This window comes from Lates calcarifer, linkage group LG5, assembly GCF_001640805.2.
Source record: "Lates calcarifer isolate ASB-BC8 linkage group LG5, TLL_Latcal_v3, whole genome shotgun sequence".
NCBI classification, from domain to species: domain Eukaryota; kingdom Metazoa; phylum Chordata; class Actinopteri; family Centropomidae; genus Lates; species Lates calcarifer.
The window spans coordinates 14,742,341-14,863,195 of record NC_066837.1 but is presented as its reverse complement, the minus strand read 5'-3'; the positions used below and the strand labels follow the sequence as shown (position 1 = coordinate 14,863,195).

The 120,855-nt window shown below is 42.1% G+C and overlaps 6 protein-coding genes across 6 annotated transcripts; 5 read left to right on the top strand and 1 right to left on the bottom strand.

The window, feature by feature from the left end:
* Positions 1–3,596: 3,596 nt before the first annotated feature.
* Positions 3,597–9,208, top strand: chrna9a (cholinergic receptor, nicotinic, alpha 9a). The gene is given in 9 exon segments (XM_018695698.2): positions 3,597–3,993; positions 4,176–4,222; positions 4,224–4,322; positions 5,826–5,867; positions 5,869–5,981; positions 6,079–6,259; positions 6,610–6,961; positions 7,520–8,121; positions 8,244–9,208. Coding segments are annotated over 9 exon segments (1,653 nt in total). The 5' UTR covers positions 3,597–3,947; the 3' UTR covers positions 8,415–9,208.
* Positions 9,209–9,948: 740 nt separating this feature from the next.
* Positions 9,949–13,193, top strand: LOC108896579 (uncharacterized). The gene is made up of 2 exons (XM_051070276.1): positions 9,949–11,829; positions 11,902–13,193. The coding sequence occupies exons 1-2, from the start codon at positions 11,118–11,120 to the stop codon at positions 12,801–12,803; spliced, it is 1,614 nt and encodes a 537-aa protein (XP_050926233.1). The 5' UTR covers positions 9,949–11,117; the 3' UTR covers positions 12,804–13,193.
* A 1,913-nt stretch (positions 13,194–15,106) lies between these two features.
* Positions 15,107–17,529, top strand: LOC108896581 (glutamine synthetase). Its single transcript, XM_051070655.1, is given in 6 exon segments — positions 15,107–15,494; positions 15,576–15,722; positions 15,820–15,996; positions 16,091–16,212; positions 16,479–16,678; positions 16,771–17,529. Coding segments are annotated over 6 exon segments (1,146 nt in total). The 5' UTR covers positions 15,107–15,325; the 3' UTR covers positions 17,102–17,529.
* A 380-nt stretch (positions 17,530–17,909) lies between these two features.
* Positions 17,910–21,974, top strand: LOC108896580 (D(1) dopamine receptor-like). Its single transcript, XM_051070653.1, has 3 exons — positions 17,910–18,852; positions 18,890–19,068; positions 19,117–21,974. The coding sequence occupies exons 1-3, from the start codon at positions 18,356–18,358 to the stop codon at positions 19,722–19,724; spliced, it is 1,284 nt and encodes a 427-aa protein (XP_050926610.1). The 5' UTR covers positions 17,910–18,355; the 3' UTR covers positions 19,725–21,974.
* Positions 21,975–27,783: 5,809 nt separating this feature from the next.
* On the top strand, positions 27,784–30,929 carry LOC108896583 (intelectin). The gene is made up of 8 exons (XM_018695789.2): positions 27,784–27,874; positions 28,147–28,230; positions 28,337–28,501; positions 28,631–28,878; positions 29,592–29,750; positions 29,858–29,975; positions 30,323–30,429; positions 30,511–30,929. The coding sequence occupies exons 2-8, from the start codon at positions 28,149–28,151 to the stop codon at positions 30,652–30,654; spliced, it is 1,023 nt and encodes a 340-aa protein (XP_018551305.1). The 5' UTR covers positions 27,784–27,874; positions 28,147–28,148; the 3' UTR covers positions 30,655–30,929.
* A 1,030-nt stretch (positions 30,930–31,959) lies between these two features.
* Positions 31,960–118,296, bottom strand: slit2 (slit homolog 2 (Drosophila)). The gene is given in 38 exon segments (XM_018695788.2): positions 31,960–33,809; positions 34,918–35,132; positions 35,269–35,623; positions 36,463–36,617; positions 36,733–36,863; positions 37,734–37,974; positions 38,686–38,823; positions 39,335–39,428; positions 41,883–42,022; positions 44,280–44,377; positions 44,653–44,777; positions 46,009–46,172; positions 47,709–47,780; positions 47,924–47,995; positions 48,521–48,592; positions 48,914–48,982; positions 50,121–50,253; positions 50,346–50,512; positions 50,608–50,751; positions 50,849–50,992; positions 51,199–51,273; positions 51,408–51,558; positions 54,586–54,609; positions 54,915–54,987; positions 54,989–55,079; positions 56,612–56,755; positions 57,019–57,090; positions 60,134–60,205; positions 60,382–60,453; positions 62,605–62,743; positions 63,212–63,375; positions 63,682–63,753; positions 64,625–64,696; positions 65,642–65,713; positions 107,725–107,796; positions 114,408–114,479; positions 116,218–116,289; positions 117,202–118,296. Coding segments are annotated over 38 exon segments (4,713 nt in total). The 5' UTR covers positions 117,420–118,296; the 3' UTR covers positions 31,960–33,552.
* Between the last annotated feature and the right edge of the window lie 2,559 nt (positions 118,297–120,855).

Here is a 120,855-nt window from a genome sequence, read left to right as displayed (position 1 = left end):
TCTTTTACAAGTTGTTTAGGGCACTAACGACTGTATCATCTGACACAGAGGGCAAGAATCAAACAATTCATTCACAAAACTGTGTTCTAGTCCAACAATATAGCTAGAAGATGAAATATAAGTAGATCACATTTAAATGTCTGCACATTGGTAATTTTTGAGTGACAAGCAACAAAGACAAATGCTTCACTTTGACACTTCAGCATGTTTGACTGCCTGCTGTGGTCAGATCTTTCATCTCTCATTGTGCGCTGTCCCACAACTACCACAATGCCTATTCCCTCTCGCTCTCTCTGTCTCTCTCTCTCTCTCTTTCTCTCTCTGTCACACGCACACACACTGCATACAGGGTATACAGGAGTGTGATAGTGGTTGTACTTACCTCTCAGGGGCCTCTGATGTTATCCAAGGAGCCGCTAAACAGGCCTTTTTCACAGCAGACATTTTGGCATATCACAGCAGAAGAAGCACATGTGTAACATATAACTTATTAGTAATGGTTGCATTTCATTTATGTGTTGTTTACTCAAGGCTCTGGTACTCAAGGCTCATTGATGTGTGTTTACTGGTACAGCTAAACTGAGGAGAGCCATCGTTAGTGTTATTCACAGCACCTGTGCTTTTCCTGCTATAACAACAGCCAATCAGCTACTCCCCCTGTCAACCAATCCCATCCCAGTTTTATACAGCCTTGTACTACTTCATGTTGGATTTATATCTTTACACTAAGAATATCTTATCATTGACAAAATAGCACTGCTAATTGTAGAATTGTCAGTGTTTCAAAGTGATATATATATCTGACTTTAAAGGATAACACTGGCAACAGTTGACATTTTTGTTATTGTGAACAGATGCCATTAAAGACCGAAACCAACAACATGTCAGTCCTACTTTTAGTTTTAGTTTTAGTGGCTGGCGTTTGACTTGTTACTAATAACATTAATAGCAGCTTCTGTTCTGCTCAACAGTCCCAGTTTCTGGACAACAGTGGAGCTCTGTTTGCCTAAGATACATCAGGTGTTGGCTACACAGTGTTAGTAGGTTCAGCTCAGAAGTCTGATCAGTGAGAGAGAAATGTAAACAAAAGGATATATAATCCAAAAAAGTAAAAGGTTAAGCAAATCATTTCTTTTCAAGTTATGTTTTACTTTTGAGATGACTGTTTCTTTGCCTCAGTGAGTTTTATTGTCTCTCAAATTCTTATTTTTGTTCAATATTTAATAGGTTCTCTTTGATTATATTGACACAAATCTGACTCCACACTCACCCTGCTTAAGATTACTAAAGTACCAAACAGGTAAAATGACAGCAGGTGATCATTGTTCATCAGACACAGCTGATCATTGTAGGAGGGCGATAATCATGGTATCATACACACACACTTCCTTAGCTCTTTCTAACTCTTTGCTTTTTCTGTCAGTCTCTGTGTCCCCTATATTTGTTTATATAGTGCATAGACTATATTGTGTTAATCTCTCTCTCTCTCTCTCTCTTTCTCTCCCTCTCTCTCTCATACACACACACACAAACAACACACATTTAACCCTGCACACATATTTACAATAAAATAAAAAACAACAAAAAACCCTGGTTTACAAAATTCATCTTCAACTTTTACACTTATACAATGACAGTATTTCTCACTTTCTTCCTTCACACACACACACACACTCTCTTTCTCTCTCTCTCTCTCACACACACACACACACAGGAAACACCTGTCCTATGCGAGCTCAGTACCACAGAAACTCAGTGACACATTAACACATCACATCACCCTGTGCCCTACTCTGCAGAATAACAGAGTAGAACCTTAGTGACATTTCATATTGATACAATGAATTCTTGAGACAAAAGCACCAATTTACGGTAAACTACAAGGACACGTCTGCTTCTTGTGAAGTGGTATAATCCATGCACTGACTCACATCCAAATTTTGCTCTAAAATAAGTTAGTTGTTTGTCCTTTGATTACTTCAGGGCTTGTACCTGTTACTATGCTCCCACCAGCAGGCCCTTCTCAGTCTCAATGAATCCATTAATCCTAGTAAGTACAGTCAGTCCATGTTGTCCTGCTGATGAGACTTTCTGATAACCACCGCATCTCTCTAACCCTCAAGCACATAGTTGTCCTCTTTCTTCTTTCTCTCCCTCTGCCCCTCATATTTTCTCCTCCTTGTCCTTCGTTTTCACCCAGGCTCTGTGTGCTGGACTATCGGCTGCCCTGAGACCTCTCTCCTTTTCCTGGTTGTCAGTCCCTCATTCCAGATGTTTTGGATCTTCGTCCACCATAAGTCCCAGCCCCTCTCTCCCCCTCTGTATTAGTTTCGTTCATTCTTTACATGAAACATCTATTGCATGTCTGTGCTGGAGGAGGTATCCCTCCTCTGTTGCTCTTCCTGTGAAAGGTTTCTTCCTAAGGACAGAAGGTGTAATAATTCTGTACAGACTGAAAAAGACACGTTGCTTCAAAAAGGCTATATGTTTTAATTTTTGCAGCTGACATTATACCCTGCTTCACAAACCACAAACTCTCAAACAGCAGCTCTCCTATCGTTACCCACATCAGGAAACCTTGACAGCACATGTTGATAACCAGAAACATTTTCATTTACTTGCCTGCTTCTCTAATTGTAATATTTTTATAAATAAGAATATATGAGAATATATTAAACGACTGAAACTGAAACAACCACTCACACAAAGTTGATACATATGCATGTACAGAGAGCTAGCTGTCTTTTTTTTTTTTTTTATAGCTAATTAGCTTCCCCTACATCCATTCTTCTCCCTGCTCATCTTTTCCTCATGTGCAGATGGAGACTTTTCTGCATTTTTCTCCAAAAATTATGCTTAAAATATTTTCTTCTTCTTTTCCTTCTTACTAGTAATAGCCATTTTAGTGGTATTATTTAGTGTTGTCCTTGAATACATGATACACAGATTCAATAAAGTTTAGGACATGTGAAGATGAAAAAGTTAAAATGAAATAAAACAAAGTATAAATCTCATGTAATATAAACAGTTTTATCAATAAATTTGAAACATGATACAGGATGAAAACACTAAAACCCAACAGAAATCATTTGCTGTATGATGAAAATATTAGACAAATACAGTGGTGTAAACCAACATGTTAAGATAATGCGAAACCGTAAAGATGTCATGACTGCTGGACATTTCAAAGGTCAGTTAGTTGACCTCAGTTTCTGGTTACTGATTCCTCTCCACAACATACAGACTAAGTGAGGATGAAATCTACTGTTGTCACTGATCTACAGCCAGTGTACAGCGTCACTGTCTTCATGTTAAAGATTCCTATTTACAGGGTGAAACTTGATTCTGGAGTTGCATTAATTGTCATGTGGTAGCCTGTGTATGACATGTGTCACATCATCACTGACATATGTGTGTGTGTGTGTGTGTGTGTGTGTGTTCATCTTGAATGACCTGAGCATGAGTAAGAAAGTGTCATTGTATGTGTGTGACTGACACGTCGTTAGCTGTGTAATGCAGTAAGGTTCAGTGTGTATGCATGTGTGTGTGTGCATGCCTGTGTGTCATACAGCTGGTTGTGGTCATGTACACAAGTGGATAGGGCTGCAGGCATCACATTACACCCTGTGTGCTATGTGATACTGCAGTGTACCTGTATGTGTGTTTTTGTGTGTGTGTGTGAATGATAGCCCCCGGGTCCTGTTCCAGAGCAGCGATCACACACAGAGAGACAGTGACAGAGACGAACTGCAACTAACAGCTAGTGAAGCATTCAGAGCTTCTGACAGGATGTAAGATTTTCGAGAATTTTCTGTGGTTCTCGGCTCGCTCAGCCTCAGCAGGGGAAAATGGAGATCAGAATAGAGTGACACTCTGGATTTGGACCCGGGCTGTCTCAGCGAGTGCTTTGCTGAATAATTGATCCCCCGCCTTGTGACTGGTTGAAAATGAGGAAGGCAGCGCTGATGGTTTGGATTAGCCTTTTGGTACAAGGTCAGTTCTGCATGATAGATCTGTTTGATTTTTATATGACTGATTTGTTTATTCCCTTTAAGCCCAGTCTACCATGTTTTCTGCAACTTTTCTTGTCTGCAATTCAGAATTTCCCTGTCTAATCTAACATTTCTTTCCTCCATGTGTGTTGTACCCACCCTCTGTTTTGTTCGTCCCCCAAGTGTCCCACGGCGCCCAGGGTCATTATGCCCGCAAACTTCTGAATGACCTTGATGGAGGACTACTCCAATGCTCTGAGACCTGTGGAGGACACTGACAGAGCCCTCAATGTGTCGCTGCAGATCACACTGTCACAGATCAAAGATATGGTGAGTAGAGAGGAAACTCAAATACATATCATTACCCTGTATAGATTGAGAGATACAGTGACGGCACAACACATGGACACAACTCTTTAACCACATAGAAAGTTCTCTTTTGATGTTCCCCTATATATCTTTAAAGAAATCACACATCACATATTCTGTACCTTCTTCTTTCAATGCTAAACTATACTGAGTGAATATTCACCACCATGTTTTATGGTTGTACCAACAACACCACATTACATGGAAAAAATACTTCGTATTTTGTGAATTCATTACATAATATATACATTTCTAGAGGAATCATCTAGATGTATTTAGCTCCTTTTGAAACTTTAGGATGTCCACTAGACAGACTAGTAAACACTTGCTCTATGCTTGGTCACATAGCATCACTTTGTATAGGTGGGCTCAGCTTCTTCATATTTTAAGAAGATAAACCTCAATCTGTCAAATGATGAAGGTGATTATGGGAAGACAGGGATCAAAAACTGCTGTTGTTCATGGCTCCTCTAACTGCCACATTTTTAAACTTGAAAGATTAAAGGTTCTAGTAGAACACATGCAATAAAAAGCAGAGAAGCTGTGCTAAAAATGACCACTGTGCAGTGAAGAATTGCCATTAGAATAAGAGTGAAGATAAGAATACAAACAGTTAAGATAAATGACCATTACGCAAAGATTAATCATAAAAAAACAAATCACTCTGTGGTGAAAATGCTCCAAACAGCAGGGGACAATCATGTTGGCATATGCACAGTTCAGTACAACTGTTCTGCCATAATGTCTACTTTTATTGTGTTTATAAAGTTAAGTTTCATTACTGAGGTCATAGTGTTGCCATTATATTCAGTTTCTAATATTCTTCCCCCTCATGTAGGTAAAGTACAACTTTCAATATATAATGTAGTGCAGTGCAACATGACCTTTAACTATGCCCTCAGTAATAAACATATAACTGAATCTACACATTTCTGATGTTAATAGATTCTCATTTCATGTCATTAGACTCTATGTGTTTCCCTAATAATTATTTTATTATACCCACTATAAATTAAGATCTAGTTAAAGCCAAATTAAAGTCCAGCTGTATGTCCCATACCAGCAAGTATTAAAAGGAAGGGACATGCAAAGGAAACATAAAAAAGAAAAGGTAAAAACTGATCCAGCTGCCAAATATTCTGTCTCACAGTCTGTGTGGTACTCTTAGTGACCAATGAATGAATTTTGTTGTGTATAATCAGTGGAATGCCCCTTTAATTTGCTCATTGCTCCACATTTAGAGTTACAAAACAAATATGTGCCTCTCTTACGTGCAGCCATTCAATCTGCTGTTCCTGTATAGACCACCAGAGGTCAGCACTGCATAGTACTGTGCTGGCGTATAAAGGAGGGACTGGTATGATATTCAGGAACAACCTGCAAGTTTAATTTACACCTATGTGAACTTCCTGGAAATTTACCACCATCTCTCTCAGCGTATGTCTTTCTTTTGTCTGTGTGCAGGATGAGAGGAACCAGGTTCTAACCACGTACCTGTGGATCAGGACAGGTCTGGCATGATGCCTATCTTAAGTGGGAGAAGGAGGACTATGACGACCTAGAGATGATCAACATCCCCAGCGACCTGGTTTGGAAGCCGGACATTGTCCTCTACAACAAGTCAGTAACAGACAGACATAGTAATGTAATATATAGTGAAAGAAGTGTTGCATGCATGCATCTGCAAATGTGTCCTCTCCACTTGATGTCTGTGCAGAGCAGATGAGGAGGAGTCAGGTCCACCCAGCACCAACGTAAAGCTGCGTTATAATGGTGAGATCGTCTGGGACTCTCCAGCCATCACAAAGAGCTCATGTGTGGTTGACGTGTCTTACTTCCCCTTTGACTGGCAGCAGTGCAACCTCACCTTCGGGTCCTGGACCTACAACGGCAACCAGGTGCCTATAAATGGGGGGTGTGATGTGGGGTGAATAGGAGAGGATTACACTAATAGTAATGTCCATCTGCACACTGCCCAGGTAACCTGAAACACTCATAGTATTCCCAGAAACTGGTACTAAGGTGCTTTCAGATGTTGAATTTTGAGAAAGTAATCCAACATTTTAAGGAGCAATAACAAACAGAATCACACAGAGAGAAGATTTTTGTTTTTCTTGATCTCCATGTTGCTCCTTTGGTGGAGCAGAAACTCTAAATTGCTTATACAGAAGCTAGAGTGTCTGTTTATCTGTCACATGAGCAAATATGTACCTGCTTTACTTTAACTGTCTGTGTGTCCTCTACACAGGTGGACATCAGTTTGGCCATGGACAGCGGAGACCTGTCTGACTTTGTGGAGAATGTGGAGTGGGAGTGCCATGGCATGCCCGCAGTCAGGAACGTCATGATGTATGGCTGCTGCGCCGATCCTTACACCGAAATCACCTACACCCTGCTCCTGAAGCGCCGCTCCTCTTTCTACATCTTCAACCTGCTGCTGCCCTGCTTCCTCATCTCCTTCCTCGCCCCGCTGGGTTTCTACCTGCCAGCCGACTCCGGGGAGAAGGTTTCCCTTGGGGTCACGGTGCTGCTGGCGCTCACGGTGTTCCAGTTGCTGGTGGCTGAGAGCATGCCTCCTGCAGAGAGCATGCCCTATATAGGTTTGAATTCATTCTTGGCACAGTATTATATGGCAAATATTGACTATACAAAAGCTGATTTCCACCAGTAAAAGAATTAAATAGATGAAAGGTTAAAAAAGAAAAACATCTTGTGGGAGGTCAGAGTTATGAGATATAAGGTTAGAATGATTTAGTGTCTTATCCTTTTTTCCTCTGGGTGCTGTGGTTTTCTCCCACAGTCCAAAGACCAGCAGGTTGGGTCAACTGGTGACTCTAAATTGGCTGTCATTACTCTAATGGGTGGATCTCATAATGTTCACTTAGTAGCTTATATTTCTAAATCAGTACCTCATCATTTTGATTCAGTGAGTCAGAATTATGGTGGAAATGAACCTCCATTGAAGCTCAGATAAAATTGGCTAAACGTCTAAATAGCTTGGCTGATACAGGTGGATATGTCTTTGTATCCTGATATCAGTGGGACTACAGATTTCCAGATTACTGGTGATGAAGTGAGGAAGTACAGCTTCTATGTACATGTTTGTGTTAATTTATTACACTTCATAAAATTGTCTTTTTCTCTGCTTTCTCCCCAAGGGAAATACTATATTGCCACCATGACTATGATCACAGCTTCCACCTCTCTCACCATCTTCATCATGAACATTCATTTCTGTGGTGCTGAGGCTAAGCCAGTCCCTCACTGGGCCAAGGTGCTCATCATTGACTACATGTCTAAAATCTTCTTCGTCTACGAGGTGGGGGAGAACTGCACCACACCAGAGAGCGAGAAGACCCCGCTGTACCCCGAGGAACCCATGAGCGATAAGGCCTGCTACCAAGACGACCGGTTTCATGACGGCATCTACCATCACGACAGTGACAAGTACAAGTACAGCAATGGCCACAGCGTTCACAAGCATCACAAGAGCCAGGCCAACAGCACTGCCAACAGCAGGAATCATCATTTTAACAACCATAACAACTATGCTTCCAGACTGGAGAGGGGTGAGGCAAAGCGAGAACCCACGCAGCGCTACCACCATATCAGGCGGGACGAACTGGACTACCAGGCCCCTCCTAATCCACCGAACCTCCAGCACCTCAATGGAGGGCTGAAGGAGCAGCTCCTGTATCCAACAGAGAAAATTCAAGTCCCAGCCTGCCCCTGCTGCTGCCCCTGCCTCCAGCATAAACAGGTGCATCACCGCAGCACGTCGCCTCTCCCTTTTACTCATTTTACCTACTTATCTGATTACTGCTCCTCTTCTAAAGTTTCTTTAAGTGCTTGTTTTAGTTCTTGGATCTGTCTCTTCCTCAGGTGGTGAAGAACATCCAGTACATCGCCAACTGCTTCCGCGAGCAGAGGGCCACGTGTGTCAAGGCAGCTGAGTGGAAGAAGGTCGCCAAGGTGATGGATAGGTTTTTCATGTGGATCTTCTTTGTCATGGTCTTCCTCATGAGCATCCTCATCATCGCCAAGGCCTCCTGACCGACTCATCTTTTCACCTTCACAACAGCATTCATCATCCGTCACTGCTGAACCTGCAGCGTTCCTCCAGAGTCGCCCCATTTCTACCTTTAACATCAGATAAATCAAAAACTGTTTTGTCTACAAGGAGATTGCATTTGATATGTCAGTATTGTGTTGTGTGTATGTGTATGTGTATGTGTGTGTTTGTGTAGGTTAACTGTTGTCTTTTTTTCATGCTTTGACTGGGTCACTGCACACAAATCATCCATTTAAGCGCGTAGTTAGTTAATGTCAGGTGTGCTTGCATGTGTCACAGAGCAGTGGAGCGGTAAGACAATCTAGGCCTCACCTAGAACATGCATGGATTCTCCATTATTGATGAGCTAACAGCCAGACAACCAGCTATAGGCATTACATTACTTACATTACATCTTAAGCAACCAGATGATGCTGTTTTCCAGAGATGGTTACAGTGAGAGCACCAGCAGAATAAATACTTATGAAACAGCCTTGTGTATCAAATGCATAGGGCACACACTCTACAGGCAGTAACTAAATTGTGAATCAGTTGTTGTGTGTGAGACTTCAAGTGAAAGGATGAATGTTTACTTTTCTTTAAAGAGATCCCTCACTACCTCCAGAGAATCAAGGGTGAATATTCTGTACCTGTGGGCTAACTTAGACTTTACTTATTGGTTCAGTAAATAATAAACCTTTGATATCTTGTTATTAAAACAGGTTTAACTCACTGTCCCAGCAGTTTGTGGTGTGTTACAAACCTGATTTGTTATATATGATGTATGTATACATTTTGCAAAGCTGTCCATTTCTGTTTTTTGCATATAAAATGTTACTTTTACTCATACTTTTTTCTGCAAAATCATTTCTTTCACATATACAGGTCATAGAAATGAATATATACACTCTAGGTACACCTAGCTATAACTGATGTAATCTAATATAACAGTCCTGCGATAAATCCTCCCTTTGTGAAGTTCAGAATGTTAGGTTTATGTTGAAATAGTTTTAGAAAGGTGCTGATTCTTAACTCAACTCACAATTTTCCCTTGTGCTGTCAAAACAGCTCTGATCCATCCTGTGACATCTGGTGCCAGGACATTGGCAGTGGATCCTTTGGGTCCTGTAGAAGGGTCTGCAACAATGTTTAAATGGTTGGTTTGTGTCAAAGTAACATCCAGATGAATGAAGGACCAAAGGTTTACCAGACAATTCAGCTGGACTGCAGGGGACAGGTGAGTGATTGAACCTAGTTTAATATCCATTCTCCCAGTAACCTCTAGAGGGCAGATAAAGGGTTGGACTCAGTTACTGAATGAATGAATAAATGATTGGTTGATTGAATGAATGAAGTCCATTCATAACAAAATGAACATGTAAGTACATTTATTCAGAAAGTGCTGAATGGACAGCTCAGTGATACTAAAGAACATAAAAGACAGAGAATCTGTAGAGTATCAACACTGGTTAAGTATATTTCAAAAACTAACAACAACTAACACCCCCCCCCCCCCCCCCCCCAAAAGGTCCACTGCTTTAAAACAGTATTTCCAAATCTTAACTGTTTCCTGAAACAATAAATAAAGATTAGTTTAGAAAAAACAATAATTTGATCAAAACAATAAACAGGAGCATAATGTGATGGAATAATGATTACCCAAGTGTCTTAGATTTCAAATCATGTTACAGTAAACAAAATCTTCCATTATTTTCTCTAATATAAGAAATAACATTAGATAAAGAGATTATTCCAGGCTCAAGCTGAAGTTCATTACTATTTCTATAAACAGGTGTTCCTATTTACAGGCTCCAGATACATACCCTCCTACATTCACTGAACAGCTTTGTTTTTGGGCAGTATTGAAAAAGATTCATTTAATAAAGTCACAAAAAAGAGAATAAATACTGAGAAAATCATTAAAGAAAGTGGAATCTGTTTTAAGTTCACTCTCATAATCTTTAGTATTGACGTCAGGCTGTCTGTGCTCTCAGCACCACATCATGATAAAGAACAGTCAATAACTTGTCTGACTTGTCACATCAGGTGGACTAACCTCTGCCTCCATCTAGTGGAATTTGTAAACAAACACACATCTTTAAGCACTCCTAGTTTAAAGGGGAATGCCACCAATTTTACACATCAAAGTCTTGTTTCCAGGTGCTGGAGGACTACTATGAAAAAAGTTGTATGAAGCATTTTGTGTCTTCAGAGGGAGCCGCATGAAATGACTCAACAATGACAGAAAAGTGACTAGTTTATCGATTCCTGGTGGTTTCTAAACAGCAACTAATCAGCTTACTTAAGATAAAGTGACACAACAATCAAATGACCGATCTGTTGGACCCTGATCACACTGACCCCAAGTTACTCATGTAACCCCCTCCTAATTCTTAGACCAGTTCCCAGATCTTTGCCTCTGCTGGACAATGCCCTTGTTGCTATAGTGTGTATAGTCAGAGATAAGGCCTGAGACAGACTATTGGGCCACACTCTCTCCAGACAAATATTACAAACATGCTGATGATGATGGTTAGAGTTCAGAGGGGGATTAACATGTCATAGGGGCAGACACACCCACAAAGATGGGGTCTATATAGAGATTCTCTGCTCTCAATTTATGGAGGTATAGTGAGCGGAGACAACATGTCATCTATCACAAAGCAGCTGTCTTCCATCAGCTGTGCAGGTAAGTTACCACTTACATGTCTTTCTTTCTTTTTTATTCTTTCTTTCTCTTGAGCATAACCTATCCTTCCTCCTCGTTTGTTTCTCCAGGCAGGAGGCCATCTCCTTCCTTTCCTGAGATCAGACTAGTTTTGCTTGGGAAAACCGGCAGCGGCAAAAGTGCCACCGCCAACTCCATCTTGGGCCGTAAGGTCTTTGACTCAAAGGTCAGCAGCTCTTCGGTCACCCAGCGTTGTCGCAGGGCCACAGGGGATTATCGTGGGCGTCACCTGATGCTCCTGGACACCCCTGGGCTGCTGGACACTCATCAGACTCCACAGGAGGTGCAGAAGGAGCTGAGGAGGAGTGTTAGCCTCCTGTACCCCGGGCCTCATGTGTTCCTCCTTGTTATTCAGATCGGGAGGTTCACTCAGGAGGAGAGGGAGGTGGTGCGGCAGATCAAACAGGCGATGGGCGCTCATGCTTTGAGTTTCTCAGTGGTGGTTTTCACCCATGGAGACCTTCTGGAAGAAGGGACATCTGTGAAGCAGTGTCTGATAGACGAGTGCAGTGACCTGGCTGAGCTGGTAGCTGGGTGTGGGGGCAGGTATTGTGTCTTCAGCAACCATAGCTCCAAGAACAAGGAGCAGGTGTCTGAGCTGCTCACCTTGGTGGATGGCATGATGCAGGGTAACGATGGAAGCTATTACACCAGCAAGATTCTCCAGAAAGCAGAGGAGGATCTGGTTCAGGAGCTGCAGGAGGAGAGGAGGCTGCTGAATGAGAAGGAGGAGCTGTTGAAAAAGAAGCAGGAGGCGGCAGTAAAAGAGTGGTATGAAAGAGAGCTGGAAATTGTTTGCCAAAAAAGCAGCAGGGAGGTGGAGGAGCTGAAGAGAAAGCAGGAGCTGGAGAGGCAGCATGAGGAGAAACTAGCGAGAGATCGAGAGGACGCCTTCAGACGACAGATGGAGGAAAATGACAAGAGAGAGAAGGAGAGGAAGATACAAGAGATGGTGAGAGTGATGGAGATACGTAGAGAGGAGGAGGAGAAGAGGGAAGCTCTTCAAGAAAAGCTTGACAAAATTACTAACATACTGGAGGAGCAGACTGAGCGGGAGGAGAAAATGAGAAGAGCAATGGAGGAGAAGGTGCAAAAAGACAGAGCAGAAAACCAGAAGAAAGAGAGAGAGAGGGAACTTCAGCAACTACAGAGGGAGCAGGCCATCAGGCTGAGGGAGGAAATGAAGAGGGACGCTTTGCAGAACGAGCTGGATCAACTCACCCAGAAGCTGGAGGAGGAAAGCAGGATGAAGGAGGAGAGCAAAAAGCAAATGGAGGACATGCTCAGACACGAGAGAGACGAGAATCAGAGAGAAAGGGATATACAAATGGAGAATCAGAGGGCAGAGAAAAGGAGAACTGAGGCCCTGAAGCAGGAGCTAAAGGTCATCAAAATGAAGATAGAGCAACAAAATGCAAGAGAAGAAAACCTCAAGCGACAGCTGGAGGAGAGCCTACGGAGACAAAAGTGTGACAAAGAAATCTCCACCTTGAAAAAGCAGCGCGACACAAAGTGTTTGGAGGCGTGCAACGGGACGATCAAGAAGAAGTCTGCAGAGAAACACAGCACAGTGACAGCTGTGACTGGATATGTGCAAGAGATGGGACTAATGGGGCTGAATGCAGCTTTAGAAAGTGTTGGAGCTCCCTGTTGTATTCAGTAACAGCATTGACATTTCTAGTATATTTATTATTTTACATTTACTGCATGTCAGAACCAACTGTATGAATGTTTGAGCTGTGATCTTAATTATATAATATCCTGTGACTTGATTGATGATGAAATGATTTGTTATTAGATTCAACCATTAACTGACGGTAAGGAAAAGAAAGGGAATTAATGCCCATGTGAAAGCAATTTCATTTCAACAAATGGATGTAATTCCAGTGTGTCCTAAATCAGCAAATGCACAAAAATAGTACAAACTCTCAAAAATGATGGAGATAATCTGATTATCAGCTCCCCACCCTCTGCTTCAGTCTGTCCGTCTCTGTCTCCATCATCTAAATCTGTATTCAAACAAAAACCCTGTTGCCATTAATAAAGACCAAAATATTGCTTGAGTGCTATTTCAGTGTTCCTCACCGGTGCTCCAACTTCAGCAGTGCCATCTGGTTCTGTCCCCAGCCAAAAAGTCTGCTTTTATCCACATCAGCGTGTCCTCTGTGTGTGTGTGTGTAAGAGAGGGAGAGAGCAGAGAGAGAGAGAGAGAGAGAGAGAGTATTAAATTTAGAGAGCACTGTCATGGCAGTATGTTGTCTGAACAATACTGGCGGCTAAAGGCAGCTGACAGAGGAGGGAAGATGCAGTTATATTATAATATCCTGTATCTAGTAAAACTAAAGTAAATATGAAGCTACAGCCAGCAGCTGGTTAGCTTAGCTTAGCATAAAGACCAGAGATAGGGGTAAACAGCTAGCCTGGCTCTGTGCCAAGGTAAACATTTCTTAGTTTGTTGAGTCTTCACTGCTTGCCTTGCAAGACTCTGATGACTCCAGGAAATTACTGCTGCTAGTCTGGTACTTGGCCCCACATATGCACATATGAACAGACTAAAAATACAAGATATGGAGGCGCTGATAGGCTAATTTTGTTACTTATAGCAAACAGCTGCTTATTTATATGTCCAGCAGTTATGGAACAAAGTTATCATTCATCTGGGGCCATGTGCTGGCACCCAGGGAAGTATAAATACATTTCTCACTCTCTTTTAACTCTGCTTTTGGTCTCTACCATAGCGCCAATTCATAATAACATTCATTATCTCAAGGCACTTTATATTCCAGTATTATAGTATACAGTTCCATGAGCAAGAACCTCCTCCTTACAGAACCGGACTCAGGGTAGGAGGGTGGACTTCTGCCTCGACTGGTTGGGTTGAGAGGCGAGAAACAGGTGAGATGGGAAGAGAGAAGAGATAGACCAGGAGCAGGAGTAGCCCATGTAGTGCGTTAATGATACTTATAGGTGTTATGTTATCAATGACATCTGGCTCTTCAGTGGCCAAATGCTCCACTCTGCTTGTTGTGACAAAAACCGGTGCAGTGACAGTGAACCAAAACAGTAAAGTTGCAGGTCAGACAGTGAAAGAATGAGCTGAAACTTGAAGTTTAAAACTCTGCGAAGCCGAGCAGAGCTGCAGCTTCAGGTGGTTATTCTCGGTAGCTTCATCACTACAAGCGACACCTTTGTCATTTGATTATGTTATGATAGAAATATAGATTATAGACTCTGGAAGATTATAGTGGGATTGTTGCTCCTCTATCCGGCAATTCAAACTTAGGAAAATGAAATGGAAAATAGAATTTAAACAAATTACCCTCAAAATGCATTTGACTATATGACTTTGAACATTTTTGAATACGTATATCCATACAATTTTGGAACCTAACTGTAGTATAGGAACACCTTTTTGGAAGCAGGAGTGCTGAGGAATATACTACGGAGGGAGTTAAACCTACTCTCATTTAAATCGGGGTTATCAAGGAGAGTCAGGGTTGATAAACCCTGGCTGCCTCAATCGTTGTTAAAAGGTGTCGGTAAATTGAGTCTATGTTAACTAAAAGGGATATGCACCGTACTTCTCAGATGAAGAGCGCACGTTAATTCTGTCGCTTTAGGGAGAATTTAAGAGATCCAGTCGATCCCGACCATCATTTACACTTTAATATGTATTTAATGGTGACTGACACAGGCTAGGCAAAGCTATGAGCTAATACTTCCACTCACACATCTATTGACAACACAGCTTTGAGTTGGTTGTGGTATTATTGTCTTTCATGAGGAGCAAGTCCCTCCTAAAGGATTATAAGGATACAAATTCAAATGACGTAAATTGAAAAACTGGAGCATAAAAATCATCATCCATTACCTACCAGATTGTAACGTTTTGATTTTTAGGGAAGGGAGAATGCAAAGAAATAAATGCATTAATACATTTTTTTTTTTTTAATAGAGACTGACGATCTCTGTACAGCCTCGCTCAGCCTCTCTCGGTCGTTGTGCAAATATAGATTGAGTCTTCCACCTGTGGGGCGGTGCTTATAGGCCTATAGGATAACAACGAGCTAACCACCAACATAACCTGCTTGGAGCAGTTTAGAGACGCTGCGTAAATTCCCATGGTAGCAATCGGTTAATCGGAAAGTAACACCCAACTTCAAATAATCTGAGGAGGAGATCGTAATGTCGGTCCTCTCTGAAAGCCTCATTCTTCACAAGACAGTGAAGAAGCACTATCTGTCTCTGGCCAAAGGGACAGAGTGTCAGGTCACATATGTTTGGATCGATAAAACTAAAGAACATCTACAATGTAAAACCAGGACTCTGAACAACGAGCCAGCTGGAATCAGAGGTAGAGTAGAAGAATGGAGGGTGGCATTGTTAATGTCTTGTGTGTGTTAAATGTTACTTTCAAAATGCTGATCTCTGACAGATATACCTGAGTGGGATGCTTTCTGGACTGATGGAGATCCAACCGAAGTGATTTTGATCCCGGTCCGGATGTTTCGAGATCCTTTCACTCTCAACCCTAATAAACTGGTGCTGTGTGAAGTGCTTGACAGCAAACGTGATCCCATAGGTAACAAATTATTCAGATGTTTTCAGCTGTGCACACTCTGAACTTCAACATAAAACTCCTGCTGAGTCTGAGCCTTGTGTTTTACTTTTAAACACAGGAGGTCATCAGCGTTCACACTGTGTTCAAGTAATGGAGAAGGTGAAACGGTTTGAGCCATGGTTTGGGATGGAGCAGGAGTACATGCTCTTTGGTTTGGATGGAAAGCCCTTTGGTTGGTCTCCTCAGGGATGTCCACTTACAGGAGGTGTGAAAAACATATAATATTATTACATATGTAATACTAGCAGAAACAGCTTGTATTCTTACATTGCTTTTTAATTGTAACTGTGTCCTCACCAAATCTTGTTTTGTGTTTTTTTTTCTCTCAGTGTCTTGCGCTGTGGGCATTAACAAAGTGTATGGAAGAGACATTTGTATCTGTCACTACAGAGCCTGCCTGTACGCTGGTGTAATGATCTGTGGCACCAATGCAGAAGCTTTAGCCTCCCAGGTATGAGCAGGTTGTCTGGCTGGTTTTCCTACTAAATTCACTCCAAAAATTTTCCACGAGAACGAGATGGCTTGTGATGACGAGTCCACAAAGAATCATCACCCCCATCCCCCTCAGTTCTACTGAGGGTTTCAGCATCTCTCTGTTCGTTGTTTTGGTTTTACGGTTCACAACCTTTCTGTTTTGATTCTGTCTCGTCACTGTCATCGCTCTTGTTTCTAGGTTTCAGGTTTTTACCCAAATGTGTTTTTTGTGTGTCTGTTCAGTGGGAGTTCCAGGTCGGCCCGTGCGAGGGGACTGAGTCGGGGGATCATCTGTGGATGGCTCGCTACATCCTGCACCGTGTCTGTGAGGACTTTGGGGTTGTTGCCTCTTTAGATGCTAAACCCTTCAGGCAAAGCGTTTACACATCAGGCTGTCACACTAACTTCAGCACCAAGGAGATGAGGAGTGAAGGGGGACTTCTGTAAGTCTGGAGCACGGGGTGACACACACATATAGAAAACAGCCGTTTAGAAACAGATACACAGATAAAATCTGTTCTCTTTGCTGTTACAGGTACATTGAAGAGGCGATCAGAAGACTGAGCAGGCGTCACTCTCAGCACCTCTGTGTCTACGATCCACATGGTGGCGCTGACAACATGAGTCGCCTCTGCAGTCAAAGCCTAACCTCCAGTTATGATGAATTCTCCGCAGCCTCAGGACGTCGTAACGTTAGCGTTCGCATCCCTGACCATGTCAGTCGCCGGGGCTGCGGGTACTTTGAGGACAGACGTCCTGCTGCCAACTGTGACCCCTACAGCGTGATGAGGGCCCTGGTTGAAACCTGTCTACTGGGAGCCACTGGGGAAGATGATGACGAGGAAAAGGAGACGGTGACTTTCTGAAAGGGGAATAATGTATCAGACTCTTTGTGTGTAGTTAAGTGCCTTTGTGAAATTTTAAAGAAATCTCACACATTTGCAAGTTCAAATGCAGAAATTGTGTGTTGCATGAATGTAGTAAAAAATTTAAGATGAAGTAAATTATAAATGAAGCTGACATCAGACTGTTTTCATCCTGCAAACACATGCTAGGTCTAGACAAGTTTGGACACTTTTCTATCAGGAAAAACAACTTGAATGCAAAGTAAAAACAAACACAGTGTCTTAAAACATCTGTATTTCTGGCAGTAATCCTGATGAACTGTTGCAGTGTTACTAAGTAAAAGTACACAAGTATCAGCAGCAATATGTAGAGAAAGCATTAAAGTACTGGTAGCATAAAACAGAAATACTCAAGTATAAGTACCTCAAAACTGTACTTGACAGTGCTGTACTTGGGTAAATGCATTTTCCAATAAAGACATGCCATAATCAACCAGAAAGATATGTGTCAGATGATATGATTAAGAAAGAAGGATGATAACATTGTAGGCTCTGTAACGCGCACACCCTGCTCCTTGGATGATGCATTTAATGGGGAAGTGGCAATTGCACAAGTTATAAATTTAGAAATATAAAATACTGTAGGACAAATAGACTAGAATGCAACAATAGCATTATCATGAGTCCAATAACCAGTCCACAAAAAGGAGTGAGTCAAATAAAATTAAGGTTTATCAGCTACAAACCTTGTAATATTTATACTCAATGTTCAATGTATGGAATTTCTCTATTTTCATTGTTTAACGTATTCATTTTAATCATAGAGCTGAAATGTAAAGCACTTGGTGCTGTGCGACATTCTTTGTTGTCGCCTTGCGAACAGCTTTCTCACTTCAAGCAGCTCAATCCCAAACCTATTCCCGTGCAGAGTGGGAATCAGGAGGAAAATGGCACAGAAACATCGGGATGAGAGGAGGAATATGAAACCGTAATGCAGAATTGGAGTAAATACAGATGTAATGTTAAAATGGCTCGAACCGTTCGTCTTCTCTCAGATGGCAAACTTCTCTCTATCTCAGCCCTGTGCGTCTCTGCGCTGTGCTGTCAGCAGTGAGTTACCAGCTGGTGGTGCATGTGCTCCCCGGCAAATCTGCTCTGCACTCAGAGCAGCAGCACTTACCAGTCAGGACGCGCGGACCCCACAGTGACTATTCTGCCCCTTGTTTTTTGTGCGTTAACAGTAGGAGTGGGTGGCATGAACCGCAGGACCAGGCAATGAATAACACAACCGGCTTGGTAGGAGCTGGCAGCCGGGAGGAGTTGCCGGCGCACCGAGCTTTAACGGGCTGCGTCCTGGCGCTGCTCATCGTTTGGACGCTTTTAGGCAACTTCACGGTTTGCGCGGCCGTTTGTCGCTACCGTCACCTGCGCGCAAAAGTAACCAACATCTTCATCGTGTCCCTGGCTCTGTCGGACCTCCTGGTCGCCGTGCTGGTGATGCCGTGGAAGGCCGTGGCTGAGGTGGCCGGTTTCTGGCCGTTCGGTGGGTTCTGTAAGACCTGGCTGGCCTGCGACATCATGTGCTCCACCGCCTCCATCCTCAACCTGTGCGTCATTAGTGTGGATAGATACTGGGCCATCTCCAGTCCCTTCCGCTACGAGAGGAGCATGAACAAGAAAGTGGCCTCTGTTATGATCGGCGTGACCTGGACGGTGTCCGTGGTCATTTCCTTCGTCCCCGTGCAGCTGAACTGGCACAGGGCTGAGTATCGGTGACGCGGCTGGGGAGGACTTGGCGCTTCACGGTAGGAGCGTCGACGGGAGCTGCGACTCCAGCCTCAGCCGAACGTACGCCATCTCCTCCTCCCTCATCAGCTTCTACATCCCCGTGGCTATCATGATTGTCACATACACCCGCATCTACCGGATAGCCCAGATGCAGATCCGGATGATATCCTCCCTGGAGCGCGCGGCTGAGCACGCGCAGAGTTGCAGGTCGGATGTACCTGAACTATATCCTCACCTGTGCACGGAAGTCGGTGCCAACTCATACCAGTCTCATATCAGTCTACACTCAGATTCTGAGCGCTCCTCCCAGTCACACCGGGAGCTCAGAGTCTCCATCAGGAAGGAGACAAAAGTCCTGAAAACTCTGAGCATCATCATGGGTGTGTTTGTCTGCTGCTGGTTGCCGTTCTTCATCCTGAACTGCGCTCTGCCCTTTTGCCCCGGACCAGGAGCCCCGGGTGCCCAGCGAGGGCCTTACTGCGTCAGCGAAAAAACCTTTGATGTCTTCGTGTGGATCGGTTGGAGCAATTCATCCCTCAACCCGGTCATCTACGCGTTTAACGCGGACTTTAGAGACGCCTTCCTGCGCCTGCTGCGCTGCCGGGGACGGGACTGCTGGGCCGCGGTGAGCGCAGCGGTGGAAACGGTGATGGCGAGCAACGAGGCCGGGAACCTGAAGCAGGAGAGCCCGCTGAGCGCGAAGCTGGGCGTCTCCTGTCCCACGAACGCCAGGGGCAGCGAGGACAGCGGGAACACCACGGTGACTGTGTGTTATCACAGGGGGGCAACCTCGCAGCAGGTGACGGACACTGAGGAAAGTAACGACAAGGACAGACTGACGCAGATTCCGATTTAAGGGGCACGGTTTAGGATGTCCACGTGAGGGGTCACGGAGCAGGTCAAACATGCAAAGAAGGTGGACACAGCCAATCCCAGGTGTGGTTAGGCAAACAAGGCATAGGCTATATGGACAAAAGGGACATCTCCACCTTAGGTCTCCTGATACAAATCAATCACTTATTATCCATATTTTTCAGTGCATATGAAAAAAAAACATAATGTCCTTTTCTTCTTGCTTGAGAACATGTGTTTTTATGAGTCATAATTTGGGATAGTTGTAGGTGGAGCTGTTACTTATAGCTTTATTTTTTACCCAACAAAGGTTTTGCAGGGTTGAAATGTACATCATAAAATTTACTGGGAGTTTGAAAATTTCTGCGTGAGGACTGCTTCTCCTTCTCCTCAGCAGGGTGGAGGTGGATAAATAAAGTGAGGCCCTACAGCAAGATTAAGATAGGAGAGTTGTTGAGTAGGTTTTATAATCATTTCTCAGTTGCTTAGGTTAAATCAAGCAGAAAAAAAGGCTCAAAGGGAAAAGGGCACTTTCATTTTCCTGTAAAAACCCAGAGTAAGGCAGGCGCCTGTTTATAGTCAAAGTCTTCAAATAAGCTGGGGCAGGTGCAATCATCGTTTATAGTTTTCTCACTCTCAGTGTTAGATTAGAATAGATGTTGTACATGGATGATATAAACACCTTTAATTCACATCGCTGAAGTAATTTCAAGCAAATTCTCAGATGAAATCTAACAGCAAACAAGTGAAATGATCTCGCTTTCACTTGATAAACCACTGTATTTAGATCTGCCGGTGAGGACGGGGGTTTTGCAGTGTGGCCATTCGAGGCCAAACAGTCGGCTTTGCTCTCTCCGCGATGGGGGAGAGAGAGAGAGTTACCAGAGGTCAGGATTTCTCTGACTCTCTAGAAATGGGATTATGTAAGTAACTCACATTAGCACCCGTCAGCTGTGCATCGTGGTGAATGCAGTGTGCACTCTGTCCCCCCCCCCCCCCATCTCCTGAAAGAAACAAACATGAATAATTTGTAAAGGTTGTTCCTGTGAAAGATGCCCTGACCGGTGAAAACATACAAGCTTTTACGATGACAACCCTCAAAAACACAAGATGTGATTACTGTCCATGCAGTGAGGTTGATGCAGGAGTAAGGCCTCGTATCCTGCTCTGTGCTGAACTACAGATTAGCATTTGTTCATTTTTGTTTCATGAGACTTCCTTGTTAGAGTTAAATATGAAAGCGTTTGCTATAACCTCAAGGAGCCACAAGCCTTAATGGATCCAACAAGAATTCTGATCCCATCCTGAGCCACAAATATTTTGCTGATGGTTGTGATTACATTACTATTACAAGATTGAAAGAAATAGTTCTTTTGGAAGAGACACGTATTACAGTTATCTTACCCTAATTATTTCGTCATCTCAACATGACCCAGCTTGTTTTCTTGTAATAATGGTTTAATGTATGTTGTTATCTCGAGAAAACAAAAGGCTGATTTCTTCAGATTATGAGGTGAATCATCAAGATCATGAGATAATTATGAAAAACTTGAAAATCAGTGTCTGGATTATTTGATTACACCTGATTTCAGTCCTCAAATTCACTATCATGATTGTCAGGAAGATTAAATACAGTACACTTACTTGCTTTCATGCTTAGAGCTAATTTCAGATTAGGTGTGCTGCAGGACTATTTCTTGGGTCCACTTGTCAAGCAACCAGCAAATACTCCAGGAAATTATAGTTTTTACACCATGGTTTTTGTTCCAATTAAATGAGCCAGATAAAATGTGTTAATGAACAAACTTTAGTGTTGCTTTAGTGGTATTTTGCTACCTTTGGACAGAGCCAGACTAGCTGCAGACAGATTTTCACATCTCTTGGCAAGAAAGCAAATAATTGTATTTCCCAAAATGTCAAACTGTTCCTTTGAATTACACATATTATGGATCAGTGCAACAGCTAATTGTTTCACTGAATACATATACAGTTAACACATAATAATATGTATTAGGCACCAGTGATAACGTGTTATACATATCGGTGTTTCTGATTATGCAGGAGTGAGAAGACACAGAGATGGCACAGTATACCTACTGTATAATTGTCTCCAGATGGGAAGTGTGTGTGTGTGCAGCCTTATGGTGTTCGTTGTGTAATGGGCTTGCAACCTACATAGGAGCATCTGTCAGCTGTAGGCGTCTCCAACTGTATGTAAGAATAGTCACCATACCAAAGAGGATTAATAAAACAGAGGTCAAATAAATTTTTAAAAACATGTCTCCCATTTACAGAAGTTGCATGTAGGTTATAAAGTGAGAGGAGCCATTACAGGCCTGACTGGAGGGCTGGGGTTTTTTCTCTGAATGAAAAAGTGATTACATCTATTTATACTGACTGACTAATAACTGTCCTTGTTTCATTCTTTCTCCGCCTTATTCTCATGTCACCAAAGAAGGAGCTCACTGCATTAATGTGTCTCCCAGGATGGCTGTGTTCACCTGGGGAAACACACCTGCCCACCTTGAATGTGTGGGAATCAAATGAGCCCTCAAGGAAAGAAAGAGAGAGGAAGAGGAAGCTTCAGAAAGAGCTGCTGATTGATTTGTATACTTCAGATGGGCGAACTAATCTAACAAATGCTATGTATCTACCACTCAGTATTACCAGAACGTTCAGGTATCACACAGTGTATTCAGGATTGGCTACCAAGAAAAACAAGAACATCACTTGTTGCAGCAAATGCCTTAAAATGGCAATGGTTTAAGTGGTTGGTTGGATGTGCCAACAAGATGTTGGAAAAGGTGGTTTGTTTCATGCTGAGAGTCAACACTGGTTTATTTTAACCAAGACCATGGTCTGTCCCTAACCTTAAAGGAGCTATATGTAAGTTTTTGCTATTGCTACATAGCCAATGTCAGCATTACCATCTGTTTACTAGTCTAGGAGAAACATTGCGAGTTCAGCATTTAACTTCTTTGTTCTTCTTCTATTTCTATTACTTCTATTATTCTACTGAAGTTAGCATGCCAACTAGCTAGTCTGGACTTGGCAGGCCATGTCTCATCACTTTCTGATAGCAATGCACTTCTGCCCTGAATAAGTAGTGCTGCTCAGAGGTCATATTATAACCTCTTGTTTTGGAAACATAACAATGAAACCATATTTGGTGGTAGAGAAAATTTACAAATAACCCCTTTAAAGAGGTTGCTATTTTAACCCAAGCCATTAAGTCTGTCTAACCCTAACAATAGTGGCATCACATCAGAAAAAGCATGTATGTGTTGCTCAGGAGGACATAGACCAACAACTTATACTGTCATTTAATGTGGAGGACTTGTGGCCTGTTTAGTGTCTAGTTTAGTGACAGAAAAAGCGAGTCGTTTATGCAGTGGGCAATGATTTCCTCCAATATAAATAACAAAATACATTATTTGTTATATGTGTTTTCTGAACTAATGCCCCAATAAGATGGGGCAACATTGGTGCCTCCCAAAGTTATTACAAAAAAAGTTAATTTGACTTAACATTTGACTAAACAAATAAAAGTTGTTTCCCACAGTTTAAAAAACATAAACATCCTTGTATTTATCTTAATGGATGAAAAAGTCATAGATAGATATCAGCTGATGGATTTGCTTTACCTCCCACATACTGTCCTTTCTCCTTTGATCCAGTTAGTGAAGTCTTTCTATCTGAAAGACCTTATAATCCCCTCTGGTCCCTTTGGGGACATTGGATCAGGTCATTGCTTTGTTTCCTACAATAATCCTGGTCCTCTGGAGGGAGATGTCCCTGGTCTCAGCATTATTACGGATATATGAAGAATATTTTTACACAGATTTAGTTCTCTTATATAAATGATCAAATCCCTTATAGTCTTTATGTTTAAGAACAAGTTTGAGAATGCAACACTGTGTGTGTTTTATTCAGGAGAAAGTGTATTTAAGTCGATGAATCTGAATGTTTCCAGCATAAAAATGAATTAGGTCAGATGAGTTGAGCAAACCGAGCAAGACTGAGAAAGGAAAAAGAGAAGACAGGAGGGAACGTGTTTGTGTTTGTGTGTGTGTGTGTTAGAGAGAGTGTGAACTATGTAATATGAATAAAAGAGGACAGAGGATGCATGAGGATTTGAGAGAGAAATATGGAGATTTTTGGGGGCAGGAGAAATAAAAAAGTTCATAAAAAGGTTACAGTGAAATAAAAAATAAGTAATAATAATAATAATAATAATAATAAATACATAATAATAATAACCCCTTAAGATCCAGTGTCTGTTTTAATGGACAAAAACAGGGTATTCACTCTCATCCACTAAAAATGCCGAGTTCAAAATTTGACTTTGGGCTAGATTCTATTTAACCAATAAATGTCGGATTTATATCTGTGTATATATATATATATATATGTGTGTGTTTGTGTGTGTGTGTGTGTGTGTGTATAATCTGCAGGAGAACACCATGGCATGCAGACTTTTTTACCTTTTAAATATTAATTTATATACATACATATCTCACTTTCATGAGCTGGGTGTGATATCACCATACTCAGTGACATTAATAGTTAATTTGCAGGTTCCTTCAATCTTGAAAACACTCTTCTAATCGTCACTTCAGATGTTAACAATCACATTATCAAGTTAATTCAACAATGTTTCACTTATACAGCACACAGCTACAGAGGTTATTAGTTATTGTGGCCCATTTAATATAAACCATGTGAAGAATATTATAGATGCCTCCAGATGAAGTCACTCAACATCTGAACCATATTATATAATGTGCCACACATGTTTGACCTGAGGGAAGACATAACCTATGCTTCTATTCTTTGTGGTTTTCAACACATTTATGGTTTGTACTGTCTCACTTGAAATGGCCTCTGTAGATACGAGTTTAAATTTAGTTCTAGTCCAGTTTCTACAAAGAAAAAAACTGAGTGAATGGACAGAAATAGCTTTGACAAAAAGAGGTAGAGAAACACGTGGGAGAGGGCAAGTAGAAGCCACAGCTGACTATCAAAATACTTTATTAATAAGAAGTGAATATTTTCATCAGGCAACCACATGTGGTCGGTGCAACTGGGAGCGCACAGCTGGCTGCTGGTTCTTGTTCCCGCTGCTACGTGAAGCGAGCTGAATTATTAGTGCAAGGCGGCAGAAAGCCTGCCACCCCCCTCTCACAGTGTCCCTCTAACCTCTAAAAATAGATCCATGAGGTGGAGAGAGACACAGAGAAAAAGAGTTGTCTTGGTTTGTGCCTTACTGGTCAGAAAATGATCCCAGTGCATTAAAGAGGACAGTGAAATTTAGTGGCACAAGTCAGATATTACATTCACAGAGCTCTATTAGAGGATTTATATCTGTGCAAGTGTTTTTTCTGTTTCTTTTTTGAGAAAACAAAACAGCATCATAAAGAATGTGTCAGTGCAGCCTTTAGCTATCAATAAAACTCATTCTCAGTCAAAGAGTCACCAATCTTGACACTTTGAATCACAGCACAGGACAGCATCGCATCAAGGAGAGTCCAAAACTTTACAACAATAAAAACAACATACTGTAGCCAATAATTTATGACCGCTGGCAGACACTTAGTGCTCAGGACTTGTTGCCAGCCTGGCTCAAACTGTAACCTTTGCCCTCCACAAGTGTCACATGACCATAACAGACCTCCTGTCAATTTAATAAAAAGCCTTCTTCCAATTACAAACCAGATCAGGATAGAATTTACACCACAGGATTTGCCATATTATAGAGGTAACACTAACTTTTTTTGTTTTAAAACACACTGAGACTCATCAGAAGCACTTCTTCACATTGATTCAATTAAGCTGCAGCAATTTCAAAACAGTTTTTTATATTCATCTTCATTATCCTGTTATTGATTTACACTCTATCTACTCAATTGTCTTTGGGGACAAGCTGTAGCTTTTCCATCAGAGTTGAGTTAAATTTCACACTCTATTCAGTAATCATAAATATGGGAGGCAAAAAGTTTGAAATCTTTCTGGATTTGGATCTAAATTTGTTGGACCCAGATATTATTAATTATAGCCACTGTATTAAATGTAGTTTTTTGTGAAACATGCAGCACATGTTTTGAATGTAAGGAACTCTGCAGATGCATGAGAAAGTTCAGTCTGATGCACAGAGCAGAGGAGGTATTGGCTGACCTTTTTTTTTTTTGGTTGATAGACGTGCATGACTGGATCAAATTGGAAAAAGAGTGAAAATGCACTGGAATAATTAACTTGTGCTATTTTGTAAAGAGCGATGTTCAGGTGTCCCTCGTTCAGTGCAGTTCAGTTCAGTCCAGGCAACTCGAGCTGCTCTGCTCTACTCATAAGACACACCTCACTCTCCAATCATATATCATACACACAACCTCTCATTTTCGTTTCAGCGTCTCACCTGTTGTGGCTCATGCAACTGTCATCTTACCTCCTGGCTTTGTTGATCGCTGTGTCTCTCTCCATCTCCGGTTCAGAGAATGAGTCTCCTCGTCCACCCGCAATCTTCTCGTTGTGTTGGCCTGTGCACCGCATCCCAGAAGTTAGAAGAGTTATATCCCCGTAATATTTCAGTCCCGTCAGGCCTTAATCACGAGGAGCTCTCCGATCACCTTTTGATCCAAGAAAACTCTGCCGATGTCCAACAATTACATTCGGACGCCGGTTGTCTAAGCATAGCTCCACCCAAAGGTAAAGGTGAAGCTTCAGCTAAGAGGCGCACCGCTTCTCCAACCACGTCTCCCGGACCCGCAGACAATATTCCCTCCAAAAGACAGAGTGAGTCAGACCCTGCGCTCTCTGCTGAAGCCTTCATCATGTCCTCTCCTCTGGAGACACTCGACGTTACCAATGTTAGGTTTCCTTGTTTAGTAAACAACGTGATTTAATTTGCCTGTGATTGAACGACCTGGATCCTTCCTCTGCGCTCTTCCCCATATTTAAACGGCCCCGCTTTTTGCTGATGTCACTTTCCAAAGGACTCTGGGAACTGCAGTCCAAGTTCCAACCATGGGTTTCAGGTTCCTGTTACATACTCTCTCATATGACTGCTATCTAAGTTTCTTATTTTAATGAAACTGGATTTATTTCCAGTAAGTGAGGAGCTCACTCACACAGAAAACTCAAAGGATGATGAGACGAACCAGACCATGCCCAAGACAAACTTTGACCACAGAGAACTAATCCTATTTTTATGAGTTTATACTGTACAGGAGGAGGTGGATATTTCTGCTCTGGTCAGTGTCTGGAGTCTGAGGCTGCTGTTTTACTGATCTGAACAGACCAGAGTTATTTGTATTTAAGACACACACCAGCAGATAAAGTTATTAAACTAAAAGTTTTTTTTTTAAGTTGAGAGTGTCTTTAGTTACTGTATTGTGTTTACAGGTGCCCATTGTCCCCATTTGTGATGTATTTTCACTTCTGATCTGTATTAAACATAAAATATAATTCAAAAACAAAAATGCTCTCTCACAACCTTTGATTGAAAACTCTACTATAATATACTATATCTGACCTCTGTCCTGTGTGCCCTCTTCTCTCCTGTCAGCTAGCTGGATTGATGGAAATGAGTGGAGGGATCACTTAGTCATGTATATATGTTCAGTACTGTGTAGTCTTTCTTCTTCATGAAACCCATCTGTTTTGTAGTGCTCTTTCATTGATATTCTGACAGCTTCAGTTACTTTATTTATATGAGCAGCCAAATATAATAAAAATCTTAAGCTGGAGCAGGAACTTTTGTTGGCGTTGCCCTGTTCATCTGCCAAGACAGTTAGTAGATTTAGGAAATTAAGTGTTATTTCCTTGTCTGTAACCCTTGTTCCTGTAATTTACCTCCATGATTTATAACACTTTGAAAGATAACAGGTGGAAAAACAAGATATGTTTCAAAACAATTAGTTAGAACGTGATAACAGAAAGACCTTTGGGATCATTATGACTAAATTCTAGCATATTTACTTTGAATGTCTTACTCATTTGAGTGGTGTTCCAGTAAGTACTACAATAAAAGTTGATGAAATATTTTTTTAAGTTTGCACTTCGATCCTTGAGATGTCAATAAAAGCTAACAAACCAGGACTGATGTACAGTAAATACAGTAAGAACTGACTGCAACACATCTTACAGTGATCAGCACAGGTAGGAAATAGATATTGTGTCTCAAAATAGGTGCTGTGGGCTTATGATTATTTAGTAGAGAAGTGCTGTTCAGTCTTGTCTCTGCTGAATTACGGGGATAGCTTGATGCTGGTTCTGAAATCTGAAACCTGATTGAAGTTTTTATGTTTGAAGCCACTCAACAGTGTAAAGTTGGAAAGAGCAACAGTGGGATGATGGTGCTCTGTGTCAGATTTGATTTGTACAAATATGTATAAATACATTCAAATGTATTTAATGTGCTTTTCTTACAGATATGTTGTACCATATATTTTTGTTTTTGGTGGTTTTGGTGTTGGTAGAACGTGGATCCTTTGCAGCTTCCCCATTAGAAATAGGTAAAATTACATACACAAAATTTCCTGGATGTTCCTACATGCACTACATTTTCCTACCTCAGATCACTGCTGTCTAACTTTCTTATTTTATGACATTTGGCTTCAGTGTCAGTAAATGAACAGCTGGCTCACACAGAAGCTGTCAGGAATGATGAGACCAACCAGACCCTTGCCAGGACAAACTTTGAGCGTTTGGAGAGGCTGAGCAACAGATCAAGATATGTTGCAAGGAGCTGTAAGGAAATCAGGGATAGATATAATTTACGAGAAGGTAAGCAGGAGATGTGTCTCTGTGCAATACTTTGAAATTAAACAAATTCAGTGTGTTGCCTGCAGTCCCATCATCCATGTTTTGAACAAATATTTTGGCATACAACAACTTTTACTATAATATTTCCAGATGGATTGTATTACCTGACCACTGCTAATGGCATGGTCTATCAGACTTTCTGTGACATGACCACTGCCGGAGGTGGCTGGACGCTGGTGGCGAGCGTCCATGAGAACAGCATCTACGGAAGGTGTACAGTGGGCGATCGCTGGTCCAGCCAGCAGGGCAACAATGCTGCCCTGCTGGATGGAGACGGGAACTGGTCCAACAGAAACACCTTTGGAACAGCAGAGGGTGCCACCTCGGACGATTACAAGGTACACAGGAACAAAACATGCCGCATATAAAAGTACTGTTTCCTGTGGGAATACACACACGTTAGTGATAGTATAGAATAGAATAGTTACAGAATAAAGGTTTTTGAGGGCCAACAACAGTATCCTCAAATCTTTTTCAATCTGAAAGAGGGTAGGAATAATTCAAAACACCTGAGACTGGGTGATGAATAGCAGGTGTGCAGATGAGCCATGCTGTGCACCCGAACACACACACAATTATAAGTCAAGATAAACATGACTGCCATATGTAACAATGACATATATCACAGCAGGTGAAGAACAGGGTTACTCACATGTTCATATGTACATGGGAACAGTTTATACTTGCTTCAAGGATCATAAAACATATTCCTTATTTACATTCTGTGTCTTATCTCAGTTACTTATGTTCATTTTTGGTTTTCTCATCAGTGTCAGGTACTTAAAAAAAAATAAATCTTTTTCTTCTCTTGCACCCACTGCACCCCCTGAATTGCCTAAAGACCAACAGAAAACCAGTAGAAAACAGTGGCCTTTACTGTGCTTCGTAGTTAGTATCTGGTAGTAAGAAGGGCTTTATATGTTTTTTTTTGCTAGGCATTATATAGCAAGTCTCAAGACACAGATTTGAGCACTGCCCCTTTTGGGTCATTGACTGAATTGTGATCTAAACCACAGTTAGAGTCACAACAATCGTGTGTGCACTTTTACAGAATCCAGGTTACTATGACATAGCAGCAGAAGACATGTCTGTGTGGCATGTTCCCAACAACTTCCCACTGGAGCACTGGAACCTGGCAGCCATCCTCCGCTACCACACTGACAACCGCTTTCTCCGTCTGTACGGAGGGAACCTCTTTCAGCTCTTCAAGGTGACTTAGCTGCGGAGCTACGTTAGATTATAACTTCATTAATACCTAGATCAGGTCCAGAATACAACAAAAATACAATAATCATTAACAACTTACAATTCTTCCAGCAATATCCAGTGAGATACAATGTTGGCTCGTACAACAACAGAGGTCCAGCTTTTCCCATTGTGTACGACCACGGAGACAGAGAGTCCACCAGACTATTATATGGACCCAATTCAAGAGGTAAAGAGCTCCTGTATTAAGAGGGAAAGTGAGATGATAACTAGCTTTTTCATCATCATGGATGGATGTTGATATCAGCCTGAACTGGTGCATAGAGTTGTTAATGTGTAATTATACATTTTATATATATATATTCTACAAAATGTACACTATATATAAATTTACTACAAACATAGGACTTATTAAATAAAACATAAACAAACCTAACAGAAACATATAATTTAAAATAGCTGGGGAACTTTGAATTATAAAATGATTAAAAAGCTAAAAAAAAAAATCAAGGTTTTTCAAGGTAGCTTTTGATAAATGGATTATGTGTTTTTATTTTTGTTGTTGTTGTCTGAAAGGGGAGTTTCAACCAGGTTTCATCACATTCAGAGCAATAAACAATGAACGTGCAGCCATGGCTATCTGCTCCGGGGTCAAACCAGTCTCTGGCTGGAACACTGAGCACGTAAGTCCATCGTCACACCTCTGCAACTTCTGTTATTCAACACAGTAAACTGATCCTGTTTGGTTTTATGTGTTTACACAGTACTGTATAGGAGGAGGTGGATATTTCCACCCTGATCAGTGTGGAGACTTCCCATCATTTGACTGGGACAGACTGGGAAAGGGGCAAGGCTGGAGCGCTTCCAAAGAGATGACTGAAGCTGCTGTTTTACTGTTCTACCGCTGAGAGCAATATTTGAACATGTAGTCACTGTATATTACACATCAAGTCAGTCTAGTCAACAATCCCTGTCATAGCCATTTAGATGTCAGTTCAGATTTCTTAGTATAGTTTGTAACTACAGCATGTTACAGAGAATAATCCGTATGCTTCTGCTTTTGTGGATGATCATAAGGAACAGACCTGACATTACAATACAAGTGTCATTTGTAATTAAACTGGATGACAGCAGATGGCGTTAGTGAACTACATATTCAAATAAAACATGGGGTTGGAATTTTCTTTTTTTTAGTATTTTGGGGATTTTTATACCTTTATTACAGACAATATAAACATGGCAAGAAATGAGGGAGACAGAGACGTAACAAAGGTCTCCGGCTGCTGTTCATGGTTGGCACCTTAACCTTTTAACCGATGAGGGGACTGTTTGTTGAAAGGTATTTTAGCTCTGAGTGTATTCCTGCACATGCACATGCAGCTGCGAGTAACTTTGGCATCCACTTTCAGGACCCTCACCCAAAACTGTGGTCTGTGACGTCCTGTGTGCCCTAATCTCCTCTGTAAGTGACCCACAGAGATCTTAATTCTGCTGGGAAGACCTGCAGTTTCATAGGGAAGCTGATTTAAAGTCACCTGGATGAAATCAAAAGGCTGGTTCACTGCTGTTTTGTTTTGTACTGCTTCAAAATACTGCCATGAAGGTTGGACTGATATTAGGGCTGGCAGGTTGCCATTTCTTCTAGATAAATAATTTCCTGAAACATCTGCACGCTGTAGCTTTTAGGAAAGCAAGACCAATACAACAACAACACAGTCATTTTTGATGTCCCATAAACAGGAGTGGCAGTTAAAATGATAGGTGTGCTACCTGCATCATAAATATCTAATATCACTTTACAACAATAGTATGAAAGGAAATGACTGCTTTTGTTGGTATAATAAATAAACTGCTGGATTTCGGTCTTTTAGGATTTGTAGACAGGTGGAAAAATACAGAATATCTTCAACATCTTCTTATCCTTTAATACAGTGGGACTGAACAAAATTGGTCATGCATGCTCAAAAATTGCTCATAAATACTAAGTCAGTGTGGAGGAGCAAATGAGATCAGGTGGCATGAATCTTGGATAAGTTACAGAAAAGGGATGAAAAGGGGGAAAGGTGAAGATGAAGACTGTCTTCATTTTATTCCCACTCTCCTAAAAGTATAATGGAGGGTTATTGTTTGCATTGTTGTGCTTCAAAAAATTTATGTCATGGGGAACATTTCTGACTTCGACCTCTTAGTGTGACAAAAAAGGCAAAGGTGAGTGAGGTGAGGTAAATATTGTGTTTAATAAACAAACATCAGTCAGGGAACTGACATTAGTCTGGGGATGGAGAAGGGGGAGGGGGGAATATAAAGCACAATGCACATGTGTAGAGGTGGGGGGAACATATTTATCTGTTACACAAGGCGCCCCCGTACAGTAGGAGCAGGAAGTTCTATATAACATACAGATCAGGATCCAAGTCTACGGTACAAAAACTTAGCAGCAACATGTTAACATCGGAGACCAAGGGGCTAACAAAGTAGTTTCATTTAGAAAAAGTCACAGTATTCTTAAAGCATAAATTTGTTAAAAAGGTAAAAACAGTTCTAAGCATCCTCTAGGGTCAATGCTACTCACAAGATCTGTGTGTGAAATACATAGGTAGGGAAATTATCTATACATTTATACTCTAATATAAAGACCTTCTGGTAATGGCACAGTACAAACTCTCAGGAAACGCGACAAAAATATACAATGTCTTCACGTCACATTTGCAGATTAAAATGTAACTAAGGTCTCTGGCAAGCACAATAGTTTCAGTGATCAAAAACAACTTCTCTTCAACCAAAATAAAGGACACCATTTTGTTAGTTCAGCTATCTTGACAGATTATGTCTTTTTAATACAAAAATAAGGACAAATATAAATTAATATATATTAAAAGAATCAGATTGATACATGGGGGATCTACTGAATAAGTACAGGTATTTATGATACAATAAATACTTGTCATTCATGACTGGGGGTAGATAAACAGAGAGTAGTGTATTTAACCTGGCAGGTAATATGTTTAACTCTTCTACAGGTGAGAGCATATGTGTGTATGCGTGTGTGTGTGCATGCATGTGTGTGTGTGTGTGTTATTCAGTAGCTGTATAAAATACCACAAGTTTGAGCACAGCTGTGTGAAGGATGGTGCACACAGTCTCAGAGGGTTCAGGAGGTCTGTTAAGGGAGACTGCACACTACAGTGGTGGTTTCTTGTGTTGTAGGGGGTTCTCACTGCCCGCCCTCTCCCATGACTTAATGCAGCTCCTCCTAGTGGTGAGTCTGTGGCACTACCAGTTAAGGTTACTCCCTAAAACACACAACTCACAGACAAGAAGCAGGAAGTCTACAGGAAGCGGTCAGCCGCAGTCAGTGACCGGTCAGTTCTCCAGGGAAGAGACAGTGTGGCACACCATTGGAGTCATCATGACCAACAAAAAGAAGTAGATGTAAGGAAAAAGTCAGCTCGTGTGTTTGTTTTTTTTGTCTTTTTCTCCACTTCATAATAAAAAATAAGTCTGTTTTTGTACTTTACAATACAATTCGACATCCCCACCGAGGAAGCATCAATCATCAGTCCAGCACTGACAAGAAAAGAAACTCTTTTTTAGTTGTTTCTCTTGTTTTTTGACCTTTTTTTCAGGGTTTTTAAAAAAAAACAGGGTTGGTGGGAAGGGAGGACTGTAGGAGGGTTTCTCAGGAAGAATCGGGACCTTGGACAATGGGGGATGAGGATCAAGTAAGGCGGGCAGGAACACAGAACATATCTGGAGATGAGGAAATCTGCCAAGGGTATTGTCTCTTTTTTTTAAATTCTTTTTTTTTATGATGAGCACTTTGTACAGCCGCACTTGACCACTTTCTCTACTTCCTGGACAAAAGAAGAGCCATCAGTGCACTGGAAGGTGTATTTCCTGCGTTTGCTGCGGAGGGGGGTACAGCAGGTGCCCTGTCCTTCTGCTCCCCCCGGGCAGCTGCCCCGACACTCTAGACGGGAGACCTTCTCCTGGGTTTGGCACGCCGCGTAGCCTTGCTGTCTCTGGTAGACATCTCGGACCCGTTCCCCTCGGCAGGCCACCTCTGTGGGGGTGAGCGAACAGAAAGGGTTATGAGCTCTCCGTGCTTTTACTAATGTTCTGCGACAAGAACATGATGACAAAAGTGATCTTGAGGGCGAGAACAACGTGATGATTCAATAGTAGACATGAAGGGAAGAGGAGGAGGACAGTGAGAGGAGGCAAAAGGACATACAGTCCCAGGGAAGAACACTCTTCACTAGAGGTGAACCAGACATACATTTTGCTAAAACCAACCAGTTAGTCTTCATGGAGGAGGAGGAGTAACTGGTTGGCAAATGTCTGGTTGCTCTCCACTCCACTGACAGAAGAGCAGCTCACAGCCACTTTCTGTGTGTAACCATGTGGAACTGCTTCCATGCAGTGGATGAAACAGTCCCAAATGGGTATAAAGGACACCATGATTGATGACACACTGAACAAATCTTCACAAACAAGCAACTTACTGTGTAATGAAGTGAAGTTGTAGGAAAATGTCAATGACAAAATGAATATCTTACTGACTGAAAATCAAGACCAATTACCTTAAAAATATTTAATACTCTAACGTAAATGGTGCTTGGCAAGATTTTCTAAGATGAAAATAAGAAGTTATTCTAAAATAAGATATTATAACTTCCTTGACTTGCCATTTTTGCAGCGCATAATTTGAAAGAGCTACTGCTTTAGCTATGTGTTGCATGAGTTGAAAAACACGGTGAGGCAGAGGCAGTGGGTAGGGGTATTTTGGGCTGCACTGGAGAGGATTCAAGAGAAGAATATGTATCAGAAAAAAGACAGTAAAATGTGACCAGGCAGTCTCACCTGAGTAACCCCCCGTGTGGGATTAAGAGGAGGCTCAGGAGATGCTGAGTTGAAAAAGCAACGGGGTTAGAAGTGTTAATGCAGAGACACTGAACACTGTTAGACACACAAACACTGCTGAGAGACTGTGAATGAGAGTTTACAGGTAACAAAGAGCAAAGCAGAAGCTTAGACGAGGTTCTGTTGAAAGAGGCACGTTCTGGATTCAAAAGCTTGAACAGCATTTGATATAAGTTGTAGAAAAATGCTAAAATTACTGTATACACGGACACACCCAAGGTCCAAACATGCATCCATGTCTTTCTCACCTCTGTCGCACGCCTCTCCTGTATATCCACTGTTACACTCGCAGTATGCTTTGCCCAGGCCCGACACTCTGCATTTGCCATGTTTGCAGTGAGACAGACTGCAGGGGTTCGCTGAATCCTGGTCCTGCTCGTCACAGAGAACGCCAGCAAAGCCAGGCTGGCAGCGGCAGGAGTAAGAGTAGGAGTTGATTGGGAGGCAGGTACCATGAATACACCTGCAGGGTGGAGGAGAGAATGACAGAGAAGATTAAGATCTGGACAGATAAACTTCCAGCTAGCCTAAAACACCAGCAGTGTACTCACAAACAAAGTCATACAAACACACACACACACACAAAACCCCTCACTCACTTATTGCCATCACAGGGGTTATTGACTTGTTGGTCACACAGTGCTCCTGTCCAGCCCGGGTGGCAGGTGCAGGTAAAGCCGCGGTGCCCTGTTGCGTGGCAGTCACCCTGGACGCAGGCGCCTCTCTGGCATGGCTGGCAGCCTGGCTCCACCCCGTGGCCCAGCCACTGTCTGGTGGTGCTCTGCGCAGTCCCAGAGCTGGGAGCCCCCGGCCCGAGCCCAGCCCCCAAGTCTTGGAGCTTCCCGTTAATGTACAGGTTACGGAGGCAGCCGTGGAAGCTGGTGCCGTTACGCCCACCTGAGCTGTGCTGCAGAGCCGACAAACCCCCAGTGGCTGAGGCACGCTCTGGCATCCCTGGTGGAAGAAAGAAGTGATTAGAGAGATTGAAGCATCAGCAGACATACATTATCTAAATAGATGTGAGAAGCACACAATATAAATAAAAATCTAATTTTTCTGTATACAGCAGCTGTTGACTGATATGTGAGGTGATAAAAACACGGTAGAGAGATTGATTTAACAGTAAAGCTAGATGTTATTATGTTGATGCTGAACCAACATGTAACCAGTTAAAACCTGTTGTAAACCAAAGGTGAACAGACTAAAAATGTGTACTCTGCGGGATTCCTTCCTGGACTCTTTTGGAACCTGTGCTGCAGTGTTTTGAATTAAACTGCAGTTTATCTTTGTCCTTTTGTGCTCTACACTAAGACAGTCTTGCAGTAATCAAGACAGCCCCTGATAAAAGGGTTTCACAGTACCACTCTGTGAGAAATGGCTGCACTTTGGCAAAACTCCTAAGATGATTAAAGGCACTTTCAGTGATATTTCTTGAGAGTTTCAAATTTCAAATTGGGATCAAAATGCACATCAGGGTTACATGTGGTTTGATGTTTTGTGCCAGGGAATTAAAGTTAGTCTATCTTTGCCTTTGCTTGAACAGAAAACAGCCATCTGTGTGACAATCAGTGCACTGAACCAGTAAATCATCAAAAAATACAACAGTGCACAAAGACAATTAATTCTGCCTTATGTCCCATTATCATTATCACACATAATAATCAATGTGAATCAGGAAATTATTTTGAAGTAATTGTCTTCACAAAGCATCTAGAATCTATTACATATTTGTCTTGAGTCATTCACACACACACATAAACACACAAGCACACACACTGTGCTTGGCTCCTCACCTCCCAGGTAAAGTGGGGAATCTATGTTGAGTGTGGACTGTTTGCTGATAGAGTTGATGGATTTGGGCGGCCCGCCGTCGATGGACAGAGACAGAGTCTGGTCTGCTGCTACCAACTCCACTGCGTGAAAACTACCATCGTTCACTGTCTCCACGCTGAGGAGGGAGAGAGTGGAGAGATTCTGTCTAGACATTTGTATCATCCATCATGTGGACATGGCATCAACGACAGAGTCGATGTCTGACATTTCTGTTTCGAGTTGGTATGTACCTGTATATAGCAGAAGGAGGGTAGGACCCAGTATCGTAGCTGACCCTGAGGCGTCCCCTGTACAGCTCCATGGCAATGTGATCATTGTCTCCTTTATACAACAACACGCCACTGTCCTCATCTGTAGCAATCTGAAAACACAGCAGGAAGTCTGTGTAAATGATCTTGTTAACAATGGCAGAAGAAGTATTCAGATCTATTTTACCTACTTACCAGCAGTTATACAACAGCAACATTACCATTTATTTTGAGTCGTATTTCTGGCCACCAGGCCGATCTAAGCACAGTATTCAGTCTCTTAGCTCAGTTTTTGGTTTCTATCAACTCCTGAAAGCTCCTGTTTGCTCCATTATGTTCACCAGCTAATTACAGTGTGTCTGTCTGCTGCTTGGTTCTGAGAGCGCACTGAGGGGGAGCTTTTGAATTGTAGCTGGTTGAGGTGGAGCTGGTTTGAAATATTTTTAAAAAGTTGGGTAGTATAGTCCAGGGTTTCTCAGCCTAGGAGTTTTATAAGATAAATCTGAGGGGTTGTGAGATGAATAATGTGAGAGGAAAGAGGAAAAGTTCTTCTTCACAAATTTGTATTCTTTTTTAAAAAAATTTACTGAAATCATCTGAGAAGTTTAGAGGTGAGATGTCTCCTGCTGCTGCCAACTCACAGACATCTGAAATGTGACAAGGGGCCAACTAGACACAGTTTCCATTAGGGGGTCAAAGGCCAAAAAAGATGGGAACCACTTGTTTAATATATTAAAATACATTATTTTTTTAAGCCTATCATTATGTTTTTAATCTAAAACATTATGTAAAGTAACTAGTAACTGGCTGCGAAAGAGATATAATGAAATGAAAAGTACAATATTACCTCAATAGTAATGAGAAGAAGTGTAAAGTCGCATGAAATGAAAATACTAAGGTAAAGTACAAGAACCTCAAAACTGCACTTAATTACATTTTTAGTACCTTTTGGTATGTGAGTTTTTGACTGAGTGAGTGCACACCTGTAGGCTGATGTTGGTCTGTGGTGAGAGGAGACTGGAGGGGAGCTGGAGGTAGGACTCGCGGTTGACAAAGTTGACGCTGACGAGCGTCTCACAGCGCTCGCCCTCGTAGCCGTGGAGACACTGGCAGCTGGGGTCTGTTCCCACGACGACGCACTGTGCCCCGTTGAGACACTCATGGTTGTCGCAGGGGCTGGTACGGGGAAGGACCATCGGGGGAGAGAACTCGCAGAATAAGCCACTGAAACACACAAATTCACACACACAGTGAATACAGCAATTATACCTGACATGGTTTTCTTGTAGATTATAAATGCAATGCATTAAGTGTGAGGTGCAGCTAAGTAGTCTACTGTCAGGAACACCAAAGACCTCTTAATCAGTCCTTTAACCTCCTTTTCTAATAGCTTCAGTGTGCTATGAACATCTACAGACTAACATTTATTTGAAACTGGTAGCCTGTGTGAGTGTAAACATTTTTATTTCTGGTTTTCAAGATCATATTATTGTCAAATTGTTGGTTGTTTTTTTTTTCAGCAACTGAGGCTTAAAAGCTGATTTCTATTGGTTTTTGTTTCTTACTTAACATTTACACATCATTTTTTGTGTTAATATGTGTTCGTGTCATTCTAAATACTGTGCACAAGCTAATAAAACATTTGTAAAATAGTTCCTCCTCCCTCTGTTACCACAGCTTACTACACAATGAAATTACTCCAGGAACTTAAGAGATACAGCCAATAACAATGTGTTGCAATAACTGATAACAAACACAAGAGGGAGACCCTCTAACACCACAGCAGCAATGGTTTCTGGCAAAAAGACTGAAAACTATTTGAATCTATTAGAAATGAAACTAAATCAAAATGCAGTGCACAACACTGTTACACATACTGTGAGTGCTCTGATATGATTTAATAGGTGTGAGTTCCTGCTGAGGTGTGTGCCTCACCTGTATCCCTCCGGACAGACGCAGGTGTATCCGTTGATGGCATCAATGCACTGACCTCCATTCTGACACTTGTTGTCTTCACAGTCATCATAGTCCAGCTCACAGTGCTCGCCCACATAACCTGGAGTGCACTCACACCTACAATGTACACACACACACACACACACACACACACACACAGAAATGTCTGTTGATACTGAACTTTAACCTACAGTCTGGATAAATTAGGAATTAGACAATGAAGGCAACTTTTAATGGTGTAAAAATACCAGACGTTACATTTCAAAATTCCTGATGAAGAACAGAAACTGTGTTGATAACTTTATACAAACACACACACACATGCACACGCACTCACACACACAGTACACATCACAAGGGAGGAAAACTAAAACAAGGTTCAGATAAAATCAGGACAGGAAACCTTATGACAGAGCCAAAACCATACTCCCAACACCTTCCCTCCAAACACACACACACACACACACACACATGCTAGAGAATTGGTGGAGTGTTGTTCTTCTTGTTTCTCTCCCTCAGGATTTGAGTACTAACATTTCTCACACAGAAATAAATGAGTTGCTGATTTTTCCCTGCAGAGATAAGCAGTGTCTGTGTTTGAGTGTGTGTGTGTGTGTAGTCCACTCACTTGTATCCCTGAGGGGTCAAAATGCACTTTGAGTCATGCTGACATGGGTTCAGCTCTGGTGCGCAGAAATCCAGTTTCTCTTCGCACAGCTCCCCTAGGAACACACACACACACACAGGCACAAACACACACAAGGACACATAAAGAAATCATCTAGACACCTTTTCAATACTGTGCATACCATTAATGATAACAAGTGAAATTATAACATAAAACATCTCAGTATGTCCCCACTCCCTTACAGAGCTGCATGTGTCTGCACTGCATATTCAGAAATGTGTGTGTGTGTGTGTGTGTGGGTGTGTGTCTGTGTTGTACAGGGTGTGTACTCTGATGATGGATGACTCTATTGTGTCCAGAACCAACACAGCGGTCTGATAAATGATCCCATCTCTGGGAATGTCATATTCCTGATGATATTCCCGAGTGTATCCCGATGTTCCTGAAACTCTGAACTCCAGATGAATCTCTGATGAGGCATCAGGGAATAAACCAGGACTCCTGACAGTGCAAGTCTACTCTGGAAATAATTACATGATCACTTGGGGATCAATGAGAAAGTGTGTGAAATGATGGGAGACGTGTATGCATGGTTACACTCTGGAGCTTCTATCACAGTAGTAACTGTGCTACTTTATATAGAAGCAGCCATATTAGTTTAACAAAATCTTGTTTTTACATGGAAAGCCTAATGTAATTATAATATGAACACACAGTTAATTAACAGCTAATTAGTTTTAGAAATGTTGATTGCACCTTTAAGCGTTGGTTTGTTAGGTTGGAGGCATTCCTTCTTGTGGGACATCAAAATGACATTTATTTGAGAGACAAGGCCAGTGACATTCTATAGTTTTCTCACTGTGCACATATTCCATGAAAAGACTAAAAACAACACTGAATTGATCCATAGAAGTAGCCAAGGTGTGATATGGAATATTCCTCTGTGTGAAGCTTCTCCAAAAAATTATTAAAAACACAAAAATGAGCCACACTGTTGTTATGTATGACATGTTTCTTCACTATGATGAACTGCAGTTTATTCTGGGTCTGTCCTGCATACACTGTCCAGAAATACTAACTAGAGCAATGCTGTTCCTTCAAATGTACAATAAGTCTTTGGGGCTGAGTGGGGGCTGGGGAAATCGGTAAGTAATGAGACACGGATGACACATTGTTGGTTTGGTCTTTTCATGAGAAATTTGGCTTCTCCTTTGACCCAATTGTTTACCTGGAATACACCATACCATATTTTAGTAACATCTATCCATATAGCAGCAAACAGAATAACATCAGAGCATGAAAATTCAGTGGTCCGTTTGAAGATCAAGGACATGCACCGCTAACATGAAGCATGACTGCATACAGTATGTCTGTGGTACTGAATATCAAATTTCTTGGGGAGCGTGGATAAAGCACAGGAAATGAGGGAGGGAGGGAAGGAAAGGAAGGAAGAAAGGAAGGACAGAGGAACAGGAAGGACAGAGAGAAGAACAGACTAACCTCTCTCCACCTCATTGGTAGCAGCTGCAACCACAAAAACACACAAACGGTAGATGACAGAAAGCAGAGCGAGACAGGAAGAAAAGACACAGGACAGCGAGACACAGAAAGACACAGAGAGAACACCGCCACAAAGGTTAGCAGTCAGAGATGATTAGCAACAGTGCAAAAGCAGACAAACAAGTAGCAACAGACCAGTGTTAGTCAGAAAAAATATGACTTGTCTGCAGCTTATTAGTGTATAAAGACCTTCATTATCTGTGTGTGTGTTTCAGTGGACATAATAAGAGCTGCAAGGTGAGAGTTCAGATGCTTGGAAGTAAAGTCCCATTCATTTTCCCTATAGACAATGTGATGTGACTCATTGTTGGAATGCCGCTACAGCAAAATATCTGGTTCTTGGTGATAAAAAGTTGAAGATAAATGACTATGACTCTAAGGATGATGTTAATGAGGGAACTGGAAACACAATCTACATCCATACTGTGTCCACACTGCTTACAGTTGAATGTATATGTCAGAAGCTGGTTTTGAACAGTGGCAGCGCATTGCTGTTTTGAGTGGAGGTCATAGATTTTTTGGGGCATTCAAGTGTACAGTATTGCTGGATTTTCTCTGGAAAGAGGAAAATCTGTGGAAATAAACTCTATAAATGGAGTCAGGATCAACAAATATTGTAATAAAATTACTGTACATGCAATCTACTCATGCAAAAAAGTCGATTCTGGGTCAATTTTGAATGCACACAGCAACTATAGAGCTGTAATTTGTTCTCAACTGCACTGACTGGCTTCTTCTCCATGGCAACAGAGGCTGAAGCTCACAGGTACTGTAATATTTTTATTCAATTACTTCAATTACTTTTTAACTAATTTTTCTTTTATCTAATTACTATTAGTTTGTTACATTATCTATGAGAGTCCCGCATTTCTGTGTGAAGTAACATGGAGGATATTGTCTAAAGGAACAAATAAAATGTGAATATGGAAGCACACATCTGGTACCAGTGACCCCTCCCACTTCATAACTCTTCATTAACATGTGTTACCTGTGTATTCTGGGGAGCACATGCATGTGTAGTTGTTGATTCCATCAACACAGGTGGAGTTGTTCTCACAGTCGTTGTCTTCACAGTCATCAATGTTGATCTCACAAGCATCGCCTTCAAAGCCCTCTGGACACACACACCTAAAAATACACAGTGACACACACACACACATATGAGCAGGGATGAAAAGACAAACACATGTAGAGCTGCATACAGTGCAGTGTGTTGTCAACAGAAATCTTAGAGAACTTTGGATGACAAATACACACAAACGTACACGCTCCTCATAACAGCAGTGTTGGCTCCATCTACATATTCCCAATAGAGAGTCATTATTCTGTTAACGCGAGCGTGCCTCAACTCTGTAACTACTACTCAGGTTTATTACCGGGTACACACACATCTCTACACACACACAGACACACACACATACAGTCCTACCTTGCCAACAGAGGACCCTTGTGCAACAACGAGTATGCGAGGACCACTGTTTCTAGTCATTTTTAATTCAAGATGTTTTTCCATAATTCAACTGCAAAACTGCTTTTGTAATTTTCTTCTAAAAATTGTCAGGACTTGCATCTCTGGCCAGTGTCTTCCTATCAAAGAGAGGACCTCTATGGTCTGCAGACTGGGACATGAATACATACAAAGACTTTATTTATCCCACTTGTGGGAAATTCAGTCATTACAGCAGCAAGAAAAAAACAAGAGAGCGAAGAATAGAAAAAAGATAAAAAATAAAACATTATATAAAAGAGGCACAGGAGGTCAAAAATCAAAGTGCAAAAGCAGCATAAAAACTCTGTAATAAATTTTGTAATAAACAGAAATGTGCAGTTTGTGTTTACAGAAAAATCGTGATAATCAGTGAGGTAGATGAAAGTTTGTGCAAAAAAAAAAAGTGACCAGAAGTGGAGTTCAGAGTGCAGGTTTATTGTTGAATCAGACCGGTGTTGTACAGTCTGATGGCTGCTGGAATAAATGACCTGCAGTAGCGCTCCTTCTTACACTGCGGATGCAGCAGACTGTTACTGAAGGAGCTGCTCAGGTCACCCACAGTCTCATGCAGCGGGTGGAAGGGGTTGTCCATGATAGACGTTAGCTTGGCCAACATCCTCCTCTCACCCACCTCCACAATGGAGTCCAGAGAGCAGTCCAGGACAGAGCCAGCACGTCTGACCAGCTTATTCAGTCTCTTCCAGTCCCTCTCTGAGTATCCATTGCTCCAGCACCGAGTCATAAAAAGTCCTTAGCATTGACCTGAACACTCCGAAGGACCTCAGTCTTCTCAGTAGGTGGAGACGACTCTGGCCCTTCTTGTACAGGGCGTTGGTGTTGAAAGACCAGTCCAGTTTATTGTTGAGCAATAAAGGGCTTTCTTGATCATTCTTGTTCTTGGATCATTTACCTATATACAGTATTTTTTAACATCTGCACATGTTGCTTTGACAGACATCCTGAAAATAATCATGTGGTGTTGCACTATATTACCATGCTGCAGCAGGATTCATCTTGAGGCTGTGAAAATGTTCACAATAAGGTCCACTGTTGGATATGTTCGCAAACACACGCACACACACACACACACACACACACACACACACACACACACACACACATACAGAGTGGTATATTATGGGCCTAATAAAGAGCTCTTATGCGGCACACACTCGAGTGGATTAATATCTCATTATATAGTCAACGACAGCTCTTCACTAAGAATATTCCACCCCCTACGCCGTGCAAGGAAAAGGCAGCATTACAGAGATGGAGATACAGAACATACAGAGGGAATACTGAAATGAAAAAGTAACAGAAGAGACAAAGAGAGAGACAGAGAAACAGGAGGAGCTGTGATCTTAGGCTGGTCTAATTGTCTGTGTGGGTGTGTGGGAGTAGACAAACATTAGCTCCCTTCCTGTTAATACTAAACAGCCTAATGAAGAGAAGGCAATTCTCACAGCAGGGGGATCAAGCCCCGAGACAGACTGAGGACAAAACCAGTCCCCTGAGCCATTTACCTCCCGTAAATTCATTCACATCTGTCATTAACAGCGCAGCATCATTGATGGAGTTATCTGCTAAGGGTCCAAACATCACCTGCTTTGTGTGCTACTGTGTTCTCAATAATCAGTGGTTCACTGGTTTATTTATAGCTAGTACATGGTATCTGATGTCTGTCTATATCTGTGTCTTTTTAGAAGGATTCCCTAAATGTATGTGTACACATGGTTTTCTGGTATACATAAAGAAATATTATTTTTTTTATAAACTGGATCTTGTTTTTTTCAAAACGTACAGGTCAAAATCGATGCAAAACAGCCATAATATGGATGAAGCTGCAGTAAAGTAAAACTAACAAGTTTTTAATAAAACAATTTATATGCTTCTCACCAAAAGTTGCTTCCTTCTCCTTCTTTCAGGTGGCAAGTTCCACCGTTCTGGCACGGGTTACCGATGCAGGCATGAATGGGCTCCTCACAGTTTTGTCCCTATGTACACACAAACACAAATGTTCAGTGATTTCAAAGAAGAACAGCTTCTTAGCGGAACCCCCAGATATCTGCATCTAAAGAGTGGTGCAGGAATGAGTCCTAAAACCTGGAAGTAAGTCAGCATTTTAGCACTCCTGGTTCCTTTGTCACGACGTCAGTGGGTTTTTGGTTAAATACCTGAAGTAAGGTCTGATGATGCAAACTTCTAGGTTAGATTACAGATCCCTGTTGTTGAGAAAGATGCTTGAGCAGGTGAATACAACCCCGTTTACCTTGAATCCATAGGGGCAGGTGCAGCGGTAGTAGTGCACAGGATCATTGGAGCAGGTGCCATCATTCTTGCAGGGGCTGGACAAGCAGGGCTCACACTTAGCCTGAACACTCATATCCACTGGACCTGTGTGATGAAAACACACAGATCTTTGGCTTTATATGAAGTTCAGTGTCTTGACAAGTCAGAGTACACAGGTTTGCGAACACTTAGACGGCTGTACATTATCAGGGACCTGCATAAAGTTTGCATCTTTGTAGTAGTAGTCAACTTTCTCTGCAGCAGACAAAGTTGGTGGTTCATCCCCCTGCCTGCTTTGTGTATTTTAACATTTCAGTTTGAATTATGTAATACTGCAGATCGTGAAATGTTGGGTATATGTTGGAAAAAATGCAGTTTGATTAATAAATGGTCAATATCACTAAATGAAAGGGGAAAAAAGTAATACTTTGTGGATGTCAGAGGCAAGAGTTGAAGATATATTACAGGGTTACACATGAGAAATAGAACTGATTTTCTTTGCAGGACCCTGGCATGTACAGAAGACAGACATATCCCCAGCTGCGATAACAGAACATCAACATCTAACAGTCAGGGGAAACACAACACTGGCCAGAACACAAGGACTGAAAGGGAAGCAGAGCGGTTCAGTCTGATCAGGGCTCAGAGGGATGAGGAGAGCTGGGCTGGGATTGGTCGCGAGGGGCTGGGGGAGGGGAGACTGAGGAGGAAGTACTGGGATATGATTAGCTACTTTACCTGGCACCAGAAAACCACAAGGCCCCGGGACTTCTACAGTGCGTCAGTTAGATTAGGTTAAAAATAGGTTTTAGTCATGTGTTCATGGTTAATGTGATATAATAAGGTCAAAGGTTAGTATCATTTTGTAATATGAGGAGTTTCTGACAAAATCATGCTCACAAGCAAATTTGTGGATTTTAGAGATTTATAAATTAATTAAATATTTGCAATTTTAGCATGAATTAATATTAACATATGGGTTCAGACAATTATCCCATATGTTAGACTAACAGAACCCTCTAGAAATTCATTAGATGATCTTAAAATACACAGTCACAAATATTAAAATGAGACTATTTCTATTCTTTCTACAAAAAGTAAGTATGTTTTTACATTTTGTGACATGGTTTTAGTTGGAGAGCAGCAATTTGTAAATGGCAACTTGTGGTCTCCTCTAGCAGTCCTCATCAAGTCTCTTCACATTTGCTTATGCTTTTGTAATGTGGGTATTTACATTTTACATACACGTGTGTCTCTGTATGTGGTTATCTGCTGGCATGTGCGTCTGTATCCTGTGTTACTGCAGTACTGTACGCATGTGACAGTGTGTGTTTACCTGTGCAGGTGAACTTCTTGGAAGGCGTGGTGAGCAGCAGTTTGTCAGTCATGTCTCCCGGTCCGGCACAGCGGGCTATGCCCGGCTCCTTGTAGCCGCTCTTTACCCAGTCTGACAGCCACTGCATGTGGCAGTCACAGTACAGAGGGTTGGCACCCAGAGCCCTGCCAGGCAGAGAGAGGAGAATGAGAGTGTGGCATAATAACAGAGTACACAGGAAAAGTCAGCACTTTAACCTCAGTCATTGCTTTGTTTCAGATCAACTGTGCCGGAGAATAGAGCCAAAACAAAGGAAAATGTGTCACTGTCTACAAACTTAAGGTCTGAGTTATACATCACTGTAGAATTAACTGTGAAATCGCTAAATATTTCTACCATAAAAAAACTCTAGTTGTGACAACTGGGAGCATCTGTCTAACGCTGACAGGAGTGTTGGCGGTAGTGTTTCTCAAACTTTAAACACTTCTCACAAACTGTTCTACTTTTTGTCAAAAAGAGTATGTTATACTTGAGTTACAGATTTTATTTATTTTTGTTGTTAAGTTTTACTGATGTTCTGTAGCTCAATAATAAGTCTGATATGAGTTTTGTTCCCTTTTAAAGATAACCAGTAGAAGAGCGCTGTGTTAATTCAGGCAGGACTCCACATTCATGTATGTGCTTATTGTGAGGAAAAGCTCTCTCAGCAGCATCTTCACTGTCACTCATTTTTGTGTTTACCTTTAGCCATTTCCTGCCTGTCATTTCACATCACTCCCACCTGCCCTGCAGTAACTTCAGCCTTTCCCAATCACCTGATTCCCCACGTTCACCTGCTCCTTGGATTCTTTGAGAATCCCAATGAAGAGCAAAGCCTTTTCCACTGAATCTAACTGTAAAACCATTTGCAATAAGTGGTCACTTCCTTCATGTCATGGTCAAAAAGGAAGTAAGAGCCAGTTACAAGCTTGTAATGGACTGTAAAGTAATAGACTCACTTTTCTGTGGTCTGCACTGCACATTACTAGAAAAAGTATTTACAAAAAGCAGCAGCCTGTCACGAGCACTATCCATTGTGCTGATCTCAAAACTAAATGTTTTGAGATACAGTGCTGAGAGACGACATTAGTAAACTGAAGAGAGAGAAAAGTGATAGTTCTTCAGTGTATGAAATCAATCTTTCAGATCTTTATTATTTTAGTTTAGTATTTTAGACCAAAGTCTCCTGGGTGTTACATGCTGCTTATCCAAGTACTGTTTAAAGGCCTATGGACATTTTTGAGTTTTTCAGTCTCTGCACTAGAGTCCTCCTTGCTCAATGTGGATATTTATGTGCTGTAAAACCATTTTTGCAAAAAAGAAAACAAAATCAATTTAGCAGATTCCCCCCAAATCCCAAATCAATTATTTAGGAAAGAAAGTAATGATAAAAACAGTTTTGCTGTTGTAGCCACAGTGAGTGGAGCATTGCACAAAGGAAACATACCCCTGCTATATATACATTACACCAACCTTTAATTTCAATAGTAAACATTTATAACTATGACTAATGTATTTCATACTCAGCTACTGTTTTAGCTTTAGTTCACAGACAAGCCTCAAGCCTTTCAGTTGATGAGGAAAGACTCTTTTGTGATGTTAATATGCTTTCTTCATCTTGCAGTTCTGTGAGGTGAAAAGGTAGACACTTCAATCAGAAGAAAGACACCTGTGTTACTCACAGGTGGGAAAGCGATGACAGGTCTTTGAAGGCTCCCTCTGGTATCAGCGATATGTCGTTACCATGGAGAGACCTAAGACGGGGCGAGAGGAAGAGGAGGAAAGAAGAGAAGAATGTAGATGGGGATGTTAAAAGTCTATATCGTTTTTTTAGCATCAGTCTGACTCAAGACTGTCTGTGCAACCAGTGTCGCCATATGATAGGACAGAAACTCACAGCAAACGTAGAGACTTGAGTCCATCGAACGCCCTCACTGGTATGCACCGCAGGCGGTTGTAGCTCAGGATTCTTTTACACACAGAATAAACATGTTGGCATGGAGACAAATGCAGAAATCCTTTTCATGATATCTTCAAACACAGCAAGGCATTACAGAGCACAGTCCTGTTTATGACTACATTCTACTGAGCAAAGCAGTCGAGCAAACGCAGACACGCAATTTAACAAACTTGTTGGCACAAACTCATTCATCCATTCTGAAATGCACACATACATAAACATATGCGGTTCTTACAAGCACAAACATCTTGCACACAAATTGGCTTTTTCTGCCCCATTGATCAGATTTTTATGCAGATTTTGGTGCTTTTCTTTTCCAATACATCACCAATTGTATGGTGGGCCGCACAGGACAGTATCCATGTGCAACTTTATGACAACTCAACAAAATTTTTGTGCTACAAAAAAGAAAGTCCATACTTGATTTCCATTTTCATTTTATCAAGGGCATCTTCCTTTTGTGTATTAGTGAACTACACACACTCAGTAATACACACACACATTGCAAAGGCACTGATGTAAAGCCAGACTCACAGGGTAAGCAGCTCAGACATGTTACTGAGGCTGTGGTTGGACAACGTGCTGATCTGGTTGTTACTCAAGTCACTGAAAAGGAAACAATAACAGATACATAACACACACATGCATAACCAAAAACACACACTCAAGACATAATACTCTTCTTTAGTCTCCTGTACTCGGGTTGTCACGCCCCCACATCGGGGCCAAACCAGGTCACATCAAAAGTGATACAGCACAGAACTCTGACAGGATGCCAGTTGGTTAGTTTTAGTCTTTAAAAGTGCAGAGAGAGCAAGTAACACGGGCCAAGTCACAATCCTGATTATATGTTTGAGTGTGCAAAAATCTGGCTGTGTGATTTGTGAAGTAATATCTGTGCACCGAGGTCATGTGGGTGTAACTTACATGAGCGTTAGGTGTTTAAAGTTGGAGAGCTCCACGGGAACCTGAGTGAAGTGGTTACCATCCAGGTACCTGAGAGACGTGAAGAGAGAGGGAGGGAGCAGGGCAGAGAGCGAGAGGTGGTTTGGAAATGAAAGAGAAAGACAAATACAGAAGATGTAAGGAGGATTGGGAAACAGAGAGAGAGAAAATGAGAGGGGAGAAAATGAAGTTATTTAACCATATGGGAAATTCCTCATCTCCAGCAGTGTGAGCAGTCATTACTGCTAGAGCCATAATAAACACTGGAGTTTAATATCCCCACAGGCATCCTAATACAGCATCACCACCCTCTCTCTCTCTCTCTCTCTCTCTCTCTCACACACATACACACACACACACACCGCACAGCTAAGATCCTATTTCCTTCACTGTGTGACAATGTGCTATTAATCCAGTGTATTAATTAAGTCTTTGTTAATATTGGAAGAAGCACATTCCCCACAGGAGAAATAGTAAAATGATAGAAAATACAGCCCAGCGTTTTTTTTCAAATGTTTAATTTAAGGCTAGAGTGTTTCTGTGTGGGCTTCTGTGTGTGAGTTTCTTGAATAAGCCCACAGTATGTGTACCTGTGTTTTTATGAGCCTGTTTGCTTTTTCACATATAGTCAGACCAACTAAAGCTCCAGTAAGTTTAAAAATACTTTGTTTTGATGCTGTAATGGCAGCAACTGTTTGTAAACTGGAGTTTTATCCTTAATTTACACCAGATGTAAGATGGCTATGTCTTATAAACACTTCTCAAGTGTACATCCTTTCAGTCCACGCCAACTTCAACCTCCATTATGTCTTTGCTGCCCTCGCAACCAGCTGACAGGACAGCAAGCTCTGTATACCCATTGTACAGACATTGTTGACAATATTCAGTATGTATATATTGTGGACCTAAGGACACAAGAGAAGTTAAAAACTGAAATAGTAAAGCAGCCATCTGAAAGACGGGACCTTTACAAATGTCATCCTGGTAGCAATAAATAGTGTATGAACAACATAGCAATTTTTTGTTGTGATTTTGTGTGTCATTTCACGCAATTTAGTCTAGTTAATTTAGCCCTTTTAGTGATCAAAATGTGTAAACAGGACACGCAAAATATCCCCAGAGGTGGCGTGCTACTTACACACCATCCCATGATATGGTTTGTGCTAAAATGTATTGGTCCTAAACTCACAGTTCAGTGGTTTCCTTGGGCAGGCCTTTGGGCAGCGTGGTGAGGCCCTTGTTGCTGCAGCGCACCACAGTGTCCAGACAGGAACACTCTGCTGGACACCTCAGCACCGGAGAACAGCTGTTCTCATCATTACCTGAGAAATGATAGAAAAGTTGTCACGGAAAACAAATACAAAATCTCTGCAGGTGCTGCAGAGCATCACGTTGTACTTGCGCGCCATCTCACCGTCTTCACAGGCAAAGTCCTGGACAGCTACGTCCTGGATGGGGATCTCCTTCAGGAAGTAAGGATTCTGGCAGCGAGGGTTACCGGTGACGATGCGTTTCCTCCTCAGCCAATCCCCGAGCCAAGCCAGGTGACAGTTACAGTTGAAGGGATTAGCCAGAAGGTTTCTGGAGAACAAAAAGAAGAGTTAGAAGATATTTTATTTTATTTTATTCAACATTTCTTTACATTTGTATGAGTGTGTCGTATTGTGTGCACTCACAGTGTGGACAGGGAGTGCAGTGTGTCGAAGGCTCCGGGGTTCATGGAGGTGATCTGATTGTCGTAGAGAGACAAAAGACGCACCGAGCTCAACCCCACGAAGCTGCTGTTACTCACACAGCTGATCCGGTTACTCCTCAGCATACTACTCACAAACACACACACACAGGCACAAGTGATTAAATGTACTGCGTGATTTACTTGATATGATAATGTGATTATATTTGTGTGTGTGTACCCACAGTGTGCGGAGGCCGCTCAGTCCTTTCAGCATACGGTGGTGTATGTTCTCCAGTCTGTTGGAGGTCAGAATCAACTCATTGACCCCCGAGGCTCCTTCAAATGTCCCCTCCTCTATGTCAGTGATACGATTATTACTCAGGTTTCTGCAGGGAGTGGGAGGGTAAGAAGGTAGGGAAGGTAGAGAAGTGAAAGATAGAGTGAGTAGTAAGGAATATAGAGAGAAACACAAACAGTTCACTTTCATTTCTGACATATGTACAGTCATAGTTTTCCCCACGTGACCTGAGTATGACTTTCTCGTAACCACATGTGCTTTGTTCCTGTTACGTTCACAACATGTCTGACTCACATCTTCCTCAGCTGAGGCAACTTTTTGAAGATCCCGGTCGCCTCGAGCACAGTGAATTCATTGTTGTTGAGACGCCTGAGAACAGAGAAGAGAAGAGGTGGTCAGAGACAAAAAGAGAGAGAACAACCGAAGAAGCAGAGACAGAGGAGGTGGAGATAAAGGGCAACGCACAGGAACACTTTGTACTAGACAAATCCGGCATGACTCACAGTTCCGCGGTGTATTGAGGAATGTGATCTGGTATTTTGGTGAGTTTCTGGTTGGAGCAGTCGACCGTGGTGCCCTCGCAGCGGCACTTCTCGGGGCAGGCCAGGTCGGCGAAGCAGTCCCCTCCCAGCTTGCTGCGGTAATCCTCTGTACCTGGTCACAATCAACAACCAAGAACGTCACTGAATGCCCACGCCATGCAAAAGTCGAACCCCAGCGTTATACTGGTGCCGGTTCCAATACAAACTCTGCGTGTGGCCGAAGGTCGTGATACAATGGAAGAATTTTAAGGCATTGCAGAGGGGCCGTGCAGCTTTTGTTTGGAGTGGGAATTGTCAAAATGAAGCAAAGATGTTCAAAAAACATCACTGATTATGATCATATGCAACATTACTCATGAGCGTTTCTTCAAAACACTGCATGTGTATCACAGCCTTAGAGGAGCCAAGTCCACGAGACACACAAACTGTCAAGATCACGACATGTATACAGGCACGCACACACACACAAGAACACACACGCTGGAGTTTTTCTGTCCTGTCAGACTACAAAGCAACTGTTAGTGTTAGAAACCACAGCACAAACAAAACAGCATCAAAAATTAGATCATAGCATAAAAATGCTTACGCACACCCAGGCAGTGATCTATCAAACTGTACACGCACTAAAGCTCCCTCTCTCTGTCTCTACCAGACACACACACACACACACACACACACACACACACACACACACACACACACACACACACACACACAGAGGTTGTGGGGTGGGGGTGGGGGTGACAGAAGATTGCTGTCTCTTGCGTCTTGGCCATGCTGCAGGGTTTCGCAGGGCCGTTCCATGGTGCTTGACAGAACCATGTTCCACTATAGGAACCTGGCAGCCACATGGTTAGATCAAGCACAAAGGAACAACCTGCTGACTGACTGCTCCTCCGCTGGAACACAGGGATGGGAAGGACAGAGGGAGGAGAGGAGGAGGAGAAGAAAAGAAAACAAGGAGGAGAGGAGAAGATAAAAAGGAGAGGAGAGTGTGAAAAGGAGACAGTGAGAGGAGAGGTGAGGAAAGGAAAGCAGATGAGAGGGAGATAAGTAGGAGAGGAGAAGATTGTGGGGTGGGGAGAAGAGGGAGAGGACAAGATAGAAAGAAGGGGGGGTGAGGAGGAGAGGACAGGATGTGAAGGAGAGCAGTAGGAAAGGAAAGGAAAAGATTAGGAAGCAGGAGGAAAACAGAGCCAGCTTCAGAAAATGTATCACTTGGAATGAAGACAAAGAGAGGAGGGAGAAAAGAGGACGAGAGGAAGATAACATCAGACAGGCGGGTAAAGTACAGTAAAGCGATCAAGAAAAAGCAGGGAAGGAGGGAAAAAAGAGGAAAGACTGGAACATCTAAAGACATCTAAACTCACAGACGTATCACAGGAGAGCAGGAGCAGTGGGAGGAGAGTTACAGCAGCACTGAAGGCAAGAGAAGCCCTGACTTCTAGGAACACTCACTCACACACACTCATGCACACACACGCACGCACACACACACACACACACACACGTGTACACCAACAAACGTGGGTGATACACACAGAGATATGCACCAACCATTGTGTGCTAAAGTGTAAATTTCATGAATATTCTCACTGATGTTTGTAAACAGACAAAAGGAGTCACAGAGGGGTCAAAGGTCACTGTGGTAGAGGTCAAAGGTCAGAGGCTGGCTCAGGGACGAGAAGTGAGTTCGGAGTTGACGTGTGTTTGAGTGTGTGTGTGTGTGTGTGTGTGTTACTTACAGCCGACATGGTGTACTCCTGAGTGTGTGAGAGAGGCAGTAGGAAAAAGAAGAAGGGATTTCACCCGTTTATTAGAACAGGAGAGAAAAAGCCGATGAAAAACTGAGAAAAAAAAGAAGCTTTTTGTGTTTAGTCCCCAGGCAGTGATTCATTTAAAGGGATAATGACTCGTGAATAGTGAGAATCGTGCTGGTGTAACATGACATAGGGTGGTTGCTTTCATCTGACGCATATCCCGGCTTCGTTTGCTCGATTCTAACTTGTTTTAAGGGGGAATCGCGAGATGCCAAAAAGCTCACATAACCAGATAAAAGCTCCGTGTGGATGAACAATAAGACAGGCCAGTTCTAAACTCTCTCAAGTGCAAGTGCATTCTTTTGTATTGTGCATTTTTTGGCATCAATCACTTCAGCAGGTTCAATCTTCACAAGGCGAAAAACAAGATTTGGTTGGAGGGGTAAAAGTGGAATTACAGCACCCATAGCTGAGAGAGTTTTTGTTCAAACAGAAATATGAGATAGGATCCGAAATAATACACCGTGAAATAGGGGACATGATGCAAATTAAACTAGAGGATTTTAGATGTATTGATCTAAGGCAGGATACCAAGGTTGTACCACAGAATAAAACATGTTTATTCAACTTTTCAGCCACAAATGTTCTTAAATTATTCAGCTTTGCCCCGTATGTGGTATCTGGGCTTTGAAACCTCTGTCCCCCCGGTGAGCTTCAGAGTTAATGACTGTAGTGAGTGCACACACACACACACACACACACACACACATGCTCTCGTCCAACACACACCATGCCTCCTCTGTGTGCTGCTGTGGTAATGACCGCCTTTAGCCCTGCTACTGATCTCATATGCATGTCTGATTTACATATTTCCCAGCACCCCTCTGAGCATGGTAACTGTGTGACCTTTTGATGTTCTGCAGTGGGCGAAACAGACACAGATGCTCGCGGACACACGCTCATACATTAGCTATCATTAGATGTGCTAAGAAGCAAGGAGGACTAGAATTAAATATAGTTTCTGCAATCGCGGCACCAATATGCTTTTATTCACATGGAGGCTGGCACACAGCACCCAATTGACAGCGACCAGAGCTTATTAACCAAGTTGTTTTTCTCACTATCATCAAGGTTATGGTTACCATCAAAAATCCAGTGCAAGGATCAAGAGTGTGATTACGTGGTGCCCGGTTAGACGCAATGCATTACAATGTATGTTAGATCATTAAAAGAGAATGTCTTAGCATTCAAACGGTGTCAGTCAAGGCAAGTCACTCCAAGTGGTGTGTGAGTGTGCAGCACCCGTGAGCTGTGAGTGAACAAAGACACACACTCACACACACACACACACACACACACACATGCTCAATGTACAATACCTGGGATGAAATACTGTTCTCTAGCTAATGGAGAGACAGAGATAGTGAAAGTGAAAAACAACAAAAGAGAATAAGGCTAGACTAGACAAAAGTACTTACTGGCTATGTGTGTGATTGTGTGTGTGTGTAAAAAATAGGGAGTTGAGGTTAGTAAAGAGAGGCTGAGGGAAAATCCCAGCAGGAGGACACAGAATGAAAACACAGGAAAGGACAGTTTATGTTATATCTGTGCGTGGTACATGTGTGGATGATCAGAAATAAAAAAGTTGATCCGTGTGATGTGTATTTGCTTAATTTGTGTAAGTACAGTGGTATGTGTGTGTTTATACCTGAGCAGCGGAACTTCTTGCTCTTGATTTGTCCAATTCGTTTGTTGGCGAGCCGTCGTGGGCTGGTGCAGCGCGGCACCGCTTGTCTCGATGGGATTGTCCTGCAGGTAGTCAGCCAGCCACTTCAGATGGCAGTCACAGATAAACGGGTTTTGGGCTAAGTGACTGAACACACACACATACATCACACACATCCATGGACACACAAAAACACACACAAAAGCTGTTAGAATAATATATAGTCGCAAAATGTTCTGTTTCGTCAGGGTAAATACGGCCAGAAGTTTGACTGGTGTGTAATAAAATCATGAAAAAAAGCCAAACAAAAAATGAATAAAACATATTTAAAGACACTAACCTGAGAACAATATGTGAATAAGACACATAGACATATGTGCATGTGCACCTCATTTGATCAATAAAGTTTTAAAAAAGAAAGCACACCTTAAACAAAGCTGTTTGAATGCTGTTCTAAAGCAATAGTCTGGGTATATTTAGCTGCTGGTAACATAGCAACTATACTTAAACTTTACATTCTGTTACCAGGTAACCCACAAGTGAAACTAATCTATCTATCTATCTATCTATCTATCTATCTATCTATCTATCTAGTTGAACTGGCTGAAAAGAACAGCAAAAAATATCAATTATCCATTAAAAGTATGGATGGAAATTCAAGCACTGCCTCCCTTATTATTCTTATTATTCTTTATATTTACTTGTTACATTACTTTCACTATCCAGCCCAGCTCAATTAAGCATGCATTGAACAACTCCAATCCTCCACAGCCACACATCACAGCTTTTGGTACCACTCTCTGATAAGGCACCAATTACTGAAATCTGTAATCAATGGCTTTCTTAATGGCTAATAATTTTTTTTAGTAATGTTTTATGTATTGGCTACAAGCCATTAATAATTTTTGGGTTACCAGGTTGTGGAAAATCCACATTGCTAGCACTTAAATTCCTCCAGGCCATCAGGTCTGCAGTTATAAATGTTAGTAAGTCATTAAAAAAGGGTAATGGGATTCTAATAAATCATTAATAAAGGGTTCTCTGCCGCTGGTACAATCCACATGTTAATTGTTGCAACCAAGATCCAAGAACAACTGATAATCCAGTCACTTAATGCAGATGAAAATCAATATAACATCACCATGAAGACAGGCTCCTTAAAGGGTAAAATGTCATTTATTAAAAGAAAAGTCCACCCCTGAATATTTGATCTGTGATTGTGCTATGCATCATAGGAGTTATTTTCTGTCTGCATCTACTGAACAATGAAGAGAAACGGAGCAATATGTATCTACCTGGGGACCAGAGTAAGGGCTAGAACAAGATGTTTTTCAGTCAGGTGGAAGTCTATTGAGGCTGTATGGGTAGACAGTATGTACCTCTGTTATGAGAAGTTGCTCTGTGCGTAATTTGAAAGAACAGTGCAACAAATGAAGCCGATAAGAACTGCTGCTTACTACTGATTTAGGATAAATTAAATAAATCTGTATATATCTTTTTTAACAAGTGGGTACAATAAACAAAAGGGTCCTCCAAATGGGATCTTTAGACTGAAGCTTCTTCTACATCTTCAGTTGTTCAGTTATGATGATGATTGCTAGGCACCGCTTAAAGTTTCACACCTTCTTATTTACCACTACAAGTCTGGTCTGTGTGTGTGTTTGTGTGTGTGTACGTACAGTGTTTGTATGGCTCTTAGTGATGAGAAGGTTCCCTTGGCGATGGTCTGCAGTTTGTTGTCATATAGTGAGAGCAGATTGAGGTTGTGGAGGTCCTGAAATGCATCCACACGCAGACACGCTATCTTATTAGCATTCAGTAACCTGAAAGAAAGAGGCAACAGAGAAAGAGAGAAAGAAAGAGATAGAGAGAGAGATGGATGATGAAGACTTATCCTGTTATTACTCTTGGATGAGTGTTTCAAATGTTACAGGTCAGTGATGATGGCGTTTAATCATGATGTCTCCACACTGATGACAATGTTTTAACTAAGCACTTTTCAGCAGAATATCAATGAGCTGCTGATGTGAGCTCTTAGCTGTAGCTAACTTTGTGTGTGTGTGTGTGTGTGTGTGTGTCTACTCACAATAGCTGCAGAGAAAACAGTCCCTCAAACAGTCCTTTGGAAATCTCAGTGATCTTGTTCCCATATAGTACCCTGTGGAGAACAAACACTGCATTAATAAGTCATGAATAAGACCACACATATTATCCAGCAATATTATTCATATTTACACTTAATATATACTGTAAAAAAAGTTTCCTGAGGGTTATTGTCCAAATTCAAAACAAAATGAACATTAACTATAGTAGTTAGATGGGAAAATTAGAAGATAAATTAAACATTTTGTTAGTGGTTGAAAACTGAGAGAGTGTGCCAGTAAGAAATGCTGCGTTTAAATGCCACATTGTAACAAATATTGTTGTAATTCTGAGTTGTTGGTTATCGTGAATATCTGACAGCTACAATATATCCTACTCAGCCAAATAGAGATCTAATTAGATCTACACCAAGATAGACTGTCTTATTAAAACTCATGAAAATTATATGAATGAATATCATCAACAAAGGCCCTTGAAAATGTTGAAATACTTTATTATTGCATCAGTATTGCTGTATAAATATGTAATTGATACTTTAAAGTAGTTGTTAACTGCAACTACTTGATATACTGTTGAACTGTTTAATCTATAATAATACAACATATTTTGCTGATCATAGAATTCTTATGTAAAAATTGTAAATAGTGTATCTGTAAAATAAGTGTGGTGGAAAAGAGATATATCCCATAAAAATGTAGTTGAGTAAAAAGCATGAAGTAGCATGTAATATACATAATTAAATACAACTACATCAAAAGTGTACTTAAGTTCTACACTTCAGTAAATGTACTTACTTTGCACCAGTGCATATATACAAATAAAAACAGCAAACTTAAGCTATTTATCTGGTGTGACTACTGGCCTAATGATGGGTGTAACCATTTTGGAATAAGGCTTGGAATGCTCCCAAATTAGACTAATGGGAGGTTTTACAGTTGTTGAATGCAGCATAAAACTAAGAGAGCAGGACTGTGGCTCTGTACTGGAGAGAACACAGAAAAAAAAAACATTAAGTAAAAGATAAGACCTTAATCAAGGATGATAAGAGCCTCTTTTTTCATTTTTTGGCTTCCAAGTAAAACATTAATAAAATGCTACCAGTACAAATACTGACTCTGACTTTGTGCCAACACCTGGCTGTATGTCAACACTTAGGACATAAAGTATGACTTGGTATAACACTTTTTATCTGAACGTCACAATGAAAAAAAAAAAACCCTACATAAATCTGGATGTGGCTACAGTATGAGGAATGTTCACTGTTATCAGGGAAAAGCTTTTTATAAATACATCAGATTACATACACAAACAGGTCAAGGCTGAGACTGCCACTGCCATTGCCCAACAAATACCTTAGACGCACACACACACACACACACACACACACACACACAGTTATCAGTCATCTTTACGCTCCACGCTGAGTTGAGTTGTGTATGTAGGCAGTCTAAAGACATGTGTTTTAGATTGGCTTTTATTTCATTGTGCTGAGTGGCTGTCCCTGAGAGACCTGAGGTTGGGAAACACACGATGCAGGGAGTGGACGCTTCATTTGTCTCTCATACACATTAGCACGTACAGTTCTGCACACAGACACACACATACAGTACATTCCTACCTTACCAACAGTGGACTGTCAGACTACACCAACCAAGTGAGGACTACCGTAGTAGTGGCTAGTTTAATGCTACTGTTTAATAATAGCAGCAAATCCTCCAAACTGTGCAAGGACTTCAAGTTGTTAACACTGTGGAGGGGTGTGAAATGAGTGTGGATGAGTCCTTAAAATTCCTGCTCCCACCTGCAGAGGCGGTATTGAGTATGAACTTTAACATCACAAACACCTGTAGGTCTCCTCTTGACTAGAATTAAAATAAATTCAATTTAACTTTAGAAGTAATTACAGCACGGTTTATAGCATGAATTTAGTAGACTTCCAAAATGTCCCCTGTTGGCTCACTGGTCCTCTGTTGGTGAGTCCCCTTTTGGATAAGTACACAAGCACACTCACACACATGCACGCACGCACGCGCACACACACACACACACACACACACACACACACACACACACACAGAGGATCGATGGGTCATTTACATCCTTTCTAACCAAACACTGACACACAATGAACACACAGTGTGGCTTAATGTGAAAGCCATACTGTATGTGATGTGTCAGCATGAATGTGTGTGTCCCATTCTCTCTGTGGTGAATGTGTAATGAGGTGGCAGAAGCCTCCATTCAGCAATTCAGCATTTATGAATTATTGACTTTGGAGAGACGAGACCTTAATATAACTCCTTCATGAAATAACTCTACATCCCTCACCCCCTCTCCTGCTCCTCTCTCCGTTTTCCTTCTCAAAGCTTCACACGCAAAGCAGATGGTCCGACCTGAGATTTGAGCCGAAGAAAGGACGCCACCAAAAGTGCATCTAAAATGTCTCATAAAATTGTGCTCCTCATCTTCTGCTTTTTACTTCTACTGCACATGTGTGACTACAGTTAAAGGATAATTCTAGTTTTCTTGATTTAATGGATTTGGCTGTTAGATTTTGGACATTATTTCTACTCAGAAAAATAGTACATGAAGTCCCACAGGGCAAGAAACCTGAGCAGTCAGATGATCAGCCTAACCTGTAACCAGCCATACTAACATTTGTAGTTTATTCAGACAGACTTTTTGGTTCAACTTGCCCCTATTGCACATGTCACAGTTTTCCTGTGTAATGAGGTTTGGATAAGATAATAAGATAATCCTTTATTAGTCCCACAATGGGGAAATGTACAATAATATAATTTGTCTAAACTCCTGGCTGACTGCCTGTGTGCTGTATCTTGCCATTTTCGCTCGCTTTGTAGCCATGTTGTTGTCCGGAAATCTCTGAAATTAACTTGATGAGTACAGTGTTCACATAACAGATAGAACTGATGACTAAAACTAGAAGAACAAAACAACCAGTGATGATAAACAACAACTCTTAAGATAGACTAAACAGATTATGGAAGTTAGACATTCCGGATGAGATTCAAAGGGTTGTATAGTGAGGTTTTGTGCAAACTGCGTCTTAAATACAAACATTATCAGGCAGTACTTACAAAGAGTTCAGGGAGCGCAGACCTTGGAAGGCGTCCGAGGCCAGCTCTGATATCTGGTTGTTGCTCAAGTCTCTGTTAGAGACACATGGAAAGGAAAAGGAAATAAGAAACAGTTAGTGAGAAAGAGATATACACACAGAGAAAGTGAAACACAAAGGTCAACACAAGCAACAAACAGCACAGGAACAGAAGTTTTCTTGTGGATAGTTGACAGGGTGCACAATACATGTATCTCCTCATCTACTCACATCCTGCGCAGTTTCTTATAAGGAGAAAAGGCCCCAGCTGGGATCACCTTGATGGCGTTCTGCTCCAGTCGGCTGGAACCAAACATACACACAGACCATTGAGGAGAGACATTAACATTCGCCTATCACAGAGCTATCTCTGCTGTATCGCTGACTGCTGCTCATTCCCGGGGGCCTCTGGCTGAGGGGGAACATTTCCAGATAAGGCGCTTTGAAGACTGGTGCCAAAGTCACATTTCTCTGATCTTTTGCCCTCTTTAACATGTGTACAGTCAGATGTACACACAAACACACACAGACGTAACTGTCTGGGCAGTGTTCCATTAAGTGCCAGTCAGACTGTGCGTCAGTCATGCCCCAAACAAATCAAGCCAGGCCAGGAGAGAAAAAGAGAGTGGGGGGGGTTTGGGGGGCAAACAAAAGAGAAAACAGACCCAAACAACCGTTCTCTAAACATTTCACATGTTCAGTCACCGTGACAAGAAAGGCGGTGAAACATGATTTGCAAACCAACCACTCGATTGTGAAACATTTCCCTAAAATGAGTTTGTTTTTCATTTGCTGTTCTCCTCTGTTCAGCTCCAGTCCTTTCTTCAGTACTGAAATGTTTGACTGGTCACAGAAGCATTATATTATACTGTATTCAAAGTCAAGTCACAAGTCAAATGACACCAGTCAAATATAAAATCAACTGAGACAAGTCCAAGACAAGCCTTTAGGTCTTGTCAGAGTAGGTTTCAAGTAAAGTCAATGTCAAGTCTTAAATCAATTGAGACAAGTCTAGGTCAAATCTCAAAGTCTTATCATAGCATGTCTCAAACCAAGTCTAAGATAAGTCCAAATCCTGACATAAAATATCTCTAGTCTTGTCTCAAATCAGTGAACATTAGCCCAACACAAGCCTTTAAGTCTTGTCATACCAGGTCTCAAGTAAAGTCTCTGGTCAGTCGAGACATGTCTAGGTCAAGTCTCAAATCTTAACAAAATGAATATCAAGTTATTTGAGACAAGTCCAAACAAAATCTAGAATTAGCTGAAATCACTTCAAGTAAAGTCACATTTCTTGTCAGAGCAGATGTCAAGTCAAGTCACAAGTCAAATGACGTTAGTCTCAGTCAAATATAAAATCAACTGAGAGCCATGTCTAAAGTCTTGACAAAACATGTGTATAACCCAGTCTCAGAGCAATAGACAATACAGTCCAAATGAAGTGTTGTCAAAGCAGATATCAAGTCAAGTCTCACAATCTTGTCATAGCAAGTCTCGGGCAAAGTCCAAAATCAGTTACAGAGAGTCCAAATCTTGACGTGCAAAGTCTCTAATCTAGTCTCAAATCAGTCAACACCAGTCTAAGGCAAGCCCTAAAGTCTTGTCATAGTCTTGTCATTGTACATCTCATATCTTAAATCAATAAAAATAAGTCAAATTAAAATGTAGAAGTAGTTCAAGTCAAGTTCTGTTTCTTGTAAGAGCAAGCGTCAGGTCAGAAGGAGGTCTTAGTCAATCAAATGCAACTCTTAAAGTCTCAGGTCCAGTCTTACTGTCAGTCGAGACAAGTCCAAGTCAAGCAACATATCTTCATAATCAAGGTCTGGTGAATGGTGGATGGCTATCATGACATGACATTTCAACATTTTCCATTCAAAGCTTTGATTTTACACAGCTGACACCAATTCCTTGCTGTTATTTATTTATTTTTATTAAGATTTGAATGTTTTTGCACTCAGGTCAAGTCTTCAGAATCAATTCTCTCTAGTCCAAGACATGTCTCAAGTCCTTGTTTGTGTGACTTAAGCATGACTCAAGTTCAAGTCTCACATCTATAGCTGTGCTTGGTACTCAAAATGTGCTTACTCTAATCCTTTCTCTTTTTTGATGTCTCCCTTTTAAATAGAGATATGATCTCTCTTGTCCTTCAGATTAATCTTTCGATTCTTCCTCCCTCATCCCTTCATTATTTTCTTAAGCAGGGGAGAGCTGCATGACCAGGCTTTCTCATTTCACAGATGTGTGGTTTTATTCCACTGCACAGAGAAAGAGAAGTAGTGAAACAGAAAGGTGGAATGAGACAAAGAAGTAAAATGGGGATACGCACAGTGAAAGAGCAAGAGAAATATCACTGCACCAAGTGTGTGTACAGGAGTTTGTGTGCAACAGTGCATGTATATGCAAGCAGAGTAAAGCAGGTGTGTGTATGTGTAGTTATATGAATGTGTGCCTTACATCTCAGTAATAGTTTCAGGCAGGTTGGTTGGTATTTCTGTCAGTCCCTTCCCTCTGCAGTCCACAATGTTGTTACTGCAGGTGCAGGACTCTGGGCACTGTAGCACACTGCAGGAGGAAGATGATGACGACTGGTGACCTACACAGAGACAGAGGCCAATATTATCCGTAGATAATAGGTTATGCTTGGTGTAAATCCCGGAGGCAAAGGATGTTGAAGCTGACAAATTTCAGTGGAGAAAATCAAAGTTTGAAACAGTAGCAGGTGCACAGCAAGTGAGAGAGTCCCTAAATGTTATAGAGTCCTTTTCTACCAATAATATCATTTGTTCTCTTGCTTTAGTTGCTAAAATATATATAAAAAAACAGATCAGTACATATTACAGTAAATGCAGGGCATGGGGTTGAAGCAAAGCCAAGCAATGGAAGATGAATACTTGCCTTCATCCCATTCTTGAAAAGCAAATGACAGTAAGAAAAAGCAAAAGAGACAAAGCAAAAAAATGGGTTTGCCACTTTAAAACAGCAAGCAGATGTAAGTCATTAAGCAGACAACAAAGCAAATAGCCTTGCATACACACACACATCCTTTTGTATCTCAACCTACCTGTGCAGACAAACTCCTTCTTCTGCACCTCAGCCACGTTGTGTCCCCTCAAGTGTGGCGGGGCCATGCATTGCGTGTAAAGACCCAGACGGGGGCGTTGTCGCAGCCACTCTGACAGCCAGGCCACGTGGCAGTCACACTGCAGATTGTTGGAGTGCAGGCGACTGGGGGGAGAGAGAGGAGGCGGTGGGTGAGGAGGAGGAGGAGGAAGGAGGAGAAGAGGGGATGGGAGTACGTGGTGATCACAGACACACAGGGATCAACAAGTGGTGAGAACAGGTCGGGGAGGAGGGGATGGGGGAGAGAGGAGGAATAATGTATTTGGGGATGGGGAATCAGGAGCAGGGTGGGTGGAGGAGGGAGGGGTGCAAGCACAGGTTGATCGATCAATTGTAACTGGGCAATGGATGAGAGGAATCCTTCCTCTAAGGGCGGGCAATGTGTACCAAATACTCTGCGGTGCCACTTACAAGGTCCTGAGCTTTGGCATGTGGTTGAAACTGGCCACAGACAGTCGGCTGATGTTGTTGTTGTTGAGTGTGCTGAGGAGAGGAAAGAGAAAACACACAGAGATTCATTCATCTTTTTTGAAATCACAGGGACACAGAATAGTGACTTAGTCAGCATAGTATGGAAGTTGGACTAGTGGATTAGTGTCATGTAATCAGTGTAATTTTTAACTCTGCTGAGAGGCTGACAACAAAAGTAGTGCCTTGCTAACTACAATACTTGTTTGTCTCTTACCCCTACAGCATAGCTACTTTTATAACCATCTCCCTCATCAGCTGTCTCGTTTGATTAAAACCAACTGAGCCTTCTGTCTCACTTCTCTTGAGATACACAGAACTTTAAGACCATCCCTTTATTCTATCCTGAATTGTCAGGACTTCAGGATACATACAGAAAATATTTGGCATCTTGGCAGAAACGGCTAAAAACGGGTGCAACAGTGTTTTTGGTAACCTAACAAAGATCTTTATCTATATTTGTTATATTGAGCTAGTTTTTAAAACTGTACCTGGCTCCCCATTTTGAAATACTGATTGACTTTGAATTCAGCATGATCTGCAGAATTTATATCTGTCATTAAGAACATCAACAGGCTTCTCGGTGGAGCAGGACTGATTTAAGGACAGAAGGGAGGGTCTGTTCAGTGGCACTAATGAAATGGTGACCTTGTTAATGAATTATATGATGACAGCAATAACACAGAACTGGGTATTAAGTGTAATTTCTGATTAATATATATATATACACACACACATATATATGAAAACGTCTTCTTCAAATGCTGCACAGGCAGTGCAGTCTTTCAAAGGTCAATGAGAATATTAGCTGCTCCACTGCTGTTAGTGCTCATCATTCACCTGGTCCTCTGTTGTTAGCAGGGTGACTGAATAAACAGGTACTCACAGCACTTCCAGGTCACGTAATGCTCGGAAAGCTCCATCCTCAATACAGCTGATGTGGTTGTAGTCCAACTGGCTACACACACAGACACAAAAGCACAAAAAAAAGACAAAAGAAGGGAAGCTGTAAAGATGTAAAGGTGTCTTACAGTATATCTTCAGGTAGAATTCAAGCCAGACAGCCCACTACAGATGAAAATGCATCAGCTCCCCCCAGCCAAAGTCATCAACAACCTCCCTCTGTCTCCCTCACACTCACTCACTTTCTCTTTTGCTTTAGTTCTGTTTCCTGATCTCTTTGTTCTTTGCAGATGTATTTCTCAACATATTTATCTCTGGATCCATTCCCGTTTCCTGCTCTCTTCAATCTGACGTCTAATTTGTATGCGCTGCTCTTTACCTCTTTTCTCTCCCTCTCTCTCACTCTCTCTCTCTCCCTCCTTCTTTCTCAGAATCGCTTTGCTGAAACAATTTAATTAAGACATAAGGACAGTAAATCATGTGCTGTCACCGGCATGCTAATGGACATACACACACACAACACACAAATACCCACATGAACACACGCCCTGTCCTTTTACAATAATTGCAAGACATTTAAAAAAAATTATCTGAAAAAATAAAACACCAGGATGCAGCGAAATTGTTGAAAAATCTATATTTATAGAATTACTGCTGGGCAATTACTTTACCTACGAAATGACCAACAATTATCTTCAATCATCATAACTATGACTGAGGCAAAACAAAGAGAGAAAACAACAGAAATGCTACTGATGTGACATCCATAGCGCGTGCACACACACACACACACACGTACACACAGCTGCTAACGAGCAGCGGTGCCAGTCAATACAGCAAGCAGGAGGCACATGACATTTAACACAATGAAATATTGATGCACAGGCACATGGGGGTTGTGCACATTTGCAAACACGGTGAAAAGCAAGTGACAGATGTGCACCCACACACACACACACACACCCACATGCACAGAAAGTAATGCCAAAGTGCCACTTACAGGTTCTTGATCTCCACAGCTCCCCTGAAGGCTTTCCTTGGAACCCCCTGAATCTGGTTCTCACTGAGATCACTGGACAGGAGAGAGAGAGATGTAGAGAAGAAGGGGTGGGGTGGGTAGGGGTGGGGGTGGGGGGATAAGGTGGCAGAGAGTTAAGCCAAGCTGTCACAGAGCCACTTGCGTTGCAGCACAAGTACTTGATGTAATCTCCAAAATGCACCAGGGGAACTTCAGAGCCAGACAGATCATCTGCAAAATTGAGTTCTTTGCACACAGAGCACTCCTTGGCCAAATATAATCAGCTGTCTCTATTCATCTCGCTGTGACACAAAAAACGCTTCCTCTGACAAGTGTCCACGCATCTGGAGCCAGGCGCAATTCAATTGTCTGCTTTGAACATCCATCCAAGTCAGGTGTAAGAGGCTTTTAAAAGCTTAAACAACCTGTAGGGGGCACTAGTGACCTCCACTTCCCTCAGAGCTTTCTATTCCTCCTCTCATCACTCCCACTCATCTCTCCCCCTCACTCGCCCCTGCCACCCCCACACCCTCTCCCTCCCCTTCCTCTGCTTTTAAGGAGTGAGTGATGGATGTGTGTGTGTGTGTGTGTGTGTGTGTGTGTGTGAGAGAGAGAGAGAGAGAGAGAGAGAGAGAGAGAGAGTATGAGCACTGGGGTTTACAGAGATTTAATTTTCAGCCACTTTAACTGCTGCTGCTTAAGCTGCTGCTTAAAAAATACAAAGAGTAACACACAAAATTTACTGCAGTCACTGACACACACATGCAGATGTGTGCGCTAATGCATGTCCCCCCCCCCCAACACACACACACACGCACATATACATAAATACAGTCACATAAATGAACAGGTGTCTCAGACTAAATCTGCTGCAAGTGAAACACATGCTATCACATGGTTGGTATAGCAACTTGATTTAGTGAAGGACACACACACATAGGTGCTGAGGAACGCATGCACACAAAAGTGGTTGCGTACATGAAATGAATTCAGCTGTCTGGAGGATGCAGATGTATTACAGGATGTAAAATGCAGGTACTAAATAAATCAAGCTACATCATCTCAACATCAGAGAAACATCTTAACTGGAGAGAGGACACTTAGACAGCATAATGGTCATCATGGTTTCTCAGACTGTTCAAGTGTGTGTATATGTGTGTGTGTGCGTGTCTTTGGTCTGTGTATTGTCTGCCGCCAACACAGACCAAAGTTCCAGACAGACTATTTGACCTTTCACCATTGACCTTCCAGCTCTTGACCCCTTCTGTGGTGCCGTGACCTCCACCATGCTAATCGGCTAACGGCTAATGCCCAGCCACATTCCTCGCATTCCTCACAGCTGTGATTGTATTATCAGCGCTGCAGGTATCGTCAGTTGCCTGCACTTGTCACCTGCTGCGACTGAAGTGATCATTTGTTGCAGAGAATAGAGAAACATTACACAGATCTGGGGAATTGTGAGTTGAATTATGTACATAATTCATGAGTGCAACAAATGCAAAATGTAAATTTCTAGTGAATAAATAGATAATTAAATAAAGAATTTTAATTTCAGTTGTACACAAACACACATGTACATGCTTGCGCATCAGGCTTCAGTGCTCTCTGATGCTGAGCTCAGTCAACATGATCCTGGAGTAAGACTTTACAAACAGAGGCAGATGAAAAAGAGGCTTCACCTTTGCTGTTTTACACACACCGAACACAAACACAAACACACACACACACACACACACACACAGACACACACACACACACACATCAGCTGGTCTGAATCAAGTAGAGTGTATCCTGATACTGTTTTTACAGGACTGGTGGGGGGGTTGGAAAACAGCTGTGGTCCTTTAACCGCTGGAACTCTATAACCAAATAAATACTCTGAAAGTGCTCCTTAACCCTACACACACACACACACACACACACACACACACACACACACACACAGAGAGCATAGTATGTATACACAGCATAACTTCCACTTATATGTCTGCATCCATTACATCTGCCTATCGGATGTAGAAATCAGCAAAAACTTGTTAATGTGTCGTATTTGAGGAGTTGACAGTTTGTACAGTATATCTACATTTTAAGCCGCATACACAAACCTCACTGTGGTTACACACACACTTAACATGTTCACTTGGGAACATACAGCATACAGCTCTGTTGCAGTTATACTCATGCAGCTCTGGTAAATACCACAGGAGAGGAAAGAAATGGGGTTGCGCACAAGAACAGTGTGTGTGTGTGTGTGTGTGTGTGTGTGTGTGTGTGTGTGTGTGTGTGTGTGTGTGTTACATATACATTTATCTTTTAAAGCGCTGAGATGATTGGAAATTGATTTTTCACGTCCCTCTGTCCCTGTGATCTATGACAAGGGAGAGACAACACACACACACACACACACATACACACACACACAGACATAATACATGCATGCACATGTGATTGGCAGTTTGGGTTAGTGTGGGGCTCTTAAGGAAGTGCAGGAGGCCACTCTAAACCCTATTCATCACTCAGACCACCAGAGAGAGAGAGAGAGAGCGAGAGAGTGCGAGAGAGGGAGGGAAAGAGAGGGTGAATAGTGTTTTACTACGATTAGGAAATTGACTTCTTAGAGACTTAAGAGTGGATTTTCTTCCTCAGTTTGGCGCCAAAGCACCTGATTTAATTTCATCTTCAGTTAAATCATTTGGTGGGCGTCCCACCCACTACTTTTTGCTTCTCTTACTCTCTCTCCTTCTGTGGCATTCTCTCCCTTGATCTTCTCTCCTTTTCATCCTCCTCTCAGCGAGTCTCTTCCTCTTCTCCTAAATTGGTCTTGTTTTTGGACTTCCCAAAGATTTAACCCCTCACCTCTGCCCTTGTGCCTAAACCGGGAGGTTACCTTCATTAAAAGAGGCTCCTGCTGAGCCCTGTGTGTGTGTGTGTGTGTGTGTGTGTGTTTGAGGAGGCCGGAGGTATTAAAGGCACACAGGAACTATATCACGCTGCTGACCAAGTTAGGAAGCCCCTGAAAGTAGGAATACACACACTGCTCAAGTTTGACAACTGACAGCACAAATCTGTGATGCAAAGGAGGAAACTAGACGTAAACACACCCACAGTGCTACAAACTGATGATATAGGTTAAATGACTGCATTTCTGTAGCTCTTTCATCAAAAGTGCTTTACATTTTGTCTCTCATTCACTCACACACACACCAATGATAACCAGTAGGTTATCATGCAAAGTTTTGGCAGCCAATGAACAACATGCTCTACCCTTTGAGCCACATCCATCCTCCATATTATCTCCACTAAATGTTCACAGGTGCAGTGACTAAAAACCTTGTACCCGTCCTTTTCTCTCATGCTGCTCTTTTGTCTTTGACCACATACACACTAAGCCTAGATAAATCTAAAAAAAACTGACGTGTAACTCAGGCTCTCCAGAGTAGGCATATCCAAACATGCAGGCCTCAAGTTTTGGAGTGCAGGGGGTAAATTGAGCTTTTTAGAAAACAATGACATATCCCATGGTTGAGGCTGTGTAGAAGTAATGTTTAGAAACCAGCTTTCTGTTTCCTCTAACCCTCTCTGTGACATGTGAATGCACAAACGCTGGACCCATGAGCCACATAAGCTGCTATCACATCTCTATTTTATTCTTGTTCACTTGTCTCTCAACAGAAAAAGAAAACTGTGTAAATGATACTAACTACAGTGTGAGTTTGGCTGCATTAAAACACAGTGCAGGTGATCACAGAGAGCTGGAAAGGACAGCTGAAACTTTTTTTTTTTTTTACTGTTTAGGAATTTCACTGTGGACAGAATCATAGCAGATGTAGTCTTTCTCTCTTCTGACCTTCCTCATTTGTCTGTTTTTCTCACCTCTGGTGGCCCAGGATGTGTGTGTGTGTCTGTGAGTGTGCGTGGCAGAGTCAGGTCTCCAGTGTTAAGAGCTTAGTGCTGCTTTTCTAAAGGGTCTTTTCAGAGCGAGAGGGGCTTTTGACGCCCTGCGTGTCTAAGAAGACCTGGGCATGAAAGAGCAGCACTCAATTCTCACACATGCACCCCTCTTCCCTGCTCTCTCTCTCTCACATACACACTGGACACTCTCTCTCTCTCTCACCTACTGTTATACAGTTTCTGAACCTCCTTTGTACAAGAACCACTGCCACGAGATTCTTCCCATATCCAGCAAACTGGGGGTTCCCGTGGATCCATGTGCGAGTGTGTGTTTGTGTTTGTGTGTGGCGGGGTATGAGTCGGAGTTGGCAGAGCAGTAAACTAATCATCTTGTTCAAATCCCTTTCGGAGACCTTAATCCTATTAAGTATAAGAATGTGTGAATGGGCTAAGAAGGAGCTGGAAAGAGTGAAGAAGGAAAAAAGGGAAGAGAAAGTAAGGAAGAAATTGAGAAAATGTGAATGCAGAAGATGAGATGGAATGAGTTTTGGTTTTGGTAGAGGTGTGTCTTAGGGATGGGATGGTTGGCGGGAGAAACACAGAGATGAGACTGGGTTTGTGTGCCATGAAGTGGACCCCTGAAGATCACACTTCTGTGAGCAATTAGGAGGAGAAAGACTCCCAAAGAAAAGAGAGGAGATGAGGGGGGAGAAAGGAAAGGGAGGAGAGGAGGCTTGCTGAAGACAATGCAGAGGATTACTGAACACACTGGGCCAGGACTGGCACCTGGGAATGTGTGTGAGTGTGTGTGTGTCTGCTGTATCCTGGAATTCTTGGGTGGCAGAGTTTTTAAAAACCGAGCATGCACAACATGATAAAAAAAAAAACAAAAAAAAACACAATTCACACTATTTGCTCTTTGAAGAGGCTGAGTTATTATGCAGAATCACACACACTCCCTCCCACACACAGATTGCCTCCTCTTTCAGAATCCTCCTTCAGTCTCTTCTAAACTAATATTGACTTTGCTCGTGAATGACAGATCTGCAGTCTTCCTCCCTCTCCCTCTCTTATCCCATCTCATTGTCTGTTTCCCTTATTCACCATCACGCCTCACACACATACTTTAAATGCCAGGTAAGAGGGTTGCCATGGTTACCGGACCAGGGTGGACACCTAGGGGACATTTTGACTTGACAGAGTGGATGTCCCCTGTGTGTGTGCGTGAGTGTGCCTGTCTGGCGACTGGGATGGCAGCCTGCCAGAAAAGGTGTGTGTGTGTGTGTTGCCTCCATGAGTTTGTAACATTACAGAGCGCGCTCAGTTTACAAAAGCTCTTGTGGTGGCAGCTGTGTTATTTTCCTTGCTGCTTTGCTAAGGAGTTTTTATTTTGCAATGTTTCCTCCTTTAAACTCTGAATACAGAGAGGAAAGCCAAGATGATTGCTTGGTAGAAATGCTACATTCTGCCTACTGATTTCCTACATAAATAGCTCCTGCTTTTTTCCATTCAGCCACCAATCGTTTTGTAGTGGGCTCTCAACAAAGCCAGCTCTAAGCCGCTCGTGAAACTTGTAACACAAGTGTCCTGTTGCTGAGGAAACTACACATTCAACAGACAATTCTTATCACATCTATCTTGAAAAATGAACTGGTGAAATAATAAAGCTGAAAAAATAAAGGTCATGCATGCTGTTGTGTGTGTGTGTACATGTGTAAAACCAGACTGATTACGTTGCTTTCCAGCCCAGGAACAGATTAGTCAGTGGTCTGAGACCATGACATCATCAGAAATGTTTACACATGTAATTATAGACAAGTGAGGAATACATCTGTTGCGCGCGCGCGCGCACGCACACACACACACACAGCAGAAATACAGTAGACAGTGGCTTGCAGTAATACAGTAATTGCATATGAGGAGAGCTGAGAGGCACTTAGTAATGGGGACATGGTTTCCCTCTAAACATCTGATGATGATATTTAGACTTAGAGCTGCCTCAACAGAAAGGCCTGTCACACTGCACTGTGCACCTGTGCTGCTCCGACTTACATGTTAGAAAACATCGTTCTCCACGTCTTTCAAGATATACTTTAGCAAAGGGAGGGAATTAAACTCAAATGTCACAGCTGTTGGAAACACACACACACACACACACACACACACACACACAGACACACTGGGCTAAGTGATAAAATCCTGATGTCTCTTGTAGCTCGGTGTGACATGTACATGACATCACTGATATGGGTAGTCCACATGCTCATCAGTTGTTCAGATAGAAAATATCATCACTTTGTCACTTTATCCTATTAGACATTTGTGTGAAAGTTTGTCATAATTACCATATGAATTCTTGCGTTATGGCCATGTTTTGTAAGGTCACAGTTACCTTGACCTTTGACCTATTACTAACGACTTTTGTGATTGTAAAGTACTGGAAAATAGCTGATGGGACAGCATGGCTGAAGTGGAAGACCATGAAAGACCATAAAGTTTTTCACTGATGTTTTTTTGTTGTTTTTTACATTTGTTCAGCACAGTTTGCCTGTGACCTGTATTTTTCATTTCATTTCATTTGCTAGCACAGCAGCAATGGCCAAGTGGTCGCTGTGGTGTGTAAAAACAAACTAATCAATACAGTTTGTAAATTATTTTTGATGGTGTTTTTAATGTTTATACTGCAGTTTCTCATTACTTGTCAGTTGTTCGCCAGTTGAGTAGTTACGATTAGTTAGATTAGTTAGATTAGTTAGATTACATTACCTAATACTATTAAGCTAACCTAGTTCTAGTTATCATGCATCTTTATTTGAATAATAAATTTGAATCAGTATTGTTCTGATTTGTTTTTTGAAGATGAAGACACAAAAATAACTATAGCAAGAAAAAAAGTGATTAAAAGAATATTTAATTAACAGTGTATGTGGGGCTATATCACTATAGACCATACACTCCTTACAGAATAAAAGAATACTCCCCCTTCTTGATTTGTGTTGGCGAAGAAAATAGTTACGCAAATCTCCCATTGACTGCAATTCATGTTGTTATTGCACTTTGAGCATCCTCTGCTGGTCAGCTTGGAGTTTAACCTCTTCCCTTTCCTGAATGCTCTCTGCTGTGGTTACAGCACAGAGTGGAGTCAGACACAGGAGAAAGTATGATAGATTTGATTGATTTGATTTTCCCCATGCTCATTTTCAGGAACTAAATGTGACCAAAGATTTCTAATGTCGCATCTCAGATCTCCCCTCCCCTTCGTTGATTCCTTTTCACCTCCTTCCTGAACATTTCTCTCCCTCACTCCCTTTCCTTTTTTTGTCTTTCCTTCCCTCTCGCTCTTCTGTTTCTCTCTGCCTCTCTCTCCCTCTCCACCCTCCACCACCCTCCTTTGCCCTGCTCCCTGTGTAATGAGTCTAATCCATCAGCCAGACAGTATTAATCGTATTCCGATAGCAGTGTGTTCACTCGGTGCTCGCTGCTGTCTCCGTCTCTACGAGTCAATAACCCCGGCTCTAACACCTACACACTGCCTATGACAGATAGGCTGTGTGTGTGTGTATGTGTGCGTGTGTGTGAATTTTAAAACCAGCTCAGCACTACGACCAAATTTATTGCAGTCTTTGCCTGAAAGAGTGTCCAAAACACACACAAGATGTAGACACAGACACACACACCACAGCTAAAATGACCACCGCTGGACGCATTGCCAGACCACTGACAAACTCTTGGTCAGTGACATCATATCCTTTTCCTGTTTGCCTCTTACATTGCCATACAATAATAAATAGAATAGATAAATAGAAAGTGACAGCACATGGACGCGTGTCTGGGCCTATTTGTGTGGGTTTGTGTGTCTGGCTGCGTGTGTGTGTGTGTCCCAGTCTGCATATCCCTTGCCAGGTCAGAAAGTATTTCACCCACGTCTTTGACCTGATCTGCCACAAACTCCATGACCCAATAAGCTGAAGCAGCCTCCTCCCTTCTTGTCTGCCTCCTTTCCATTTAGAAACCCCAAAGTCTTACAAAAAAAAAAAACCCTCTCACTAGCGGATAATGTATCAATCTGGCGCCCAACGATCCTTTGTCATTTTCAGACTTAGCTTTTCCATCTATTTTTCTCCCCCGCAATTCGCTTCATCCATCAATCGCTGCACTATTCTCCTGATCGCTCAATCATTGCATCACTCTTTTCATCCATCAGTCATTCATTTTTTTTCTATTCATCTGTCATCCAGGAATCCAGCTCGGTTAGACGAGCAGAAGCGCTGGATTAAAAGTAAAACATTTAAGTTTGGAGAGCCAGCAGAGAGAGAGAGAGTGAGCATGTAAGGCGTCGTCCTGTAGCTGTGTTATATTAGTGTTACAGTTACATTAGTGTTACAGTTACATTAGTGTTACAGTTACATTAGATTTGTGCCGTTAAATCATGTTCATTATAAGCTAACAGCCCATCTGCTGTTCTGTGCAGCTCGATGTGGTAAACAAACAAGCAAAGTAAACAACTAAACAGCTCATAAACAATTTAACAACTATGAAATATAGAGGTCAGTTCTTTTTCCCCATTTTAAGTGATTGACATTTGAGCTTCGGAAGAGATGGTTTGTGGTCGGGGAAAGAGTGTGTTTGTACATGAGGAATGAGGGGTTATGTAGCGTATCAGTGGAAAGAGGCATAAAATGTGTGTGTGCGTGCGTGTGTGTGTGTGTGTGTGTGTGTGTGTGTGTGTCTAGCAGCAGAAGATTGCAGTGGCAATGACTTACTCACCCTGGTGTCATTATTCACAGTTTACAAACCATGACAAGACAGGCAGAGACGATCACACACTCTCCCTCTCTCCTTCACACACACACACACACACACACACACACACACACACACACACACACATCTCTTAATCCAGCACTCTGTGTGGTTTTGTCTTTCCTTCCCAGTGTTTACCCAGCAGCTTGGGGGTGACATGCTGGTGAGGCCTCTTCACACACACACACACACATATAAGCCCATTTTAAACATAGGTCCCGTTATATTGCTGTTAAGATGACCCCTCATTATGCCGGATTTGCTTGTTTACACTGAACCAAACAAAGCCGATGTAATGCCGCCGCAGTGTGTGACGTGTAACACAACAACTCCCCTCCTCCCCACCCGCCCGATTCTGTGTTCGTACCTTTTATAGAGAACAGGGAGGCATAATGATGCAACACTCACTCCCTGAACAGGCTGTGTAAAAGTGGCTACAGATACTGTACATCATCAGGTTCAGCTGCACTTTGTATTTAATACTAATCGGCAAATGTTAGCATGCTTTGTACAGTAAACCTGGCACACCTCCCCAGGGGGACACAAGAGAGTTTAAGGCTTAGAAACCAACTCTAGACTTTTTATAACTCCAGAACGTGCCTCAAGTTTTCCTCAGTGTTTGGTGGTCTTAGTTTGTCAAAATGGGGGCCACAGTGTCAGACAAACCCTACACTGAATTAAATTGTGAATAAGAGAAATGATGAATACAGTCTCCAAACCCAAACTGACGTATTTAAATAGTTTGTTTTGTCCAACCAACAGTCCAAAACCCAAATATATTCAGTTTACTATCATACATGACCAAGAAACCAGTAAAATCCACACTTTCAATAACTGAAACAAGTGAATTATTAGCACCAGATCGATAATTAATAACATAATCAATAATAATTAATAACAGTCACAGATTAATTCTCTGTCAACTGACTAAACAATGTACTACCTGTATTTGTTTGAACACTTCATTAGTACTTCCCACCTCTAGTAAGATGGGCAGACATCCTTTATGGCCACACACCTACCACTTATTTCGTTTTTGAGATGACGTCATTATTCTTTATCTTCTTCCTCTTTTCTGAGATGTGTAACAATTGGTCTGAACAAGGCTCTATAATGCTGTTTTTTTGTTTTAAAAATCTGTTTCCTTTAGACAGATTAAATTTTCTTAATATCCTTTTAATATGTTAATTTTTCTGCTGTTTCTCCACATTTCTGGTGTTTCCGTCCACTTCTTTCTTTCTGTATGTGCTAATTCAAAATGCACATTACAACAGGTGGGTGGACATGCAGCCTATTTACAGACAGAATGAGAAATAGTGAGGTGGTCATTGCTGGTTCAATAAGAGCAGAAGCTGATCAGATGTCTCCCTTCAGGCACTATCAGAGTGTGTTGTCAGTATCTGTGTGCTGTGTGTATATTAGAGACAGAAACTGTTTCCTCCCCCGAGGCCTCTCACTTGAACTCAGTGTGAGAATGAGCATCTTGTCAATCGTCTACTCAGGGCTGTTTAGGGAAATGAGGGATTCATCAGTCAGCCGCTCGGCTCTGGGGAGGGAAGAGGGGTGAGGCTGGGACAGTTTACAGTATCTGACCCAACACCTGCACAATGCTTTCAGACTAGAGGGAGAGAGAGAGAGAGAGAGAGAGAGAGAGAGAGAGGAGGGAGAAAGGGGCCACAGGGGAGGACAAAAAGATGGAAGAACAACATTTGTGGCCATCAGAAAGAAATCCGAGCACTATTCAGATAAAAAAAGAACAAATTGGCAGAAAGGCATAGTTTCTGCTTTCCTTTTATCACTACTCCACCTCCTCCTCTTTGTCTCTCTCCAAATCTATTCAAGATGTCTGCAGACCCCCCACCCCCTCCACACCCACCCCACACATACCCACCTCACCTCCCTCCCTCGCCCCCTCTGTTTGCCAGCTCCTGGCAATTGCAGGCTAGCTGAAATATTCCTCTTCAAATAGTTTCTCTCCGTCAATGTTGTCTTTCTTTCTTTCACCACCGTAGAGGCTCAGGTCACACACACTTGTCACTCTGGACCAGCTGTCCTGCACCATCTGTCCACTGTCCGCTCTGCACACACACACACACACACGTGCACACATACACACACACACACACACACACAGTGTAGCCCTGGCGCTAAAATGTGGCAGTTACTGGCAAAGACACCAGAACAATTTATGTTTATTGGGCTGTGTCAAAATAAATACAATATCTGACAATGATAGGAGAAAGACAAAGAGTGAGAGAAAGAGAAGGAAGGAGGGACAAAAAAAGAGAGAGCAAACACTTTCAAACAAAAGCTGAGATCCATTTCCACATGGCTAACAGTGAATATGAGAAGTCATGCATAATATGGACGACTTGTACGCTTTCTTGATCGGTTGTTGGGGCTTTCTGAATGTTTGCGCTGCATTTTACCCTAAACACCGTATGTGTTGAAGTGAGCAAAATTACTATGTGTGTGTGTGTGTGTTGTGCATTCCTGTGAGCAGCCAGTTGGAAAGACAGGCCATGAAAGCAAACAGTGTTGGCCATTAAGTCTCCTGGACACCAGCCAGACGACACACAGGCATACGCACACGTATATATAAACGCATGTAATTGTCATTGATAAATAACCATATCATTGTTGGTGACTGGATTTAAAGATGATTGATTCTCAGTGATTATATATTCATTTAAAGAAACAGCAACAAAATTTCATGTCTACATGTTTTACATCATTAATGTTTAACTTTAAAGGATTAAAACACTTAATTGTAGAGCAAGTGTTTAAATCGAAGGGCTCCAGTTAAACTCCTTACAACCTTTGTTGCATGTTCTCCTTCTAGTCTGCTCTGTAGTGTTTCTGCTCTGTAATCATATCATATTTGTGTTTTTTCCAAGTGGTGTGAAATATTAACGGTACATCTACTTAACTAGGTACATTAATTGTGTACTTCCATTTTCTGTTACTTTGAATTTCCACTCCATGACATTTCAGAGGGAAATACATTTATCTGACGTCTGTATTCACTGTCTACTTTGATCATTTTATAAAATTGCATCTATTTTTATAGATTCAATTACCCAAAATAGTTTTTTAATTTCTCAACCTCTTCCATCTACAACACTGAAATGTTGCTTACATATTTATGCATCAGAAATAACAACAATCAAATAATGTCATAATAATAACAGCAGTCGTCATTCTACTGCGTAAAGAGTACATTACATATTTGTATTGTTAAGTTTTTATAGTGTGGTATTGGCACTTAAACTACACTTATCTAAGGTTCCCCCATTGTTCATATTCCAAGACCCTGCCTCAGCTTCAGTAAAACACACGTATCAAGACAGAAAATCATGAACGTACTTTCTTTGTAGATTTTTGTGATATTTATTGTTGCTTTGTTTTCCTCTTATCACAGTCAAAAGACAGATTTGGACCTAACTTTCTCCTGTAACACCAGACCAGCCTGTCTTCACCGTGTTTGATCACATACATCCTGAAGCAGCCGGGGCTAATTTAGAACAGCACATCGCATTTCCAACCGGACAAGTTCAGACACTTCAGCTCATGGGCTGCAGCTAAAGTTCAGACCTACATAAGTGATGCCACTGTTCCATTTACTAACCACAGCACAACACGAGCTGTTCGGTTTGAAACCCAACCCCGCCACGCTACAATGTCCACGATGAGGTTTGTGTCCCAAATATAGAGAATATGTTCAGGTCAGGGCTCGATGAGTGACTTTGGGCAGCGGGCGACGTAGGGGGCGCTGGGTGAGCAACAACACCAACACGTCAGACTGCTTTCTGAAGGCAGCCGCTGTTAGCTAAATTAGATTAGCAGGATGTGTGTATCTGTGTGTGTGTGTGCGTGTGTGTGTGTGTTTGTGGGTGCACCAGGAGTGTCATATTAGTTGGTAATGCATTAAACAGCTGTGACACACATATCCACCCACACAGACACACACAGATACCGACATACTTGCATACACATAAACTGATTAACATTACCAGAATACCAAACTCCAGCCCTGACCTCCATGAGATTGATTGACAAGGCGACTGTTTTTAAATGCATATGTATGTGTATGTGTGCATTTGCTAATGTGTGTGTGTGTGTGTGTGTGTGTGTATGTGTTGCGTGCAAGTGTGCCCCAGCATCACAGCATTCAATGTGTGTGTACGTGTGAGTGTAATGGAAGAAGTGGACTGATGTAATGAGGCTGTAATAAGGCTGAAGCTTAATCCTGGTGAAGACAGACATAGACCTCTCACCCCTACACACACACACACACACACAGACACACACATTTTACACTTTTTTTTCCCTCACACTCTTCGGTCCCCTAACTCCTTCTTTCCTTCCCTCTATTTCCCTCCCTCTTCCTTCTTTCCTTCCTTCCCAACTTACCTCATTTTCTCCTTTGACTTGTTTATCTTTCCTTCCTCACCACAAATCCCTTTCATCTCCTCCTTTCCTTCCTTGCTACCTTCCCTATTCTTCTTCTCTCCCTCCTCTTCCCACATTCTTGCTTTTTCATTTCTTCCATCCCACACTCCCTCTTTCCTTTCTTTTCCTTCCTTTCCTCCTCATTCCTCCCTCCTCATCAAACAATACCTCTTTTTCTGTGTTTCCTCTTCACCTGCCCTCTCTCCTGTCTCCTTTTCCCCTTCATCCTCCCTCTTCCCTATCCTCTGTCTTCCTTTCCCATCCTCCTCTTTTTTTTCCTCCTTTCCCTTCCTTACCATTGTCTTTCTTTCCTCAGTCTATTCTCTTCCTCTGCTCCCTTCCTCTTTCTGCCCTTCTCTCTGTGTCTCGGTGAATACCAAAGAGGGCGCGCATGCTTCCTTCAAGTCCTCCACATTAAGCTGGGCAATAAAATACCACCAAATACACACACACACACGCACACAATGTAGTTTAAGAAGACAAGCTACTGTGGTTTCTTCCAAATAGTCTCAGTCTATTTCACGCTCCAGACACACATTTCCCACCACAATTTATTGTCCTGAGGTGACCAGGGCAGGACATATTCTCTCTCTCTCTCTCTCTCTCTCTCTGTCTCTCTTACACACACACGCACACACATATATACATACATACATGTAAAGACACACACAAACTGTCTTGATTTCCTGTCTGGTCCAGGGTTTTGAGGTCGAGGTTATTTTTTGTCTTAGGTTTCACAGAAGAAAAGGATTCCCTACAAGTTTTCTCGTTTCACAGCCTAATTCTTGCATAAGACCATCTACTACAGCAGTGTTGTTTTTATTTGATTTTTTAGAGTTCCTTTTAGAAAGGCGGGGACGTCGGATGAAAATTAGTTTTGTTGGCAAACTCAGGTTACATATACAGATCTTACCCCACAAAAATAAACTAATAAATGAGATTTTAAAAATACAATAATTACCAACTCTCTGATATGTGATAATCTGCAGCCTTTTTAGAGAAATGCATGTTCATTCCCTTTTCTATACACAAGACTAATATTTACAACAGTGGTTGAACATGGTGTGGTGCTGTGCTAATGCACAACCCACTGTGGTGGTATTTGAAACTTAATATTGGAGAATTCTTTACAAATTATGGCACCCATCGACTTTGTCATCTGTTCTTTTCTTTTTCCTGAGCATGACGCTGAAAACCACAAAATCACTTAAAATTTTTGACAAGAGATCTAAGCAACGTCCAGTTGTGTTGTCGTTACTTAGCAACTGTTTTCCCACTCGAACACCAATCGTACTGCGTATTCAATTTCCCATGTCGACGAACCAACCTCATGAGCTGTGTTTGAAAATACAACATACATTTTTCCCATGAAAAATTCCTCTGGAGCTCAGGAAGTGATGCGTTTACATTTTCAGCTGCAGCTACAGTGGTTTGCTTGGAATAAACAGAAGAACCACTATGGCAAAAAAGAGACAAAAGTGTGTGATCTGCAGGGTTGTCCGGTTCACAACTTGGTAAAACTGGGCAACATGCACAGGCTAGGCTTCATGGAATATTATTTACAGAATGGTTTAGACCATTTTGACCAATTTAACTGGGTTGGTGCTGAAAAACCACAAAGACAAAAAATAAGCAGCTCTACTGACCTACAGAGACAAATGCACCAACAGGGAATGCAATGCAAAGACGCCCCCACACTGGCTAATTGACTGCTTGACTGACAGGTGATCTGCAGGAAGTGCAGCGCCAAAAGCAGCACAGAAATGACCACTTGTGTAAAAACTCACTTGAATGCAGCACAGACCACTTTCGAGGAAAATGGTGCAACTTAAACCACATTGGTTATATTCACGGGGCCAGTTGCAGCGGGGCTGGTAGTAGTGGACTGGAGAGGCTGGCGTTGTGACATTGTTTCCTTTTACCGCGGGGGTCTTGGGAGGCCTCAGTTCGAGGCCATAGTGAGGCGCTGAAGCGGGCTGCCTGACTAGAAAGAGAGCACTCTAAATACTGACAGGCAGCACTTGAGACAGGCCTGGGAGTGCAGGGGTCCTACTGAGCTATTGTCACCCAGCACACAGGTTAACAAGACACTGCATCAGCCTCTAACCTCTGTCTTTCACTTCTCGTGCACTTTGTTCTCTTTAGTCGGCCCTGCTCTCACACACATACACTTGCGTACATGCTCCCCCTAACCTTTTATTTATTTTGATTTTTCCCTTCTTTCTCATTCCTCCCTCTAATTTCTCTTTTAACAGATAAAGGAGAGAAGACAGAGCTGTGAATAAAAAACAATTCACTTGTAAGGAAATAAAGGAGCGATTTCTCACCTCCAATAATGACTTTATTCCCCCTACAAGTTTCTTTTTTTTATTGAATTAGGCTGCTTTTTATTCTGCTCATCGCCCATTTATATCTTTCTGCTCCTCTCTCATCTCTCTCTCCTTCTTCTCTACCTTTTTTGTATGTCTCTCACTCTCTCTCACTTTCTCTCTCTCTCTCTAGTGTATACAACAATTCATAACTCTAGGTTATCATTTCAAAAGGCTTTCAATTCAACCCTCACAGAGGAGACAGTATAAAAAGGCTGCCCCAGGGCTTGAGCATCCAATAACACACACATAAACGTGCACATGCATGTAAAGGCACACACACACACACACACACACACACACACACACACACAAATGGACACGTGCAAAACAAACATACAGACACAGGAATAACCACACATGTAAACAAATTTGACAGAACACACACATACACATTATCAAGCAACATTTTTTAGATCAAAACACACACACCCTGTTCTTCTCAGGTAAATATACAGATGTTAAGTGGTATCTAAGAGACACCAGTAATTACACACACACATACACACACAGTGAGGGAGGGAAATCCCTGATTGCTGAGTTTATTATTCTGTGTTGACTCCATAGAAATAAGACTTTTTTTCTTATAACCTTAGCGTTCTCTTTCTTCTTCTCCTATCTTCAGTCGCTCCTCTGACTCTTCCGTTCTCTTCATTTTCTAGTCTGTGTCGGTCACGCCTGGCTGCCATCCTGTCATCAGTCCCTGTTGCTCTTTCTCTAAAAGCTCTTAGCTGCCCTCAGGGCTCAACTTATAATATTACAGTACACCTCAAATCTCTCTCTCTTTGCCTTTTTTTCTCACACACACAGACATGCACACACACACACACACACACACAGACACTAATGGAAGAGGGGCATACAATAGCAGCACTAAGTGAGCAAAGAGCCACTGGACACAGAAAGAAGAAGCATCTTAAAAAGCCTTTTGGGTCCCTTGCTGTCTGTCACAAATGGTGGTTATGGTCGGATTAACATCTTGGACCTCTGGCCGGATCAGTAAGCTCCATGATGCAGGTGTGTATGTGGTAATGTGTTAAAATGACCTTGAATTAATAAGCACTTTTGGGAGCAATTAGGAAACAATGGTTGCTTGGGAAATGATTTGAGTTTTTTGAGTTGAAGTGCGTTGTCAGATCTATCACATTCGGTCTCTGTTCCTTAATTTGTAGTTTTGTTTAATATTAATGCATCCCAGGGAGATTTGTATCTTCTAGGCTAGCTAATAGGAATCCTAATACAGCAGAAAGCGATGCACTGACTGAATATAAACACGAACATGCGCTGATAAACCGACTGCAGAAAAGCACAAACAGAGTACAAATGCACGTATCTCCATTCAAAACCAGCCTCAATCAAAGTGTTTCTCTGCACTGCAGCATACCGCATACTGTGCATGCATGAGAGGCTGTGCATCTGAGTGTATATGTGTGTGTCTGAACCGCATAATAGTTAACTGTATTATACCTTAACCATGGGAAATACCCACTGCACATTTTAATTACTTACGTGTGCATGTTAGTGTGTGTTTTTACGTGTGTGTGTGTGTATGTGCATGCATAAGCGTGGCGGGGCGTTAGGAACTGCTCTATTGATGAGAGAATGAAGTCATTTTTCAATGTGGGGTTAAGCGCTGCATTATTGCCGCCTCATTTGGCTCCTGTGGGCCACCATAGCCCTCCCGTCTGGTTTCCATGGCACAGAGAGAGAACAGAGAGGGGAATGTCCCTGCTTACCAGACTGCAAGTTCATCCATCAGCTCACACACACATACACACACTCACATACACACACACACACACACACACAGGGGCAGGCAATAAGGGCTTATCCCACTCACAGTCAACTTTCCCACAAAGTTGCAACAAATCAAGAGCAGCAGTGCTAAGTCTCCTAAAGCCAGCCAATATCACATTATACGCTAGTTGTGCTTGGGTATACAGAGCTGCACTAGAGTGGTTGTGTGGCTGTAAAACCAATTCACCTAAAAGGATAGCATTTCTGCCACGGCTACAGTTCACACAGTCTGCAGGGGCTCGGATGTAAACACAGAGAAATCTTACAGAGTCCATAACGCTACTGAAGGGAAACGATTTCAATTTACCATAGTCTTATGTTGACTGCTGAGTTTCCTGCCTTGCTTATGGGCATGTGTGTGTGCATGTGTGTGTGTGTGTGTGTGTGTGTGTGTGTGTGTGTGTGTGCATCTGTGTGTGAGTGTGAATAGTCTGATATTTGTTCTGCATTGAGCAACGTAAGCGTGTACCAGTTCACAAACACTGTGGGGATTGTCTGCAGTAATGGGAAGGAACAAGCAGGAGCAAAAAAGTGCACATGCACCTTCATGAATGTGTGTGTGTGTGCGTGTGTGTGTGTTGGCTGTTTGAACAGGCGCTGAACGTGAGCCAACCACGTCAGTGAGCATTGTCAGTTCACATAATAACGACATTCCTCTGGTGATATCATACAGAGCAGACAGAGAACAGCTTCACTGTAAAGACACACAGAGATGGATGAACTGTCCTCAGCCATTAATGTAAACTTTGCCAATTTTCTTGTGCTTAACAGAGTTCAGTAAAAACATCCTACAAGCTGGGTCCCTCTTTCACTTCCCCTCTTTCTTTCTTTCTTTTTAATACCCCTGAGGTCGAGTCTCTCGCCTTTTCTCCGTTTACTGTAAACATCTCCATGTATCACTGTCATATCAGCGCATTCATCTCCTATAGAGGGACGGGATCCCTGCAGCGCACCATTCACCCTCACTCACCCGCTCACACTGAGCACAGAGCGCATGGAAACACACACACACACACACACAAGCATCTACAACCTATTGTGCTTCAGCCTGTGTGACATTTTTATTTCTTAGAATCCATTTATCATGCAGACACAAAGGAATATGAGAGCACGCACAAAATGCAGCTCTGCATGCACACATACACTCAAGCTGTTAAACACAGTATATCGCAGGGTGCTTAATCACTAACGCCACATTTAATACACATCATAGCTCTCTGCTTTGCAAAGTTGGATGACCTTCCTTATTGAGGAGAAGGGATATGTCTCACGGTATTAATCTGTGAAGCTCTACTCTAAAATACAAACTTCAAATATCTACTTAAGGCCTTTATGTCAAACAATGCAACAGTGTAAATCTTGGCAGACAGTACCCTGATTTTAAAAACAGAAATCTAGTGTAAGTCTGGATTTTTTTTAAATAATCTCTTTAGAGATTTTGTAGCTTTATTGTGAGATGTCCTGCATGTCAAATCAAGTCAGTGTTATTTATGTACAGTGCAAAGTTATAGGGCTTTAAAGGCTGAACAGCATATGACGTCTATCCTTAAATGCTCAAATAAGACAAGAAAAAAACTTGCTAATAGAGGAAGGAAGAAGTAATTATGCAGTTTTTAGCATTTAATTAATATTCTTCAGGAGCGTAAAAGGTTTATGGTTGTTTATGTCCGGCTGGTGACCTTTGTTGTGTGTGATTTCCCCATCTATTTTCCTCCTCATTTCTTGTCTCCTCACTATTGTGAGCTGTCTGATAGAGGCGTAAAATGCCAAAAAAAACAGAAATAAATTTCATTGTTTCTTGCCTGCAGGATTTTATTTTCTTGATCCCAATGAAATGCTTATTAAAAAAAAGATCTATCCTGCACATGTCTGCAATGGTTTCCACACAGACACTCACAAACTGTCGGAGGGGCCCTGTGGAGGTAGAGGTGATCCATTTGGATCCATCTCTACTCCCCCCTGTGTCTATAAAAAGCCTGGTGTCACATAGTGAGATCTCCTGTCTCCTCTCCCAGACTCTCTGACGAGGTGTCAACCCTTCTCAGCTCCACCTGACACAGAAGCCACATACCAAACATCCTCATTCCTGTTTGTGTGTATCTGAGCAAGCACACGTTGCCGGTGTTATCACCTTCCTCTCTGCGGTTTCTATGTTTGTCCATCATGTTAAGACCTGATAGTAAGAGACAAGTAAAATTCTGAGAACCAGAGCGAATGGGAAACTCTCCGGCCTCCCTTGGACACACTGAGAGGCATTTGGTCCAAGCCTATTGCACTGACAATCAAAATGCCTCCTGTAATGCTATCATCACACAGCAGCACCCCCAGCAACTGTATTAGACTGATTCAAAGGACGCATAACTTTATTAACTCACACACAGCATGACATGTCTCTAAAAGCAGCGGGCCGCACAGGCTGCCTGCTATTCTGATAACATAACTTTATTAGCCAGTCTATTGACACAGGCGTGGACAGCCGCCTTGCAAGCTCAACAAGTTCATTAAGTCATCCATGGCTGGCCTTCAAAATAGCACAACTTTATTGCTAGTTGCGCTGCCACACATGGACACAGCAGAAGTCATTCTTTCTCAGCTGCCAAAGAAAAGGCTTGTAATACAACATGGAGGGAGAAGACGAGTAGACAGACAGACAGACAGCAGCCCAAGGCATTTCTCATTGTTCTGCAACTAATCAACTGTGCCAATGAAAATGCCATAAAGGAGCTAATAACATCCCACACAGAAAAAGACGGCTAAATGTAGTAAGTGTTGTATACTTAAGCTCACTGTTGTCATTTCTGATTATCACTCGTCTTTCCTGCTGCATGAAGATGCAGAGGCCTTTTACAACAAGTTAAGCTCAGAAAACCTCAAACCATCGATACCTTTCTGATTTCTCTTCAAACTTTAAAACCTAAAAAATAATGAGCCCATTTACTCCTTAAAACCCGCAGGTGGATAGAAACGAGTCCAAACAAACAACATGTACCGCATATTTTTGTTGCATGCTCTTTATTTGTTGTTTAGTCTAGGCAACAAATCACATGAGTGCACTGAGCATGTCTGCACACAAGCATGTGGGCACACGCACACACACACACACACACACTGTTGGATTCCTAGACTCAGTACCATGTGGCATTTGCTTATTGAATGCTTTCCTCCGGAACACATTCATAATTTATGGAGAGATTGGATCTGTCTCCACAACACACCCAACCCCAACTCCCCTCCCTCCTATCTTCTCCCCCACTGCCCTCTGCAACCCCCTCCCCTTCTGCCCCCCTGCCCTCCTCCATCTCAACCTTCTTCTTTTTTCCAATAAACACATCACCTCTGCGACACAAACATGAAGCAGCAAATGCTTCTTTTGAAAAGTAGTTTTAATGCATCTGATTGAATTCAGTGAACTTAGAGAAACTAAAATAATCTGATATCATCCTCTCTCTCTCTCTCTCTCCCTCTCTCCCTCTCTCTCTCTCTCTCTCTCCAGGGATTTCGGAGTAAGTGATGTTACTAATTGACCAATCAGGTTGCACTAACAAGGCTGTCAGACCGTGTTAGGATCATCCGCCAATCATGGCCCGCTGAGTTGTCTCCCTGGGCAACTGTTAGCCAATGACCTGCAAGAATCTGACTCGGAGCAGTCGCAATCAACCACCAGAAGCTGATATACAAAGTGAAACTACACATACACACACACCAAAATCATGCACAAACATGGACCGCTAAAGTCACAGAAGGTAGCAATACAAGCAAGACAGTGATTTACAAAGAATTATACATGTGTGTGTATTTGTGTGCGTGTTTGTGTGCACAATTACTCAAAAACCATGTTGCTCAGGAACAAAGACTTTGCTGCCCATTAGTGGCCGAAAGCTTGAGGGCAAATACACAAACACACACACACACACACACTGAGCTTTGTTCATTTTGACGACTTTTAAGACCATCTCTGCCCCGAGCATGTAGGAGTCAGAGCAGCCTTTTTATGCTACCATAGTAGTTCTTTCTCTCTTTCTTTCCTCCACCTCTTTCACCATCACTGTGCAGGTTCTTAACCTCCTTTCCTCTTTTTATTTTCCCTCCTCTGCCTCTTTCACCATCACTTTAATGCCCCCCCCCCCTTTTAAATCACTCCTCTATCTTTCTCTTCTTCTTCTTCTTCTTCTTCTCTATCCTCTATCCATCTCTCACCCTCCAATCTTTCCTCCATTTTGGAACATTTATTGAACTTCTCCATCTTTCTAAAGCATCCTCCTCTTAATCTGTCTTTCTGTCCATCCCTGTTTTCCCTCTTTCGCCCTTGAGGGAGATAAAGATGACACTGCTTTTAAGTGACAGCGGGTTGCCTCTTCATGCCCTAGTCATGGTCAGTGGAGCCTATGCTATTAACACACACACACAGGCACAGATTCAGCCTCTGTCCCATGACCACAGTGGTAATCAAGGATTGACACACTCACACACATATGCACAGGCAGCTTGTTAGTATGTTAATTTTCACTGTGCATATGAATGATCATCTGAGCGCAAACAAACACACACAGCGACCATCTGCTCCACTGAGGTGTGCGTGTGTGTGTTTGTGTATGTGTGTCTGCATTATTGCTCTCCTTTAAATGCCACCTTTGTCACAGGAGAGAGGAAACGAACATTCATTCTTCTTTGAGAGACAGACATTTTCTCTGAATCATCAAGTTTAAGAACACACACACGCTAAAAACACACACACATACACGCAGCTGCAAACAGACACACACACAAACTCATACCAGCAGTAGGAAAACCAGAGCCCTGGGATCAGCGGAAAAAAAACTGAGAGCATGACGATAGCTGACATTCCAGGGAATGCTGCAATACCTCATCTCTCTCTCTCACACACACACACAGAAGATGCTTGTGTAATGGAGACAGATAGAAGGGTAATCCCAATTTCATTTTTCCAGAAGGGTAGTGGATTAGAGGAGGATTAGGACAGTATCATGACAAGATTATGACACACATGAAGCTCTGCTGCACTAAGCCCATTACTCCCTTTTCTGTCTTTTGTCTGCGCGTGTGTCTTTGTGTGTGTGTGTGTGTGTGTGTGTGTGTGCAATTGAGTGAATGAATGCGTGTCTGCCTCAATACATTCTACAGGATGAAAACGTGTAGAGCCTGCTGTTAAGCTTTTTCCTTGGGGAGAGCCCTGAGTGTATATGCAGACAAATATGTGTGTGTGTGTATCTGTGAGTATGTTGGGGGGGTGTACATCGGGTTAGAGGGGTTCAGATGTATTTCTGATGCTTCATACCACATATGGGTCACTGCTGCTGCCCCCCCCAGGGGTGCAGGGGGCCAACTATTGGGGGGTTACGGGGAGGAGGGGAAACAGAATCATCGTTGGTCTTTAATCTGAATTTTTCAACAAGGTTCGCTGAGCTTTTGAGAGACGAGACGTATACTCGCACGGGCGAAGCGGGGAGGGAGGGTGAGTCCAGTTCAGGCACTTGTGAGTTAATCGCAATTATGATGAGCAAATGGAAGGCTGTATAACGACCAGATCGGCAGATAGGAAACAGACCTCCGCAGGAGAGCTGTCGTCTTGGCTTGCACTGTGTGTATCTGTGTACAGTGACAGTGCAGGCGGCGTGGAGAGCTGTTAAGTTTATGGGCTATGTGAGAAGGTAGCAATGAGAGGTCTGACAGTGTGTTGTTATTTTTGGTCCGGGCGTTCTTAGGTAACTGAAGGCCAGACAGACAGACAGACAGACAGACAGAAGGCCAGGCTGTCAGACATGAAGGTCCACAGACAGACAGCCTCACAGGAGTGAAAAGTAAAAGGATCATATGTTTTGAAAGCTCTGACTTGTTAATTACAAGTCGTCTGTACTTACAGTAACATTTTTGTAAATCATTTTAAAATGCATAATCCAAGCTATTGTACTTTTCCAGGCATCCATTCATTTCTGTAAAGTATGAAAAACAACTGGCAAGCTTAAAAATGTGCTTAATTTGCATAATTGAAATTTTAATTATAATGAACATCAAGTCTGCATTTCATTTTTCAAATCGGTCTGAAATTAATCTGCATATTTGTAGCAAGCATGTGTAACCACTCTGATCCTGGTCCTTTAAAAGACTGTTTGCATGTATTTGATTAATACTCATTCCTTTCCAGAGAGGACATTTTGACGTGTGTAAATCACAAAATGAATGATCCATTTAGCTGCTTTTGGTTTCTGAGTTCTGGTATTGTTGTGACTTGTGCTTGTTAATGTGCTTTTTCCTTCCCTGACAAATCTCAAAATATAAATCCTAAATCAGCTGTTTTTGATTTTGATTTAGAAAAGCAATATTTATAAAACACCAATATGAAACCACCACAATTTTTTTGCACTTGGGAAATTTAACTTGTTGAGGCCATAAACTGTTTTGTTGTTTTGTCCGTAATTATCTGAATCTATGTCTTTTGTCAGGTCATTAAAAAAAACACCATTATGGAGGGAACTTTGTTGACAATCACTCACAATCATTTGGCCATTTCAACAGAGACGCAGCGATCACAAAGGAGAAGCAAGAATGATTTGTTCACTTTTGTTTTCTTTCCTTCAATCAATACCTGCTTTAAGTGAGAAGATGATGAAGAAGGGGGAAGGGTTTGAGTTTAAAGAACAGAGGGAGCGAGCTGTTTGAGAAATGGAGAGAGGATGTGAAGAGAGGGATGAGGGATGATGTTGGCACTGTGAGAGGAGGAGGGCAGTTGGGGGGCATGTTCTGACATCAGATGTCGTTAACCAATTAGACAGGGTGTTGCAGGAGAGTGGTTCCAGCAGCCACTAAAAGCCTCTGTGTCACTGACCTCAGGAAGAGAGAATTTAATAACAAACAATCTCCCCTTTCTCTTTTTTTCTCCTCTCCTCATCTTTTCTTGTGCCAACAGCCACTTCAGTAATAGCCGTCTTTGTCCTTCCTGAGCTGTACGACCCTTATTTATGTTGAGCTGAGCAAACCTGCCCATCTGGAGCAGCGGGTTAGAAACCTGAGGCCCCGACTACTTAAACTGTGTGTCAGGAACCGCAGATTGTTTGCTGATTGCTGCTGGGTTTCCACATGACCAGATTAGCAATTAGCTTTAATGAGCTTCGGTCAAGAGGTGAGGCCGCAGAACGATCTCATTTGGGTTTTGAATTGGAAAACGGTTAAGCAACACTTGAGTTTAACTACAGCAAAGACCTGGATGAGTGTTCAACTACCTGCTCAGAGAAGATCGTTGGTTGCAGTCCAGTCGCTGAGGAAACTGGGCAGATGATACGTGATGCTGTGAAGAGAGATTTACAGTATGTGTGTGTTCCACTTCACTTCATTACAGAGGAGGAAATCTCTTTCTTTGAAACTCTCTCGCTCATGTAAGATGACAATCTGTCCGAGAGCTCATAAGCATTCTCACAAACACACACACCAATGTAGTTACAGCACAAGAACAGCTGAGCTTTAGATTGCTCCAAAATCCCCTGTGACTGTGAGTTTGGACTAGAGGGGTGAAATAAACTTACCACCTGCTACTGGTACTCCACACACACACATATACAGACATGCACACACACACACACTTTTCCCCAACATCTGCCACTGCAGTCCCTTGTGTTTTGCCAACACCGGAAACTTTCAGACTAATAGTCACAGCTCAAGGCAGTGCTTATAGTTTCCCAGCTTTTAATGGCTGTTCGCCTTACATCATTAATGCATATCAATCACCATAAATAAACACACACACACAGAGAAGGGTGCACATACAGCAGGATTTGTATCATTGAGCTGTGAATAACAGAACTGAAAGCCTCTGCAGTGAGTATTGAGCTGCTGAAGGTTCAGAGGCAGAGTGATGGAAGCAGGGACGGAGCAGAGAAGGAAAATAAAACAAAGAGGCGAAATTTATTGAGAGGAGGAGAAGTACCTGCAACACTCAGAACGAAACAACAGATCTGTAAAGAAAACTAATTTAGTGAGCCTCATAATGTATGATTTCTGTTTAGCCCATCAGAGTTGGTAAGTTAACTCGAATGTCATTGTTTAGGAGCAGTTTGAAGTGTTGTTGACGAAGTGTACAGTTATCTCATGTCAGTCTGTTTTCATATTTAAAGTAGAACTACTACATAACAAAGTAAATCTGTCATTTAGCATAAAAAGAGATATTTATTGTATTATGCACATTCAAGTGCCTGTCCATTTTGAAATACAGTAACATAACCTCTGCAACTAATGATTATATTCATTTTGGTCATTAACTAATCTTAGTTTGTCAATTAATCTAATAACCGTTTGGATCTATATTCACAATATGGTGAAAAATTATACTTTTATCTGTTCAAACAATTGTCTAAACTCTAAAGATATTTTGTTTCTATCACATAATATGAAGAAAAGTAGAAAATCCACCCAATTTAGAAGCTGGGACAAGAGAGTTCATTAAATCAAAATAGTTGGTGAGTGATTTTCTCTTGATCGACTGATGAATGGCGTAAATGTTTCCGCTCAATTATGAACATTATTTCAGTGCTAAAAAAGAACTTGGCTCCTGTCCCAAGCTATGCGAATAAAATAAGCCCACAAAACTTCCCTTTCTAAACCACAATTCAAGAAAAACTTCACCTGTCATATACGAAACTTTTTCTTTCACGAGACAATTTGTTTGTAATTTGTTTGCACCAGACATCAACAGACCATCTGTTGACAATTTGCGCACAATTTGAGTCTCATGAATGTTACACTATAACCTGTATCTGGTGTATTTGACAGGGTTTCACAGCTGCAGAGTGAACAAGAAAATAACACACATTGTGTTTGATGAAGAGACAGTGGGTGGACACACGCACATGCGCGAGTGGTCATGGTGGACTAACAGCGATCAAACGTCCAGCACCTCTTGTCTGACTCTCTTTCATCTTTGCATGCTAATTAACCTTGACCTGAAACCTCCTAGCGTTTAATTGCTACCATGGAAACGGCTGCCATTTGCAAAACTGTCCGCACACACACACACACACACACAGAGAGAGAGAGTAAACACACTGTTCAATTAGACCCATCCATTCTGCTTGACTAGCACCAGTCATCACCATCAGCCCATCACATATCACCTGCCTCTGTCTGTTTCTGCCCCATTGACTCATAGAGAGGCAGCGGGGGGCAAAGAAGAAGAAGAAGAAGAAGAAGAAGAAGAGGCAGAAAAAAGTGTACAAGGTATTATTGTGAAATATGGGATAATTTTACCTCTTTTCTCCTTGAGCAATTATGAAAATAGGTTTAAAGGGGAAATCTCTGTTTGGTCACAAAAAAACTGGTAACTAGCAGCTGTCAAATAAATGTAACAGGGATAAAAGGTGTAATATTTCCCCCTAAAATGTAGTATTTAAGTATAAGAACCATACCCCAATACTTCTAATCTACTCAGTTACTTTCCACCACTGCAGGTCTATTATAGACTTTGGAAACTCTTTTTGCTGCAATTAAAAAAAAGACAGTTTGAAGGTAAGAAGAGTCACAGAAGTGAAGACAGAGGGAGAAAAACAGCCCAGTCAAAATGCTATAAAAGTCAGCCAAGCCAACCCAATGGCTTCTATCTCCTGAGAGAGCTGATTGGGAGAAATGAAGCAGGAGATGGGAGCAATGCTGTAATTTTAGAAATGCAGATTTTAAAGTGTTTCCCTCTGTCTGTCTTCATACCAGCTGCAGGGATTCACACTGTGACAGTAACATACACACATATATACATATAGACTCAGATCAAATGAGGCATACGACACTGAACTTACGAACCTCTACAAACCTGCATGGAACCAGCATGCTGCACACACACACACAGATATATTGGTATTGTTAGATGTGGGTTTGTCTGAACATGCAGGTTGTCAGGCGGTAATGCGGTGTGGTTAATAACCCTTTCCTCTCCTCGCTCCCATCACTCTTTTCCTCCCCCTTTCCATGTTCCAGGTGCTGTTTGGGGGCATGACACACTCACACATGTTACACTGATTACACCGGAAGCATCTTAACCAAGCCTCGAGCAAAGTCAACTGCACTGCCACTGGTTCATTTGGGGCCACTGTGGATTACTGATGAAACCTAAAACCAGTATGAAGCTGGAGCCAGTCAAAAGAGTTAAAGAAGTTAGAGATCATCTTTTTGTGTCATGATTTAGTTTTTTTTTTTTTTTTGAGCATAGGCTTGTAGGGTGTAGAGCTGTAAAACTACCAGCCATCACTAAATGCTTTGCCAGACTCTTGTTCTTGTAAATATTTGCATAATATAAATAATAATTTCGTTCAGTAAAAGTTCTTATGCAGCAGATTGTGTCAAGACAAAAAGTTTTGTTTAATTTATTGAAAAAAATTAGAAAAACATTGAAGAAATTATTCTTTTTATATATTTTCTTTTATGGAGGAAAACCTGTTAAAATGACCAGATACAATTGCAAGGCTGCAGTTATTCTGTGGAAGTGAAGAAAGAGATTTTTGTAGAAAATCTATTTAATTTCTATTTTCAAACAGTGAAGACAAATCCAACACAAGTTTTGTTTATTTTGTGGGAAAAAGTAAACTGTAGAAAAGCATTCTGTAAATAGACAATATTCTAATATTTTCATTTATGGAGGGAAATATTTTGTGCATGTATTTATGTAAAAACTACTTCAAAACGCAGCTCTCATCAGGGTGGCCAGGTGAGCACTCAGTTTGTCTCCAGTTTCCCTCTGACTTATGGGAAAACAATGGGAACACACATGGGAAACAATGGATATTCAAGTTTTACTAACAAGGGGAACTCCACACTCATTTACACTTCCCAGTGCCGTATAACACAGATTCAACTCGATATCGTCAGCTGCTGAGATGTCTGGGAACCACCAAGTGTTACCTAGCGGGTCACTACGGCAACTCTGACAGGAATCTTATGTGCACTGTTGAACACATACACACTGACAGTAACCCACCCACCCAGAGCGCTGCTTGTAATTATGAGAGCTGTAAAACAGGCTGACATCATAGCCTTGGGTTACTCATTCCCTCGCTCGCCTCTCTTTTAAACTATATTATAACTGTGAGTGTGTGTATTTGTGTGTGTGTGTGCTAGTGAACCTATCCAACAGTGGACCAGACAGCCAACAGGGGACATTTTGGAGGTCCATTTTTTGTCATGCTATAATCACGTCTAAAACTCTACTCTGAATTAATATTAATTTTAGCCATGAGCTGACCTGCAGGTGTTTGGATTTTAACAACTTATTCACACATAGGTTTTTCAAAAAGGTCCTCACTGTTACAGATAGACATCAGCCAGGGTGGCAGGTTCCTTTTGCAGTTATATTATGAAAGAAGACTTTATTGTTTATTAAAAATGGCCAGAAACAGAGAAATAGAGTCCTTGCTTGGTTCGGCGTAGGCCCACAGTTCTCTGTAGGTAAGGTAAAACTTTATGTGTGTGTGTATTCAGAGATAAACTGTCCAGGTGTTTAGGCTGTTGTCTAACTTTCACTGCTCAACCTACAACCACCCAAAAATAACTACAAAATGACTACTTCTGTCTTTGGTGTTACTCACTACAGGAACACCTTTAATCTACTACTCCACACACACACACCTACACACACACTCAGAAAATAACTAGATAGTGAACTCATAGTCAGGTGGAGATAGTGACAGAGGGAAGAAGAAGATGACAAAGGCAAAAAAAAGAAAGGGAAATTCAAGACAGGCAAAGCAGTAAACATCATCAGCATCACTATTGATTTGGGCTAAAATATGAGGAAATTTGAATGAAGAAATAGAGCTGATACACAGGATATGAGACCTACTGTAGGACAAAATCACAGTCAGGGAAAAAACTCAATCAGCTGACAAAACAGCTTGAATAACAAAGAACATAATCTGGTGCAATGCTGAGAAAACAAATAGTTTAAATTCCTCTTTCTGAACTCATAAATTCGTCTGCCAATGAGCTGTCAGGACACAGGTGACCCTGACTCTTCATTTTTGACCTCTGACCCACAAACAGGAAGAAACCTGCACACAAACACACACACACTTTCTCTTCCTCTGTGTCTGCTCTTGTTCCTCCCTCGATCTCCATCTCTCCTTTAAGTCTACCCCCTCCCTCTGTTTCTACACGTCTGCCAATAGTTCATAATTTAATTTCTCTGAGCGATGAAGATCTCTCTTTGTGTTGCCATTGCGTTGAACCTTGTAACGTTTTGCAATGAAGCAAAATCTGCACAGACAAACAAGAGAAGGAGAAGAGGCATGAAGCCCTCTAAGCGTGTGAAATATTTAAGAGGGCCAGTGGTGAGGGGAGGAAAAAAAGCGCTGTGTTTTGTTTTTGTGAAAAAGTGAAGAGAGAGACAGAGAGAGCTTCAGAAGAACATAAACCACAAAAGCTCTCCTTCGACTCGGCCCATTTAGGCCCATTTAGAGACAACACACTTGCAAGAGAGTGAGACTGAAGGGAAGAAAAAACATAGAGAGAGGGCGTGAACAGAGGAAGCACATGAGTCTCAGTTATTGTTATTACTAGACAGAGAGACAGACGGATAGACAGATGAAGAAAAAAAAGGCTAAGTGTGAGGAGGAAGGAGTGATATGATATGATCAGAGTCCTAACTTGTCTTTGCATACTTTATCTGATCACTCTTTCAGATAGCATCTGTTTTATCCTGCATTACCCAATCTTCCTGGCATCCTGAGTGTGTGTCTGTGTGTGTGTGTGTGTTTTCTCCTGACACTTGCTGAGAGGTCAGAGTTCTTAAGAGCAGCCGTCCAATTACGGGGGGCATGGTGTTACCGTAGAGATGAGAGAAAACTGTAATTGGATAATGACACGTCAGGGTTGGAACCTGTCATTAGACACTGGCGTGGACGCGCGCACACAAGTACACGCACACACACACACACACACACACACACACACACACACACACACACACACAGACAGACAGGTCGGGCACAAACCTGTGATTACAAACCTGCTGATCTATCACCAGCCTGCAGCTACAGAGCTAAAATATCACACTCTCTCTTCTTTTTCTCTCTTTCTGTCTCTCAAATTTTTCTTCACAAATCCTCAGTGTTTCATTTTAATGTTTCATATGTTTTAATTTTATATGTATAATGCTTAGTAAGTTGGTTTTAAAGTGATTTTAAGGCTTGAAACTCTCTTAAAGTGACAGTGACTGATGTGTTGTGGGTCTGTTTCTGGCCTGAGTCCTCACATTATGTAAACATAGTGCGTTTTAATGAGCCTGGGTCGCCGTGGTCACTTCAAACACACTCAGCTTTTGGGGAAATAATGTGAGAGGCTCTAAACTTGTGAGCAACATCTCTGGGAGGAATCACTGGTCAGCTCCCAGTTTCCTCTCTTGGTTTCTTCTGCATCATTACCATGGATGAGGGTCTTGCATAAGCCTCTTCAAACCAATGTGTTGAGGGGAGAGAGATGGGTGGGGAGGGCAGGGGGAGGGAAGTGTAGGCAAGAAAGAGTGTGAGAGGGAAAAGACTTAAGAGAGAGGTGCTGGAAAGAGAAAAGGAAGATAATAGCGAAGCGGGGAGAGGGAGAGACAAGGAGGGGAAGAAAATGGGGGCGCAAAAAAGACCAAGCGAGCAGGAGAGGCAGAGAGGGAGGGTGGTGAGGTTTTCTTTTGTGGTGGTTGGAGAGTGACAGGGGTGCCAATAGAGTGGCCAGCGATGACAGTCCCACTGGAGAATGCTGGCTATGCCAGTGGAGTGGCACTAATGGAGCCAGAGAGGGGATGCAGTTGCCTGCCCCGGAGGGGGGATATTGTGCAACTGGACAAGGCAGCTTGACACGGAGCCAAGATGGAGGATTAGAGGGGAGGGAGGGAGGCACCCAGGGCAGAGAAAGACAGCCATGTTAGGTCTGCTGACTGATTGACATAAACTGAACCCTTTCTGTTTCATTTGACTGGAGAGACTCTGTGAGCGCTCAGAGTTTCTCGTTTTTGTTCTAGTTTGTGAAAGAGTGGACACTTGGTAGCCAGAGTGAGTTTTCACTGTGGATTACCATTAATATCCCTTTAAAACACAGTTTTCCCCGTTGTGTTTAGCCGTCAGTAGCTTTTATGTTGTTAAAATAATATTATTCCACAGACTGAGAGTAACATCGATTTTATATTATCATGTTTCAGCTCAGTTTACAGTCAAATTATCAAACCCAAAGACAGAGGAAGACATTTCTGGATGTCTTGTGCATCATCTTATTCTATTAACATTCAGCCTGACATTCATATGTATTTAGATTTTTTTTTTTTTTTTAGTAAACTTTGGGATCTCCACTAGAATTTTAAATAAAGTTTTGTGGGTTTGAACAATGTTTGGCTGCACATTTTTTTTCTACTTTTTGGTTTGTAATATGATTTAATGTGTTTATTTCTGAGCTTTAGAGGGGCCAATAGGAATTTTTGTTTTTTTGCCTTTGGACAGAGCTTGGCTAGCTGTTTCCCTTTGTTTCCAGACTTCATGCTCAGCTAAGCTAACCAGCTGCTGTTTGTATAGAGTAACGCACAAGGTATCGATCTTCTAGTCTAATTCTTTACAAGAAATCAAATTGTATGTCTGTGTTTAAGGAGCTTAAGGAGTTAATTCTTACTAACTTGCCTCATCACCACTTTATAGAAAACAAAGACACCAACAAGTGTAACACCACAGCACCCCCCTCTTTTCCTCCTCCTCCACATGGATGCACACAGCAAGCAGGGGTCAATATTGCTGAGTAGCCGTGATTGGGGTGAGTAGAGGAGCGTTGCATGATGAATTGTCCTGATTATTCCATAATCCCTCCCATAATTCACCAGCCAGGCTGACTCATCCATCAATACTGGGCCTGGATCCATACCTGCAGATACCCCAGAGATACGAGCCGCCACAGAGGGGGAAGAAGGAGGGCGACAAAGAGAGGAGAGGAAGTAAGAGGGAGGAATCTACATCCTGCTGATTCTCAGCTGTGTCACACCGGTGTTAACTTCATATTATTAAGTTAAGCACTCAGCCTAAAGTGAATGAGGGGGGGAGAGGAAGTAGACATAAAACAGAGCAGGGGGATGCAGGATGATTTAGATGCTTTGTTGGGAGGTATTACCGCACACGGTGACCCTTAATCACACACAAGCGAGGTGAGGAAATGCTTTGATGCTGCAAAAGACCTCACACGCACACACATAGATTCACATACACTCTGCTATCGTAACTACCTGCTTCCAGGTAAGCTCTTCCTGGCGTTGGATAGGTATGTAACCCCCCTCCCAATAATCCACACTCAGGTTACGCAGGTACAGGTACACACACACCTGGGCACTTCTCTCTGACAGACAGGCTGGCTCCAGGCTTCAGGCTACCTGCCATCTACAGTAAGTACTGACATACCTCTCTCCTCTCCTTTCCATGTGACTCTCCCCCTCCAGCTCTCCTCCTTTCTTTACTTTCTCTGTCCCTCACTTTCTACCACTACTTTGCGTTTATTTTTCTTCTCACAGCCAGTTCACAATGGAGAAAACACGTCTGTCTTCACCTTTGTAAATTCCTCCCTGCTCTGTTTTTTCCACACCATTTAAGAGAGCAAACACGTCTCTAATCTTTCCTTTAAATACCCTTCATTCATTCTGTCTGTATCCACCCCTCCTCTCTCTGTCTCTTTTTAAAGCCGTGACTCTCACTTTTGTAATCTGATGGGCAACACAGCGGTGTCACTGCTGGCTTGTCCATTATCCTGGATATCTCATCGGTTGACGCTGATGCTCCCTGACCTTTCACCTGTGAGCACTGAACTCTGACATTCACGCACCACAGGCGACAGGTGATTAATTGAGCTGCATTCAGCACACTGAACTGAGCAACATGCAATGGACATTAAATGAAAATTTTTTCAGTTTAGAGAATATATTACTTTGAAAGCATGTTTATCATATGTATTTTGAAAGCATTAATTTAAGTATTCTTTAAAGTGTTTATGTTTAAGGTTAAGAATTCATATTCATTGCAATAGCTTTTAACTTTTAAAAAATAAACTTTCCAAAGATTAAATGTCATGTCATGTTGCCATTGCACAACAAAGTGAATTAGTGCTGGAAAAAACAACGTAAAAACTTGAATAAACAAACAAACAAAAACTATTAATACTAATTATAAAACAAAGGGACAGCAAAGCTCCTTGATGTGTGTGCACATTTTTATGTTTTAAGAACATTAAGTCAAAATACCTTATGAGTTAATATTTTTCATGTGTCATATGTCAGAGCCTTTTGTAGGGGGAGAAGCGTGTCTTACTAACTTGACTAACTAGCAAACATTACTCAAACTACCCTTAAAAAATGGGAAACCAAACAATTAGAAACACCTCTCACTACAGCATCACAAACTACAGCCTCCAAAGTTCAGATTTTAGCCGTGATTTAAAGGTGTTATATGTAAGTTTTTGCTATCACTACATAGCCAACATTAGCGCTGACAGCTGTTTACTTACAAAGAGCTTCAGCCATTGTTGCGTTTACCACGAGATGTTAGAATATCTGGGCTGCACTACTTCTTTATCCTCTCATGTTGGACTGAGGGCACACTGGATGCTACACTAACTCAGTAATAAGCCAGGGCTAGCTGGTTAAACTAACTTAAATTGAGAAAAGCAAAACAAGAGTTAACATTAGTATTGTTTTCCAACAGCAGACACAGTGAGTAAACATTTGTTAATGCTAACGTTGGCTATGCAGCGATAAGAAAATGTACATATAGCACCTTTAAAATAGGATTCATTGCAGATATGTTGTATTATGCTGCATTAGTTTAAGCTTGGTATTCTGCATTAAACTGAAGATGAAATTTAACTTAAAAAGCTGCATGCAGCAACTGAATGAAATCTACACACACAAACACAAATACACAAACACACACTTCCTGCACTCAGCCAAGGAACAAGTTAGCTCTAGCTGTGGTAAAAGTCAAGCAGGGCGTTTTCATATCTTTACATTCTGTCTGTATAACATAATCTTTTGTACTGGTGCCTTCTTAGTGATGCCAGTTCAGCTTTGACTAGCCCTCTGCAAATCACTTGAGAATGAATTACAGCATTGTGTTGGGATCTGAATGGCCAAATCACTTCTTAGGAATGAGTGGCCTTGAGCAACTCAGATAGGCAGTCGCGTGATTCATATGATGGCAAGCGAGTGAGTCACTGACACTCAACACCTCAACACTGTTGGTTGATACTCAAGGTGATTCATAATGTGTACACAGATGACATGGAAATATCTGAAAACACACAAACTCAGCCACAAGAAAGAAAAATAAAAACACCATTTTCCTATTTGGCTGGATATGATCTGTGTGATCCAAGAGTCGGAATGAAAACATTTCTTGGACAATATGTCTTTGTATATGCTGAAAAGAGCTGTTTTCTTGTGTGTGTGAGAGAGGGAGTTTTTATATCTGTTAAAGTGCATTCAGAGAAACAGGAGGGGGCAGGAAATATTGCTGAATGGTAAAGCGCTGTGTTTGTGCCAGTGTGTGTCTATGTTTGTTAGATAGAGAGAAAGAAAGAGGAGAGAGAGAGAGAGAGAGAGAGAGAGAGAGAGAGAGAGAAGAACAGACATAGAGAGGGGAAGAGAGAGAGGCCCATCCACAGAGGCCTCAGGCTGCAAAGGCTTAACTTCATTTCCTTGGCCAGACATAATGGCAGATATTTGCATATCCTATGTACACAAAGTCAGTGGCCAAATATCTTCTCATCCAAAACACTGCAGCTAACCCTGCTACCAGCAGATACTGATCTCTTTAAAGGCATCAGTCCCAAACATAAATAATCTTCTTCAATGAGAATAATCAGAAGCAGGAGTTTGTCATCAACAAAGGGTCAATATGGCCTTAATATCAGGGATCAGTTTCAAACAATAACCATGTATGAAATAACTGTTAAAGATGGTTGTATTAGAGGCATGAGGTTGGCCAACATTTGCATCACAGAAATTTCCACTGGGATCTGTCTGCACTGTGGTTTCTGGCACAAACCACTCGCAAGGTGCACAGAGAATGGAAGTGGTCAGCTGCCAGTGCTCTGTATTTTTGTTATTGTCTACAAATCCAACAAAAAGACCAAAGCAAACAGTGTTTCATTCTGTTTCTCAGCACTCTCCAGCCTCTCCACTCTGTTTGTGGCACTCACTCACAAGCCTATTCATTTCTTACATCTTTATAAATTTTTTAAAATGGGTCACAAATATATGATTTCATTTTTTTACTAGAGTAAATAGCGTTTATTTGACTTATTTTGATTTTAATTATTTTGCACTACAGACACTCAGTGGTCATTATTTCAAACTGTGCAATATCAGTGTTCAATCAATTTTTACTGTGTATATAGTTCTGTTTATATATTTACTATTTAATTTATTGCTTGCTTATTGATGTTTTTTTCTATTTTGCTATTTGCTGCTGCAACAATGTGAATCAATGCTGTGGGACTAGTAAAGCATTATCTTATCTTATCTTGTGTGCTTTTAATAGTGTTTTGGACAACAATGCAGCTCGGTAGCACAGAGAAATAAGATAAATCAGGCTTTGCTTTTGCGTACATGGACGATACGTTAGTTGGATCAATTCATTGTTGATTTTGGTCTTTTCATAGGGTTCATTGACATTAAAGGAAAATATGGAACCAAAAGATTAATTATGCATGGCCACACTTGTTTTGACCAACCTGAGACTGACATAATTTCCATCCATTACATTACAAAGAACATTTAAATTGTATGTAGATATGAGAAAACACAACCAGTGGAGTAAGAATTTATAGTATTTGTTAAAGTAACTGTATTCTGGGCAAAGACTTTTATACAAATTAACCCTCATGATTGTGGATCATATATATAGTTACCTGCATCCAATATTTGCCATACCCCTAACCTCTCTGTTTAGTTTAGTTTTGGTGTTAACTCAAGGTCAACACTGAAGACCATCCTTGAACCATCCATAAATGAAAACAGATGTTATGATTTTCTGTGAATTATTTCCATCTTTTGGCCATGTGATGACAACTGAGCTAAATTTGTTGTTACAGACTGTAACAAACAGCTAAAACCTCTGGGAAATAGCCAGTAAGTGGATCATGAAGATGATTTTGTAAAACCACTATTTCCAAGGTCAAGAGTGAACTCTGACACTCTGGTTTGGTTTAATTAACAACCAAATGACCATGAACTAAAGTTGGCTGCTCTGTTTGTGTAATCAGTTCTCTTTTATTAATTTGTTTTTCTTTCATAATTTTTCTTATTTAAAAGCTCTTTGTAGATTGTTGAATTATGACACAGATTAAGACCAAAACATGTTGGTCTCATAATAAAGCTGTTTAATCTTAGAATAAAAGAAACCTCGTTTGAGTTTAAAAAGCTGTTTCATGTGGCACTTCCCATGGGTAGAAGTTTAATTTGTCATGATTTTTGTTAGTGAGAGGGAGGAGATTCCCCCTCCTTTCTCCTATAAATCACCTCCTGCTCAGATCTCCTGACTGAAACATTCTTCACCTTTGACCTCTGTGGGACCCAAAGGTCATCATCGCTGTGGCAACTAAAACGCCAAGCACTCTCTGTCTTAATTAAAACACATTATTTACTCTGAGAAAATGTCATTTTTCTCTACCTTTGACCTCTCTCTTCCTCTTCCCTTCTCCTCCTCGTCCTCCTCCCTCTGTGTTAGTTAACTGTCGACACGCTGGGAAGAGCCCACGTCTCTTGTGACTATCGTGCCAAGCCTGTCATCTCGGCCGAGGTGGTAATGTGTGTGTGTTGGAGAGAGAGAGAGAAAGTGTGTGTGTGTGAAGCGAGGTTAAGCTCTCACAGAAGACAAAGCCACAACCTCCGAGGCTGCTAAGCAACAATGCTGCCTGGTAAAACCTCATCAGGGCACCGTTTAGCAGAGGATTAGGGACTATTACACACACATAAACACACACACCCAAAACATAGCCTCATCAACTCGTTAATTCAAACCCCACTTTAACTCTGGTTTAATGTGTGTGTGAGAGAGAGAGACCTGAAGTTCAGTCATTTCCCTCCTCTCAATCAACGTGTCCATGTTGACTCTCCGTCTCAGCGGATGAAGGACTGATGATGAAGTGAATTTCTCTCTCTCTCCTCTCGCTCTCTGCGTGTGTTTCCATCCACCTGTTTTTAAGTGTATTTTCTATTTGTGCATTAAATTTTTTTGGGAAAAATTGTTTTTATGCTCAGCTGAGATGAAAAGTGTAACTAAACAAATAAATCATGATGCACATCAAGCATGTGAGACTAAAAATATCAGATCTGTGTGCAGAGATAAGGACGCTGCAACATTAACAAATAAAACAAACATAAATGTCATATTTCAGTAATGTTTTTCCACGTTTGTTTGAGGAATGACTCTTTTAATTTCATCATCTTATTGCAGCATTTTCTTCTGCAATGGTTTAATTGCACTAAGTTAAGAGAATTAGCGCTGCCGACTGTTTATCTCAATGGATCCAACTCCTAATATTTGCATGGTGGTAGCAGATGGAAACACACACGTTAATTCACATTTCCTTTGCAGATTTCTGGAAAAATGGTTCAAATTTACACCACACACTTCACTTTCTACTCTCAACCTGGTAAGACGTCGGCCAGAAGAGGCCAAGCAGCAAAAAATAACGCACACACTCCCACATAAATACACACAAACACTGTCCCATCAATCCAGCCTCATACTCAAGCATAACCAGACTTTTTCAGCTGTGGAAGCAGTGACCCATTCTCTTATCCTCCCATCACCCCATCCCTTCATCAACCCCTCTTTCATCTCTCCGTCTTTCATCTCGCTACTGATTTCTGTCCAGCAAAGGGAGAAGAGAGAGAGAAAGAGAGGAAGAGCTGGCAGAGGAGAAGAGAGGAGGCAGGACAAATGTATTTGTGTAGCACCTTTAGCGAAGCACAAAGGCTATACAGTGTTCACATACTGTACAGTAGTTTTAAAATAAATAAGGACCAAACAAAGACAGATGAGGGAATACAAGTTGTTGCCTAGAAACAAGATAAATATGCCCAAATTTGATCATGGAAATGAAAGTGCAGAGGAGAAAACAAGAGACTATTGATTTAAAAGTGAATAAAGTAAATGCGTATTTAAGATAAAGCCGCTGGTTCCACCTGTGTCCAGCAATATCGGATTACTGCTTCACTGTTTTTGCTTCTAACTCAAGGCTCTGATGAGCTGACTGCTTCCTGAAGATCTGTGCGATCTACTGAGTTTATCAGAAATACATTTTGTTGCCATAAGCCAAATATGTGACATATAAACTACCAGCAACACTTCAGAAGCTGAGTAAGACAGTTTTAAAAAGGAGCATAAATAGGGAAAGATTTCTAACTTAATCTTTCATCTTTATAGCTCTAACATCAAGGTAAGCAACAACTTCCCTCCTCTTTGCTGAGAAATTTAGTCACATTCAGTTGTTTACTTGAATTTAATCGATCATCTGGAATCAATGAATGTACTGTACTGATCTCTGAACATCCCTGGTATCTTTGCACAATGTAAACACTTAACAGAACCTCATTTTACTTGTAAATTCAGTCGTGTGTGCTTGTTTTGTTTGTTGCTTATCTTGGGATCATCAGAGCAATATACTCCTAGAGGTGTGTGTAAGTGTGTGTTCCGATTTCAGGGGTTGAAACTTGGGTTCTTGCCCGATGCAGTGAGGTTTTACTGGCCCATCTTATTTTTACAGAGTCTTGCTAATGAACTGTCTCTGTTTGATCCATTGTTCCAAAGTGTCTTGCTGCCCTCTTCCCCTGTCTCTCATCTCTTTCAGGGAGCAAACAGTCACAGCTGTGGTCTTTAGCGTTACCGTGGTGTGGATACAGTGATCAACAATAGGACAGAGAGAAACAGGAGGCCTGTCTCTGTCTGTGTGTGTGTGTGTGTGTGTGTGTGTGTGTGTGTGTTTTAGACAGACAGACACACACACACAGATAGTTTTTGGGGATATGCCCACCACATGGTGTCTCCAGATGTGTGTGTCTACGTAACCTAATAGAGTCTGGACCCTGGGGTGATGGGGGAGGCTGAGAGCATGTGTGTGTTTGTGTGTGTGATGTGGGTTGCAGACGCAGGTGTTTTAAATGAGAAGGATGACGAGGACACAGAGGTTTTACAGGAACTCACACTTACTGCTCTCTCTTGTTTGTGTTTTTGTATCATGTATCTTCGTGATGAACCCAAAAACCAACTCTGTCTACTGGGGATTCTGCTCATATATAATGGAAATGCATTTTGACTTTGCTCATATTATATCAAAAAAATAAATCTGCAGCTTTTATTCTACACATTTTAGACAAGGTAAAGCACTTTTTCGATAACTAACCTTAAAGAGGCACCATAATTCGTCACCTAATCACTCTGACTCTGTCTGATACATCAAGTCTTGTGCTGAGTCCCAGATCACTCCTTTGTTCACTCTAGTGAGCGGTAAATGGAGATTTCAGACATGTATGAGTCATCTTCATATTGCCTCATCGCTGACAGGTGCAGAGTCACAGAGGGTGACTGTTGCGATGCATTGAATTGTGGGGTTGTTAGCAGAGAGTAGCATACATGTCATGTACGAGTCAAGTCAATTCGGACACTCCAGTAAAATGCTAGAGGGTAATACAGAGCACTTTTATTAAGTTATTTAAGAGTGATCTTGGACACAGGCCTGGACTTTATTGTATTATTGTCCACATTTTTGTTGTAATGTGTAACATCATGTCTTTATTCTCATGTCAAATGAAGCTAAACTAAACTAAAAGCTTGTAGGATCTGTTTAATATCAAAGAAATCAACACTGACTTGAAGCACGAGACTGAACGTTAGTTGCCTAGACTAAACAACACGTCATGCAGGATGCAACCCCGGACTCTCATGTAAATGTCGCGCTCCCTAATTTAAAAAATAATAACATTGCAGATAAATATAATTCAGAAATTTCAGAAATGTCTCACACCTGACCTCAGCCCAGTTTAATTTCGCCCTTCAAAACCCTAAACCACCATTCTGAGCAAAGGTTAAACACATACAGCACATACTCACACACACACACACACACACACACACACACACATACACAGATTTTCCAAGCCCCGAAAAAGTGAAAACATAATTTTCATAATAGCAGGTTGAGCAAGTGTTCATTTATAGCAGTACTGTCGCAAAAAACCAAAGTTGGTCCAGTTCGCACATACCTTCTGACCCCAATATAAAACTTAACAAGATTCGACTTCAGAGGTTCTCAAGGGTTTCTTGTTGTGTTTTCTAAAAATACAAATACACTGTATGGGGGTGTGTGGATATAGGCAGAAGATTTAATATTGACCAAACAACCCTAAATAATATTGGCTTAGCCTCCCTGGTTGTCATTCGCTCTGAATGACTTCCATACGTCTGACAAATCTGCTCGTAGCTCTGCGGCTGCAGCGGCGCCAACTTGGCAGTTTCCTCTCTCATTGTCATTTAGCAATTTTCTGTTGATTTTCAGAGTTTTGTTTCTTTCTCTGTCTACTGTGGATTTCATTTCGTACTATATTTCACCAGGGGAAAATAAAGGTGTTTGGCAGATCCTCTGCTAAACACATAAACCTGAAGCTGACACACATGCACACAAACAATCAGCATGCACACATATAAGCACTAATACACACACAGAGGCCGCTTGTCTGTGACAGCTGAGCAGAGAGCAGTGTATCCGAGTTGTATTTTTACCTCAGCCCACACGCTGAGCAAAATGCCAACTCTTGGCCTTGAGAAATTCACACACACACACACACACAGTCGCAGAAACACATACTCACAAGCAGACACACACCCTTAGACACGACAGGTCAAGCCCAGCCAACCACCATAGCAGCCACAGAACATAAACAACTTTCACACACTCTCTGAATCATCTGAGCATTTCAATATTGTTTTAGATAAATATATTCAGCCACACATATAAATATATGGAACCATAATTATTCCCTGAGACCACAAATGACCATGACGGGAAGTTAGTTCCCACAGTTTCAGCAGCGTTGCAGCCCAGCCCTACAGTACTGGAAATCCACAGCTCTGGTTTACAGTACAGACGATGAACGGGGCTGAGAACGAAGAGTGGAAGGTGCTTGACGACAACAAACAGCGGATTCGTTGGTTTGAATGCAAACTGGAACATTTATGTTCTGTAACTAAAACTGTTTTCTGCCCCGTGAAACACAAAACCTAACTTCAGAGGAGGAAACCTGTCTCTAGGTTTTGCTGCTTGGTCTATTGTGCTCACAGTTACTCCTCTACATCCGCTCACACAATCACACGTGCACACACACTCCCAGTGGGCAGCAGCTGTTGGAGTGCTAATCTCCATTAGCTACTGAACTGGCTTCTATGGAGAGGGCCATGTAAAATCTGCTCTCTTACTCCTCTCACTCCTTCATCCAAGTAAAACACGATGGCTGCATCACTGAGAAAACCAGATATTTTTTTCCTCTATGGTATAGACACATATTTCAGTCATTTTAAGTCATGGTCAACACACTGTACACACTGTACACACAAACACACCGACAATTCATCTCAACCCTCGTTGGCAGTGCTCTCGTTAACCAAAAAACACAAGACAAATTAGAAATATTTCAGTTAACAATGCAGAGGAATTGAGTGATGATAGGAAAAGAGGAATAAAAACAGGACTTACAGTCTGTAAAGCTTTGTCGTTCCCAGGAAAAGCAGCTCAGGAAAGACGGCCAGATTATTCCGATTCAGGCGCCTGGAAAAACACAGCATAAATTAGAGAATAAACTCTACCTTGCCCCTTCCAGACAGTGTGGGCAAAGCGGTTACATGTGTGTATAATTAGCTGTTTTAAAGTGAGATTTGTGCTTCCTGATCAGCATATCAAATTATGTCATGGTATTTTGATTGTAATGCAATTCAGCTCAGTTAGAGGAAGTATGGAAGAGTTGGGAGATTGATGGAGACATTTTTAAAAAAAACATTCTCACAAAAACAGACTCCGGGTTACTCCTGATTTAAGGGCTACAACATGGCTGCCAGACAAACAGTGAACTCGAGAAGGACGAAGGGAAGGCGGGGAGAAAGACGAGAGAAGGGGTTTAGATGAAGGGTGGTGGTGGTGGTGGGTGATGGTGGGGGGGGCTTTTTTTTTTAAACCACAAAGGCGGCAGGAGAGGAGACGATGTGGGAAAAACAAACAGGCAGTCTGGCCGGGCTACCGAATGTGTGAAAAGGACCCCACAGAGTAAACAAGGCCCTCACAGGGGAAGAACTCACAACAACCCGCCATCATATACACACACACACACACACACACACACACACACACACACAAACAGAGGAGTTGAGAGAACTCGGGTGAGTTTAATAATCTGGGTGCGATCATTTAACCCTGGTTGAGTGGAGTGAAGAGGTTTGTGTGTCAGTGTGTGTTGGTGTGTGTGTGGCTGTGCCTTGATGTGAGTCAGAGGAGAGTGAGGCAACTGAGTGACACAATGAGAGACAGGCTGCTGAAACAGTTTAACCCCGACACACACACACACACATACACACACACACACACACACACACACACACACACACACACACACACACACACACACAGACAGGCACAGCGACGTTGCTTTGCTGGCTGCTACAGGAGACGAATGAAGAGAAGGAAGAGGAAAGATATAAGAGTAGAAGAGTGTCTTCAAACTAATAGGAAATGTGCAAAAGTCCTGATACTTTTTGTGCAGTTTAAACACATAAACACACACATTTTGCTCAAACTAAACACTCAGAAGTGTCACCAACTCCATTCAAAGCCTCTCTTTAATTCTCTCAATGACTTTTCCCTCTCAGCCCTCATCTTTCACCTCTTTTTGCTTCACTATAAGCCGCAGTGGACTCTTAAATAACATCAACCCCTCTGTGTCCATCTTCCACCCACAAGTGCACAAATATATGAACGTGCACACGCGTACGTGCACGCACGCTCACACTCCATGGTTACATCAGAGGCCGCTTAAATATTTAACATCCCGCAGAAATGATGTTTCTGAATTATTCACTCCTCTTCCGTTAACGCCGGCTCAGGAGGCTAAGAGCCCCACGTGGTCCTGCGGAGGGGCCCACTCCCCCCTGCAGGTCCTGCCCAGCCATGAGCGCCTGTTAGTGGGCTAGACCTCCCCTGGGAGAGTGCATGGACTGGTTCTGGAGGTGGGGAGGAGGAAAGGAGGACAGAGAGGGGGTATGATCTCATCCTCTTAAAATAGATGCAATGCTGTCAGACTAGGAGACTGAGAGAATGAATCAGTCTGGTGCATTTTAATACACTTTATTAATATGGTAACTGTCTGATTATCACCTTAACCATCTTCTCTTGCTAGTATTAAATTCATAATCAAAGCAGGCAACCGCACACTGCATTCCTTTTGTTTTTATTATATGCATGCATCACAAAGGTCATGCTATTTTAAGATATATTTCTTGTGCATGTTACTAGTTGATAAAGAAATATCATCAGTATTACAACTAATTCTGCAATAAGAAACTTCCCTACCTCTGCCTGTTGGCTACTTCTACTGCTGCAACTAGCGATTAATTTTATCATCAATTTATATTGTTAAGTCTAAATCATCTTCAGTGACATCAAGTGTTGGTTTTGTCTCACTAATAATATAAAACACAAAGGAAAGCAGTTCCATTTGTCATTTTCAAAGCTGGAACCTGACAGTGTTTGGCATCTTGGCTTGACAAAGGACTGAGCACAGTCAATTGACCATCAAAATTGTTGCAGATTAATTTCCTGTCATCGACTAATCGTTTCATTTCTGGTTACCACGCATCTTGTAGAGGACCAGATGCACATTCCAGTCAACGGTTTCACACTGTTCCAGTTAGCAACAAGTGGTGGGAACATAGAGAGAAACGCAGAGATGCACGTATTCGTTAGACTGCGAGGATAAAACATAACTTTTGTTGCAGTACATTCAGTCTTTTCCTGCTTCAGTCTGTTCAGTACAGAGCCAGGCCCAGGCAGCAGATGTTGGTAAGGTTAATAGCTCATCAGCCAAATATCTGCAAGAGAATTAATCAAATCATGATATTTTCTGCAGCTTTCAGAGAGAATTTGATGCAGTAATGAACTGTAAATCACGGCTGAGCTGACAATGGCGCTCTCAGTCACCACTGAGGAAAACTCCACTGCTAAAAGCAACTGATTTGTTCAGTGACAGTAGCCTCTGTCATCTGAAGATTCAGTGTTAAAGATTTCTGAGGACCACTTGTGTGCATCTAAAAGTTACTGACTGGTTCCTATTCAAATAATCTGCAGTCGTCTGTAGTGGTTTAGTGGTTTGTTTCTGGACCTGAAGGAATGTGTCTCTGAAAACCGTGTGTGCACATACTGTAAACAGCCTCAGAGTGCTTCCACAGTCGAGTCTCATTAGTCAAAGTCTGGCTGAAAGTGAATGAAGACTGGGTAGCCAGTGGTCTGAGGTGTGAGAGTTACTCCAACAAGCTAATGTCACACTGCAGCGTGGTGATAATCCCCGCAGTCATAAACAGATGCTAGAGGGCCACAAACCACACAGTAAACACAGACACACACACACACATTCCTGCAAACACGTTCAAGTGTGCCAAATCTTCGTGCATACACACATACATAAGCACACAAATATAAAAAGACAGACACACACTCGCAGTCCTAACACCCAAGAGCCTCATAGATGTGTGGCACTACAGGCTTGAAGGCTCCGGCTGGAAAGTAAATGACAAACCACCTCAGAAACCAATTATTACTCCACTGATGCCGCTGCTGCCATAATACACACTTTGCACTAACAATCTGTCACACACACACGCATATAGATACACACAACACTGTTACTGTTCCCATAGTTATAGCTGAAACCCTGTGGATATTTTCGTGACCCAGGGAAACTGTGTTCAATCAAAAAAAAAAAAAAAAAACACTTCAAACTGACCAGTGTGTGTGTTTCTGTGCATGAGACTAATCCAGCAGTTGCATGTGTTGAGTTCACAGCTGGTGCATCTGAAGCAAACCAAGGCCCCGTCATCCACCAAAGGTTTACACACTTTAATCTGATCTGTTATTTAAACACTAATGACAGATACCATCTCTGCCCTGAAACACAGCAATGCAGAAATCCAGTAAATTCCTCCCCTATCACCAAAGATCTGTCAAATTCAGCAGGTTGCCAGAGCACTTTTCCTCCAAAACGTTGAGCTAAACCGGTGTTTACCAACAAATATAACAAATGTCAGCTGCCGCAGAGGAGCGCGGTGCAGGCAGGCACAGGACCCGGGAAAATCTATCACTGGACGACTGTTTAGACAGAAGCGCTGTAGCGAAAATGGCTTTTTGTGTGTGTCTTCACGGCGCAGATAATTTCAAGCTCTGCTGCTCAATAAAAATGAAAAAAAAAAAAAAGAATTTGAAACTTTGCCCTGAAATGATCAGAGAGAACAATGTTATCACTCACAGGCTTTGGAGCTAATCATCTAGTACTAATCCAAGGCTTTTCTTTGAAATCCATATCCTGCTATCTGGGATCACTGTTACAATTATCTTTTGTTATTCAGATCGTCCACATATTACAGCATGATCACTTGGTTTGAGGCTTCATTATCACTGTTGATAGACAGATCTCACTACCTGTAATCACCTTTACAATTATTCATCGCTGTTAAAACTATCTTTAACATTGTGATCACTCAACTACAGGCTAATTATCTGAAGCTTTATCTCACTGCTGCTCTCTGAAACCATTGTCTCAATACCTGTAATTACTGTTTTGTCTCTCTCTGCATTTCTGTGGCTGTTATCTCCTTCAATCTCCCAGACTTTGAATTGGATGGGGGCTATAAAGCAGTCAAATGTGAGAGGAGGACCAGGAACTCCTCTCTTTCCTGTTCTGCACCCATGGGGAGAAAACAGAGAATGTATGACATTCCTATATGCGCAGGACAACAGAGAAAGAGAGAGGGAACGAGATGGGTGGGTATGGAGGAAAAACAATGAGGAGAGGCTGAAGTATGAATGAAAGAAAGACAGAAGGCGTGAGTGGGTGTATGGGGGGCAAAATCCAGATAAAACCAGTACTGACGGAGCAGCCTTGCGTAAGTGAATGCTCATGCATGGGTGTATCCATACCCGAGCATGTGTTTGTGTGTGTGCATGTGTGTGTTGTGACATGCCTATCTCCTCCACACCTCCTTCGACCACCAACCCCTCCTCCCCCGTGCCCACCGGCTACTGCCCCACACCTGACCCCGCCCTGCCCAGCCCTGCAGGGGCCTGTCGCAAAAAAAAAAAAAGGAGGATGGGAGGATGAGAAGAGGAACCGTTTTCCACCCCTGTGGGGGGCAGTCACTGTGGATCCGTCAGCCCAGCTTAGGGCCCTCTCCTCCGGGCAGTGGTGCCCAGCAGGCCCCTTCTAGCCCCCCCAAGAGGACGGAGGCCTTTGAAATGAGCCCCCAGACTCCAGACTCTGGAGACGTGCCTTTGTTCGCCAGCTGCGGGGGGTGGGGGGCATTGATGCCTGACTCCATCTTTGTGTTTGTGAACATGCCACGCTAAAGACGCTGAATTACAGTTGGAGACCCTCATGAGGACGACAGAAAACAGCCACGTTGTGTCAGAAAGTTAGCTGCTGTCACCAGAGACAAGACTTCATCAGCTAGTAGTCTATAAGTGCGAGTATGTGTTGAAGCCTGTTTAGCTCACATGTATGCGTGAGAGACTGTATGTACCAGCATGTATTACCTCTTTGCACAGAGGGTAATCAGTGTGAAAGTTTACTGTTAAAGCCGCACCATAAGCAGTAAAATATTGCCCTCTTTGTCCACAGCTCTGGGCAGGAATTCCCAGAACTGCTTAGCTGGACAGAACCCAGCGTTGGTTTCATGAGAAACACTTGCAGATTCCCTATAGTGGTCCACAGAGCTTCTCTCTCTGTCAACAAAAGAGCAACTATAGTGCAGCAAGAAGAGGAGAAAAACCAGGCACGGCACGACTCAGACGAGAGGAATCATCCTTTTCATCCCAAAGACTCAAATTTACCCTAAACAGCTATCAAAAAGATTAACTCCCTTCATTTGATTTACTACTGTATGTACATCTGTGAGTGTGTGTACAGGTGAATATCTGTGTGTGTGTGTGTGTGTGTACAGGTATGTCTGTGTTTATGTGTGCATAAGCAGTGAGGATTTTATTGCGTCTTTAATTAAAAGCTCATCTCTAAGCCTCCTCAGACTCGGTCACAGTCTGCTGCATTCCTGTGTGTCACTGGCTGGCAGTCAAGCCAATGAAACACACATACACGCACTCACACACATACGTATATGGACAGCTCACACGTCAAGCACAGTTGACAGTCAACACAATGGACATATCAGCAGTCAGGGGTCTTCGCCTGCCCTCCTCCTCCATCCCCCTCTCAGAATACCAAGACTTAATTATGCCATAACTGCCTTAGGGTTGGATGCTGAATACCAGTGATTCCAGGCCAGCGCCGTAACAACCTCTGGCCGCTCTTCAGTCACTGCGCTGCGACTCAAACTCTAAATTTTTCTCTCTTGGACTGAGATGTCGACATCCTCTCATCCTGACAGTCAGTTTAAATGGTTATGAAGACACAGAGGTCACAAATGAAAGTAAAAAAATGGGAATAAATGCTTCCACAGAAGCCACGAGGGGTCAGTGAACGGTCTGAGCGTGACTGAAAATTTTGGACAGATGAGTTTAGGCCTGTTTTTTTGTACAGTTTTGGGCAGTCTTAAATGTTGGACAATCGTGAAAGAAATGGAGTGAAATCCTGGATTATGCTTTACTTTATGGCCTTTGATGGCAAATTTAAACTCCTGTCTAAACTGGTCGATTCAACACTGTAAGCTTCATTTTTTAATAATGACCAAAGCTTGTTTTAGTTTTGCTCCATTTCAAAACATGAGAACACTAACGGATGACACGTCTCTGACAATTCACCGGGTCTTCAAAGCATATCAATATCACACCGTCTGAAGCAGATTTCAAACCAAGATTTTATTAAAGCCATCTCACACAGTGTGACGTGCAATGAACCTGCAAGATTGCTGCTACTGCACAGTATGTCAGGGCCTTTAAACAGCGCTCTCCTCCACCACCATCAACAGAGAACAGTAGAGCTACCAACACCTTTATTAAGACACTTCATTTCAGAACTTGTCTTTCACTTGTCTGTGAATATCTTTGTCTGCTTGGCACATTTTGTGTATATATCTGCATTTGTTTTTGAGACAGGCATCCCCAAATATGTTTAAACAGAGAAAATGTATTATAGGGATAAAATACTTCGACATAATAACATTACTCACAGTCTCTCTAGCTCCTTCAGGTCCTGGAAGGCTCCTCTCTCGATCGTGGTGATTTTGTTCTCCATTAGCTGCCTGAAAGAGAGAGAAAAACCAGGAGAGAGTGAGAATTGGATAGGAGGAAAAAAAAAAAAGAAAAAAGGAGAGGAGAGAGGGAGAACACAACCCATGTGATAGAGAGACACATAGGGCGTGAGAACCAACAAGGGGGTGATTTGTGTGATGAAACCGTGAGAGGCCAAAGAAAAGGAGAAAAGATGGCTGGATGGGGCCACAGATAAGAGAGAGAAAGAGGAAGAGAAGGTGAAGGAGAGTGAGATAGGACACAAGAGAGGCAGAGAAATTGACATGGGAGAGGAGAGGGAGAGATGGAGAAGATAGGTGACAGTGGGTGTGGAGGGAGGAAAAAAAAAGGAAAAACAGATGGTGGAGATGGAAAGTGACAGAATGTGAAGGAGAGAGAGAGAGAGAGAGAGAGAAGACAATCAGCAGCCGGTCGATAGAGGCCCAGAATTGACTTTAAAACTGGCCCATCAGTTGGACAGCGACTCATCTATCACCCAATTTACTCTCTATCTAACCACATAGCTGTGACTACTCATTCACTTACACTAGCACAACTCCACCAGGAGCAGTGTGCTGACCAAGCCAAGCAGAGACACACACAAACACACACATGGATTTTTATAGGCTCTGTGCAGTGAGCTCATGATAAACAGGAATGTGCACACACATACAGGCAGATATAACAGGCTGATGCATCGAAATTTCTTGATTAGTCGTCATTTAGTCTAGAAAAGACGTGCTGTCTTTAAAATACATGTTCTGATCAATTAACAGCCCAAAACCCAAATCTATTTAATTGAATATCACATATGATGAAAACAAGCAGCACAGTCTCACATTTGATTTGCAGAAACCAGGAATGTTTTCGCATTTTTGCTTTAAAAATGACAATCAATTAATCGACTACTCACCACTATATTTGTTTTTTGGGGGGGGTGTTCAGATACACTAATTGTTCCGGCTCTAATTGAAACTGGTCGAGGGTGTGTGTGAGTGCACACACAGGAAACAGCATGAGAGCTGCAGCACAAACACACACACACACACACACACACACACACACACACACAATTAAGGACATAATCTCTGGAGGAATTCCAACAATGTGTATTCCCTGCCATTCACTTTTAGTTGCTGAATAGCGCGCGCACACTCACACAAACACGCGCGTGCGCACCGACACGCGCACGCGCGCACTCACACAATAACGGCAGGCTATCCCTGTCCAAGTGTTGGTGCAGGGGAACTCTTAACCTGGATTCATCCCAAGTAAGAAACCTGTTCTTACTTGACTCTCTCTCTCTCTCTCTCTCTCTCTCTCTCCCTCCCTCCTTTCTAGCTGCATTCCTCCCTCCGCGGTTATACCTAATGACCGCTATCTCTTTCCCTCTTCGCCCTCCATCACTTCCTCGCCCTGCGCGTTAATCACTCCAGCACATGGGCCCCGGGGCCCTGTGGTTAAAATAAGCCCCTCCTGACACTTCCACTGGCAGATTAACACGACAGCATTAACAGGCTGCCACCGCTATTCTGTTTAGACACACACAACAGCCTGAATGAATCCACACGATCTTCCCACGATACCAGACGGGCTGCTAGTGCTCGGTGCTGCATGCGGCACCTCCGGAGGCTGGAGGAGCCCTGAGCAGGGAACAGTTCAATCCGTGTGTTGTGGTATAAGTTGCCGGAGATGGGAGGTGCTGCTTGTGAGAGAAAGGAGAGAGTAAAATAAATACAGGGCACTTACAATACTCGCAGATGCCTCAGTCCTGCAAAATCCGTCTTGGTGATTTTAGTGAGGTTGTTTGCATTCAGATCCCTGGACAGAGAGAGAGGTAAAGAAGTCAGAACACGAAATGTGATGTGTTCATAAAACAAGGACAAAGCAAGTGAGCAGGTCTGCTGAGAAGATTGATTTATTCATTTATTTATTTTTGGTTGAAACTTGGTGGCCAATGCAGACATGTTGCACTGTGCAAAATTTAATTTCATCAAGAGGTCTTTGCCTAATAAAATACGTCCCCCTTTTCCCTTCTTCTTCTTCTTCTTCTTTTTTTTTTTTTTTTTAACTCAAAGCCACTTGTCTAAATCCGTTTTTGATTAACTTGCTGGTCTCCAGACAAACCGATGTGGTCTACGGAGGCTGTGCTAATGCAACAGTGCGAAACCACCAACGCAACCACAGCAGTGCCCCTAACTTCATCTCCGCGATCAGCATTAACATGTCCTCACGTCTAACACACGCGATCACCAGTATGACATCTTTTATTATTATTAACTGGATTTCAATCCATCTGGCGGCATTCACATTGATCCTAAAGTGTAGTTTTTGTGTGTGTGTGTGTGTGTGTGTGTGTGTGTGTGTGTGTGTGTAGTTGACGTGGTATTAAGATGTGGTCCACTCCTGTGCTGTCAGCAGTTTAAAAACACGGGATCGGAGTATTAATCACAATCTTAAGAGCATTATATCATCATAAAAACACTGGTGGCGACAATGTTTAAGGTTTCAAACGGCAGACAGGGAGACCAAACTGCTGTAAACTCTGTAAACCAGCTCCAGGAGAATCACAGCTGCATTAAATAAACAGTTAATTACACCTTAAGGAGAAGGTCAGCGGACACACACAAAGAAACTGGACATATTCTAGTGGTTTTCTTTAGTGCCGTTTTTTGTGCGTAGATAAAATCCAAACTGCGCTGTTACAGCTTTCGCCCCCTCCTCGGTACTTACAGTCTCTCCGTGTTGCGGGGTATGTTCCTGGGCACGCTGCGGAGCCCTTGGCCGTGACAGTCCACTGTAGTGCCGGTGCAGGAACACTGGGCTGGGCAGGGCTGGCCGTCCGCTCCGCCGGACAGGACCAGGACCAGGACCACAACAGCCACCGGCAGCCCTAGCGCAGTCGCCGCCGGGGAGCGGCCGGGGCCAACGGGGCACAGAGCTCCCACCATCACTGCGGCAAGTGGGGGGCCAATATGAGACCCACACAAAAATAACAAAAAAAAAAAAAAAAAAAAAATACAAGGGCGTTAAGAAGAATAAAAGCCCCGAAATCCTTGAAAGAGCTCACCAAAACTCTGCACGCAACGGGATGCCGTCCTCCTCTTTCGCTGTCCTCCCTTTTTTTCAGACGCGTGTTTCTGACAATTTTCTCGCTCTGAATTTACATTTGGGTCTTCTCAGAGGGGTTTCGGTGTGTGCAGGGCTGTGAGCCGGGAGTTTGGTCCCCCTGGGCAGGGAGAGGGGAGGTCGACGAGGCGCTGGACCGGCTCTCTCGCTGCGCTACAGCGGCGCAAACTTCCACATGTCCCCGGCATGCGGTGCCTAAATCCCCCCGGTGCTTGTTGTTGTTGTCTGTGTGCGCAAATGTGCGTGTGCGGAACCAAGCCGGTTGAAACACCTCGATCCTTGACCTGATCCAGAGAAACACACACACATACACACTCTCTCTTCTCTCTCACACACACTCACACTTTAGTGCATAGCCTTCTCTCTCTCTCTCTCTCACACACACACACACACACGCACACACACTCTCTCTCCAGGTGAGGCTGTCTTGGTTATTAATTCACAACACGCGCCCGGCGAAGGGAAGCAGCGGCAGCGCTCGGTTTTTCCCAAAAGCTCAGCAGAGGTCACCGTGGTGGAGAGATATTGATTCCGATCATATATCAATTGCCGGTCAGTGGCAAAGGGTGTAGGCAATATGAGGGAGGAAGAGGGGGGAAAAAAGCCCCGTGAAAGACCAGCGCGCAATACTATAATCCAACTCTGCGTGGTGCGTCAAAGCGCTGCTCCCGAGAGTATGTGATAGGGAGAGAGAGAGAGAGAGAGAGAGAGAGAGAGAGAGAGAGAGAGAGGGACGGGAGCGGGCACGTCTGCTACTGCGTCTGTCCAGGCAACCCTCTCTCTCTCTCTCTCTCTCCTCTCTCTCTCTTTCACACACACACACACACACACATTCAGCATACTGCGTTTTCCCTGAAGGTAGCAGCAGGTTTTCCAGCTGGCCGTCAGTCAAACAGCAACAGTTTGGTCTCGGAAGGAAAAAAGGGGGGGCAGACACTCTCATTCTCACTGCAGTGTCCCGGTCACCTGATGCCTTATTTATCTGGCCTCAGGAAGGCGACAGAGCTTCTTGGTCAAAGCTAATGTGGAGAATGAGGAGGGGAAAGTGCTGCATTTTATATAAATTGTTGCTCTTTTGCAGGCGAGGCGAGAGATTCCAGCTTTAAAAGGACACCTGTCTTACTACGGACACACACTTAATATGACAACTCAAACGAAGTCATCTTTAATCGTTATGAATAGGATGCGTTTTCAGTTTCAATTAACAGATGCTAAGGCAGGCAACAGTTTCATAGATGAAGAATGATGAGTCACTGGAAATTAAAGCACTAAGTAAAGTGAGGAGACAAACACTGCAGACTTTCCACAAGTCATAAGTCTTCCTTCCTGTTGTTCGGATGAAGATCAATAGATATTAAATGCAGCAAAACAAAGCAGGATATTCAGCTCAGAACTAATAAGGAACTGTAACACGAGGAATAAACATAAAAACTTGTGAATAAAGTAAAAAGAATGAACACATGGAGTTTTAACTATTTACTACACAGACTGTGTATTGAATATAAATATATTATAATTCACCGTATATTTACTACCACTGGATTTTAACCATTGTTTTGAGTCGACAAGAGGTCAAAGGTCAGTCGCCCTTCATACAGTCGCACCTATCTCTGTTGTGCATGTGAAAGCAATATTATGGGATATTTTTTAAGTAGGTATCATCAGTGGGCTGCCTGTATTTTACATGTCAGAGCTTTTGAACCTTCAGGTCTCTGAGGTTCATAAAGTTCCTGGCATGGTCTCTAGACTGTGGAACAATTTCTCTCCTAATATTATGGTGCCTCCTCCAGAACTGAAACTTTTTGGTTCCACCTCAAAGGCAAGTTTTTATTTATTTACATGTTATGTTCCTGTGTGTGTTCTCTCTCTTTGCTGCTTGGTCACACTTGTTTTTTGCATTAAAAACTGTGTTGTTGTGAGGAGTATTTCATGAATAATAATTTTATGACGTTGCTCAATCAGGGCAACCTTGCTGCTAAACTCCAGTGTTTGATTACATAAGCATTGCAGGAATATTACAGCGATGCTTCATTAGAGGTCAGTGACATTCATATCTGACGGAGATGAAGAATCTGCAGTGAAGCCTGTCTTCCTCTCTCCCTCTCTCTTTCTCTTGATCCCTCTCTGGCTCCCAAGACAGAAGACAAACAGCTGTGTGTGATTGTAATGCTGATGTGTGCTCTATCCATGTGTGTGTGTGTCTGTGTGTGTTTTATGCTGCTCCCCCTCTCCCCCGCAATTCCAAATCTCACCCCACACACAAACACAAACTCCCACAGTCAACTCAGGAAATATTATCCCACAGCAAATTTTAAATATTTTTCTCCTCTTCTGTTTTTTTGGGCGAGAAAGAGAAGATAAAGAAAAGGCAACAGGGGGAGGAGGCAGACATGTGGAGGAGACAGACAGGGGGAGGAGAAGGGGGGAGAAGGGGCAGAGGCCAGTCATTGATGGTGGCGTATCATGGCAGAAGTGAGGAAAGAGGCAAAAAAAGAATAAAGGAAGCAGAGAGGGGAGGAGACAGAGAGTGACCCCTATCTCCTGCAATATGACAAGGCTTCAGGGCACGCAGCCTGTTTAGACGCATCTTAACCTGACCGGCCCTCGCCTCGCACACACACACACACACACACACACACCTAAATGGTTACAGAATACACCTAAAGCCCAGACAAAGCTACAAGATTATTGCACTCTTAGCCGACCAGGACAGACTCAATCGCTGATTTTCCAGCTGTGATCGGAGAAAGACGGATGACAGATGTTTAGATATTCTTTCCAGCTTTTTAAGAACATCTGAATATCTTGCTGCTAAATTAAATGAGAAAGTAGTCCAGCCATATTTATATATAAAACCCAAAATCACAAAATTGGTACTCCAGCTTCTTTGCACAGTCCAGAGAGAGCAGGTTAGGTTACTCTAAATTGCCCGTAGGTGTGAATGTGAGTGTGAATGGTTGTTAATGATAACTGATATAGATAATGGATGGAAGGAAGGAAAATCACAAAATTTGCCCAAAGGGATTTAGACTCTTGATTCAGATAAGTAAAATGCAAAAACAAACAAACAAACAAAAAAAAAAAAAATAAAACAAAACACAACCTTTAACAAAAAGTTTAAACGGGGAGGGGCAGACCCTAAGGAAGAATCCCACTTCCACAGTGAACAAATAAGAATAGTGAAATTTTAATATGGAGAAAATGACGACAATATTACATAAATCAAAATATAAAAAGAAAGAAATGTTCTGTCCTTTC

Coding starts and splice junctions, on each gene's coding strand:
- LOC108896583 (XM_018695789.2), top strand. CDS start 28,149: ATGTTGTACCATATATTTTTGTTTTTGGTGGTTTTGGTGTTGGTAGAA. Junction 29,976..30,322: donor ATATGGACCCAATTCAAGAG/GTAAAGAGCTCC, acceptor GTTGTCTGAAAG/GGGAGTTTCAACCAGGTTTC. Junction 30,430..30,510: donor CTGGCTGGAACACTGAGCAC/GTAAGTCCATCG, acceptor GTGTTTACACAG/TACTGTATAGGAGGAGGTGG.
- LOC108896580 (XM_051070653.1), top strand. CDS start 18,356: ATGAATAACACAACCGGCTTGGTAGGAGCTGGCAGCCGGGAGGAGTTG. Junction 18,853..18,889: donor TGGCACAGGGCTGAGTATCG/GTGACGCGGCTG, acceptor GCTTCACGGTAG/GAGCGTCGACGGGAGCTGCG. Junction 19,069..19,116: donor CGCGGCTGAGCACGCGCAGA/GTTGCAGGTCGG, acceptor TGTGCACGGAAG/TCGGTGCCAACTCATACCAG.
- LOC108896579 (XM_051070276.1), top strand. CDS start 11,118: ATGTCTTTCTTTCTTTTTTATTCTTTCTTTCTCTTGAGCATAACCTAT. Junction 11,830..11,901: donor AGCAGAGGAGGATCTGGTTC/AGGAGCTGCAGG, acceptor AGGAGGCGGCAG/TAAAAGAGTGGTATGAAAGA.